The sequence below is a fragment of the Mixophyes fleayi genome, chromosome 10 (genome assembly GCF_038048845.1).
Source record: "Mixophyes fleayi isolate aMixFle1 chromosome 10, aMixFle1.hap1, whole genome shotgun sequence".
NCBI classification, from domain to species: domain Eukaryota; kingdom Metazoa; phylum Chordata; class Amphibia; order Anura; family Limnodynastidae; genus Mixophyes; species Mixophyes fleayi.
In genome coordinates this window covers 52,232,118-52,376,296 of record NC_134411.1, presented here as the reverse complement: position 1 = coordinate 52,376,296, position 144,179 = coordinate 52,232,118, and the positions used below count along the sequence as shown (strand labels likewise).

General features: G+C 40.8%; 1 protein-coding gene and 1 pseudogene across 5 annotated transcripts; one reads left to right on the top strand and one right to left on the bottom strand.

Moving 5' to 3' along the window:
- Window positions 1–29,105: 29,105 nt before the first annotated feature.
- On the bottom strand, window positions 29,106–140,587 carry CNIH2 (cornichon family AMPA receptor auxiliary protein 2). 5 transcript variants are annotated; one of them, XM_075188752.1, is made up of 7 exons: window positions 139,542–140,586; window positions 58,307–58,375; window positions 57,914–57,961; window positions 34,549–34,661; window positions 32,382–32,525; window positions 29,897–29,948; window positions 29,106–29,467 (listed from the first exon to the last, which is right to left on the bottom strand). In XM_075188752.1, exons 1-6 carry the CDS (start codon window positions 139,620–139,622, stop codon window positions 29,915–29,917), a joined length of 489 nt encoding a protein of 162 aa, XP_075044853.1. In that variant the 5' UTR covers window positions 139,623–140,586; the 3' UTR covers window positions 29,106–29,467; window positions 29,897–29,914. The 5 variants fall into 5 exon arrangements, with proteins under 5 accessions (XP_075044853.1, XP_075044850.1, XP_075044851.1 ...); XM_075188749.1 differs by lacking the exon at window positions 139,542–140,586 and adding an exon at window positions 101,550–101,738; XM_075188750.1 differs by lacking the exon at window positions 139,542–140,586 and adding an exon at window positions 101,550–101,738 and having other exon boundaries at window positions 29,106–29,429.
- LOC142104729 (U2 spliceosomal RNA) lies at window positions 93,186–93,296 on the top strand (annotated as a pseudogene).
- Window positions 140,588–144,179: the final 3,592 nt, after the last annotated feature.

Genomic DNA, 144,179 nt, shown 5'->3' with positions numbered 1-144,179 from the left:
AGGCAACTTTATAGAAACCTTTAATCAAATGGTAGTAAATGATATTAGGAAGTTAAGTACAAAGAAACCCGGGAAAAAAATTACATCCAATCTCACCTTTAAAGAAAGGCAGGCAATAAGAACTCTGTCGGATAACCACCAAATTGTCATCAAGCCCGTTGATAAGGGAGGGGGAGTAGTAGTGATGGATGTCGACAATTATATGAAAGAAGTCCAACTACAGCTGGACTCAGAGGGAACATATAAGAAACTGAGGAAAGATCCAACTGAACAAATTTGTAGGGATCTAGTCACCTTTATAGCCAAGTATAAGGATATAGGTGTCATAGATGATGATACAGCAAAATATATCTGTATAGAACATCCAAGAGTTCCAGTTATATATGTATTGCCCAAAATTCATAAAGACAGCAAGAACCCACCGGGGAGACCCATTGTCTCCGGGACGGGCTCTATCACTATCAATCTGTCAGAAGTGTTAGATAGCTACCTACAACCGATGGCCCAAAGCTCAAAGTCATACTTGAGAGATACAAAAGATTTCCTTAGAAACCTATCAGAGATCGTCTGGGATAGGGATTTTATCCTTGTCACGGCAGACGTAAAATCACTATACACCATCATTGCGCATAACCTTGGGGTTGAGGCAGTGAGGAGTGGCTTTGTGAATACCTCCTATGTAGATAGTCTCCAAGAATTTATTATAGATGGGATTGTTTTTGTGTTGACACACAACTACTTTAGATTCCAGGGGGAATACTATCTTCAGTGTGTGGGGACGGCCATGGGCACCAAGTTCGCTCCGAGTTACGCTAACATCTTTATGGCCCGGTGGGAGACGGAGAGTGTATGGCTGGGTCACGAATTCGGAGCGAGCTTGGTGTCCTGGTTCCGCTACATAGACGATATCTTTTTTATATGGAGGGGATCTGAACAGGAATTAAGTTTATTCCTTCAACATCTGAATTCCAATAAGTATGGTATCGAACTGACCTTCACATCAAGTAGGGTCAGTGTGAACTTTTTGGACATCACTGTGTATGTAGATGAGAGGGGCCTTCAAACCAAGACTTTTAACAAACCTACTGACACTATAAGCTATATTAACTACAATAACAATCATCATAGGACTTGGTTGAATGCCGTCCCATTGAGTCAAATGAAAAGAGTGAAGCGGAATTGCACTGAGAGTAACATCTTAGACACACAGGTAGAAGAAATGAAGCAGGCCTTCCATAGTAAAGGCTACAATATGGAATTACTAAATGTAGCAGAGGAAAATCTTAGAAAGACTGAAAGGGAAGAGCTTTTGACGCAAGGGAGAAAGCCCTGTCCTGACAATAATAATAAATATCAATGGGCATTCTTCTCTAATTATAGTAGTAACCATTTACAGGTCGAGAAGATCTTGACCAAACACTGGGGAATTCTTAAGAAAGATAGCACTATAGGCGATATGCTACCAGATAAAACCCATTGTATATACAGGAAAGCTCAGAACCTGAAAGACAAGATCGTTAGGAGCCATCTGCCGGAAACCATGGGAAGGCCAATTAGAACGAAAGGGTTCCATAGATGCGGTTTATGTGCAGCTTGCAAAACATGTAGAACATCTCTAAGTAAATATACGGATTTGGTACTTAATGGAAAAGAATATAGGATAAAATATTTCATAACCTGTCACACTAAAAATGCAGTGTACGCAGTACAATGTACTTGTGACAAAGTATATATAGGGAGAACAACCCGATCACTAAAAATAAGATGGAGAGAACATCTATATAACATAAAGAGAGGGTTAGAAACACATGCACTTTCAAACCATTTCAAACTGGCTCACTCAAGTTCGTGTGAACACATCAAAGGTTTCTGGGGACTCAAGATAGTTGAAGAGAACTGGAGGAACAGGGATACTCTAACTTCGAAATGGATCTACAATGTAGATACCATGATTCCAAAAGGGTTTAATGCGGACTTTGAGCTAAAATGGTTTCTTTAAGACTAGGGCTTTGATGCAGTCGCACATGTGTATGTCATATATATGGATATAGGATGGTATCCTTTATGAATTGGAAATGTGTGACAATTCTAATATAAGCATGTACGTATTGAAATCAAGCCCATAGAAGGGAGATATGATGGTGTTATACTCTTTTCTCTACATCCACCTGACAGTATGATATCTTGTACCATATATTTTCTTCATATCTGATATGGTTTCTGTTGGGAGGATATAGAAAGTTATGTGGAAAAGTTGGAGCAACTTTCTGGAGATTATGTATAGATGGTCGATGCCAGTTGTGTACAAATAGAGTCTTCATGAGAGAATATATGCCAGTATATGAGGGCTATATGTATGTTTAGATCATGACCATTATGGAAGAAATGACACTGACATATTCTCTTTCTCTTTTATATTGAGGAAAATCGACTCAACTCAATTTTTTGGGGGGAAATAAAATGCTTTAGTGACCATTTATGCATATAGAGGAGATAGTATACTGTTTGTATTAGATAGCGATACTCTGTATTAACATAAGGAGGGATACCGAAAGGTGGAAACCACCATACTTCCGTGGAGACGGAGGAGCCAATCATCGCTTGTGACTATTGAGTGAGAGGGCATATCGCTTTAAGAAACTAAACCTCGTTGTGATAATGAATAGGCTTCCGGAGAGATGGAGGAGCCAAGCCTCCTTCTGGATGCGCACAACAATTGGGTCTTCTAGCGGATGGACTTCCCTTTATAAAGCGATGGAATGATTTTAAATTGGAACCTTGAAAAAGACTTTTTAAGTTGAAACGCGTTGGTTTTATTTACGGACCCGACGGTACCTCATATCAGATGAAGTTGTGGTGAGCTTATGTGATTCACGATGTTCATGCCTGTTTTGATCTGCATTATGGTACGGGTCCTGTTTTTATTAAGCGAAAACATCTGTGTTTAGATGATTTTATTAAAAGGTGAAACACTAGATTGTTTCTTTCTTCTTGTATGACATTTGGAATATCTGAGGGAATACGTGCGTCTCGTGGCACACGTGAAGTGTCTCCCAGACGGGTGCATAGCAGTGGTGTATTGAGACTCCAGAAAGCCAAGGAAGGCTCAGAAAGAGGATTCTGCGAAATGTGGGGCCATACATTCATCTGCATCTTGTGAGCATAAACCCATTGGGGCGTGAAGTGGAAGGGGGAGCACGGGTGATTGGTGGTGACCCGCGGACTGAGATACATGTCCTCTCCCACTTTTAGACCACTGACATATGTGTTAGACAGTAATGCGCTATGAAAACCTTTTTATGTTTCAGTATGTATAACAGATGCTGAAGTTCACGTTCATACCACCGGTGACGTGATTTGAAGTGCGACTAGGGAAGCGCCTTTGTGTATGTATTAAACCATCTGTATTGTCCTTAATGTACATTGGCTACGTACATACGCCCTATCCCCTTCACGTTCTACTCTTAAAATCGCAGGCTGTAATAAGGGTACTTTGCGGTCCACGATGAATTAGTTGCTGCATTCTCAGGCGTAAGGTTTGTTTCAGGGCATGCGCACTGAGATTTTACGTAAATTATGGCACGTATCGGCATTTACACTCATTAATGAATCAGGCCTGGGGTAAATGTATCAAGCTGAGAGTTTTCCGACGGGTTTGAAAAGTGGAGATGTTGCCTATACAACCAATCAGATTCTAGCTATCGTTTTGTAGAATGTACTAAATAAATGTTAGTTAGAATCTGATTGGTTTTTCAAACCCGCCGGAAAACTCTCAGCTTGATACATTTACCCCCTAGAGTTTATAACGTCTGCTTTTGGTGAGAAGTCAAATACACAATGAAATCATTATTTATTTCTATTTTGGACACTCCTATTGGTATTCCTGGCTAATAATGTCTCAGGATCCTGCTTCAACACTTCAAACAGTGCTTTCTCAATTAATTGATCTTCCACAGCCTCTCACTATTAAATGTCTCTTAAGAGCTTTTAGCTGGAAAAAGAACATTGTCCTTGTTACAATTACTTCATGTGAGACGAAGTGGCCATATGGAATAGCTCTTAACGTATATCTTGCCGGTTATACCTTTTGATGTTAATAAAAGTGTTCAGCAGTGGTAATGTGGATGTTAAGCCACAACGCTTTTGTTTCTTAAACAGGTTTCTGTTTACTAGAGATGATAACAACAGATGCAGCTACTCACAGTTGCTTGTAGTACAGCAGGCAATCAACAGTTTACACAGTATGCAGTACAGGTCTCTGTATGCAGTACTATACTTGTATATGGTGGTACACTCTTATCTATGTAGATGCAGGTAGGCTGTTATACCCAGTGTCGGACTGGGGCATGAAGGGCCCACCGGGGGACTGCAACACTAGGGGCCCACCAGAGGGGGTGTGGCCAGCCATCATAGAGGCGTGACCAAACACTAGAGGGGGGAGTGGTCAGCCCATGAAGGACAGCTAGCACCATAGTGTAGTATGTACAGAATGCAGTGTGTGTATAATGAGTACACAGTGTTGACCTGTCCCTTAGATTGGGCAGAACAGTCACCAAAAATCAGGATTGTCCCACTAGACCAGGCTTGGCTAACCTGTGGCACTCCCGGTGTTGTGAAACTACAAGCCCCAGCATGCTTTGCCAATATATAGCAGCTTATTGCTGTAAGGGTATGCTGGGACTTGTAGTTTCACAACACCTGGAGTACCACAGGTTAGCCAAGCCTGCAGTAGACTCAGAACATTTGACAGACTGTCCTACCTGTTCTTGTTCCTTTTACCACCTGTGGCTGCTGGTTTCTTTAGTTGTGGCATGTCTGGATCCTGGAATGTTGAGGGCCCTATTTGAAAAAAATAATGGGTACATTTAGAAACGCCAACCATCCCTGCCATTAAATCAACAGCACCCACATTTAATAATTAGGCCTCTCTCCAGCCTCAACATTAAAATAATAGTGCTCACTTTTGATAAATAGATCTATTTCCCTCCAACCAACCCCAACATTAATGTTCTCTGTGCAGCCCCCCCACTATAGTTTAGCATAGGCAGCCCCCCTCACTATAGTTTAGCATAGTTAGCCCCCCTATGGTTTAGTATAGATAGGCAACCCCCCTATGCCACATAGTAGTGCCCCCTTACAACATGATGCCACACAGTAGTGCCCCCAAGCAACGTTATGCCACACAGTAGTGTCCCCAAACAATGTTGTGCCCCAATATTATGCCACACAGTAATAACCAAAATTCACATATGCCATGCTATTGTGTCGCCAATTGATATTATGCCCACAGTAGTGCCCCCCAAATCACATATTCCATATGCAATAGTGCCCCCAATTCATGTATGCCATGCAATAGTGCTCTCAAATCACACACACACACTTTATATATGTGTATATATATATATATATATATATATATATATATACACATATATATACATATACATACATACACACATCATATATGTATATATACATGTGTGTATATATATACATATGTATATATATATATATATATATATATATATATATACACACACACACACATGTATATATACATATATGGTGTGTGTATGTATATATACATAGTGGTAGCACAAACAATATAAACAGGTGGTTTAAAGTTTACTTACCCATATGTTGAATGCTGCAGCCTCTCTGCTTCTTCTCCCTTCAGCGGCGGCAGGAACATCAACACAGGAGGAGTGGGCGGGTCACATGATCGCAGCTGCGATCGTATTTGAAAGATGACTGTCTGTCACTGACAGCCAGTCATCTGCAGCAACGGGGACTGCGGAAAGGACTGCGGGCACCCTGGATGACGTCAACGGGCCTCCAGGTAAGCTCCGCCCATGACTAAAAGGGGGTGTGGTCGTAAGGTAGCGGGGCCTACCGGTGGTTTTACCGGTAGCCCGCTGGGCCAGTCCAACACTGGTTATACTGCACGTTTGTGTCCCATATGTGGTCACAGACTCTCTTATATAACACAGGGAGCCTCCGATTTACAGTTCCTATATTTCTATGGGACTTATTATGAGCAACGGCACGTAGCTCTAGACAGAGCGTCCGTCTCTCTCAAGCTCTGAAGGAAAAATCAGTGGGAGAAGCCGAACTTCCGGTTTGGAGGGTCTGGGCATGCGCAGTAGCGCAAAACAAACATAGGTATCCTGCCCCACTTCCTCCTAGACCAACAGGGATTCAGGTTATCATGGAAATGAGAAGACAGAGCAAAGCACTCCTATACTAACATATATAAAGGATGAAAAGTAGTTAAGTGTAATAGTGAATTTGTTCTCATCTCTTTCCTAAAGTATTTTTACTAAAATATGTACCTTTATTTTAAAGTAGAGACATGTTTGGGTCTATGTACTGAGGTACATTTCTACCCTTTCTTTTATATTTGCTTCCTCTGTAGCTTTGTGCAGTCATCCATCAGGAGATTTACCATGAGAAGGAGATGCAGAACAGAGCTCCATTGTAGGTATAAAACAGTTCATAAATATTGCACCACTTTGCTCCAAAAATGGAGCACAGGAGCTGCACAGGGGCATTATGTACCCATTAATCTGGGCAGTTAGTACCATACCATTATTGATTTTATTACTTACTGTAGTCAGTTTATTTACGTATGGAAAACTGGCAATGCCTGAAGTATAGAATTCAAGAACATGAAATAAACATCTACACCATCAGTGGCAGATAAATTCTAGTTTGTTAATTTAAATGTAAGAAACTTTTATTTGGTCTTTTTTATAGGGTTGGAATATGTTCTGCCACCGAGTAAAGATGGTGACTTTAATAACCTTATAATGCAGGGCTACCCTTTAGGGTGGGGGGGATCCATTTGTCTCTAACCTCCCCCTCATCCCCACTCAAATCACAATAATTCTGTGGGCTAGAAGTAGGAAAAGCTTCTTGGAACCTATCAGCATGAACTATAATACTTTGTTGACTAAGAGATAGAGAGATGTACTAAACATCGCCTTTGGTAGTGGCTGGCACCCATCCGCACATCGCCTCAATCTTCCAGTGGTTTAGAGCTCCAAAGCAGCCCATTTATTATAAGGTAGTTTTCTACTTAAATTGCAAATACCAAAAACACAAAAATTTTCTCCCAAACCGCCGGCGATTTGTGTTACAAATGCACCATTCAGTGCATCATATGCAATTTTGAGCTCACTAACATAATAAAAGGCAGGAGAGGGAAGCCAGGTGAAGAAGACTAAAGCATGGCATAACATTAGGTTTTTAAACTATGAAAATGATGTGTTAGTGTCCTCAATCATACCTTGCTATGACCTTATTTTGGGAAGCCATGGGGCCAGGACTCTTTTTAGGTTGAAACAACAGTTGTGACCAGTGCTTTTTTGGTAACAAAAAAGGTGCTGGAACTCACATCAGGTAGTCAATCACTGTAAACACACCCATATACATCAGTTGTGTAACGAAATATAACGGTCGCTGCCCGCAGTAAGCAATCAGCGCACGACCACACGACCAATCACAAGCTGAGCAGTGCCACCAGCTGAGCAGTGCTGTCAAAACCTGCGCGGACGAAGTACGCATGCATCGGACTCGACACACAAGCAGCACGCATGCACCGTTTTAATGATTTTGCCGCCGACCTGCTACACTCAACAGGGCGATTCAAGTCCATGTGGGCCAAACATCAAATGTTAAAATATACAGGATCGCGCTCTCTGACTGAATTGCAGACGAGCTGCTCCGGCTAAGAGTATCCCTTCCTTAAATAAATATAACACATTTATCTTGGTGAATGTACTTTTAATTTAGTCACTAACATTGGACTAATCTCTTTCTAGTTGCATTTATGCTCATTATTTATGTTGTATATCCCTTGTATGTTTGTACTATTAAATCTGACATTTTTTATTTTATCATACGTAGTACAGTCACATGTGATTTTATTCATTAGTTAATTATATAGAACAATTTTAGACGTTATATGGTACACCATAGATGATCACTAGTCAGTGAGCCCAGATATTCCCCCCTCTTTCTGTCTACTTGTACATCTAGGGAGCGACCCCTAGTTCTGCTGCAGCTCCTGCAATTAATAGATCCTTAATCAATGAGCGCCCAGCATGTTTGTGTTTGTTTCAAACATCAAATGTTCAAAAGTTAATTTTAAAACTTGGAATTTCCGTCGAAAAAAGGTGCCGGAACTCACATCAGGTAGTCAATCACTGTAAACACACCCATACACGTCAGTTGTGTAACGAAATATAACTGTCGCCGCCCGCAGTAAGCACTCAGCGCACAACCACACGACCAATCACAAGCTGAGCAGCGCCACCAGCTGAGCAGTGCTGTCAAAACCTGCGCGGACGAAGTACGCATGCATCAGACTCGACACACAAGCAGCCCGCATGCACCGTTTTAATGATTTTGCCGCCGACCTGCTACACTCAACAGGGCGATTCAAGTCCATGTGGGCCAAACATCAAATGTTAAAATATACAGGATCGCGCTCTCTGACTGAATTGCAGACGAGCTGCTCCGGCTAAGAGTATCCCTCCTTTAAATAAATATAACACATTTATCTTGGTGAATGTACTTTTAATTTAGTCCCTAACATTGGACTAATCTCTTTCTAGTTGCATTTATGCTCATTATTTATGTTGTATATCCCTTGTATGTTTGTACTATTAAATCTGACATTTTTTATTTTATCATACGTAGTACAGTCACATGTGATTTTATCCATTAGTTAATTATATAGAACAATTTTAGACGTTATATGGTACACCATAGATGATCACTAGTCAGTGAGCCCAGATATTCCCCCCTCTTTCTGTCTACTTGTACATCTAGGGAGCGACCCCTAGTTCTGCTGCAGCTCCTGCAATTAATAGATCCTTAATCAATGAGCGCCCAGCATGTTTGTGTTTGTTTCAAACATCAAATGTTCAAAAGTTAATTTTAAAACTTGAAATTTCCGTGAAAAAAGGTGCCGGAACTCAGTTCCAATGAGTTCTATGACAAAAAAAGCACTGGTTGTGACCCAATATATGATGCAGTAAATACAGTGGGGCCTTTAAAGAGATCGGTGGGCCATAGTCGCAAAAGGTTTTCGGACATAAAAAGAAGGCTAAAGGAAAAATTAGCAGAGGAGAGAAATTCTGCAGCAGCCACAGATGGTGGTACCCTTTTTCGCCAGTAAGACTCCAGTTATGAGGAGGAGTTAAGGCAGGTAATGCCTCCTGAACTCATCTAGGACATATATGTCTATGATTCTGATGCCCTCCATTACAGCAGCATGCTGGTGAGTTGTATCATTTTTTTAATGTATGGTTTATAATAATTGAGGAAGCTATAAAGTGCTTCAGCTTGCATCTATAATAGATAGCGTGTAAGTGTGCATTTGTTAATTCCTCTGTGTAGTTCAATAGAATAAATGTACCTTGGTGATTTATATGATAATACTTAGCCTTTGTCAAATTCAATCTTTCATCTACCCCATCAACTTGATATCTAAAGGTTTTCATAGTTTAGAAAACCATATCCATACATAGAAGTGTTCTACAGCTTGCCCACTTTTCCCAGCAGTATATTACTTCAAATGGTTTAAAATATTATGGCATAGAGCATTTTTTTTATTATTATTATGTTATATTAGCCCAGGCTGACCGGATTATTTTGTACATTAAGCCATGTTTATTACAAGTGTAATTTTTACACCTTACTCAGAAACATAAGTGACAATTTGAAAAGATTCACACGTTTCAATCGATGGGTTGAAGAGAGAGCTGGTGAGTACACTGTTAAAAACATATATATATATATATATATATATATATATATATATATATATATAATTTGTTTTTTTCTAATCATTAGCAAACTAACTGCTTTACCATATGTCATGCAAATGTTAAAAATCTTTATGTTAACACTGCAGTGCAGAGTTTATATACCACACACCCACTCACAAATATTTTCCCTGTTGCTAAACTCTGGCTCAGACCCATGATTTTCATTGTTCATTTACTACAAATTCCAAAAAGCCTGAAGTAGAGTTGTGGGCCATAATCAACATAATCTCATTATAGCTAACATGTTAACCAATTTTGTATATTACAGTTATGTAATATTCAAATTTTTCCTATGCACATCACCTACATTTCTTACACTGGTAAACTTGCTTAAATACACCCCTTAATGTGTTAAACACACACATACTTACAATTTATTTTTCACACAGAAACATCACATCAAGCTTGTTGCTGGTGAGCTGCCATCTGAGGATATATATCAACACCTGAGGACAGAGGGAGGACGACACAGTGTTGACCTTGGTTTATTTGAAGCTGCCTCTCCAACATTGCAACATGCCGAAAGGCAAACAGGTAATGATCCTCAGCAGCAGCCAATACAACCACCCCCAAGGGATCCTGGATTTGAGATGGCGGCTTCAATTGCCCAATTCCAGGTCAGATAATCTGATGGCTAATGTAATCGAGAAAAATAATGTCCAGAACGTACTATTTACTGCAGCTATGCAGTATTCAACAAACTTTATTATGGAGTAGTACAATATAATCACAATGGACCTCATTTAGAGTTGGACGCAAAGTCCATTTAAGAAGTATAGGAGTGGGAGTGTGCCGCAGCTTGGTAGGGTTTTATGAGTGGCATGTAACCCTAGTTGCGTCCCACTCTTAATACCCTATGGAGCTGCGAGCAGTTCCTGCAGCTAGCTAACGCTTGCGCTACCTAATTCCTGCCGCACAGCTTTAGCCTTGTTTTGACGTGTTGTTGCGTCTGCGCCTCACTGCGACAAGGATGTATTTACATGGTCACGCCTTCACAATTCCGTGTTCCTCCCATTCTCTGTTAGTGAGTCGCAAGCTGTCGCAAGTGTTAATTGCGTCCAAGATACAGGTGGATTTGGTGCTCTCTGCACATGCGTGGTAGTGTTTTTTGGTTAGATGCGCCTAAAACGGACTTTGTGTCGGACTGTAAATGAGGTCCAATGAGTGCACAAATCCAGCACCAGATAATAACACGCTTAGCTATTTCATCTTCATCTGGTGAAACAAGGATTCCCAGTACACTGTGTCGCCAATGGGAAATGACAGACACACACAAATTTATAGCTGCTCACGATCAGTCCACCTACCATTCATACTAACTCCTCTGCATAGCACCCCACACACCACTTCCATCTAGACGTGAGACCACAACAATTATTTGGGTGAAATAATACAAAATGGAAGTAACGAGGAGTCCGAAGTGACGGACAAAGGTAGAGACCCTGCATTCCACTCCTATTGCTGACACCTTGTTTTTGGTCGGGGCCTGGGTACGGGACTATAGATATTTCAGATAGGGAAGTATCTCGCCCAAATATCTTACTCACTAATTTACTGATGAGGGCCACACCAAGGGAAAGATGAAACTGAACAATGATACTCACCATGTAGTCATTGTTTCCGCCAGAATTTGCATCTAGCAAAAAAGGAGACACACAACATCCCATTACTCACTAATTTACTGATGAGGGCCACACCAAGGGAAAGATGAAACTGAACAATGATACTCACTGTGTAGTCAACATCTCCCCCAGAATTTGCATCTAGCAAAAAAGGAGACACACAACATCCCACCAACAGAGCTGTTTACTAGGCTAGAATATACCACCGACTAGTGCTAGTTACAACAACAATACAACAGCAGTGACCTAGTCCAAACAATGATCTACGTGACCAGTATACTGTGAAACATTAACTCAGAGCACTAGGAATAAAAGATAACAAGTTACAATATAAGATATCAAAAGCCTGCCTTGAATTGGTGCCTGGATCCTGTAACAGAGAAGCACTTCAAAAGACTACCTTTAATGATGGTCTAACGATTGAGGGCAAGGATACAAAGAAGTACTTACTGGTCTATAAGAGATCATCACAAAATGGCCAGATAGGGATTACAAGGCAAATGGGATCAGACCGGGCACTATCTTGTAATAACAGGGCTACCTCCTACTGATGCCAGGCCTAGCGCCAAGATTGTCTCCACAGGCCTAGTGCCTGAATTAACATTGCCACACAGGCAACTCCTGTATAATTTGCCCACATCCCACCAAGCCTGAAATCACTGAGTCCCAAATAAATGACTAAGTAGGGCTCTAAGAAACCACTAATGCTGCTTGGGCTTAACGAGCGAATTTGTGCCCATGGGCTTCATGCACGAAATAGGTGGTAGTGGAGGAGAGCATGGGAACCATACAAACCTGCTTCCTGCCATTGTCATCTTCTTCAATTTCTCCAGCCAGCTCCACTCAATGAGTGCTGTTGTAAATCCAGATTATGCAGTAAACAGCAAACCAACACAATATTGGCCACCTTTGCAGGGGTGTTGAGAAGCACAGCACTAGATTCATCCAGGCACATGAACCTGGTCTTCAATAATCCAAAGATACATTCTATCACACCTCTAGTAGCTATGTGCGTCTCATTATATTTGTGCTGAGTAAGAGCCCGCAGATGCAGCAGAGGTGTCATCAGTGAGGAGAAACACCCATATCCTAAATTACCTGAAGTGAGACACAATTGTTACCTTACATTAAATCCACATACACTCATGGCCAAAAGTTTTGAGAATGACACAAATATTGGTTTTAACAAAGTTTGCTGCTTCAGTGTTTTTAGACCTTTTTGTCAGATGTTGCTATGATATACTGAAATAAAATTACAAGCATTTCATAAGTGTCCAAGGCTTTTATTGACAATTACATTAAATTTATGCAAAGAGTTTTATATCACTGAGACTCTTGGCTGGGTAAGCAGATATATGTATGCAACACTCCTTTTAGGGCAATTAACATCTGAGAAAAGTGCCTTAAAAATGTTGCCTGTGTTATGCCTAACAGTCTTGAGGTCACAGACTGAAGGAGTCTGCGGCCATAAAATGGAGAGCACACGTTAATTTGTGCAGCCCAGACACTACGTGGAAGCGTGATTTAACTGGCTTTAATTCCAGTTTCACCTGCTCATTAAGCATCAGAAGGTTAAATACCATTAAAAACCAATGGGCTCTGGAGCATTACAAAAAGGCCATTTGAGGATTGTCAATAGAGCCTACATATCACAGACCCAAAGTAAGCATATGGTCCAGATCAATCTAGTCACTGTGTTAAATGTAGAGGTTCTAACTAGAGATGCGCAGGCTCGTTTTTTTAAAAAACCAATCCCCCCCCGAACTTCGTAAATCCGAGTACCGATCCAAGTCAGGTTGGTACTCTCCCACTTCCTCTGTTCTGACGATGAGGCAAAATGTAATCGTTGCATTGTCAGATCTCACAGGTTTTGGATTATATATAAGTCCCTTCCTTCCCAAGAGTTCCGGTGCCATTGCTCACACAGACGCAGACACAGGAGGCATAAATCACTGACTCACAGTGTGTACTCTACTTAGCTGTCATTTGTTTAAAAAAAGCAACTTTTTTCTACTTTGTTGAAGTAGTAGTGTTATTTTTTTGTAGTTTGCATGTCTGACAGACTCTCAGTGTGTAGTCAACTCAGTTGTCATTTGCTGAGAAAAGCAATTATTTTATATTTTATTCAAATTACACACTGTTGTAGTGTGTATGTATCTGACAGCTTCGTTCACAAAAATCACTGACTCTCAGTGTGTACTTAAATCAGTTGATATTTGCTGAAAAAAGCAATTATTTTATTTAAATTGCACTCTGTTCTAGTGTGTGTATCTGACTGCGTTGTTGACATAAATCACTGACTCGCTGTGTGTACTCTACTCAGTTGTGCTCTCCTTTGTCATATTCAGGAAAAGTTTACAAATTTTTCTATTTTTTTTTAACAAATTGTGTGTGTTCATTGATATGGATCATGATCAGTCGACAGAAGACCAGGAGCACCAACCAGCTGCTGCCACCAGTCATGATGATACTAGTCCTTCAACATCATCTACTAAAGTGAATCCTCAAGGGCATAGTGGGTTTGAGTCAGGGAAACTGAAATCCAAAACCAAGTTTTTACATTATTAAAGAAAGAAATACCTCTATTAAAGGGAAAGTTTACTGTAGAAAAACATAAAATTGCCATCATGCCATTCTACACAAGCAGTGGCAAAGAAAGTTTCAGACATTCACCTTTATTAATGAGTGATAGCTCTGCAACTGTCAGTGAGGCATCGCCTTCTATCTGTCATGACCATGCAAGACCTTGTTATTTAGAGTCTAGAAGAGGTGCCAAAAAAATTACATTCATGAAATCGGTGCTGAAAAAAAACAGTAAGGCAGTAGCACAAACTGTGTTTGGAAATGTCACAAATCCCTGAGGAGAGACTACCCACGAATGTTATGTGTGAGCCTGACCTTTCTGATACTGTACTCATAAAAAAGCCTCCTTTCACCATTTCTGCAAATGTGTGAATGAGCAGCACATGTATTAAGAATGCCACTTCGGATTTGCAACAGGATGAGGGGGATATTTGTGTAGCTGACAATGGCGCTAACGAGGATGATGATGATGATGAGGATGTTCTTTGTTCATTCCATCTCAACACCATTTTATTAGACAAGCAATTCCTCACCTGTACCAGGAGGTAACAACAAAAAAAAAATTATTGAGCTGCAAAATGCAATTGGTCCCACTGTACACTTAACAATAGATATGTGGACAAGCGGAACTGGTCAAACTAAAGATTATATGACTGCGACAGGCCAATGGGTTGGTGAATCGCCTTCAACTGCACGAACAGCAACAGAATCTAACAAACAATGCCAGATCTTTCAGAGGCAGGCTACTCTCTGTATCACCAGCTTCACCCTGAGGCATAGTGCTTTTAAGCTGTTACAAAACTATGGGATGTCATTGCAACATGGCTTATCCCGATTTGACTCTCCTCAGGATATGTGATTTCTGATAACGCCATCAATATTGTGAGAGCATTACAGCATGGTGAATTCCATCACATTTCCTGTTTTGCTCACACAATCAACTTGGTGGTACAGAGCTTTTTAAAAAAATGACAGATGTGCAGGTAATGCTGGCTGTGGGCTGAAAAATTTCAGGACATTTTCGTCATTCAGCAACAGCATGTAGAAGATTGCAGCAGCTGCAAGAAGAATTGAATTTGCCCTGTTACCCACTGAAGCAAGAGGTGGTAACAAGGTGGAATTCCACCCTTTATATGCTTCAGAGGATGGAAGAACTGCGTAAAGCCATCCACGCTTACTCAAAAAGCCATGACACTGGGAAAGGAGGGATAATGTACTTTAGTCCAGCGCAGTGAAGAATACTTTTCACATTGTGTTAGGTGCATAAACCCTTTGAAGAAATCATCTGTGAAGTCAGTTCAGACACTGCTAACTTAAGTTAAGTGATTCCCATAATTAGACTTTTAGAAAAGTAGTTCTTAGTAAAAATTGAAGGAGGAGATAAAACAAAGCAATTCTGCTAAGTATGTCGGACTTGTAGATCAAGTACTTTATTTGCTTCGTCAGGATCCAAGAGTCGGATTTTCCTTGTGTACTGCTGTCTACAGAATATTGCCGACTCTGCTTTTCCTTGACCACTGCTCCTGGATATCCCTGTGTACCTTTGCTGCCAGAATGTTGCTGATCCGGCTAGATTAACTACCCTAAACTCTCTATATCTCACTGGTGGCTCAGTAGGAGGACTGCAACCTGTGCATCACCCGCAGCAAAACCCATACCTCCTTGCGGGGATTCCTGGATAAGACTGGTGGCACGTTAGACTCTGCACCTCCCTCTTGAGCTGTGCCGACACTAGCAGGTACTTTCCAGTTTCATACAAGTTGTGACATAACATAAGGGTGGGTGGAAGGGCTGAAGGACAATTCCATCTCCCACCGCTTTTCTTTTCTGCTACTTTTGTGTGGCAATGTTTCAAACGTACTATAAACTGCCATGTGTTTGTGCCGTTGCTCTGTCACTTAGTGACCAGCCAGCTCGCTGCAGTCTTTGGCCTAAACTGGATGAAAATAATATTGTGACCTGTGAAGTGGTCAAAATTGACTGGAAATGACTGGAAATTAATGTTATTGAGGTTCATAATAATGTAGGACAAATAAAAGAGCCAAAGTATGTGATTTTAGCATTTTATAGAAATTTTTACAAAGAAATACAGATCCAAAACCACAACCAAAACATATGAGGGCAGTTTTGGCAAAACCAAAACACTAAGCTAATACTGAACCAAAACCAAAACATGGGGGACAGTGAACATACCTAGTTATAATGCTACCTTCTATCATAGTATGTGGGACTGTGGAAAATTACATAAATTCTGGTATTAATGTTTCATTTAAGAAAAGATCCTGTTTCCATGGTGTGTTCTAACTTCAACAACTGGAAGGGGGATTTTCAGTGAGAGGATGTCATGCCATTCCTCATAGTTATTCTTACTATTGCTAAAAAAAGTAATCTTACAAATTTAGACCTCACATATCCCACATTTTTTGGAAGCAGTGAAAACTATGTTGCTGTAGAATCTGTATTTGAATAGAAGGGCTACATTACCAAATGTTGAAAGAGGGATGGAAAGCTTATTACAAAGTATATTGAATATAGTATTCACAACGATTGCAAAACTGACTAATTACAATGGAATTTAAAACCAATATATATTTTATTATAATAAAATATATATTGGTTTTAAATACTGTTATAATTAGTCAGTTTTGCAATCGTTTTGAATACTATATCCAATAAAGGATTTATCTGGATATCCCTTGTGATACTTTGCCCCTTGGATATCTCTTCTTCGCGCTGTCATATTTGTTTTGTATATTTTTGAACTAATAAGGGTGTTGACACATCCCCTAGACTAGCAGCGTTTTTGAGATACCCTTGTGAGGGCGGTATTTTTTGTTAGCGCCAGGTATTTTATATTGTATTTTTTACAAAGTATATTGAAATACTAAAAGTGTCACAACAAGTGCATGTAATAAAATTATTTCAGTCCACCGACTGATATTTATACAGACAAATAAGTGACTCCCCTTAATCCCACTCTACCTTTTTACCCATTTCCTTTTTCCCATCTGATATTGGATACTGTATAAGAAATATAACTCTTCATCTAGGTTGAACGATGGCAGAGTGGATGGCTCCGGCACAAGCTTCAATACCAACAATGGTATTCACATTGATACAAAAATATTTGGTATTTCACCTATATTTTGTCTTTTTAATGCTTTTTTCAGTGTACCTAGTTTTGTGTGTGTTAAGACATCTTTTGTTTGTTATTTGAAGTTATTTAATTATTAAGTTTTAATGAAAAAAAGTATTTAAAATGTTTTGAACAGGATGGTTAAAAAAAAAACACAGAAAAATATTGAATTTAAATTTCAATACATGTTCTTTATTTCAACAATCTATGTCAGTCAATTTAGTTTGATTACTGTTTAATAAAAAAACATATTTGTAAAAGAAAATCCTAAATAGATAAAAAACATGTAATCTAAAATAAATGTATAAACACACTAATAACAGCTCTTAGCATGACGAGGAATAAGAGGTTGAGGAACAAGAGGAATCTAAAAGCCATGGGAATGTTGAGATACAGCAACAGATTCAGACTTAATGTTGCATGAGTGAATACACTGGAGGGACTGCAGGTGGAGCTGTTCTTAAATGTGTTATTGTATTGTCACTCTGTATTAAACTAATGTACTCTGTTGTGCAAACAATCTTCTAGTTTCTTCTCATTTTGATGTTACATGCAATATGTGTTCTGTCTGTATGCTAATATAACTGCACAATTTAATATAAAGTTATTATTACACAAAGAACTTCCCAGTTTATGGACAGTGAATGAAAAGAAGCTCAATCTGCATAGGGACATGTAACATATAATTCAGTAATGCTGTCTAACTATCTAAGAACATGAAGGGTTAATTAGGAACAGGTGTAGTCCTCCAAAAATACAGACACTATGGGGTATATTTATTAAACTGCAGATTTGAAAAAGCGGAGATGTTCCCTACAGCAACCAATCAGATTCTAGTTATCATTTAGTACATTGTACAAAATGACAGACAGAATCTGATTGGTTCCTATAGGCAACATCTCCATTCTTTCAAACCCATAGTTTAGTAAATATAGCCATATGTATTGCTATGGATGTTACAGGTCTTAGGAACCAACCAATTTAAATAAACAATCCTATTTGATTCATCTGGCTATATAAACAGATGAAACTCCACTCATGACCACAGATTCTGTGGGATAGTACTGTGTAAAGTCTCTTCTATTGTTCTCAAATGTGAAATAATCAGAGATGATAAAGGTGTAAGAGGCCAGCTTACTTATTTTGTCATGGTTTCCATTTAGACAAATTATCCATAGTTCCAAGAAGTAGGCTTAAAAGTATTGTCTCAGTTCCTCCTGTAATGAAATTGCAATCACATTTTGTCTTGTTGTATAAGACTTTCTCAAAGATTTGAAGTGTAGAGAAAATTATGTCAGTCATCACCATTAACTTGTTGATAACTCTGTAAGCAGATGTTTTACATAAACGAATAAAAACAAACAGGCATCCCCTCCCCCAAATAAGAAACCAGCACCAGTGCCAAATATTACTACTAAAGCAGGGGGACAACAAGTGGGGAATCAAGGTTATTACAGCTTAAATGTTATTCTTTGCCATTACCTAATAATTAGCTATATATTTTATATAATAAAGCAGATGACTATTGGATCATATTTGTGTGAGATAAGATATTAATAACACAGGTCTGCACCAAAAAAATTTTGGACAGCTGTTTTGGTTTAGTTGACTGATTCTTACGTTTTTTGGTGCGCTGAATCCAAAAATGACAGCCGCTTTGTCCTGGGACGTCAGGTTTTTTGAACAAAAGGGTGGTCATTGTTTAAAAAAATCTCTTAACGCAAATATTTTATTTACATGAAAAATATTAACTCATTTGCACAGGTGACGACAAAACTAACACCACACTCAAGTAGATTGCTTGTGAAATTGTCTTTTTTTAAACTCTAAACTTCTTTTTGAGCTTTGCTCTTGTAGGTGGCTTCCGGAAGATCCCTGCACAACATCCAGCAGTAGTCAGCCATCATCGTAACACTCCATTTCCCTTGATACCTTCTTTCCATTTCTTTTATATCTTGATGGAAACGTTCTCCCTGCTCTTCACTCACTGCTCCCAAATTTTCAGGAAAATAGTCATGGTGTGAGTTGAGAAAATGGACTTTTAAGCTCATGGAGCAAACAAGCTTGTGGAACGCTTTCAACATTGATTCCACCATTTCCTTGTAATTTGAGTCCTTTTGGTTTCCCAAAAAGTTTTTTATGACCACAGTAAAGGCAACCCACGCTTCTTTTTGAGTTGGAGTCATTGATCTGATGAAGTCTTTGTCGGATATGAGTTTTCTAATATCCGGGCCAACAAAAACCCCCTCTTTCAGTTTTGCCTCCGTTAAACCTGGAAACTTGGATTCCAAGTACTTGAAGCATTCGCTATCTTTGGGAAATGCCTTAACAAATTGCTTCATTAATCCTAATTTTATATGGAGTGGTGGTAATAAAACCTTCTCAGGGGGTACCAATGTATCTCTGAGAACATTCTTTTCACCAACAACTAGACTTCTTGGTGGCCAATTTTTTTGCTTCCAGTGATTTTGTCGGTCTCTACTGTACCATAAACATAGAAAACAAGGGTATTTGGTGTACCCAGCCTGTTCTCCCAGCAGTATACACAATACTTTTAAATCCCCACATACCAACCAGTTTTGGTTTCTGCAGTTCTTGCTGCTTTTTCACCATGAACTCTTCACATATGAAACAGAAACTGTCAGGCAAATTTACACACTTTCTTGGAAGCATTGCACTAATTTTGAACCACACAGACAATAGCAGGATGACGACTGAAATTAAATACAAGATTGTGGAGGAATCAGAGAACAAGTTAATGCATGAAAGAACATGTCCGGGCAGGCCCTAGCAAGCACACTCAACAATGCAGTGATCACCATCAGGACCAATAAACATGTATTTCATGTTTTTGGGAGCACTGGCAGTGAAAATAAATTTGTTTTTCCATGTTCAGTTTTTTTTCCCCGAGTATGATGAATTTGAAATTTAGCAATTTCCAGCTACCTGTTTGACCAAGGCACATTTTGATTGTGAAAAAATCTGACGTCCCAGGAAAAAACGGTGCTCATTTTCGAATACAGCGGCACAAAAAAAACATAAGAATCAGATAAAATGATGAAAACAGCTTTTTGGTTGCAGACCTGTGTAATCAGCAAGAACGATGTGGCTGGCACTTTCTTCTGCCATTTTAACTGGTATTACAATAATCTCAGTACATTTTCATCATTCAATTTTTATTATTTCGCTATAAGTTTTAATATGACTATCTGGCAATGAAAGGCCCTTTAATATATGGGCAGTATATATCCAGTATTTTTCAGAATTACTTTTAATGTACAATAATAAAGATCTACATTTTAATTTTTACTTGTAACAATCAATGAGTGCCTCTTGGATGCTCACTTTCCTTTCTCTCTTCTGTTCCAAATCAACTTTGTTCTTAAATGTTGTCAAGTGGATCCACAGATGTAATTCACACGGCCTCAATAGTCCACACAAACGTACAATGCTCCTTCAATATCTTAAATGCTTCTCCCCACAAATCGTAATGCTCCAAGAGACTCATTTCAAACATATCCACCCAGGCCTGCAATGTAAATTTTACCCTCATTCTTACTATTCTATCTCTCCACAAAAGATCAAAGATACTGCAATTCTTATCCATCACTCCCTGACACTAACGATTCACTCTTCCCATATAGGCCCTCATTGACGTTTTCTCATTCTAATGGGTTCCATATTGCAGATGCCCATTACCCTCGCTACGCTCTATGCTCCTAACACCTCCCAGAGTACATTCTTTGCCCATTTCTTTGCCAGACTCTCACGTTCTACGGTGGGACAGGTGGAGTTGGGTGGGGACTTTAATGTCATCTTGAATGTTAAGCTAGATTGCTCATAGTCTACATCACATGGCAGTCAGACTGCCTGCGAGAGCTCCAAATTGCAATCTTTGCTCTCCTAAGCCAATCTTTACAACAAATGGTGTGTCTTATACTCTAGTGATCGAATTTATACACGTTTCTCTGTACCACATGGAACATACTACAGATTGGATATGATCTTTGTAGATGCTCACACAGCCCGGGCCCTGACCTCAGCAACCACTACCTCAATTCCCTGGTCTGATCATTCAGATGTAAAGTTACATATTGATGTTTTGCCACCTCTTACCCCTTGCACTATATGTAGATTAAATGACCACTTGTTCCTGTAAAAAGAAAATATAATTACAATCCCTCAAGCCCTGTTGGATTTTCAGATAGATAACAGTCATAGGGTCATTGCCCCCACCATTAAATGGAAAGCCCATAAAGCTATCATCTGGTTGTATCATCAGCTAGCTTCCCACGAAAAAAAACTCCACCAACAGTCAATCAAAGATCAAGAGGATCAGATACAACTTTCACGACTATCCACCAAAAATATCCTAAGCACAAAATCTATATTAAATTTCTAGCTTTCCGAGGCCAGCTCGGCAAACAGTTTGCATCAAAATCTGCCAAGACACTCCAGTGGCTTCAAAAGCGTTTTTATGAAAAAAGAGCTAAAGCAGACATGCTACTTGCCCGCAAACTACAAAACAACCACACCCATAATCACATCATAGCAATTAAGGACCCAGCCCAACACTCCCTTTATGACACCCAGACCATAGCAAGTAGATTTCACTCGTACTACAGTTCTTTGTATAACCTTCCCCCTGCCTATCGATCCCCCTGACGCTTTACGCTCTCAAATTGACGACTACCTCCACACCTCCTCCCTACCCCGTCTTACCCAAGCTCAACTGCTAGCATTAAACTATGATGTTACAGCAGGAGAGATTAGTATCACCATTAAGATCCTTAGAAACTCGGCAGCCCCCGGCCCCGATGGATTTACAGCTATGTACTATAAAAAAAATTGCATCTGTCCTGATACCCATGCTTCTACCTCTTTTCAATGCAATTCTAAGTGGCAAGAAATTTGAAAGGGACAGCAGAGGGGATATTATTGTAATCTCCGGGCAGGTGCTAGTGCCTATAAATTTCAATGTACGCAGACGACATCCTACTGATGATCACAAACCCAACCACCTCCTTAATCTCTCTGCAGGCTGAGATCCAAACTTTTGGTGTTCTGTCCAACTTTAAAATTAATACAGACAAATCCAAGATTTTTCCTCTCAATCTACCTCCCTGTATTTTAGCTATCCTTAAAAGTCAACTGGGCTTTCGCTGGTGACCTGACAAACTTAAATATCTAGGGATTTATTTGACTAGCCATTACAACCATCTCTATGCCACTAACTTCCCTAAACTATTGGAGTCACTTAAACGAGATTTCATAGCCTGGTGCAAGCTGTGTATTTCCTGGCACTGGCGTGTGACTGCTGTGAAAATAAAAAGGTTACCACGCATTCTTTATCTGTTTCAAACCCTACCAGTTTGAGTACCCTTCCTGGTTGTGCAGACCCTACAGAGACAGATCGCCTGCTTTGTTTGGGTGGGTAGATGATGCTCCAGAGTGAGAGCCTGTATACGGAAGTAGGTCTAGGCCTCCCAAATATTTCTGTGTTATGTGGCCACTTACCTTATCCAGTTGGTTCTCTTTCACTCTCCATCCTCAACAAGACTATGGAGGTGACATCAAAGCTAAGCTTTTGCACCTACTTTCTTCTTATACTCTACTGTGGATCTCAATCAAACACTGCCCTCCTCCTTTCTCTACTCCTGCCCACCACTTGATTCTCTCTTCAGATTTGGGACTATAGCACACACGCTTTTCATTTATTGCATAACTCTGTCATTACGTTCCCACTGTGGGACTACCCAGCTTTCCCCCTTGGATTACAACACTATACCTATGCACATTTATCCCCAAATTGATCTCAAGTTCTTGTCAGACATAGCGTCCATGCAAATTTTCCCAAAATTTGGGGATCTTCTATGACAAAATGACATTCCCCATGGCCGTTTCTGTTAATGTCTTCAATTGCAGCAAACTGTAACGCTCTCTGCCTGTGTTCCAGCTGTTTTATCAACTTACGCATCTGGAGTCATTCTGTATGAACAGATCTCTTCCAAGTGGCATGATCTCACCTTTTACTATCTCTTGGTGGCATTTTGTCAACCTGCCAAGGATAGCTATGAGCTGAAATGGGAGGAGGATCTCAGGCAGGAGCTTGATGTAAATGAATGGTCTGAGATCAGGGTTAGGGTTGCTAAGAGCTCTATATTCTAAAGAGAATGCATACAATCTACTATATAGATGGTACATAGTCCCCACCCACCTGCATGCTATATATCCTGCTTTCTCAAAGTCATGCTGGAGGCTCTGTGGACATGACAGTTCATTTCACCATATTTGGTTGTATTGCTCCAAAAATCATGAGATTCTGGCAAAGTGTTCATACGCTGATTCATAAAATTACCTCCATGATGTTACCACCTTGTCCATCTTACTACCTACACAAACCTGTTATGGACGTTGACAAATACACAATGGAACTGATGGGTCATATTCTTAATGCTGCTAAATGCACAATTGCAGTAGGCTGGATACAACCGTAACCCCCTGCTCTTCCATTAGTGATTAATAGGATTTGGCAAACATACCAATGTGAATATATCAGGAGTATTATCAATGACTACCCCAACAAATTTTGTGGCATTTGGAGCTATTGGCATTTCCACCATGCGACTGCTCTCTAGCTGATTCTTTTACCAGACTGTTGATGATTTTTATGTCCTGAATTGACTGACCATTTGCTATTTGCTATAATGCACAGAGCTGGACCAGACATCCCCTCCCGTAAGTACCCCTAACTAACACCCCCTTACATCCCCCCTCTTTTCTCTTCTTATGTTTTTTTACTTGGTTTGTATCGCTTTTATTGTTTAGTGTATATTTTGATATTGACGTTATAACATAAAAATGCTGTAAAATTCTAAATAAAATATGTTTAAAAATAAAAGTTATTCCCATCATTGGTAGAGCGTGCTGATGTATATTATTGTAAGTATAAAACATTTAAGGATTTTTGAAGCAGATTGCAACAGCAGGTTTGTGTACTCTTTTTAAAACAATACACTATGGGATGATTGCACAGAAAGTCAGACGGAAATAGGCTTTTCTCTTCAGCTAGTGTCAGCAGGATAGGAATGTTCAATTCATCTTCAATGATAACTTGTGAGTATATTGCCCTATCTGCAGTTCTAGAATGATCTACTCTTTGATAGAAAATAATTAATTAAAGCATAACAAAATATTGACCCCCATATAAAGCTTTATTGACTTTCATGACTATAATAGATATGTATACTATCCTTGTTCTGAAAATGATTAAAAATAATGGTTCACCATTCTGAGATGCGGCTCACCAATTATGTCACTTAAAATTAATTTAAATCATGCTGCATACATCTAAAAAAACATTTCCAGAATACGCACATATCTCACACAACACACTACAAAAACTTTAATTCATACACTCATCATTTCCCACATTGACTATTGCAATTCCCCCTTTACTAGTCTTCCCTGAATCAGACTCTGACCCCTACAATGTATTTTGCATGCAGCGGCTAGATTGGTTTTCCTTGCAAAACGTTCTTCCTCTGCTGAGCCACTCTGTCAGTGTCTACATTAGTTACCTATTTTTCACAGAATCCAATATAAAATATTTCTACTAACATACAAGGCCGTGAACAAAACTGTACATATATACATCTCCTCCCTTGTTTCATAATATCTACCAACTCGACACTACCATTCTGCACAAGATCTGCGTCTCTCATTCACTCTCATTACATGCTCCCATTTCCATTTACTGGACTTTTTTACTGGCTGCATCCACTCTATGGAATACCCTCCCTCACACAATAAAACTTTCCTCTTGTCTTCAAACCTTCAAGCGTTTTCTGAAAACCCACCTCTTCAGGTAAGCTTATAATATTCCTCAACCACCCTCTTAATCTCCCTAGGTTACCCTATTACAACCCTTTACACAGTGCACACATGACTGCAGCCCTCTTAGCCCCTTACCAACATTGCTGTGTGACTGGGTCATATGGCCCACTAGGCACTATTTAACTTTGCATTCTGGCTGGACTAATATGCAATGTGTGGAACTTGACCTCATGTATCAGACTCCCATTGTCCTACAGATCGTAAACTTGCAAGCGGGGCCCTCTCACCTCTCCGTCTGTCTGTATTACCCAGTAATGTTTTAGTACTGTGTTTGTTCCCAATTGTAAAGTGTTACAGAATTTTCTGGAGCTAAGTAAATAAAGGTTGATGATAATTACTTCTCTTTCTTTTTAAAATGAGAATACTTTCAAATCTGCGCTGCCTATTTTCAATCTTGTCAAATACCAGGTAAGTCTGGTTTGCTGCCCTCATGTTGGTGAAATCATCAACATCATCAACTTTTATCTATATAGCGCCAGCAAATACCGTAGCAATTTACAATTGGAGACAAACACAATAATATACAATATTGGGTAATACAGACAAAGAGGTAAGAAGGCCCTACTTGCAAGCTTACAATCTAAGGGAAATTAATTTGAAATTAGTTATCTGGATTCCCCATCAAGTCTTGTCTACCCCTGGGCAATCACTCCACCCCAGCCCAGTGGCTCTAAAGTATGCTCCAACATCTCTAAGGTTCACAGTCCTACTATTAAGAGAAGGTCTAATCAGTGGTTGAAATGGAGTGGTATACGGTGGTATACCAGACCACTTCTCCCACTGCTTTCCTTGTGAAATTATACAATTCTGTTCACTTACATTTTCCCTAGTGCCACTTCCAAATTTCCATTTGACCACAGGGTCTAACAGAAAAAATTCCCATAATTATTGCAGAAACTCTATTCTTTCCCTCGTTCTATTTCATTTTCATTCCACTGTGCTGTCTTCTTTCCTTAACTTTTTTTTCTCCCAGAACCAATAGCACATAAGGAGAAAGTAAGCAGGTTTTCTTTGACTATGTTTATTTTGTAAAAAATCCCTCTGTTGTGTCTATGTTAAATTTTGGAAAGTAATAAACACTTTTTAAAAAATTAGATTCCTTATTTTCAATACAATTTATTGTGGCTTCCTCAGTAGTCCGGGCTATACTGACAGCATTCACTGAGAAAGCCAAGTAGCTAAACCCATTTAGTATGAAAATAAAAATTGCTTTGACAGTCTACCAGTATAAGAGTTTTCACTCTTTATTTTATCTATTTCATTATTTATTTTTTATCAATGCATTATTTCACCAATTTCTATGTGTTCATATTTTTTATTCAGTATATTTAACTATTCACATTGTTGGCTATCCATCACAACATATTCATTATTTCTTTTTACTATTCCTACTGAGTTATTACTCAGTTTAGTTAATTACTTAATTTTAATTATTATATTCTTATTATACTCTTAACATTTTTATTGAATTCCTCAATACATTGCATTTTTTTCACTTTCTTCTTTCTTTTCAACAGTCTTTCATTATTATATCCTTCCTTTTTTCTATTTTTAATAAGATAAGTTATTTGTGTTTTATCATTAAAATTATATAATTAATAATTTGTATTTTGATTAATAAAATATTTTCCCTATCAATTACAGTATTCACCCACCAAATTGATTCCTAAAACACCTTTTGGTATAAAATGTAATACCTGCTTTGCCTGATAACCATAATGAATAGAATGCATAGCGTAGTCAGAAGTGAACTTTTTAAAAATGTAATCACTATTGTCTATCCATACGGACAATAAAGGGCAGGAGCTTCACATACTTTGGGAAACAATCCAACCACAGGTTCTTAGCTGGGTGGAATTATCAAATCAATTTGAAAACCTTAAATAAGATGACAACTGAAAAAAACTACTCATCAGGGTGCACTGTATACCCACCCCTATGTGACAAGAACCTTTAATCTATTATGGGCCTGATGCTGAGTTAGGAGCAAAGCAAAGAAAAGGAGCAAATTTGCACCTTGGCAAAACCATGTTACATTAGAGGAGGTGGTAAGCTTAAAACGTAGGGACAGATTTATAGTTGGCATATGGCATGTCATAGGTGAACTTTAATTACAGTGTAAAAATAAAGTATTTGTGTGCTGCATGAAAAAACAGCCAGTATTTTCCAAAAAAAGAAATCAATTTATACCATGGTTTGTCCAGGTTCAAATTTGCTCATTGTTTTTGCTTTGCTTCGAACTCACATCAGGCCCTAGAGAGAAAGCAGCTCAAACATAATATCACAAACAACCATGCAAAGTATTAGCGAGGAAAATTATTGTTGTACATAAGAAAACTCTGGAAATAGCTGGGTACAGGATCATAATGTTACACATGAGAAGGTCCTACAAGCAGTCAGGCACAAAAAGTGGGGCAAGCTCAGAGTCTGGATGTTATTCATGAAGCAGCTCAGCACAGCAGAGTGGGAAGAGGAAAAGGAACATTACACATTAGCTGGTCCTGTATATAACTAGACACAGCAGTGTGTGGGAGAGCAGCAGAATTATTATTACACAGAAAAACTGCACACAGCCAGATACAGCAGTATGGTAGCAGGAAGCAGGAATATTACATATTAGGGGGTCTGCAGATAGTCGGACATTGTAATGTGGAAACAATTCACATAATGTTATATCTGAGAGAACTGAACAACCCGACTCAGTGGTATTAAGAAATTGTTAATGATCCAGTCACGAACAACAAGTGCAATCATTTCTATGTCTTTGGGGTTTTTTTTTAATTCAGCCTAGCAGAGCAATGGAATTAATATATAAGGTTAGGTTTTCCTACCACTCCCTGCTAGTTATTTTGATGAATGTTGACTACAACCTTTCTACTTTGGAATCATCCACTGAAATTATGTTTATGATCAAGGAAGAGCCTTGTAGGACATCTGGTTCTCATTATTTCATATTGTCTTATCTTAGAAGACTTAAAAAAGCAAGTGTGCCAAAATTAAAACATAAACATATACACAGCAAGCATTTTAAAGTTAAAAAAAAGGTACAAACAGCACAACGTCTTGGTAAATTACCCTTTTGGGCAAAACACACAAGAGGACTCACCTCTAAAACCCAGTAATAACATTCAGAGGAAACAGGAGCATACTGTTATTAAAAAAGCACTATTTTTCACCACAGTAACGTATAAAATCTTTTTAATTGCACTCATAAGATTCTGGTATTTATTCTCAATGTGACCCTTCCCTTTGCTATTATTAAAATCTGATGTTCAGACTAAAAAAAATGAGAAGATCACACTTACATTGTTAGGAATTTGAAGACCGAGGAAAGGTACCTGTACAGACTTCGAATCCCTTTTCAAGTCCTTTAATGTAAAAGCAGTGGAGTTGTTTGTTTTTTAAAACTCTTCAGTTTAATTGTAGATTATATAAGTAAAAGGAAGAAATGAGGAAGCAATAAAGCAGACAGTGTGAGTGACAGAAAAGTAACAGGAGAAGGGAGGGAAACCCATCCTAGCATCCTCTAGCAACTAGCAATGGAAAGGTCAGTATGTTGACAAGCACTGATTTTAACCTTCAGCCTGCAATCCACTGTAAGGGTCTGAGAATGATTTCATGTCTTTTAGCAGAGGGTAATATATGTGGAATTACAGATGTGTAGAAATCTACACCAGAAATAGTAAAAGCTGTTGCACTACAATTACTATTAACTGTTGAGGACCTTGCTTTTTTTTGGTGAGTCTGATATATAGACATTTGTAGGGAAGCATATACAGTACATAAGGTTTGTTATGTAACAGGCATATTGTAATTAAGCATATTCAGAAAATACCACAATTTTAATGAAACCCATATGTGGAACCTCTCCTATTACATAACTAATATTTTTTTTAGAGAAAATTGGTCTCATTATTTCCCACTCCACATTGAGGAGTATATATGTTACTAAACTGTATTGAGTGCATAAAGTAGTCATTAACAGCAGTGTCCTTGGTCAAATGCTCACAAGTAAATAAAACTGGAGAATATATATATATATATCCTTTATTAACAGTAAACTTCACACATTTCTAGAGAAATAAAGTCACAGACTTCAAACAGACAAATAAGAGCTGTAAGCCAGCAGCAGTCTAAAAATAGGGAAAGGCAGAAAAAGGGGAAAGGGGAAATAGAATGGAAAAGGGTGGACAATGGGGAGGGGAGAGAGAAAGAGAGATGAGCGGGGGGCAGAGGGAGAGAAAATCTACTAGTAGGCAGACTGTAGGGAGCGATGCCCTTTAGGTCTTTCTCCATCTGTAAGGATCTTGATCCCATATTTACTTTTCTTCCTTCTTCTGGATTCAGAGATTTGGACTGGTAAGATTCAAAAAGTGACGAGTGTGTAAATCATACTAAGAAACGTGCCAAGAATAGAGATGTAGAGGCAGTGAGGAAGCCATAGGAGGAAAAATACATGCAAGTAAAGAAAGTAAGGGTAAAGGCATTGAGAAAGTAGGAGGAGGAGCAGTGATAAAGTAAGAATTAGAGCAGTGATAAAATAAGGGAAGGGGTAGTAAAAGAGAGAAGACAATGTGTTACAATGCGAGCCATTAAAATGTTCAGGTGCTAATAAAGGACACATTCCTACTTGAAGGGGAGATCATGGGAGTATATATTATAAGGTATAAAAGCATTATAAATTTACTGTAGGGTTAAGGGGCTAAGTTTATACAGATTTAATGATAATATGTTTTTAGGATAAAATATCAGTATCCGCATGCAGGAAGTGGCAGTTCAGGAGGAGTGGGGGCATTTATGGGGGCTAGGGGCATTTCACTCACCAGCAGAGGCACAGCATCCTACGCGCTGACATAACGTACAGTGGCCCCCACCCTGCATGCGAGGAAGAAGTGGGATTAGTACAGGATGCTGCATGTATGCAGAATGGGAATTGCATAGGATACTGTGTATTTAAAATAAATCATTTTACTTTGTCTACTTTTCAATCTTAAATTCCTATGTAGTACAGGACACTGACATGCAAAAATATACCAGTGCAATATTCATACAGGTAGAACTGAAATTCTTACATAACTGCATTTCTAAAATAATATTGTATGTGCACAGTTTAATACAGCAATGTGATTGTAGACTCTGTTAGTGACAATAGGTGTAAAAACACATTTAACTTTTAATAATATGTTATTATTATTATTATTATTATTATTAATAATAATAATAATAATAATAATAATAATAATAATAAGTCACAATTTCGTTGAATGTACTCATTTACAATTTTGAAATAGTGATTGGCAGATATATATGGGAAAAGATGTAACATAACGACACACAAGATTCATTAAAATTATAGGGGCAACCAATTTACTTGATTATAGTCTTCAGAGTATTTAATGTAATTATAGAAATATAACATGCCCTCAGAAAATAAAGATAGATGATTTGTCTGCCCATTGAACTTCTTCTTCTTCAGTTTATACTCGAGATAGACTTGTGTTTATCTTTCATTTCCATTATAGTATATTTCTATCATGGCTATTGTCATGATAGCAATACTATTTCAGTACAGGAACACTTTATTGTATCAATTTATATTTTTGCTGTGGTTAGCATTGCTGCCTTACAGTATGGGGGTCATAAATTTGATTCCGACCAAGGTGCTATCTGGGTGGAGTATGTTCTCTGTGTGTATGTATGGGTTTCCTCTGGGTGCTCTGATTTCCTCCTATAATAGGTTAATTGACTTCTGACAAAAATGATTCTGCGTGTGTTTGTGAGGTAGGGAATATAGATGATTCCAGTGGTTCCACTGGGCCAGGAATTGATGTAAAAGATTAAATATTATCTGTAAAGTACATCATAATATGTACGCACTAAAAAAAATAAATGTTGATAAGTTTGATATGATCAAATGTGATGGTGGCAGCTAGAGGAACTTAAACCAAAGTATTGTTTGTAATTACCATTAATAAAACATTTGGTGATCTTTCCCTAGATTAGTAAAATTTTGTAGGGAAATTAAAAAAATGATTAAAACTATAACAACCATCAACTTTACTCACGTGCTGTTCAATTCCCAACCATGGCCTATCTGTGTGGAGTTTGTATGTTCTCCCCATGTTTGGTTGGGGTTCCTTTGGGTGCTCTAGTTTCCTCCCACACTCCAAAAACATACTAGTAAGGTTAATTGGTTGCTATGAAATTGGCCCTAGTGTGTCTGTGTGTATGTTAGGAAATTTAGACTGTAAGCTTCAATGGAGCAGGGACTGATGTGAGTGAGTTCTCTGTACAGTACTGAGGAATGAATGGCACTATATAAATAGATGATGATATCTGCAGGGCTATGGCTTCTCAATTAGCTATATTGTGGGCATCTCCAGATCCACCCTCAATCTTCACTATTTTTAATAGAGTTTGGTGTGTTTACAAAATGGAGGGCATTCCATGCCTGCTCAATAATTCATATCAAAATGTAATATTACATAGAAACCAAGGTTGTCTAAATATAACGTCAATATTACATTTTGAATTAATCCTCTTCATGTATTCTGTTTTATATTAATAATTTTAGATTCACTTATTCAAAGAGATCGCTGTACCCCTTTTCCTTTCATCCCCTTCCCTCCCATTTCTCCACCATATATTATTTTATATCTATATATTTATACTTATGTAATATGTATTATTATATATTAGCTGCTATTGTATTTATTATATTACGATATGATAAAAATATTTATTTCATAATTGATAATATTGTATTTGTAACTGCTCTTTTTTCCTGTCATTGAAAACTAATAAAATCTTTTAGGTGGAGAAAAAAAGAAGCTTCAAACTCAGCTTTAAGTACCTAGAATTATTTAGCACTTTATGACATTCAGAAATTATTCTTAAGTGTTACTAATCATACCTCAAACACACCACAAATAAGAATGAATCAGTTGTCGTTCCAGCTGCATTCAATTCACGAAATCTGAATTTACAAGTACATTGAACATTGGAATTGTACTAAACAGTGAAGCAAAAGTGGATCGAGAATATTGTATGGCAAAATCTTTTTATGCCCACAAAATCACCTGTTCTACTGCAAAATTCAGTTCACTTGAAATTTTACTACAATTTGCTCATTGCTAATAAAAACCTTTTTGAATACCTATCTTCAGCTGTCTCTCAATATCACAATGCTTTTCTGTACCCTTTCATTTGTTAATCATGGATTCCTAGTGGACTTCCCACTGGGATTTCTCTATAGTTCATATGCCATACTTTACAAATATTGCTCCCCAGAGCTTACATGTAACTCACCTGTACAGGTAGTAAAAGAAGGACAGCAGGTAGAATGCCAATTTACACCAGGCTTCCTTCTGGCAGTAATTCAGAATGTCCACATTCATTATAGACACTGGGTCAAACATAACTTCTGAGCCATCAGCGGGTCGGTGGAAGTACCTGTGGAAAGCCACCAAAGATATTTACTACTGATCCACGTATTCACTGTTATTCTGTATTTTGTAACATGCATGCTGAATGTCATTGCCAGTCTAGGTCAACTCACTGTGCAGTGTTGGAACACAACCTTAGAGTGCTAATGTTCACAACTACTGTCTTGGGCTCTTTAGTGTAGAAATATCTAGTCCAAATCTGCAGAATTATTGTGACATAGGGGCTCATTTAGAGTTGGAAGCAATTATTTTTGTGCAAGACACATATTTCCATAATGTGCATGTGCATCAAAAATGTACGCACATATATCACCATATAGATTTTTGTGCATCGTAGACTTGCACCCTCTTATGCTTGTAGAAGATAGGCATGGGCAGGCAAGTGTAAAAAGAGCACAGAAAAGTGTTTTTCACATAAATGCCAGACAATTAGATATACATCCACAGATATGTCTTTTAGGAAGTGGGTGCTGGAGGACAGCACTCTGGAGCTGCTTCTGGTTGGCTGATATCACATATTAATCTCTACAGCTAATAGTACTTAAAATATTAATGTTTTCATTATATTATATGAAGTCATAGCTGTTTACCTGCATTACTTAATTGACATTTCCATTTGGACAACAGCAGGAAAGGACATTTGCATGTGATTTCAAAGGGGTAAGCAACAGATGTGAAGGTGTTTGCATTTAATTCCATTTTCTTTTTAAAATGCGACTTTCACATTTATTAAAACCCGTGATTGCACTATTGTCTCTTGTGTATATGACACTCCTTTACACTACTATATGAAAAAAAATTAGTAATATACAAACAGAGTAATGTGACTTGTATGCTATCGTGGGGCGTAATACATACACACACACCATTTACACATGACATATACTAGTGATTTTGAGAGGACGGATCCTCAAACCCACAAAGTAGGATCCCTTATGCAATTAAAGAAACAGTGCAGGTTGGTAATTTCTGTGCTTCGTAAATGATGTAGAGTTGGACGCAAGTCCAACTCAACAGTGCAAAAAGCACGTTTAGCCAAGGTTCCGCCTCTGCTTGCATTCAGAATATGATCGATCTCCCTCTTGCACCTCTCTGCACTTAGAGATTTGGAACGGGAAAGGTAGTGTTCAAGCCTAGCAACGTAAAGGCCTGTTCATGCACTTTATATACTATCCTGAGTTGAAAGCAGCCACAGATCGGTCTCTAGGAGACGTATCTTTTGTGGGTGCTTTCTGCTGGTGCAACAGTCCTTGTAGTACTAAACAAAGAATTACAAAAATGATTACATTTAAAATAAAGGTGTGTACCCCCAAAGAGCATAACCATCCATTGTGCTGTTTGGGGGGGGGCACAATTTTTTTATTTTCTACATTAATTTATTTATTCAGTAATCTGCTTTACAGGGCTGCTGTGACTGATAAACTTAAGTGTATCATGCACACTGGCCCATAAAGCAGATAAAGCGGTGTGTTTGTGCAATTTGCATAGTATTCTGAGTTGCATGGATCTAAAGATCCGTTTGACTTGGAATAATGTGTAAATTACGGGTGCAATTTACACTTATGAGTTAAATGTAAATTGCGTCCGACTCTATATGAGGCCCTTACTGTGTATAAAATATGGAAGTTTCCTCCCCGATCATGTTTGTAAATGTTTCATGATTATGTCGTGACTGCAAATAAACCTCAGACTCAAAAGCTGAAGCAGAATCAATATTAATTATGTTTTCTTCACTGTAAGTAGTAACTTGAGAGGTCCAGTTTCTTCATATCTTCCAGACTTATTACATGTGAGTCACATTAATTTTGATTATTGTTCTTGGTAAATTTAGCCAAAGGAACAAAAAACCCTTATGGCGTTAAACTAATCTTTCTGTAAATAAGCTGTCTGTATAAAAAAGGTCAAGTACATTTATGTATTAGTCATTAATGAAAATAAATGCAAGTAAAAATGGAAATTAAAGGATCAGTCATAATAATAAATATATGCTTCCTCTATACTTGATAAGGGGTAGGAAGTGAAGTACTTACCTCCAGAGGTGGTAGAATAGCAAGGGAATGTTGAGACCCAGAGTAACCCACTCAGCAGCGCACATGAACATAAGACAGAATAAGCCATGGATGCAATACTCTGGTACTACGAGCTGGAGGAGAGATAAAAGCAAAGTGAGAAATAGGAGGTGGTGATAGATGAAAGACATAACAAAGACACAACATGAAAAACTAAAGAGAAAATAATGATGTTGGAATGGGCCACAATGTCAATACATAGGTTTCAATGTGTCAATGTGTTCAATCTGAGGAGTCTGTGTTGATAAGCAAAAATTTGAAATCAGTTCCATGAAATTGTTGCCACATTCTCATTTGGCATTGAGAAATGTTGTACATTTTGCCAGTGGAACTTGGCCTTAAGCATTCCCAAATGTACCCCAACTACAACACATGGAAATTGACCATAGTCATCCCAACTAAACTATAAACTAGAATGGCCATCACACGAAATAACAAAGCAAAAAGCAGAACTCAAAGATTGTATTGGCAGAGCTTAGCACATTTGGGAAATGGCTTGTTCCATGGCAAGAGACTTGATTAGCTCAGAATTTTTCTGCAATTTCGCTCATCTTTATTCTTGATTTACCATTAAATACAATTTACTATTAATCACAGAATTTTCATTAGAGATAAGCAAAATTGCAGTGATATTTCATGAAAAGCAATTTTTGCCGCCAAATGTTTTTTTTTTTGAGTTACAAAGTTTCAGCGACATAATCCTTGAGGTTTTGCTTTTGCTTCACCATTCCGCAGAATGGCATTCCACAGTGCAACAATGGAGTCAATCTCTCCTGCTCTGTGGAGTGGCTTGAGTAAGAGTGAGAATTCTGGGCAGAACAAAATAAACAGACAAATTCCATGTGGAAGACTTGAAACCTAAATCTTCCACCAGAGAATATTGCAAAATTGCACAGCCAAATGCAGAATGAGGCAAATATCACACTGAGCAATTCTGGTGGTGGCGGAGCCAAACTTCATGTAGGGATTCTAATTAAATGGAGTCAGCAGAGGCAATTGGATAAATTTTTATAGCATCAGAAAGTTTTATGTGGAGAGCAACTATGTTAATCTGAGCTGATATTTCAAATGGCCATATAAATCTTTGTCCAAGTTGAGAGAAGATATTAGCTGTTTAAGATTATTTACAGGAAGCCTGACTTTATTTATTACTTGAAAATTTGGTATGACTTTACAACCTTTATCAGCTTCTCATTTATAGTGTTTCTGAGCTTCTCTCAAAGTCTCTATGAACTTTTCCTGTGATTTCTGGAATGTAGTTATCCAGTTACTTGCAGCTGGGGTTGGTGTGGAAGCTGAGCAGTTGGGAATGAATTTTGGATAGAAGTCTGAGTTTGCATAAAAGGAACTCCAGGAAGTTGAGCTGTGTTACAATATGTAAACATGGCAACTGGTAAAAAGTCATTTCTATCGTATTGGAGGTAACTAATGAAGAGTTTGATTTGGTCAATCGGTTTGTTTTTTGATCGAGGATAGAAGATGGAAGACAATTTAATATTCACTGTAAGGATGTCATGAGATACAGTGAGGGACTGAAGGCCACTTGCTGATATTTGCGCTGCGAAGCTAGGAGGAGCGGGGTCTAAACATGCCACTGGTCTTCGTCAGGGACCCCGCAAGGGAGTTTGGAGTTTGCTGCAAGGGACGTGCAGGATGCGGCCCTCCAAGTTATCTATCAGTGAAGTGAAAGGTGAACAGACATGGTCGTGCAGGCAAAGGTCAAACCGTTCAGGCAAACAAGGTACCAGAGGAGTAGGCAAATCAGAGTCAGCAAGCCAAAGGTCAGATACCGTGGGAGCCATCAGTCCAAAGGGAGATCCAGGAGCAGAACCAGAAAGACCTGGGTCGGTACACAGGAGGTCAGTCAGAGAGCAGGGAAAGAGGCTTGAACAATGGAGAATAGGAAGACCTAGATACTCTGGCATCTACCTGGTGTTAGTGGCAGGTTTAAATACAGGAGCCAATTTCCTGATTGGTGGCAGTGTAGCCGATGGTCAGAGCAGCTGACCGCCGACAGGAAGTGCAGAGAAGTGTCCTATTGCTTGGTAACGGAGAGATGAGTGAACTGCACATGCGTATAGAAATGAGGCCCAGAACAAGAAGATGGCGTCCCACTGCCTAGCAACGGGACGAGCTGCCGGCAAAGGAATGCGTCCGTCCCTAGTACCGATGGTGTGTGCGGGGACGGCGCCTGACAGTACCACCCCTCCTCTCCAAGAAGTGTTTTTTGTGAAAACCGGCCAACAAACGTGGAGCATTGAGGTCATCCTCGTACACCCAGGACCTTTCCTCAGTACCAAATCCTTTCCAGTGGACGAAATACTGGGAACGTCCATGAAGCTTGCAAGTATTCAGAATATGACTAATTTCATACTTACCAGTAGCCGTGGGAATGGGAAGAGGAGAGGATGGTATATAAGAGAATTCATTGAATACCAACGGTTTCAGTAGAGAAATATGGAAAGTATTGTGAATTATAAGAGAGGAAGGGAGTTGGATTCAATAGGTTAGGGGATTGACAACCTGAACTACTGGAAAGGGTCCAATAAATCATGGGGTCAATTTCATTGAGGGTACCCGTAGCTTAAGGTTCTGTGTGGAGAGTCACACCTTATCCAACACTTGTAGAACTAGTACCATTTTACGATGACAGTCTGCTGCAAGTTTATACTGCTGAGAGGACTGTAATAACTTCTCTTTTGTGTCTGACAAGACTTTGCCAAAGTCGCGAACCATAGCATGAGAGCAAGAGCTGAAACTGTCGGGGAGGAGGAAAAATCAAGAAGAATAGGGTGGGCACCATATACAATAAAAAAGGAGGAGGAACCAGCAGACACATGGGTATGGTTGTTGTGGACAAACTCTACCCAGGGAAGTAGATTGCTCCAGTCAGATTGGTTGTTATTGGAAACATCAAAGCAAAGAAATAATTCAAGATCTTGTTTAACCCATTTCGTCTGGCCATTGTCTAGGGGTGATAAACCAGAGGAGACTTTCTGCCATATCCACAGATCTTTACAGAACTCCGCGATCGGATATGATTTCCTGCGGACACCCATGCAGACGAAAAAAATTCTTTGATAAATACTTAGGCAAGTTTGGAAGCGGAGGGAAGTACTTTCAATGGGACAAAAGGAGCCATTTTTGAGAACCTGTCCACAGTTACCCAGATGGTATTAAAGCTGTTACTGGGAGGTAGATCCGTGATAAAATCCATGTATACACTTGCCCAGGGATGATCAGGAATAAGCAATTTCAAGAGTAACCCGATTGGAAGTTGTCTGGGTACTTTATTCTGGGCACAGGTAGCACACGCAGCAACAAATTCCTTCACATCAGCGTGAAGAGTGGGTCACCAGTAACGATGTGACAATAAGGAGAGAGTTTTTAGAGAACAAGTATGATCCGCAAATTTCGTGGTGTGAGCTCAATGAAGAGCCTTAAGGCAAAGATATGGTTCCAAATAGGAACAGCCGACAGGAGGAGTCTTAGATGAAGTCCTGGTGAGGGCAACAATACTGGGAGGCTCAAATATGCGAGGAGGATCAGAGTTAGGAATAAGATCAGACTCGACATATGAACGGGATAGGGCATCTGCCCGGGAATTCTGAGCACCGGAACAGTAAGTCAACTTCACGTCAAAGCAAGGAATAAATGAAGATCACCTGGCTTGGTGGGGATTCAAACACTGAGCATCCCGAAGGTAGACAAGATTTTTATGATCGGTGTAAACTGTAACTGGATGGTGAGTTCCTTCTAAAAGATGACGCCACTCTTCAAGCACAGATTTAATGGCTAGCAGTTCTTTGTCATCAATCCCATAATTATGTTCAGATGTGGAGAATTTGCTAGAGAAAAAAAACAGTGGAATTTAAATTGCCTGAAGGGGATTCTTGCGAGAGAATAACCTGTACTCCTACTGAGAAGGCGTCCACCTCCAGGAAAAAATATTTCTCTTGGTTGGGCTGAGTCAAGACTGGGGCAGAAACGAACGTCTCCTTCAAAGTGGCAAATGCAGCTATGGCTTCAGGGGTCCACTTTCTAGGGTTGGCTGACCTCAGGGTCAGTGCGGTAATGGGAGCAATCAAGGTGGAAAAGTGCTTGATAAATTGCCAGTATTAATTAGCATAGCCAATAAAACGTTGCACAGCTTTCAAGCCAGAGGGTTAAGGCCAGTTGAGGATGCCACAAAGTTTCTCCAGATCCATCTGGATACCTGAGCCAGAAATGATAAACCCCAAGAATAAGATTTGAGAAACTTCAAAAACACATTTTTCAAGTTTGCTAAACAACTGGTTAGCACAGAGGAGGGAGAGGAGCTCTTTTACATGGGACTGGTGGGAAATAAGGTCAGTAGAGAAATTCAGAATGTCATTCAGATACACTACCACCGTACTGTAGAGCAAGTCACGAAAAAATTCATTAATGAAGGACTGGAAAACCGCAGGAGCATTACAAAGCCTGAAGGGCATCACTAAGTATTCATAGTGTCCATTGCAGGTACTAAAGGCAGTTTTTCCACTCATCCTCCTCCCAGATTCGGATTGTAAGCTCCCCGTAGATTCAGCTTGGAAAAGATTTTGGAGCCGCTAATCCGGTCAAATAGCTCAATGATGAGAGGGAGATGGTATCTGTTTTTAGCGTTCAACTGCTGGTAGTCAATACAAGACCATAACGTCCCGTCCTTCTTTGTCACGAAAAAGAAGCCAGCACCTGCAGGAGGCAAAGTCTTCCTGATGATTCCTCATTGAAAAGGTTTTCAGCAACATATTGGGACATTGCTTGGTTCTCTGGTAAAGTAAGTGGATAAATCTACCCCTAGGAATAGGTTTATCTGGTAGTAGATCAATGGGACAGTCTCAAGGGTAGTGCGGAGGAAGGATCTCGGAAGCTACTTTACAGAAGACGTGCTGAAAAGAAGTATAGGGAGTTGGGAGCCCCGGCAGGGATGAGAGGATTCTGCAAGAACAGCGGATCTTCCAGGTTTGATTGTAAAGAGATGTTTCTCGAAACACTGAGTACTCCATGGAGCCTGAGCCAAGGTAAACCCAAAATGACAGAGTTAATAGACCAAGAACTCAATCCACCCCGAATGTAGCACCCCTACCATCAACCGAATGGAAGAAGTGATCCGGGAGACAGAACCATTAATAACTCGGTTCCCATACAACGCTGTGAGGTATAACGGCTGAGGAAGATCTCGAGTAGGAATGTGGAGTTGTGAAGCCAAAGTGGCAGATATGAAGTTCCCGGCGGAGCCAGAGTCACAAAAGCAGAAGTCACGAAGGGGCCATCAGGAGTATCCTGAGTGATAGACATTGAGAAATCTGAACCCAGAGAGGTATAGGGAGTAGTGAACTTGACTCCTAGATCGGCCTCTCTGTTACCAGCTAGGAGGAGACATTTCCCGGCCTCTTAGGGCAGGCAGAAATTAGGTGGCCTGGTTCGCCACAGTAAAGATAGAAGTTTTGTCCCTCTCTCTACCTCTCTTCGGGAGAGAGACGGGACCGTGCAATCTGCATAGGTTCCTCAGGAGGCACTGGATTCTGAAAGCGAGGAGCTAACCGGGTAGGAAACATCTGCCAGACATTTTCTCTTGTGTTCACTCCCGGAAGCGTGGGTCAATCATCTTGCATAAAGAGATTAAGGAATCGAGGTTTGCTACAAGCTTACAGGAGACTAACTCATCCTTTATGCGGTCTGCCAGACCCTGCCTAAAAGGTTTCTACCAAGGCCTCGTTATTCCATTTTAGCTCGGACGCCAAGGTGCGGAACTGGACTGCATATTGACCCATGGTCTGGAAGCTTTGGGGTAAGTTCAGGAGACTGAAAATAGCAGAAGAGACTCGACCTGGGTCATTGAAAATTTTGCAGAAGGTTTCGATAAAGGATGAGGCATTCCGTAGAAGGGGATCATTGCGTTCCCATAAGGAAGAGGCCCAGCCCAAAGCCCCCACCGGAGAGTGGATAAATGCAATCTTAATTCGTTCAGAGGAAAAGGATCCTGGATTGCATTCGAAATGTATCAGACATTGATTCAAAAATCCCCAGCATCTTTTCGGGTCTTCGTCGAATTTCGTGTAGGAAGGCGTAAGGCTGGAGCAGCAACTGCAGTAGAGACCTGGGTAGGTAAGGTAACCCCAGAGGAGGTGACTATAACTGGCTGAGAGACCGCTATTTATGCCTGGAGCGACTCCATTCTTGCGGCGACTCCCTGAACACACTGGAGGAGCTGGGCCTGCTCAGTTTCTTGTTTAACAACTCAGTGAGCCTAGTGCATAAGGAGATCATGAGCAAAGGATTCACCGGGTCCTTCAGTAGACATGGCCAGAGTATACTGTCACGAGATACAGGGACTGAAGGCCACTTGCTGATATTTGCGCTGTTAAGCTAGGAGGCACGAATCTAAACATGCCCCTGGTCTTCACCAAGGGCATCCACAAAGGAGTTTGGAGTTTGCTGCAAGAGACGTTGAGGTCGCGGCCCTCCAAGTTAGCTATCAGCGAAGTGAAAGGTGAACACATGTGGTCAAGCAGGCAGAGGTCAAACCATTCAGGCAAACGAGGTACCAGAGGAGTAGGCAAATCGGAGTCAATAAGCCAAATCTCAGATACCGTGGGAGCAATCAGGTCAAAGAGAGATCAAGGGGCAGAAGCAGACAGAGCTGGGTCGGTACACAGGAGGTCAGTCAGAGAGAAAGGAAACAGACTGGAACCCTGGAGCATAGAAGACCTAGATACTCTGGCTTCTACCTGGTGTTAGGGGCAGGATTAAATACAGAAGCCAATTCCCTGATTGGTGGAAGTGGAGCTGACGGTCAGAGCAGCTGACCGCCGACAGGAAGTGCAGAGAAGCATTCTGTTGCTTGGTAACGGAGACGTAAGCAAACTGCACATGCGCACAGAAAGCGAGGTCCAGAGGAAGAAGGTGGAGGCCCGTTGCCTAGCAATGGGACGAGCTGCCCGCAAAGGAAGGCGTCCGTCCCTGGCACCGATGGTGAGTGCAGGGACGGCGCTTGACAAAGGGTGTGCAAAAGCTTTTCCAGAACCTATGAGTAAATTGAATATCTCAAACTCACACCATATTGTCAGGAGAACTATGGAGTCTAAATTGGAGCTAATCCATTTTTTTTGCATGGCATTGCCCATCTTTGTGAGACCAATAATTTATTTAGGGATGTCATCATCAATCCATTGACATGAAGCTCTTGGGCAGAGATTGGACAAGACGAGGTTGCAGGTGATATGCTTGAAGTCTTGTTTTGGGCACGAGTAAAATATGATCACACATCCCTGAAAATGCTTATTACAATTCTGCCACTACAAAAAGAACAAGTTAACAATTATATTATACACTTCTAATTGTCCTGCAAGTTAGAAATTTTAGGATTTCTAATTGTTCCGACTATGTGCTGAATCCAATAGCAATTTGCAATGGTAAATAAACATCCATAGAGGGATGGTAACTGTGATTATAATTATGTTTTTAAAGGATAAGTGACTCCTAAGCAGTTTTCATAGATACAATAGTACTTTCAGAGTTGTTTTACTGATGAGATTTAAAATACATTCTCGATTAGGCATTAGCCAGTTCTATATCCTAGTTTGTAAGCAATTATGAAGTTAAAGGGTAGTCCATCTGACTTATCTGGGGGAGTGTTGATTAGTGAAACATATAAATTACTGGTTCCTGGTTCCTATAGGACACTCAAGATGGCATTTTCATTCAGTAGTAAAAGCACATTTGATGGCTAGTAAATAGCTTTTGGAAATATCTTAATTCTAACTTACAGAAGACATTTGTTGAGAAACATAAGTATGGAAAGCAAAAACATTTTATTTCCACAAATTAAGAACGGATTGCTCCAAAAGTAGAATTAGAGGCAGTGACTTCCACAATTAAAGGTTGTTTGGGATCAAGATGGTGCTGAATGGAAAAAAGTATTAAGCTAAAGCTCCTTGTGCCCTAGGTAATTATTTTTATGGTACTCCTTTTTGGTGATTTGTGTATTTCTCATTCTTAGGGGGTGATCAATTCACACCAGCATTAACCTTGCTGGGATCCATGCTCAGGTCACCTTGGGAGATAATATATCCTAAAAATTAATTTGGACCTGTACTCATTTCTCCAGTCTAACAGTCCATTAGTCATTCAAGCATACATGTTTGCGATATCCTTCAAGATTAACTAAATAATAAGGATGCCATCCAATAATCGCCCACAAATTGACCTAGTAAGTCTAGTAAAACATAACTTAGAAAATGCTAAAAATTTGTGGGAACACTGCACAGACTGAATGCCATTACTAAATACTCAAAATGTCCTATGTGATCCTGCAGTTTTACTAGCAACTCCAGATCGAATACAATCTTTATAAATATTTCAACCTTCTGTTGTCTCTCCAATATTTTAAGAATTAAAGGAGTGTAACCTTACTTAATTCCCTATAGTCAATACAAGAGTATAATGCAACATCCTTCTTATCATCTAGAATAAGGCTGACCCAGCAGAAACAGAATGATTAAACAAGCCCTTTTTATATGCTTATCCAAGTATTCTCTAAAGACTTTTAACTCAGAGAGAGAACGTAAATCTGACCAAATGGCATTGATAACCCTGGATAGCGATTCATAGGAGTTATTAGGAGGCAATTCATCTGCATTCTTTTTATCATTGACATCCAAAATTGTCTGTTTTGTGAAGGTGGCTTATATAAATCTTTTACAGAAAGTTCAGAAACTTGCATGACTTTTGAGATTGAGGTCTCTGGATGGCAATTAAGATTACATTGCTTAGAATGAAAATAAATAATGTGAGTGTTTCAGTTAATGAAAGGATTATAAGTTGACAGTCAAATGATTCCCAGAATGATGGGCAAACCAATCAAATTAAAGGTTATTATTTCATAATGACCCAGTTCTATGTCCATTTGAATTTGAAGTCTTTTGAGTTACTGGTCCTGGAGACAAAATATATCCATCACCAGCTTCCATATTTATAGAAGCTTACTTAAAACACAATTAAATTATCCAGTACAAAAGGGATGTCTATAAAATTACCTCCAGGAGGTAAATGTATCAAGCTGCGATTTGGCATTTTCATAGATTTTCTCCGGCGAGTTTAAACTTGCTGATGTATGAAAGTGGGATTTGATAGAAAATCACCAGTAAAGTGATATTTTTAAAATCGCATTCTGAAAATCCCTACATATCGCAGTCCCGACATTTTGCTACTTTAGCAATACAAGTCGCCATATGTACGAAGCTGCGATTTTGCAAACTTCCCTAAGATTTATACAACACGCTACTTTGGATAGGCGAGATTAGCAAACACATCACTTTTCCACTGCTGGCCACTGTTAATACAATATGACAGGAGACACAATACAAGTTTTAAATATGAGGGTAATCATGATTTCTTGTTTAAAGGGGCAAAAATTATTATTAATTATCTTATGGGGGCCAAATTATTTTATGAATAAATTAGTGGGATTATTATACTATATGAATATCATTGATCCTGATGAAAAATAACTATGATCTCAAAATGATTTGGCTGCAAATATAATTGTACTACTTTTATATTTCTGCAAATCTAAATTTTCATGTTACTGTCTCTCTGCTAAGAGTCAATTATGCCCAACATGAATTGGATCAGAAACTGATCTTCTTAAACGAATGGTCTCCTACATGACCCTGGGATGGGATTATCATTCATTTATTATGGGATATGCACTATGAATATTCACTATGTGAATAGCCAGGGGTAGTGTTCACCACAACTGACCACCATTAAACAAGAGTGGAAGTGTCATATGAATATTTAATAACTTGAAGATTGAATGATTTTTATCCTGTCATGACCATGGAGGACTTTTCGCAGGTCTCACCTAGACTTCAGTAATAACAGATCACTATTACAAGTTATCTATTATGACTGAAGTCCAAAGGAATCTTCAGGGATGTCACCGGATTTCCATAAAGAATGCTGATTATAAGTGGTACTAAATAAAATGGTTTGCAGGAACAGTTCTGGTAAAGACAGTCAGGTCTGGTACCAGTGAAAACACTATTGGGAAGATCACATGGCTGCTACCTTTGCAGGATGTTTATGTTCTGTTATCACTTATGTCAAATAACAAATAGAAAGTCATCTTTAAAGCTGTTAACTTTATTATACCATAAAAGCTCCTTTTTTCGTTTGTAAATCTGTACTGAGGATCTTAGAGGAGATTAATTAAGTGGGCAGTTTTGCAAAACTACATGGTTTTTGATGCATTGATTTGTGATTTACTAAAGTCCAAACCGCACATAAAGGTGCATGAGTTTAAGCCACAAGGTTTAAAACCACCTTCCTGATTTTTATACAAGGAAAGTATTCAAACCATCTCATGTTTTGTGCCAGATAGCAAACCACTGATGATATTTAGTTATAAAAATAGACTAGTTTATACAAGTTCTGTGCTACTTAACAATGGCCCGGTCTTTTAACAAACAAATGATCAGGCCCCTGCATCTAGAGATGACTGGGGCTTCCCCTGGTTTTCGGAAGATTCCAAAGGGTAATTATAGATGCAATAAAACACAGTGTACTACCTGTAAACGTATAAACAATAAATGTGATCATATTGTTTTCCATGTGTCTAAAGAAAGATTTTACTTCATGGGCTTCTATAATTGTGACACAACGTATATTATTGTCTATGTGGACTCCAAATACGTTGGTAGAATGACTAGCCCATTCAAAACTAGATTCATAGAACACAGATGCAATGTTATAAATAAGTTAATTTCTCATAGTATGTCTAAACTTTTTATGGAGGCACATCATGCAGATCCCACTAAACTTATGATCACAATTATTGAACATATAAGAAAGACAATAAGGGAAGACTTCTGTGTGAAAGGAAGACTTTTTGGATTTTTAAATTGCGGACATTGTGCCCTGAGGGGTTGAATGAAGATCTGGAATGAACTATTAGACAATAATTAATAACCAAAAAAACAATAGAAATGGATAAGAATTGAATTTTAGAAAAATTTGGATGCATTATATTGCGTGAATATTTATATTATCTATAGATACAATTGATTTTGTCAATAGCTTTTATATAAATCACCATAAGGGTTGTAGGACAGTAATGCACCTTATTTATAATATAACACATCTGACTCACAGCTGGACCTGTGGTTCAATAGATTGAGTTATGGATACTGTCTGTGAAAAAGCTACGGTTTGATCCCGGATGGTCACTATTTAAATTTTTAACTCTTTTTATCGGTACATAGAGAACTATATTTTATGTTGGGTCCCTAATAACTGTGAAGTTTGAAGTGTCCTAATTTGTTTATAGCTGTTGATCTCCTCTCCAGAGGATACTGTGTTGACACGGGTTACATGACATTATTGATAATTAGAAAACATATTTATTTCAGAGCTATTGCAGTAACAGAATCCAGAAACAAATAGAACTTTATGGTTATTTGTTTTATTTTAATGTATTATTCTCCTGTTTATGTTGTTATCTATCTGTCATCACCCGGTGCTCTACTCACCGGGTGATGACGCCCGCAGCCTTCCCGACCTCCGCAACGCTGCTTCCTGCCTCCACGTCACCGACCTGTGCCACGGCTCTCCTTCAAGTCCTCTGGCTGCCTTCTGCTGGTCTCCCGCTGCTCTGTTCCTGTCCCGACGCTGCTGTTCGCCTCCAGTTCCCGCGGATCCCGTCCAGGTCAGTCTCCAGACCTCCAGCTGCTACGTCCTGGACTTTGCTCCTCCGATTCCTGAGGCGCCCTCGCTGCTCCTGCTGTTGGTGAGCTTGTTATCTCCTCCACATGCTGCCACCTCACCACTGACTGCAACTCCGGTCTGCTCCCTCCAGCCCCGGCCTGCTGCGGTTCACTCCTCACTTGTACCCTTTTCCTGCCTGCAGCCTCTCCCTGGCTGTGCCCCTGTGCCTGGAGGCATCCACGTCCTCGTGCCTCATCAATACCGGCCTCCATCTTTGTTGGCCTTAGTGCCCCAGTCTCTGCCTCCTGCCTCCGTAGGCTGCCCCACCTGCCCATGCCCTCCCCCATCTACAGCCCTTACTGAGGTATACTGACCTCACCCAATGTCTTGACCCGCCTCCGGGTCCATCTGAACCCGTTCTGGACCGTTCGAACCGCATGCTTTACCCTCTGGGTCCACCTGAACTCTGGTCCGTTTGCCTTGACCCTCCGAACTCTGATCCCCCTAATCGCTGGACCCCTGGACCTCTCCTGCTCCCTGGACCTTTCCTGCTCCTGGTTCTGGTCCCCACGAACTACTCCTGCTCCTGTGATTACCTGGAACTCCTGGTCTTGTGTCCTGTGTTTCTCCTGGTACGGAGGACTCCCCATTTTTTTTCTTGTCTTTTATTTCACCCCACCACCAATCCATTTATTTAACTTAATTTTATCTATTTATTTAATTACTCCACCTTTATTTTACTTTATTTTACTGTTTACTGTACATTGTTCTGCGTTGCCACTCCTCTTCTCCATCTACATTGTTTACATTGTCTACACTGGTTACACTGCTTTGCTACCGCCCTTCTGTTTCACTCCGTCTGGTTCTGTGCAACTCACCTCCCGTCTTTCCACGCTCCGTTAGTCCTCATTTAACTTTACTCGAGTACTCTCCATCTTACTCCTCTTTACTTGAGTACTCGCCTCCATTGCCTCTTCACTCTCTCTCCTGCCCACACCTCTCACTATGCCGCCCCGCTCCTTTCCCATTCCCATCCTCTCCCCGAGTCACCCTTACCGGTCCTTCTCTCATGGTCCCATCTCTTCCCCGTGCTCCAATAACCTCTCCCCCACTCCCCCCCACTGGTCCAACTCTCACCCCCCCCTTGCTCCATCAACCCCGACAACCTTATCCACATCTCCCCTCATCCTTCCCTCCCCTTCTCATGTGCCCTCTGGAACTCTAGGTCCATTCGTAACAAACTGACCTCCATCCATGACCTCTTCATCTTTAACTCTCTCAACCTTCTTGCCATCACTGAAACCTGGCTCACTCCCTCTGACACCACCTCACCTGCTGCCCTCTCCTATGGGGGCCTCTCCTTTACCCACTCCACCAGACCGGACAAGCGTCCAGGAGGTGGAGTGGGCCTCCTCCTATCCCCCTGCTGCACTTATCGGGTCATTCCCACCGTACCTTCTCTCTCTTTCTCCTCCTTTGAAGTTCACTCCATCCGTCTCTTCTCTCCTATACACCTCCATGTCTCCGTCATCTATCGTCCCCCTGGCCCTACCTCCCTTTTCCTGGATAACTTTGCTGCCTGGCTCCCCCACTACCTTTCCTCTGACCTTCCTTCCATCATACTCGGCGACTTCAACATCCCTATTGATAACTGCTCTGACCCTGCCACCATCAAACTTCTTACCCTCTCCACCTCCCTTGACCTCTCCCAATGGACCTCCTCCCCCACCCACTGTCTTGGCCACTCCCTTGACCTAGTCTTCTCTCACCTCTGCAATCTCTCTGATTTCTCAAACTCTCCCTTCCCACTCTCGGACCACCATCTCCTCTCCTTTACTCTGTCCTCCTCCCCTGCTCCCCCCCCCCCCCGCCCAAAGTCACCCTCACCAGACGCAACCTTGAAGCAATTGACCTTACCTCTTTCTCCTCCTCTCTTGATTCTCTCCTCTCTCCCCTCCCCTCCCTGGCTTGTCCAGACCTAGCGTCCTCTCTCTACAACCATTCACCCGCTACTGCCCTGGATGCTGTCGCCCCCGCCGCTCCTATCCGCCGCCGCCGCCTTATTCCTCAACCGTGGCACTCCAAACTCACTCGCTTCCTCCAAAAGTGCTCCCACACTGCCGAACGCCTCTGGAGGAAATCTCGCTCCCTCGCTGACTTCCTTCACTTCAAATTCATCCTCTCCTCTTTCTGCTCTGCCCTCTCCCTTGCTAAACAAACCTTCTTTAAAACCCTCATCTCTTCTCAGTCCTCTAATCCCCGCCGCCTCTTCGCAACCTTCAACTCCCTCCTTTCTCCCCCCCCCCTCCTCCAGTCCCACTTTCCCTCTCCGCTGCTGACTTCGCCACTTTTTTCTCTTCCAAAATCGAGGCCATTAGACTTAACATCTCTTCTTCCTCCCCCTCTCCCCCTGCCCTTATTGCTCCACCCCCATCCAACACGCAACTCTGGTGCTCCTTCCACCCCACATCTGGCGATGAAGTTCGCTCCCTTATTCTTTCCTCTCCACCCTCCACCTGTCCGCTTGATCCCATCCCCTCTAAGCTCCTTCGCTCTCCCTCTCCTACTGCCTGCTCCTACCTTGCACACCTATTCAACATATCACTCGCCTCAGGTGTTGTACCCTCCTCATTCAAACATGCTCTCATCTCTCCTATCCTCAAAAAACCCAATCTTGACCCCACCTCCTTCGCCAACTATCGCCCCATCTTACTTCTCCCCTACGCCTCCAAATTACTTGAGCGGATAGTCTGCTGTCGTCTCACCAACTACCTCTCAGACAATTCCCTCCTTGACCCTCTCCAATCTGGCTACCGCCCCCTCCACTCTACCGAAACCGCCCTGGCCAAAGTCACCAACGACCTCCTCTCAGCCAAATCCAGGGGTCACTTCTCCATACTCATCCTCCTCGACCTCTCTGCGGCCTTTGACACTGTGGATCACCCCCTCCTTCTCCAAACTCTTCTCTCTCTTGGCCTCTCTGGTTCTGTCCATGCCTGGTTCTGCTCTTATCTCGCCAACTGCACCTTCTCTGTCTCCACATCTGGCTCTGCCTCCACCCTCTCCCCTCTCCCGGGTTGGAGTCCCCCAGGGCTCTGTTCTCGGCCCCCTACTATTCTCGCTCTACACTTCCTCACTCAGGACTCTCATCTCCTCCTACGGTCTTCAGTATCACCTCTATGCTGACGACATTCAGCTCTACTTATCTTCTCCTGATCTCTCTCCCACTCTCCTCTCTCGTGTATCTGACTGCCTCTCTGCCATCTCCTCCTGGATGTCATTGCGCTTTCTCAAAATTAATATCTCTAAAACTGAACTAATTGTCTTCCCTCCCCCCAGGCTCCCCTCTCACCACAACCTCTCTATCGTGGTTAATAATTCAACCATCTCCTCTGTCACCCAGCTCCATTGCCTGGGTGTCACCCTTGACTCCTCTCTCTCCTTTGTCCCCCACATCCAATCTCTAGCCCAAACCTGCCGCTTCCAGCTGCGTAACATTGCCCGCATCCGGCCCTTCCTCTCACAAGATGCCACCAAAACCATCATACACGCTCTCATCATCTCCCGCCTCGACTACTGCAACCTTCTCCTTACTGGCCTCCCCCTCTCCCACCTTGCCCCCCTTCGCTCTGTTCTCAATGCGGCTGCCCGACTCATCTTTCTCTCACGCCGCTCCTCCTCCACCTCCCCTCTCTGCCTTGCCTTACACTGGCTCCCCTTCCCCTACAGGATCATTTTCAAGCTCCTGACCACGTACAAAGCCCTCTCCCAGTCTACTGCCCCCTATATCTCCAACCTCCTCACCATTCACACCCCTGCCCGCTCCCTGCGCTCGGCCAATGACCGTCGCCTCTCCTCCACTCTGATCACCTCTTCCCACTCCAAAATACAAGACTTCTCCCGAGCTGCTCCCCTCCACTGGAACGACCTCCCTTGCTCTCTCACCCAGTCTGTGCTCCTTCAAACGGGCACTCAAAACTCACCTGTTCGTCAAAGCCTACCAACAATCCACTTAACCCTTACCTTGTTGCACCTTCGCAAACATCCTTCTCTTGTTCTCCCCCCTCTCCACCAGCCCCGCCTTTCTATCCCTTACTTTAATGGTTTCCTCCTGTGCCTGTTTGTCCACCCTCCCTTAGGTTGTGAGCTTATATGAGCAGGGCCCCTCTCCCCTCCTGTCTCCATACCTGTTCTTCTACTCAATCTTCACTCATATGTCTGCCCGGAGTTCTGAAGTATTGGTACTTTGTGTTTATTGCTCTGTACTATGTCACCCTGTATGGTCTCCTGTTTGTATTATGTACGGCGCTGCGGAAACCTTGTGGCGCCTAACAAATAAATGATAATAATAATAATAATAATCTGTGCTAATCAATTAATATGCATACATATCATGTATTACCTTTGTGATTCTTAATGTTTCATAAGCCTTTCTATAAATGAAGTTTCGGGCCATTTTTGATTGGCAGTCTATGAAAGGGAAGAGTACTTAGGATCTATTGTCTGGACAGTCAGAATACTTTTGGTCCTTGAAAAAGTCACAATCGGTGATGAAACGCGTCAGCCCTTGATCCATAGTGCATTTAAGGGGGATACTTTATTGCAGGGGTCAGGGAACTTTTTTACCTTTTACCCCCCAAATATATATAGATACGCCGATGTTACCCCCTTGATTTGAAAGGAAGGAAATCATATATTATTAATTATTGGAACTCAAAATTTTATTGAATCTATTCAAAATTTCTTTGAAAGCCTCAACTTCAAAACTTCAGGTTTTGGAGAAATGATGTTGCTTCATTTTTGATACTAGAGCAGCAATATTGGGGCATTTTGAAGTAAATTTGAATACAGTGTTCAGCGTCCAATCCTTGTTCACAAAGGTAGGTTGTTGCAAAAGGCAGCAACTTTTTGACTGCCTCCTCATGTGCAATTTTGAATGCCTTTGCAGCTGTTGACATCTGAAAATATGACAGATCTGCTTTGTTTTCAAATGCAATACGTGCTTCACTATTGCATCATCATAATCATCATCATCATTTATTTGTATAGCGCCACTAATTCCGCAGCGCTGTACAGAGAACTCATTCACATCAGTCCCTGCCCCATTGGAGCTTACAGTCTAAATTCCCTACTATAGACACACACTCACACACAGACAGACAGAGAGAGAGACTAGGGTCAATTTTTGATTGCAGCCAATTAACCTACCAGTATGTTTTTGGAGTGTGGGAGGAAACCGGAGCACCTGGAGGAAACCCACGCAAACACAGGGAGAACATACAAACTCCACACAGATAAAGCCATGGTCGGGAATCGAACTCATGACCCCAGTACTGTGAGGCAGAAGTGCTAACCACTAGGCCACTGTGCTGCCACTATTGCATCGAAGCTCAAGTAGTGCCTCTGCCAACCCTTGAGGCTCTTCTCTGGTACCACAGCAATTTCACATTTAAAGGAGTCTACAATCCAACTAACAGCATGTGAATCAGCAGCATTACCCCCAGGAATTTCATTTTTACCCCATTTGGAGTAATTTACCCCTGTTCCCTGACCACTGCTTTATTGATATGCATCTGATGGACTAGTAGGGATATTCACCTACACGGTAACTTTGTTGCTATGCCATATTAATGCTGATTGACACCACCTGCAGGTTAACCAAAGCGGAAGTTCCACATATTTATTGTGGATTTTTACTATTACAATCAAGTAAGTGATATTCTCTCTAATATATGATAGATACAAGCATTGCTGGCTGATATAATTTTCAGGAAATGAATGGGCATTCTCTTTTCAGCCATTTGATCTCTAGTCCTGAGGTAGAAAATCTTACTTGGTGAGTTCAGAGTCTCGAAAATATATACCAGTTGGGTATCCTCTGTGGCAAATATTCCTAACAGGATTTCCAACTACACTACAGTAAAAGGTTTCTGGAATACTTTTCCCTATTATCAATATTTGGACTTAGTGAAGACTATTTTTTATTGATATATTATTGAATGTCTCTTTCTATTTCTCTTTTTGTTAATATGAAATGAGCTGGGCTGGTCATCCCACAGTTACAGTATTAAAGTTTTCTCATATTAAGAATTCTGTCTTCTACCTGGTAACTGATTTTTTGGGGCATGTTCAATTGTTGCCGAAAACTCCAAAAAGCTACCATTATTCTGGTAATAGTGCGTGTAAATACCGTTGCTTACTATTACCGTAATAACGGTAATAGTTTTAACGCTGCGGGGATTCAAAAGAATTGAATATGCCCCTTTCTCTCTCTTTATGACTATTTGATCTTATTTACATCTAGTTACCATTTTGTGCTTATTACATTTTTACATTTTCAATATTATATTTTTATATATATTTTAAGTGTGTTACTTATTATTAATAAATTTTGTGAAGCCATTTTATCCGCAATATTCATATAATTATGTACCAGTACATTTTATAAAGTTATTGTGGATAGGAATTCTACCAGATTGGCGCTTCTTACTTCTTTTGTCTAACTTTGCAAGGGAGATGGCACTTCTCTTTTAAGGAGCTAACTTTCTTCAGTGATTTTCTTATAGAACAAAATCTCCCTTTTTTGGGGGGACTATACCAACTAATTTAATTTATTTTATTTAGCACCTAGTATTGTCTTTCATAAGTGTTGGTCTGAGCCTATTTTGGCATATTTTGGGCTGGTCACATGAAGTTATTCAATTGGTCAACCCCCCCCCCTTCTATTATAGTTACAGAAATATATGTTAGGCATAAAAAACGTGAATATTGATTATAAATCAATGTTGCCACTTGAAGGTACACAAAGCAATCATTTGAAATGTAGCTCATACAAGATATATCCATTTCACAGTCAAAATATATAGTGCTCATAAAGGACATGGAATAGTGATCAATTGTAATTACTAATAAGAACAAATAATAGAGACAAAATCCTGTACATATATGGCTTTGAAAAATCTGTAAATGAGCAAAGGGCAAACACAGTAGCAAATGAAGAGGCTTTTCTATTAGAAATAAAAATCAGAAAGTTAAAAGCACATAGCCAGAGTAACAGGGGAAATCAAAGTAGGAAAACCCTCCAGCCACAACAAGTTTCACATGCATGCTTCAGTATGAGACTGTTGACTGTAGTGTTATTTGGACTGGAGTACCTAGTGTCACAAACCACGCACTATGCAGTTCCATCAGCCAAATGTATTATAGGTATGCCGCTAGAGTCAGATTGTATAAATGTCTTGTCTGCAAATATCTGTGACGAAACGAGGTCCCACTGGACTGAGGACTTTTATTCATCACCCATTTCTCACAGTTTAATGTACTTTTTAATACTTAGCTCAGTCTAAGTATATACACCAGAGCATCAGTGTATTATGTATATGTTATTTCATGTTATTAGGTACATTTTATCCTTGCTAGTACTTGCAATATTGTATGTATTAGAAATATAAAGTATATTGCCTTATTGTGTGAAAATAACAGTAAAGCAGTAAAGTCATTTTGCTTCTGTTAGCTAAGGTAATTACTATTTGTCTCAAATGTCCTTTGTTATGAGCTGTTATTTAGATCTGGGCTGTAAGTAGGACAATGTCTGAGTGACTGTTAAGATAACTAATGGCAACCCAAGTTAATTAGCTAGGTCAAGAGGTAATCTGAGTGGTAATTAGGTTACAATTTATAGATGAAATGTAATGCGCCTCCACAGTATTATATACTGGCTGAAATAGCATTTGTAAATGTATTAACATGTATCAATATAAATGTTACTGTATCAAAACGTATCGCAGACTCGGATTGTGTAACGCTGCAGATACAATAAGTCAAATTTCTTAATGTTTCATACAGGGGCGGATCTAGAAAAATGTTGTACCCGGGGCGATTTAGAGGGGGGCGATTTAGGCCCCGCCCCCTTTCTAACATCTTAGGCTGCCGACGGCTGCACACTATGTTCAGGTCCGTCCAGCCGTGACAGGCAGGGACAGTGTGCTGCCCGGCTGCTCTGATTGTGTTTTAAACACAATCAGAGCAGCCGGGCAGCACACTGTCCCTGCCTGTCACGGCTGGACGGACCTGCACATACTGTGCAGCCGTCAGCAGCAAGTGTCTGCTAGGGGGGGGGGGCAATTGCCCCGATTGCCCCCCCCTGAATCCGCCACTGGTTTCATACTAGTGTGAAGTGTCATTCCCTGATGTAATATTGTAACCCTTGTTAAGTTTATCCAGCAAAATAGCTAATTCGGTCAAGCCATTTCATTGTATAATCAAGGTAACAAAGACAGTATGTCCAACAATTAAATCATTTAAGTGCCCACTGATCTGATAAACACTTACTAAAAGGGGAAGGATTGAGAAATTTCACCCTACTCCCTGTGTAAACAGACAGGAATATAAAGAGAGCAGAATGCCAATAGAGCCTATTCTAGCTTGGAGGATCCTGGTGTACAAGACATCAGCAAAAAGGACTCTGGGCCTGGAGAAAACCCTTCTATAACAGGGACTGTGTGAGCCAATATTCCAGGCTGGGTGACATAACAACTGTCTAACTACACAGTAGTGGTTATACTGTGCAAAGATACATTTTGAAAGGATACTGAGATTATTACTTTGGAGTACTGACTGCAAGATGCTGCTGTAGGGTACACGCTACCATTTACCCTGTACTTTGCGAACGTCTTCTCGTGTTGTGCTGTCGTAATAAAACCTTATTCTGGATATACTCTTATCTACCTGAGTGAATTGAATTCCATGGAGGATAATCACCATCCCAGCTAAGGGTGGTTTCCGCACAATATCTATCACAGACTATCACTGATCTGGCACTCAGAGTTGTATAAGTGTCATTGTCATTGTGCATAAATGTCATTGTCTGCAAGAGTTCTGGGTATCGGTGGGAAGTCGCGGTGTTGAAATTTCTACTGTGGTACTGATCATACTGGAGCATGCTCACCCACTGATCAGAGAATCTAATATGGGCTTGGGCACTGCATCATCATCAGCGACTTGCACGCTTCTTTCCATTAGTCTGGTTCATATTTATGGAAAGAAGCATGCAAGTCGCTGATGATGATGCAGTACCCAACCAAGTCCATATTAGATTCTCTGTTTAGTGGTTGAGCACTCTTTCCCAGGACAACACCACCACAGTGCGTTCCAGATTACTGCATTCATGTGCATAAGTGTCAAGTGCTCTCTCTTGTCTGGGACTGACAACCTGTGTACCTGCAATTATTAATTGCTTCCTGGTTGCTTACTCTGACACTGAACTTTTGACTATATCCCTGATCACAGTTTGTGAGTGCTCTCCAGTCACCAGCATATTGGAAATAAGTATCAGGAAATAGTGTATGATGGCTTCAAAGGTATACAGCTCATGTGGAAGGTACAAAAATAGTGCAGGCGGAAAAACTGTACCAGGAAAATTATAAAAATAATATGATAATGTTTCCCCAAATTTGTTTATCACTTCTCCAGTTGTGCTAATCTAACCACCAGGGGTTACTGTGTTTAACTCCAAAATGTTTGTTTTCTGTCATGATTCTGCTATCTTTGAAAATCCTATTATCAGTTGGAGGAGCATTCCAACATCGTGTGTGGCCCTTTGGTATGTTTGGTAAAATAAACTATTTGGTTTCAGACTTTGGGTCAATCAAATTTCAGTATATATTCCCTATGGGAAACATGAGTGATCAAAGGAATTATCATATCATATATGTTTAGGAAGATCCTTATGTAGATTCATAGTCATGTCACTTTGCTTGATCAAAAATTTAGTTTTTCCTAGCAGAAGGAAGGACTGGAAATATCAAACGTTCATTAGCCATCAACATAATTTTGGTTAATGTTTATTATCTGTTCAATCAGATTGTCCTAACAAATACATTAATACATTAATTAATACAATTTACATATCTCCAGAATGTAGATATAATCTTTCAAAGACTGTTTGATCACCCCGAGGGCCAACCTGCCCCTATGTAACAAAAAGAGTGGATTTGGACAGAGGGGCAAATTGGCCCTTAGGCCAAAAAAATATTATGTAAGGCTGATAAAGTCAATGAATTGTGTGTGGTGGGATATTAAAAGCAGTTCAATTGTATTGCAATTGTCCAAAATCTTTTAGCCTTTTCGTAAGTCCAGTTTAAACCATAAATTATGTTATACTAGTTCTGCGGTTTCTGTGTTTTATTTCTGTTATTGTACAAACTATTTTGCATTTGCATTTACCATTTCTGTATTTGAAATTTTTTCTTCTTCGAGAATTTACATCAGATTTTCCTGCCACTTGCAACTATACATTTGTACAGGAAATTGGTTTACAGTAACTTATGCTACGTTGATATTTTATAGCATTTTGATAACCCAGGGAAAATTTTTTAAACAGTCCAGATGGTTTTGTCTTGATTAACACCCACATACAGGCGCGGGCTGACGGACGTCAGCCCGGGGGGCACACGCCGCACAGGCGGCCGCATCACATGACACGTGATTCAGCCGCCTGCACGGCCGCATCACATTTATATTACTTCCAGGGGGGGCGGCTGGCCCTAACAGCCGTGATTGTGAGTGGCCCGGGGGGCCAATGCCCCCTGGCCCAGCCCGCCCCTGCCCACATATCATGTATACCCAGGTAGGCCTTGTCTGGAATATATTATGTATTCTTTCATTTTACATATAGACATAAGTTATCATATTAATAGTTATAGCAGAATGTAATACTAACATTAAGAGTATCCCCATCATGTTGAGGAAGCTAGGAGTTTAAAGCAAATTGCCACATGATAAAAGCACCTGTATTAAAATTCCATCTAACAAGGAGGAAGTAATGAATGGCTAATACATTCTGACACCAGTTCAGCTTCATGATTTCCCTCAAAGTGGACATTACTGTGATGTGTCTACTGATAGCAAACAAAATTTCATGATAATGGAAATACTCTTGTGTGATTGTCTGTTTAAGAGAAAACAATACATTTTGTAATTGACTAATAATGGTAAAACAAAGTCTGCAAGAAAGGATGGCATTGTTAAAAGGGTGAGATATAATGCAATTAGTACATTTTAATGCACATTTGTGCCTAGTATGCCTGGTGGTAAGTGAGGGTGGTTTTATAAAGGGGTTGAGTTAAAAGGGAGCACTGTATTACATCAATATATTCTTTATATTTCTTATGCATAAGAATAGTCTGGACCAACACTATTAAGTACATAATAATCAAGTGTAAATACCAAGACAATATATTATCAATCAAAACTGAGTACAGAGCACAAACTAAATAACATGTACTATGATTTAAAGCCAAACAAGCAGCCACAAAACAATGTACAGCACATACAACCAAAAGAAATACAGGGGGCCCATATGGAATTTAATATACATCTCTGGTATTCAAGTTATAATGTTTTGTTTTCATTAAATGAATATATGGTGACTTTAATAATGCAAGACAAACAATATAATATACAGAATACTGAAAAGTAAACAGTGAAAGCAAAAAAGAACAATGCACCCTGCAAAACACCACGACAAAATAAATCTTAAAATGTGACATATAACAACGTATATACAGTACATTAATACACAGGATGCATTGCTGACCTTTCTTAGCAAGCAGCAAATCCGTTCCACGTTCTTAACCCTCTCTCTCTGTAGAAAAGGTGAAAGGAAGAAAGCAAGATAGTGGAATAGAGAGGGGAAAGTTGACAAAAGTGGAAGAGTTATGACAGGGAGCAAGCAAGATAGCAAGGGGGAGACAGAAAAAGTAAATGAGGAATAAAGTCAAAGCTCAAAAGAACAGTGAGTGGTAAATAGAGGGTGGTATATTATGATGGGGTAGGGAAAAACATTGGACGAAACATGCAGAGAGATATAAAGAGGTTAGTGATCATCCATGACACTCTACCAGGGCCCCTGCTCTATCCCAAGTCACTGAGATGTTTGGCAATGCAAAAGCAAGAAAATGAGACATCCCAGGAAATAAGAAACACTTACCGCTCTGGATGGATTTCCTTGTTCAATAGGGTTCTTAAAGTCTGTTCGAAGTTCATCAAAGGCAATAATCTGCAGAGAAACCGACATATTAGCAAACAGTGCACAGCAGGTGCATATGAAAAAGAAACTGCTGACAAAGGGGATTGTACTGTGCAAGCTTAGTTGGGAAAGGTAATTTATACAGAAATTTATTGCAACATATATATAGAATCCACTAATAATTTTAAGACCTTAGTTTTAAATTTTTGGGATAATTCAATATATTGATCGTGCATATAATCCTCTTTCTAGGGTCCAGTCCCTCCTATCTCACCACCAACAATACTTTTTTACCCCTAATAATTAATTGCAATGTACTGACACACACATTTGCTTTTATTCCCTTCTTTAGTATCCTTTCTTCAATTTCCCTTTCTTGCAGTGATTAAGCAACAGATGTAGCAGCAGTAGCAACTGCTACCATTCCCATGGCCCTTGGGAGCCAGTTGGATCAAATATACATGGACTCGGGTGAGATGGGGACAGACAAGAGACAAGGGGGTATATATACTAAACTGCGGGTTTGAAAAAGTGGAAATGTTGCCTATAGCAACCAATCGGATTCTAGTTATCATTTATTTAGTACATTCTACAAAATGACAGCTAGAATCTGATTGGTTGCTATAGGCAACATCTCTACTTTTTCAAACCTGCAGTTCAGTAAATATACCCCAAGGAGGTAGAAATAATGGGGAGGACAAAGGCAAGTGAGTAACATGAATGATAGGGAGGCAAGTGTCCGGTTTAGTAGAGCCCCCAGAAGGACTAGTATTACATGTGAAGTACCATTCATAACAGTCATTCATTTCACCAGCTATATCACTGCATTTCATAATTTGCATACATATGATAGTAATCCCTGACATTCAGTTGCCGGCACTAGCCATAATTAACACTTATTTGTATAAAGACTTGTAGCTTGCCTTCACTGTAAGATTATATCCCACTACACCAATGCAAATTAATTACATACATTGACTTCATGAACCTTTCACACTATTACCATTCTATATTCTCATTTACTTTTATAATGTCTACTTACATCTTTCTTACTACTAGATCATCTTTTTATTCTTCTAATTAATTACTATATATATTTTCTTGTTTCCTTACTGTCATTTTTCATAAAATGTTTATTTATTAATTGTTGTTTTATATGTACGGTACTTATCAATATTTTATTATCAATCTTTCATTTACTCACAACCACTCTTTCCCAAAAATATTTTTTACGCACCACTATGAACATACAGATCTAGAAAATTGAAAGCTGGAGACAAACTAAGAGTGATGTTGATTTTTATTAGTGTTATATGTAGAGATGGGCGGGCTCCGTTCCCCGAGAACCGAACCCACCCGAACTTCGGCAATCCGAGTACCGAGTCGGCTCGGTACTCTCGCGCCTATCCAGATTCCAAAACTATGCAAAACATCATTGTGACGTTGTCGGATCTCGCGAGTTTTAGAATGAAAAAATAGCCATCTCCACGGCGATCTGGCGCCATTTGAGAAAGGAACAGAGAAGGGTTAGGTCGCAGGAATAGAGCAAGAATAGAACAGGAATAGAGCAGTATAGAGGAGGCATTTTTCCAAATTTACACTTCCAAGTGTTTGGGGTGTTATATTCCCCCCTTCAAAAAAAACTGTATTTTCTGACTGCTGAAATAGTAATATAGCAGCACAGTATACATCTGAATTTGCACTACAAAGTGTTTGGGGTATCATATTCCCCCCTTCTAAAAAAACTATTTTCTGACTGCTGAAATTGTATTATACCAGCATAGTATATTTCTGAATTTGCACTACAAATTGTTTGGGGTGTCATATTCCCCCCTTTTAAAAAAACTATTTTCTGACTGCTGAAATTCTAATATAGCAGCACTATATATTTATGAATTTGCACTACAAAGTGTTTGGGTGTCACGGTTTGGTAAACTGGATTCTTAGGTCTGCCCAACTTGTGCGACTCCCAGCAAGGCACGGAGTCTAACAGACGGATGGTTTTCACCAGTGACCACCGCAAGGTCATGGCCCCTACCAGGAGTGTCAGGCGAGACCCTAGGGGAGTGAATAGGGTGAGATGTTATAGAGAGACACAGTGGAGGCAGATGGAGCGTAAGCTCTTTGGCCAGTGGCACGATGGAGACAGGTGGAGAGTAAGCTGCTTAGCCTAATGGCAGAATGAAGACAGATGCAGGGTGAACAATTCAGCCAGCAGGATAACGGAGACAGGTGCAGCTTGAGCAGTACAGCCCGTAGTATAGTGACACAATGGGGACAGGTGCAGCATGAACAGTCCAGCCAGCAGAGTAACGGAGACAAGTGCAGCTTGAGCGGTTTAGCCCGTAGTATAGCAGTACAGCTGAAACAGGTGCAGCGTGAATAGTCCAGCCAGCAAGGTAACGGAGGCAGCAGGGATCTAGACATTTGTCCTAACCGGGGCGATTTTAGGGGGGCGATTTAGGCCCCGCCCCCTTTCTGATGTCTAATGCTGCTGGCGGCTGCACAGTATGTGCAGGTCCAATCAGCAGTGGCAGTGTGCTGTCCCGCTGCTCTGATTGTGTTTAAAACACAATCAGAGCAGCCGGGCAGCACACTGTCACTGCTGATAGGACCAGCACATTGTGTAGCTGTCGGTAGCAAGCTCCTGGTAGGGGGGGCGATCACCACTAGGAGGCAGGTGCAGCTTGAGCGATTGAGCCCGTAGTATAGCAGCACAGAGGAGACAGGTGCACCGTGAACAGTCCAACCAGCAAGGTAACGAGGACAAGGAGGCACTGAGGATCCAAGATAAATGCTCAGAAGACAAGACGAAGTCTAGTCAGGCAGGTAACTTGATCAACAGGCACTGAGAAGGGGGAAGTGCCTTTTCAAGTTTGGAGCCAAACTGATAGCCAAATGAAAACATGCATAGGACACAAAGGCAAAAGTCTATGCATGCGCATAACCAAAGCCAGGATGCCAGCAGCTGAAGTATGAATCAATGAGGAACAGATGAGCGTGTCGGTCTTCGGTTGTGGAAGCCGAATGAGCGCCATGTGACATTGGGGTCTCATTAAAATGGATTCACAGCAGTACACATATGAGTAGGCGCAGCAAACAGCTGCTGCCACCAGTCCTGATGGTAGTCTTCCATGTACGTCATCTGGTAAAAGTACAAAGTCTTTTGAAGTCAGGGAAAAAATCACACGCAAAAACACCTTTTACTGTGTTGAAGAGAAAAAGAGCTGTAATAGAGGAAAAGTTAACTGCCGAAAAAAAATTTTTTGCCAACATGCCATTCTACACACGCAGTGGCAAAGAAAGAATGAGGCCTTCGCCTTTCTCTATTAGTGCGAGATCTAAAAATGTTACTGAGGCTTCTTCTTGTAAGGTCACTCGTGACCAAGCAAGACCAAGTAATTCGGAGTCCAAAAGGTACACAACTGCTGTTACGTGTGAAAGCCAAGCTGCAAGAAAACAGTAAGGCATTAGAGGAAAATGTATGCTCAGAATCAGAAATGACACCAATCCCTAAGGAGAGTCCATCCACGAGTGGTATGTGTAATCGTGACCATTCTGATAGTGTACCCATAAAGAAAGGCCCTTTTAGCATTTCTGCTGATGTGTGCCTAAACAGCCCAAGTGTAGCTGGTGATACACTGATTGAGGATGGCACTTTGGAATTGGAAGAGGATGAGGGGGATATTTGTGTAGCCGACGAGGGCGCTAATGAGGATGTGGATGAGATTGTTTGTGTTAGTCCTGCACCAGTGGCAGCAGTTCTGGCATGTGACAAGAAGAAGGCCATTGTCATGCCTGGACATAAGACCAAAAAAGCCACTTCTTATGTGTGGAATAATTTCTACCCAAATCCTGACAACAGTTGTCTAGCCATTTGTAGTGTATGTAAAGCCACAGTCAGTCGAAGAAGGGACCTTAACCGTCTTGGAACCTCATCCATGTTACACTATTTTACGAGAGTTCATGGCAAGGTGTTGGGAAAAGCTGAAAGTTTTGGCAAAAAAATAACAACAAGCACTCCATCATCAGCTAGGACCCTTCTCTCACCTACATCCCTATGCCTGCAATCTACACCCACAACACCATCCTCATCAATATCCTCAGTAGCGATCGGAGTTAGCCCTGAATCCAACTTGGTAAGGCTCGATGACTCCTGCACTATAATTGATTCCTCTGAAGAATGTTTGAGCGTTAGTCCCACTGCTGCTGCTGGGGGTGAATCTTCCTCCCATAAGAAGCCCAAGAAGAAGAGCACTAGTACTTTACAACAATTAACTGTGAAACAATCTTTTGCTTGCGGAGCCAATATGACAGCAGTTACCCAGTCGCAAAGCGGATCACAGACGCCATGGCGACTATGCTAGTGTTAGATCTGCGTCCAATATCCACTATAAACGCAGCTAGTTTTTCCACTGTTTATTGATGGTTTGTGTCCCCGTTACAAAATTCCACCGCGACACCATTTTTCACAAAAAGCTATTCCGCAACTGTACCAAAACGTTCGTACAAATGTACTAATTGGGCTCAAAAATGCCATTCTACCCACTGTACACTTAACCACAGATATGTTGACAAGTGGAAGTGGCCAAACCAAAGATTATATGACTGTGACAGCCCACTGGGTAGGTCATTCTCCTTCACAAGTAGGAACAGCAGCAGCATGTACACCACTACGTAACATTTCTCACAGGCAGGCTACTTTTTGTATCACCGGCTTCACTAACAGGCATACAGCTGATAATTTTTTTTACGAAAACTAAGCAATGTCTTTGATACATGGCTTATACCACTTGGACTCCCCAGGATATGTTATTTCTGATAATGCTAACAATATTGTGCAAGCATTACAGCTTGGTGAATTCCATCACATTCCCTGTTTTGCTCACACAATAAACTTGGTGGTGCAGAGCTTCTTGAAAAATAACCGTGTGGTGCAGGAGATGCTTTCGGTGGCCCGAAAATTTTCGGGACATTTCCGGTATTCTGCCACAGCATGTAGGAGATTGCAGAAGCTGCAAGAACAATTTAATTTTCCCTGTCACCAACTTAAGCAAGAGGTATTAACAAGGTGGAATTCCACCCTGTACATGCTTCAGAGGATGGAGTAACAGCGCAAAGCCATACAAGCGTATTGCACAAGCCATGACATTGGGAAAGGAGGGGAAATGTATTTCAGTCTTGCACAGTGGAGAATCCTTTCTGTGCTGAAACCATTTGAAGTTGTGACATGTGAAGTGAGTTCAGACTCTGCAAGCTTGAGCCAAGTCATTCCCTTAATTCGACTTTTGGAAAAACAGCTTGACAAACTGAAGGAGAAGATGAAAGAAAGCAATTCCACTAAGTATGTTGGCCTTGTAGATGAAGTACTTAATTCGCTTCGCAATGATCCAAGAGTTATTAAAATCTTGAAGTCGGATCACTATGTTTTGGCATCTGTGCTTGATCCGAGGTTTAAGACCTACATCGATTCTATGCTTCCAAATGACCAAGATCAAAACAGTTGCAAGGAGCTATTGGTCAGCAAGTTGTCTGCTGAACTGGGCCTTGGCTTGACGACGTCTCCTCCTTCAATTTCTCAGGCAGCTGCTGCTCGGAAAAAATTGCACTTTCCAAAGAGAAGCAGGGATGACGCAGGTGGCAGACCACAACAGTTTGACATCTGGGCTGGTTTGAAAGATTTTACAAAAAAAAGTGTGACCTCGGCCATAACTCCTTCCAATTCTACTTTTAACATGCAAAGGATGGTGGAGGATTATTTTCAAGAGTTAATTGATATGGAAATGTCAGACAGTCCCTTTCCATACTGGGAGGAAAAACAAGCCATTTGGAAACCCATGTACAGACTTGATTTGCAATACCTAAGCTGCCCACCCTCCAGTGTGTACTCAGAAAGAGTATTCAGCACAGCCGGGAACCTTGTCAGTGATCCACGTAGGAGGTTACTTCCTAAAATGTGGAAAAGATGATGTTCATCAAAATGAACTACATCTTCCACGAGGAAGGCCTTTACCGGCAAATACATCTACGTACTGAAACTTCTCTAATGGCAGATTCCAGTGGAGATGAATTAATAGTCTGTGATGATGATGTACACACTGATGAGGGTGAGGATGATGCTGAAGATGATGACGACATCATCTTGACAGTGTAGAATTCACTTCACACACTAAGATGCCTTTAGGCCATTGATAGCTTGTTTAAGGAGGGCCTAGCAGGCATTAAACTGTATTTTTCATAATTTGCACTAAAAGTGTAGGGTGTAATATACACCCAAAGAGAAAAGCGCTTAACAGGCTCAGGTTTTGGTGGAAATGTTGGCTTTCCAGCACTGGCTTGTAGTACCAAGCATTTTCTTAGACTGAAGTCGATGTGTCTGTGGCTACAGATCCTGCCCATGTTGTGGCATCCAATGGAGACAGCTCTGTCTGTTCATCCCTGATAGTTTTGATAACTTCATATTAGGCTCCCTCTGTTTTGCTATTTTCACTACTGCAGCATTACTGAACTAATAGTATTATCCAGGTATTGACAGATGCCTCTGACACACTTGCTGTAGACAGAATGCCTTCTTTTATGAGTCATCTGTCACAGTCAAGTACAAATGGTCAGACTCCAACATTTGCTAGACATGTTGGTATCTCCTGCCCATGGTTATCTCTGACTTGGCAGTATTTCACATTGCCAAGAAGAGACTATAAAGGATTATGAAATTGAGTCAGACTCCACTTACACCAATACCTCTAGGGGTTGTACAGGAAATAACTGGGCAAGACTAGCACAAAGTCAGTGGTAACTACAGGGTTACATGTATGTACTAGGTTCATTACTACTCCATGAGGTGTGGAGTAGCAGTAGAGCTCCTAATAAAAGGAATGATGCTTATGTTGTGGTGTCAGGGCAGCAGAAAATTTTTTGGGGGTAACAGCAAAATTGCAGTTAGAGTAGTTTCATGTCTCTTTGTAGTTAGATGGCACAATTTGAACATTTTCTGTTCTTTTGTGAGTGGGATCCAAACACACTACCTTATAGCCATTCAGAACACTTTTCTCACCATCAATAATTCCAGGTTATGGAACATGAAGTTGAGCAGTGACATTTTCTGAATGAATCTGTTCGGCTACATACGTCTTCGGACTCCAATGCTGTACTATAGTCACACTACTCTTCTCCGCCTTCTATTTCCTATTTTGAAAGCAAAACGCATTTTCACTGGCAAGTTAAATAGTAATGACAGAGTCTGTATGAACAACATTCATTTATATTCTTATATATACTCCTTTTATTGCACTACTATATGTAATATAGAGACTGATGTCAAGTACTGAATCTCAATGTGTTTTTATTTTTTTCTATATTGTATTTCATTAGAAGAATAAGAGCCTTGAAGAGTGGATGAGGCAAGCAGATAGTCTTCCTTAATTGTACATTTTATGTTTCCTTGGCTATCGTCTGTCATAATGCCATGACATAATGATGCTGCACAAAAACAGGTACAGTTCTTTATTTAGAGATTACCCATAATTCACCTGTTGTTATAAATAGAGATGCTCACTGACCCCTGTGTTCTGGTTTTTGTTTTGTATTTTTGGATCTAGATTAACTTCGTGTTTTGGTTTTGGTTTTGACAAAACCGCCCTTGCGTGTTTTAGTTTTGGTTTTGGATCCCTATTTTTTTCTATTATCCCTATTATTTTGCTAAAATCACATAATTTTTCTCTTTTTTTCCCTACATTATTATTAACCTCAATAACACTAATTTCAAGTCATTTGCAGTAAATTTTGACCATCTCACAGGTCACAATATTATTTTCATACACTTTCGGACAAAGACTGCAGCGACCTGGCTGGATGGTAAGCGGCAGAGCAATAGCACAAGCACATGGCAGTTCATAGCATATCTAGGAAACATTGCCGCACAGCAGTGGCAGAAAAGAAAAGTGGTGCAAGATGGAATTGTCCTTGGGCCCTCCCAAACACCCTTATGTAAGATATTGAAAAGGACATGCACAGTTTAACAAATTAAGCACTCAAGTGACAAACAGTGCCACTTTTGTGGCTGAAGTGCTTGGTTTGCTTGGGCCCCCACAAAACAAACTAACAATAGCTTAGCTGCCTAAAGCCTAACAGTGCTGTCAATGAATTCTACATTATTAAACCATGTCTGATCGTGCTGCATCTTAATCTCCTTCTCCTCTGTGGATACCACCCTGTCATCCCTGAAGAACTGTCAAAACTATGTAGACACAAGAATGGATATTACAACTGGAGTGGCAATAGATCTGCTTCAGACACACTGTGACACGGAACATGTGGGCAGCATGGAATCTGTCATGCTGGAATACACTGCATTGAACAGAGATTTAAACCAATATATAGACGCAGTTAAGGAGGCCGTACTTAAGTTAAAATGTGACCCGTCGAATGAGATCACAGATTTAAAAGAGCTTGTACACGAGAGATACACTGCGCTTCAGAAGAATAATACAGAGGGGGCGCTGAGGCAGGATGATACATTTTAAAGTTTAAAGAACAGCTAAGAGACCTGAGAAAGCAAATGGGTGTGTCGCTGGCCCCTGAAAACTAAGCTTTGGAAGATGATGACGAGGAGATCGCCGTCACCCTGAGCACATGGCTGGTACAGTGAAACTGAGAATGAATCATGAAATCGGTTATGGTTCATTTGATTGCTCCACTCGTTCTTTGGATAACTGTGGTAATTCTACAGCTAATACATGGACAGAGTGAAGCGGGCGGTCATGTACAAGAAGCCCCTCAAAGGTGGGAAAGGGATCCCGGATATCCCCACCATGCTGCAAGCCTTCTTTCTCTGCAACTGCACCCACAGAACTCTTATTGAAAAAAACATTTGTTCTGCTGGGAAGTCCATGTCTCACTTTTTCCTCCTGTCTCTTTGGAGGACCCTTGGTTGGGACAATTGGGACAGCCCCTTCCCTTACATCTGGACTACACCTTGGTTATACCTGGATGTTGGACAATTTGTGAGGGAGCACCATCTGGAGGGACTTAAACCAGACTTGTGGAAGCCAAAAACTGTTCACAAGCTCATCAGAACTAAAGACTATATGGAGTCTGCTCCAGGGCTCCCTGCTGCAACAACAAAACACGTGTGGGAGAATGTGGCCTCTAAGAGGCTGACTAATAGATACAAAGACATTGCATGGATGGCTATCCAGGGGGGTCTTCCTCTCAGGACATTCATGCACTCCCGGAACCTGTGCCAATATGTCCACTGCCATTTTTGCATCACCAGAAGGGAAACAGCACAGCATATTTTTTGGGACTGCCCCACTGCACAGGCACTGTTGGATGCCTTGGAACATGAACTTAAGGACAGTGTGCCCAGAACTTGCCTTTCATAACATTCAGTATTTCATGGATTATTTCCAGAGACCCACATCATTGGGGCAATCCAGGAGGCCTGGCGCCTTATGAACTGCTTTAAGGACGCTATTTGGCTTGCCTGGAATCGCCTCATTGTGAAAAGGGAGAAGATGACCACCCAGGACTGTCGCAGGCTGATCCACAGCCTGCTAAGAGACTATAACACCATTGACAGTCCTGAGTAGGAGGAAGATTATTAATTTCTCCTTCTCCCTCTATGTGTCTGTTTATGCAATAAAACCTTGGGCTTGTGTCTCCCCCTCCCTTACCCCCTCCAACCAATTCTCCCATCACTGTTTGAAGTTTTGTTGAATGTCTTGCCTTAATTTATGCACCCTTCCCTATATTTGTGTCTGTCTCAATAAAGCTTTGTTCTTCTGTGTACTGCTGTGAATCCATTTTGATAACACAGTACAATGTGACTGCAGATTTAGACCAAGACTGTCCGCCCTATTATTGCTATTTCAGCAATGACAATTATCAATGGAGCTCCTCTGAATGTAACTGGAGACTTTGAAGAACACTACTACCCCTCCTCTTTCTTTTCTACCTATGACGCTGCCCAACTGCACTTGAGACTGCCAAGAACTGTGCTACCCCTCCCGTGTCCCTATGTGAAATGGCGCTGGATCTCCGTGGAGGGCGGTACTTATAGAATCCAAAACTTGCGAGATCCGACAACATAACAATGATGTTTTGCCTCATTTTCAATTCTGAGGGTGCACGATCTGCTGAGTTCGGGTGTGTTCGGTTCTCGGAGAACCTAACCTGAGCATCTCTAGTTATAAAGGGGTTTTTTCTCTTGTAAACTTTGTGTGGAAGTTTACCATAAATGGTGATGGGTGTTTAACTAAGAAAAATCATTCTGCTTTGATTTCTAAAGCAATGTAAATTCTAGGTTTCACAGCAAATTAGATTAACAAGAATCAAAGATGTTGGATAAGTATTACAAATGAGTCTTGGCTAGATTGAAAATGGGCACTGGGCAGTGAATGTAGAACGGTGTAGCATGTCTAGGGGGAATAGGGAATGTCTAGGGGAATCAGGATTTACCTATATGTGAAATATATAAAGCCTGATTAATCTTTGGATGTAAGTCCCTTTGCATGCCCTATCTTGCGCAAAACAGCTCTGTGCATCCTCAGAAATGGACATTACACCAATGAATGCAATTGCATGAAGTTCATGTCCAAACGCAAATGACATGTACAATTGTCTTCGGCTTGAAGAGCGTAACGAGGGGGGGGGGTGATAAAGGCGGAAGGATGTATCCAATGTACAGTAGCGGTGTTCTGACATGCAAATGACACAACAGCCTACGACTTGAATGGTGCAATGAGGGAGGGAAGGGGTGGATGAATGTAGGTAATGTATAGTAAGAGAGTGCTGAGGATGTGCCATCACAGAAGCGGACGATGGAAGTCCTGGGTTTCTCTAAAGTTCAAGTTTTTTAGCCTTATCAATTGCACCAGCTCAACGGCAGGTGTAAATGCCAACTGATAGTGGTGACTGTTACAGAATAGCCTTTGTTTTAAAAACTACAGACTCATATATGTGTTAACACAGGTGAGAATGTTGACGAGCACAAGGCTAGAGATCACTCTGTCATGCTGATTGAGTTAGAATAACAGACTGGAAGCTTTAAAAGTAGGGTGGTGCTTGAAATCATTATTCTTCCTCTGTTAACCATGATTATGTGCAAGGAAATACATTCAGTCATCATTGCTTTGCATCAAAAGGGCTTCACAGTCAAGGATATTGCTGCTAGTATGATTGCACCTAAATCAACCATTTATCGGATCGTCAAGAATTTCAAGGAGACAGGTTCAATAGTTGTGAAGAAGACTTCAGGTTGCACAAGAAAGTCCAGCAAGCAACAGGATCGTCTCCTAAAGTTGATTCAGGGATCGGGACACCACCATTGCAGAGCTTGCTCAGAAATGGCAGCAGACAGGTGTGAGTGCATCTGCACACAGAATGAGGCATAGAGTTTTCGAGGATGGCCTGGTGTCAAGAAGGCCAGCAAAGAAGCCACTTTTCTACAGGAAAAATATCAGACACAGACTGATATTCTGCAAAAGGTACAGGGATTGGACTGCTGAGGAGTGGGGTAAAGTTATTTTCTCTGATGAATCCCCTTTCAGATTGTTTGGGGCATCTGGAAAAACACTTGTCAGGAGAAGGAAAGATGAAAACACCCATAAATAAAGAATGGTACCAAAATATCCTCCAAGAGCAACTTCTCGCAACCATCCAAAACCTGTTTGGTGACGAACAATGCCTTTTCCAGCATGACGGAGCACCTTGCCATAAGGCAAAAGTGATAACTAAGTGGCTCAGGGATCAAAGCATTGAAATTTTGGGTCCATGACCAGGAATCTCCCCAGACATTAATCCCATTGAGAACATGTGGTCAATCCTCAAGAGGTGGGTGGACAAACGAAAACCCAAAAATTCTGACAAACTGCAAGCATTGATTAGGCAAAAATGGGCAGCCATCAGTCAGTATGTGGCCCAGAAGTTGATTGACAGCATGCCAGGGTGAATTACAGAGGTCTTCAAAAAGAAGGGTCAAGACTGCAAATATTGATTCAATGCAATTAAATAATTTAATGCAATTGTCAATAAAAGCCTTTGACACTTATGAAATGCTTGTCATTTTGCTTCAGTATACCATAGCAACATCTGACAAAATGGTCTAAAAACACTGAAGCAGCAAACTATGAAACTTGTGAGAACCAATGCTTGTGTCACTCTCAAAACTTTTGGCCATGACTGTATATACAGATATATAGATAGGTAGATAGATAGATCTATTGACAGAATCAAGTGTGAAGTGTATTATAACAGGTATGTTGTGCCTATATTGCTACCATACTGCTTTTAAAACCCCAGGAAAATGTGTGTGTTTGTAATAGCTGTGAGCTGCTGCAAGACTGTAGGCTCGTGGAACAGCCGGAAATTGGTCCTGGGGTTTATGGATGGAAGGTAAAGGGTGGATTCCATCCATTTGGCGTGCAGCCGGGTCTCTCAGGTGACCTGCTAACCTGCTGCTAATTAGGATGTGCACCTTAGCAGTGCAGGTAAAAAGCTGCTTCTCAGCACAGTCTCTCTCTATGCCTGGGGACTGAGGCTGGTGAGTCTCAGTGAGAGGAAACTTTGCTACTTTGTCTGTGATTGAACTATATAGCACTCTTTGGGGGGTATTCGAGCGCGGAAAAACTATTACCGGGACAAGCTTCTGGCTGATGAGGATAGTCCCCAAAAATCAGGACTGTCCTGATGGAATTGGGACAGTTGAGAGGTAAATGTATGTTATTTTCAATTGTTGTTCAGACCAAACACCAGAATAGAGAAGAAATGGGAGCTAAGTGACTTTTACTGTGGAATGATCATTGGTACCATACGGGTTGTTTCAGTACCTCAGAAACTGCTGATCTCTTGGGATTTTTACACGCAAAAGTCTCTGGAGTTTACAGAGAGCAGTGCTCAAAACCAAAAACAAAAACATCCAGGAAGCGGCAGTTCTGTGGGTGGAAATGCCTTGTTAATGAGAGATGTCAGAAGAGAAAAGCCAGCCTGGATCCTGCTGACAGGAAAGCGACAGCAACTCAATTAACCATGGGTGGTATGCAGAAGAGCATCTCTGAAAGCAGAGCACATCCAACCTTGAAGTGGATGTGCTACATCAGCAGAAGACCATACAGCACCCATGTTACCACAACACAATACACAGCACCCTTGTGACCGTTACACAATACACAGCACCCTTGTGCCCACAAGAAAATACATAGCCCCCTAGTGATCACCATACAATACACAGCACCCTTGTCACCTCCACCCAATACAGAGAGCAAATTATGATTTTTATTAGAGATGAGCGGGCTCGGATTTCGCAAATCCGAGCCCACCCGAACAGTGCGGATCCGACGCGATCCGAGCACTGTTCGGGAACTTCCGGCCGCGAGACTCGGATCTCATAAATGCCCCGCTCGCGGCCACCATCTTCATTCTCCCTGTGGTTACTGAAGAGGGAGGTTGATGTGCTCTGTCCTGCTGATAACTTTACAAAAGTGGTGCTTTGTCCTGCTGAGTGAATTAGTAGTTTGTCCAGTGCTCTGTCCTGCTGATTTATTTAGTCTAGTGGTGCTTTGTCCTGCTGAGTGCAGTAGTACTTTTCCCAGTGCTCTGTCCTGCTGATAACTTTACAAAAGTGGTGCTTTGTCCTGCTGAGTGAATTAGTAGTTTGTCCAGTGCTCTGTCCTGCTGATTTATTTAGTCTAGTGGTGCTTTGTCCTCCTGAGTGCAGTAGTACTTTTCCCAGTGCTCTGTCCTGCTTATAACTTTACAAAAGTGGTGCTTTGTCCTGCTGAGTGAATTAGTAGTTTGTCCAGTGCTCTGTCCTGCTGATTTATTTAGTCTAGTGGTGCTTTGTCCTGCTGAGTGCAGTAGTACTTTTCCCAGTGCTCTGTCCTGCTGATTCCAGTGGTGCTTTGGCCAGTGTCTGTCCTGCTGAGTCCAGTGGTGCTTTTGTCCTGTATTTGTGTCTGATAAGTCCATATCAATTTGTTAATTAGCCAAAAATCTTTTAAAAAAAAAAAAAAAAAAAAAATCTTCAAAAAAAAAAAAAAAAAAAAATTGAAAAAGTATAAAAAATATTATAGAGCAATATATTTTTGCAGTCCCAAAATAGAGGACCTGCCATTTCTATTACTACGTTCATTATTTCTGCAGTTCCAAAAAATAGGAACTGCCAGTTCTATTACTACGGTCATTCTTTAAGCAGTTCCAAAGAATAGGTACTGCAATCTATATTACATTTAATACGTTCAATTTTTCAGCAGTGCAAGAGAATAGGTACTGCAATCTATATTACATTTACTACGTTCATTCTTTAAGCAGTTCCAGAGAATAGGTACTGCAATCTATATTACATTTAATACGTTCAATTTTTAAGCAGTGCAAGAGAATAGGTACTGCAATCTATATTACATTTACTACGTTCATTCTTTAAGCAGTTCCAGAGAATAGGTACTGCAATCTATATTACATTTAATACGTTCAATTTTTAAGCAGTGCAAGAGAATAGGTACTGCAATCTATATTACATTTACTACGTTCTTTCTTTATGTAGTTCAAAAAAGGAGTAACTGCCGATTCTATTAATACTTTCTTTATTTCAGTAGTTTCAAAAAATAGTAACTTCCATTTATATTACTACGTTCTTTGTTTTTGTAGTTACAAAAAAGAGGAACTGCCAGTTTTATTACTACGTTCTTTCTTTCTGTAGTTCCAAAAAAGAGTAACTGCGATTGTTATTACTACGTTCTTTCTTTATGTAGTTCAAATAAATAGTAACTGAATTGAGACAAGTTGGAGGAGGTATTGTGGCCCCGATACCAAATTGGGTACCGGGGCCACTCCACTACGCAGTCCAGAAAGCTACCGTGGTGCAACGTTTTGGACTAAAAAGAATCTTGTGAGGTGTGAGGTGTTCAGAATAGACTGGAAAGTAGTGCAAATGATTGTTATTGAATGTTATTGAGGGTAATAATAGCGTAGGAGTGTAAAAAAAACAAAAAACTGGATTTTAGCGCTTTTTATGCTTTTTTAAAAAAAAAAATCAGAACCCAAAACCCGAAATCAGAACCAAAACCTTTCGTCAGGTGTTTTGGCAAAACAAATCAGAACCCAAAACCTCAAGCTAATCAGAACCCAAAACCCAAAACACCAAAAGTGGCCGGTGCACACCCTTAATTTTCATTGATACAAACTGTGTAGTTAATGTGTGAGAATGTGATTATCAGCTGTTGGTTATTTTCATACCTCCTGACACTTCAAATGGCCAAAGGGGAACGTATAAGATTTGTTATATATAACTATTCTTTATTTAAGTGTTCATACATCTGAGCAGACTTCAAAATACAAACAGTCAAACACAGTTAACTGTCAATGACACCAGGGTATAATCTACATTGAAAAAGGTTGGTAATTTTGTTGTAAGAAATGGAACTGATCCCTATGCCAATACACATAGGCCACTCACACGTGCATATTATATTTTCCCATATCCCTTGTTGGGCCTGTTGTCACATATCCCCTGTTGTCACATATCCCCTGTAGAGCCTTTTGTCAAATATCCACTGTTGTCACATATCCCCTGTAGAGCCTGTTGTCACATAACCCATGTTGTCACATATCCTCTGTTGTCACATATCTATTGTTGGGCCTGTTGTTATATATCCCCTGTTGTCACATATATGACATATCCTCTATTGTCTCATATCCCCTGTTGGGCCTGTTGTCACATATCCAGTATTATCACATATACCCTATTGTCACATATACCCTGTTGTGCCTGTTGTCACATATGCCCTGTTGGGCCTGTTGTCATATGTCCTCTGTTGTCACATTTCCCTTATAAAATAAATTGTTTCTACCTGTTGTTTTGTTTACATCTGGGTGGAAGTTGGTATAGCACGAATCACACAGTATGAGTCACACACAGTCTCTGTAGACACAGCCCCCACCCCACTCAGCAACAGGCAGGCTCATGCTTGGTTGCCTGTTGCTCTCCAACGATGAGACTGTCCCCTGGCACTCGGGTCTGCATCTCCACCCCAATCATCACCCTGCGAAGGGTCACTCTGGAGCCCATATTGCAGCTACAGTCAATACTTTCTGCCTGGCTAGCTTGTGGGTATGGGCAAACAATACCAGAGCCCCCCTCCTCAATACACGGGTGTTTATTTAACACAGTCACATGTCGGCAGACTCTAGTACAGTGGTGTGGTGCAGTGCCACTGAAATATTGGGCGTCAGGCCATCTCAGTTCAAACAGAAACAACTTTATTTATCTCCTGCTATCTTCCAGCACAAAAGAGCATACCTGTTGCATGTAAAGGTTGTGTAATCACTTCTACTCCTCCAGCTCACATTTGCAGCAATAATATACTTCTGGTATTTCACACAACCGATATTGTAGGAACAGATATTTCAAAGCAACCAGTGCAGCCAATGCAGTTGGCCACTACCCCACCAATGTCTTCGATGCCTGTATCATCCAGGGGCGGGCCTAATGGCCACCGCTCTTACAGCCCCAATCCCCCCTCCCCCTCCCTGCACAAGATGTCCTCACACAATAAAAGAAAATGTAAAAAAAAAAAAATTCTCCTGGCTGGCCTGGGCCTAGAGTATTTCTGTGGAGAGACCTGGGGCTGCAGCCCCATAATGCCCATTGTTAATCCGGCCCTAAATAAGAGGTACATTTCTGGCTACATTACTACATAAAGGACAGTGCAGAACTTCAGAGGGTTATGGAAAGTTTAAATTACATGTGATGTTGCATAGTAAATATACTCCATAATGTTGGTGAAATAACTTGATTTCAACTATTGGAGTCAGGAAACAATATTTTTCTCGCCTGCAAATTTAATTTGCCAACTGCCTGACTGGGGGTTTTGTTTTGCCATCCTATGAATCAACGCAACATTATCATTATACAAAGTCAGCAAGTGCTCGCAGAACAATGTGCTTGCAGAGAAATTGCATTGTATGTTCCGATCTATATCTATACATGGCCAGTGGTTAGAATTTCAACCCCTTCAGTGCTAAGAATGAGTGGGACTCATCCTGCACTTGTACATCAAGAACCTGATTCTTTAAGGAAAGCAAAGCAAACAAATGGAGCAAATTTTCTGGACAAACCATGTTACAATGCAAGGGGTGCAAATTACTTTATGATTTTTAAAGTAAGGAAAATACTGGTTGCTTTTTCATGTAGCACACAAATATTTGATAGCTTTATTTTTGAACTGAAATATGATCTATGACATGTCCTACCCCAGCTATAAATCTGTCCGCACATTTGACATTTTCCTCCCCCTCCAATGCAACATGGTTTTGCCCAGGTGCAAATTTACTTCTTTTTTTCTTTGCTTTCCTTAACGGATCAGGCCCCAAATTTGCTGAGGACTAGAACCACTGAATGAGTTCAAAGTAATGAAAAACATAATTGCTTATCTCCCACCAGAATTTATTGTCTAACCAATTATCCTGCCTGATGAATGTTGAAGGAGGTTTATCTAATGTGCAATTTAGAGCTGATGGTTTTTATATAATTCAATAAGATTATATTATAATATATTATATAATGGTATTATAGTGTATTGTAGTGACCTACTGTTAACAATACCATTATTCACAAACTCAGGAGTGAAATAAAGAGTAACCAAACAAGGATTCACATTGTTATTGTTGCTATTTCTCTGTCTGGTACATTGACAGTTATCACTTATCCTATATTTTGAGAGCTGGAAAATATATTGTTATAATTTAATATACATGTAGACATAAAGAAGACCAAAACAAAGATTTTAGATTCTAGAAAGGGTGACTATGAGAAATCATGTATGTAAATCTCTAACAGGGTAGAAATTGATACTATGGAATAAAAAAAATACATATAAGTAATATAAAGCAGTAGCATATAGCAATAGTAGGGCAAAAACTTAATGAGACAGATATTTTGAAGGAGATAACCAATTGAACTGTGAACACAAATTTACTTCTGAAGTGGTGTTATGTAAAGTTGCAAAATTAAAAGTAGACAGGTCTATATGGTATACAAAAAAGAGTAATAGAACTAAGAGTAGTTTGCAATACCAGTAACCAAGCGTTTTAAACAATTGTTGCTGACAGCTACAATTCCAGGTGATTGGAGAATGACAAATGTAATTTCACTGTGATAAAAGGGCAGTAGGGGAGAACATGATCAGGGATGCCATCAGGGGTGTACAGGGAGTACTACAATGAGGGGCCCGGACACAACAAGGGGCCTGCCAACACTGATACGGACAGCACAGAACTGCTCAGTGATCTCTCTAAAAGAGAAGTTTGCCTGGGGAAAGCTGCCCCACCCACATATAGAATTTCATCCAATCAAACGCTGCCACCTTACCAAACCTACTAGCCAATTGGATCTCCCATCTGCTTCCACCAATCAGTGGCAGTTTTAAAACTGCCGGTGGGTTTGCTGTTTCCAAACCGCCACACATCGCCAGCCATTTCAAATCACAGCTTCAAATCGCCCTATAGTAAATGCGGTGGATTGGACTACCAAACTCGATTCTTAGTAAATCTAGCCCATAGTGTTATAGTCAATGGTATAAACTCAGATGAAGGGCCGTTAACCAGAAGAGTATCTCAAATATCAGTCCTGGGTCCTGTTTTGTCTATGTATTCATTACAGATATTATTATAGGATTATTACTTGTAGTCTACAAGGGATGTTTTGGGTTTTTTTTGCTGATGGTACAAAAATTTGTTACAGACTTGATACTACAGGAGGTGTAAAACAGGCACATAGTAATGTACAGAAATAGAGGAATAGACTAAAATGTGAAATTGTGTTATGGATCCTGCTGTTTATTGTTGACTACTTGAAATGCCATGTATGAAGCTTCATACCTTTTGTGTGGTCTTATAAATTAAAAATAATAATAATAATAAAGCACTGACATTAGTTAACCTAATGTATTTTTTTCAAATATCTCATAAGGTGTTTCCAATTTAATAACAGCCAGAAAATAGGGTGAATCAACAAATTAATTATAAACCGAGCTCCTATGAGAGAGTAGAACAACATTATGAATAGTCCTCCTAATTATTGTGCATATGGCCATTAGTTTTAAATGCTCTAGAATTTTTTTTTGTTTAATGAAGAGTGAAAATGCAAGAATGATCACGAAAATGACTGCAGAAAGGACATCATTCACTAAGTTACTATATATTTGTAAGACAAACATTTAAATGATCAAAAGATAACACTGTTCACTTTGGATCCTAAACTGGAACTAAAATCTAATCAATTTGCTCAAAGTCATATTGTTTTTACTTTTATTTTTATGCAACTACTACAGTTATACCACTTTCATACTGCCGCCCCGGCAATATCCTGGGTTGTTAACCCGGGATATTGCCGGGGCACAGGGCAGTATAGATAAGAAGATTCCCGGGTCGGGCGGGTTCATACTGCACCTGCCCGACCCGGGTTTTATAAAAAAAAAAGTGTAAAAAAAGATTTTAATTAAAAAAAAATACATAACAAATGTTTACTTAACTTATTTTCAGCCAGCGGTGTCTCCGGTGCGTTGCCGGCTGTCAGGGGGACCTCTGGGTACTAAAACGACGTCATTTCTAATGGACTAGAAATGACGTCATTTTAGTACCCAGAGGTCCCCCTGACAGCCGGCAACACACCGGAGACACCGCTGGCTGAAAATAAGTTAAGTAAACATTTGTTATGTATTTTTTTTTAATTAAAATCTTTTTTTTTTACTTCCACATTTTTTTTTTTTACAGTATGAATGGTGAGACCCGGGAATTACACGGGTTGCACCATTCATACTGCAGGCTAGCGATGTCCAACACGGGAATTACCCCTCGCAAAATCCCGGATCTAAGTCCCGGGATTTTAGACCCGGGATTTTGTGGTTGGACTATTCATACTGCACCAAGAAGACCCGGGTTTTTCAGCGTGCCTCTGCAAAAACCCGGGTTTTTGGTGCAGTATGAATGGGGTATTAGTTTAGAATATGGTCAGTCCTCAATTAGGTTGAGGCCCGGAGCCAACCCTCTGCAAATATCATACACAGGTTTATAAACCTCATCCACTGGAAGATCTCTTAGTAGGGCATGATATATGGGGAGGTGTTAGGTTTTCATCTGCCCTGGATTCTGCTGGTTACTCAAATCTGCTATGCAGTTCAGGAGTGTCTCCCTCTGAGTGCTGATTGGAAGTCTGCACTTTATAACCTCTCAGCTGTCCTGCACTCATTGTATATAACACTGTGTTATATGCATGAATATAACTGTGTTATATTCATGCATTGTCTTTTGGTTGTGACTGATGCCTGCACTACTTCAAAGTCTGTGTTTTCACCTGGCTTCTCTTTTTTACCGCAGTATGCAGTTTGCTTGTATTATATACTCTGAACTGCAATAAACTCCATTATGTTTTTACTACAAAATCACGTTGCATTCCTATGGTTTAAGTTTTTTATACCCCAGTGATATATAATTTTGCACACGGTATACATTTTTATCCCCGCTCTTAAATTGGCTCAGATTTATCAAATCATGACATATGAAGAATAAACGATAGGTCCAGTGTCATTAGTCCTTTGAAACTTGCATAGAGTCTCTGGACATATGAGCACCACAGAGCCACATTATTTGCTTAACCAACAAACCTTGTGTACCCAGGACCTTAATTTAACAGGATGACTGATGGAAATTGATTAACAGACGGGGGCAAGTTTGAGACATGCCTCTGTGTGGCCTTTGATCTGTTCAATTATCAGACCAGATCATGTGATCTGAGAGAGCTAGACTATGTAGGTGTGACAATTCTTTCTTTCAAAAAAACAGAGCCAAAGCATCTGCCCAGTAGGAAATCTGATTTATGGAGGATGCCAGTTAAATAAAATGAATTCCTTTTTATTTGCCACAAAAATTACACACACAATAACTGCTTCTGATATTTTGACCTCTGACTAATTCAAATTTTATTTGTCTAATTTTTTGGGGGGCAGGACATATTGTATATTATATTTCTACTCATATCTGCAATAGAGGGTTTTATAATTATCCTTATAATATAGTATTAATCATATGACTGCTTTTATTACTTTTTTCCATATATATTTACAAAATTACAGAATCTCTTTAAGCAGCTGCTTGATACTCTTTACTGATATTCACTTAATAGGTTTATTTTTCTTGGGCTAGGCTCTTGGTGCTAGAAAGAGATTGAGAACTATTCAGTGGGTGGCAGGTAGTCTGGCCCAGAGTCGAACTGGCACAACGGGTGCCGGGGAAATCCCCGGTGGGCCCTGCTGCCTTCGGGGCCCTCCCCTATTCTAGGGGGCAGCAGTGCAATCTGCGGGGTGAACCAGACCCAGCACAATCCACAGACTTGTCCAAGCCCAGACCGCCTAATCCACCGGGCAAAAACTGTGCAATCCAGCACAGCAATCTTTAAGCAGTGCGCACATGACACATCAACTAATAATGTTGTGATGTTGCAAATATACAGAAGTCGAGAAGTGCCTACCTGACTTCTAAGAAGAAAGTTTTACATCAAGCAAATGACTGATCCGCCAGACTGATCTTCGCTTCTTCAAGTTTTATTTACAGAGGCAAGTTAGCATCACATGTGAACACCTTGTTACTGTTTTTTTCATGTGCATTAACTCTTTTGAAAAACTTAGTTCCAAGAATGTGGTAAATTCTAAAAAAGTGTGGGGAGAGTTGGGTGATTTAAATGTAATATAGGTAAGGGTATGGACTATTAATTTAATGATGAGGATGGGGCTAATAATTTACTAGTGGGTAAGAGATATTAATGTGCTGGTTGGAGCTATCTAATGGTGGTGCTTATTAATTTAAAGTGGGGTGATGGAATCAGGGTCAGATTAAGGAAGGGGGTCAGCGGGGGTATGTGCTCAGTCCCTTTCAGTGGGCCCCCTGGACCAGGTGCCAGCGGGGGGCCGGTGTGGTAGCTGGTGGTTGGCCCCTCCTCCAGGACCAGCCACCTTCCTTCTATTAACTGTGGATCTTATGATCACACCTTCTTACACAGCGCAGATGGAACAATGTAAGTATGTGGGAGGGGAGAGGGGGGGGGGTGTCTTACTATAATGCGTCGGGGAGGAGGGGGGATCTTACTATAATGTGTGATGAAGGAGATTCTTAATATTATGTGTGAGGGAAGGGGATTCTTAATATAGTGTGTGAGGGAAGGAAGGGGGAAGTCTTAATACAATGTGTGATGTAAGTGAGTGGGGGTCTTATTATAATGTGTGATGGAAGTGAGTGGGGGGGGCCTTAATACAATGTGGGAGGTCTGCTATTTATTTAATGGTGGAGTGTAGGTAGGCGATAATTATTTAATGGGTGCTATTTTATTTGTGGGGTGATGGTGGGGCAATTTAATGTATTAGTCGGACAATTTAATTTAATTTAATTTAATTTAATAGTGGAGGTTATTAATTTAAGATTGTGTGATAGGACCTTTAATTTAATGCTGGAGTGGTTTGAGGGCTATTAATTGAATGTGGGTTTGAGTATGGGGGGGGAGGGCTGCTTATTAAATGTGAATATGAATTAATGCTGGGCATGGTTGTGGACATTGGTTATAATTATTAAATGTAAATGCTATTCATTTATTGCTGGGCTGTTTGGAGGTAGGGAAATAGGTTTATTTACTAAATGGGAATACTATTATTCTAATGTCAGGGCTGCTTGGAAGGAAATAGATCTATTTGTCAAATGTGAAAACTATTATTTTCATGTTGGGGATGGAGGGAGGCCTAATTATTAAACGTGGGTGCTATTGATTTAAAACTGCGGCTGGTTGGAGTTGTCTAAATTTACTGTGCGCATTTTTTTTTCAAATAGGGTCCCAACATTCCAGGATCCAGACAAGCAGCAACTGAGCTAAAGACACCAGCAGCTGCTGGTAGTGAAAATGACAAGAACAGATAGGAGAGAGCAGGACAGTCTTCCAAATGCTCAGCTTCTGGTAGGACAGTCCTGACTGTTCTGCCACATCTAAGGGGCAGGCCCAGACTATGTACTCTTCATATACACTTTGCATACTTTATATAATACACTATGGTGCTAGTTGTCCTTCATGGGCTTACCACACCCCCTCTAGAAGTTTGGTTATGCCTGTCTGGTGGCTGGCCATACCCCCTACCATTGAATACCCCCTGTGGGCCCTTCATGCCCCAGTCCAACACTGGTCTGGCCTGTCTGTTTTGTGCAATGCCCCTACCATATTGGCATAGTGGGTTAATTCCTGTGCTGACTAAGCTGGATTTGGTTCCCAATGGGACATGGGACCCCGCATGTAGGGTCTCCATGATAATAGTTCACCTGTTCACCTGTGGCTGGTTTCCAGGTGGATTCATGCTCATTATCTCCCTGTTTTAGGAGACACCAGCCCAGAATGTACAGCGCTTGTGCTGTTTAAAGATTTTACGGGGAGCATGTTTGTTTTTTATTTTATATTTATATTTCCTTTTCATCGCGCATGCGGTGAAGTTCCTTACCAGTTTATAACTGCCACCGGCTGAATTCTCCCCAATGGTGAATAAATTAGATGAATAATCCAACAGTGAATGCAAGATGTGTTCAATTCAACCCAACACCTTTCGCCAACTAAACTGGCTTAATTAGGGATAGTTATAAACTGGTACGGAAGTTCACCACATGCGCATGTGCGATGAAAGGACAGTGAGTGCCGTGATTGCACTACACATCTGGGAGGCAGAGATCAGTACAGAGCACACCAGGAAGGATGCTCAGATTTGGAAAGATTGACACTCTGTTCCTGTAAGTAGGGCGAGTTACTCTCACCCGCAGTCTGTTTTTTTCTCACTTGCCTCTGCCTTTTTTCAGCAACCTTTATGGACACATCACATATTTTACAAATGAATTATTTATTGACTTACCACAAGGACATTCTCTGTATTCTGCCTTAGGAATCTATCGCTATAGGATTATTATCTGCATCTTAAGGACATTAACCACATATTTGCTTTTTGAGAGTGTATACATATACACGACTTATCATTTTTATACCAGACACCTGTAACAACAATCAGAGATAGGTCTGGAGTACATCACCATGAGTCATCTATTTACCAATAGGGACCACTCACAATCAAATTTGACTCACCATTTACCTTGTTATGGTTCATGCAACATCCATTAGTAGTTCTGATATGCCAATATACGTGGTTTTTATACTATGTCAGTTTGAATATACTATTTAGAATCCTACTTTCAAGCTCATATACTGGTTACCTGTTTGGATTAGCAGGAGTGTCACTCACCGGACCGTGAGTACCTCTTCACTAGTGCGTGGCTCTCCAGTATTCCTGCCAGCACCTATCCTGAACCGTGGCCGCCCGCCATCCTGATGGTCTGCGCATGCGCAGTTCCTAAGAACTCTTCTGACCTTTGCTTTTAGTTAATTGGTTGATCAGGCAACACTCCCTATTTAAAGCACCTGTGTTCATTACCTCGTTGCCTGATCTTGGAGTCTCATTTCCTGTCAGTCTCTGAAGGTGTTCCTGTGTACTTCTCCGTGTCTTCAGCTTCCTGCTCATTCCTGCTCAACTCATTGCCGGTTTCCAGACCGCTTCAAGTCTCCCGTGTTCTACTATGTCTTCAGTTCCCTGCTGATTCCTGCCAGTTTCCAGACCGCTACAAGTCTCCCGTGTTCTACTATGTCTTCAGTTCCCTGCTGATTCCTGCCGGTTTCCAGACCGCTACAAGTCTCCCGTGTTCTACTATGTCTTCAGTTCCCTGCTGATTCCTGCTCAACTCATTGCCGATTTCCAGACCGCTTCAAGCCTCTAGTGTTCTACTCGTGTTCGCTATCTCCAGTGATTCCTGCATTGCTCATCGTTGTTCTACCCGTGTCAAGTTCTCTGCCTGTGTGCTGACCCGGACCCTGATTACCGCTACCACTCACCTGTGGTTTCTTTACTCGTGCTGGCGTGCAGCCGCTCAGCTGTTCCTGTATCCTCTCGTGGACAGCCTGCTCAACTGAACCGCGGTATGCTTACTTTCTATTGACTGTATTTGTTTACTGCATATCCGCTTGGACTGTTCTTCACTTACCCACGGAATCCTCTATGCTCATATGCTAATTGACCTTCTGCTATTAGCCTGGATTCCAGTAGTAAATTCGTCTCTGTCAAGCAGCGCCTGCCACACCAACATAGACTTGTGCATATTGTTTGGGATCAAGTTCCTTATGCTCTCAGTGTCTACATTCTATGTTTCCACTCATCAACACTTGTACACCTCCTCACCTATTAAGCAGTGCTACAACTTGCTATACGCAGACCACTGACTTCCCCGCTACCTACCTGCACCTGGACAAGTCTTCTCACCATAAGCAGTGGTACAACTTGCTATACGCAGACCACTGACTTCCCCGCTACCTACCTGCACCTGGACAAGTCCTCTCACCATAAGCAGTGATATAACTTGCTATACGCAGACCACTGACTTCCCCGCTACCTACCTGCACCTGGACAAGTCTCTTCACCATAAGCAGTGGTACAACTTGCTGTACGCAGACCACTGACTTCCCTGTTACCTTCCTGCACTTCTTCACGTCCATCAAGATCCTCGTGTTCATATCTACCTAATCATTAACCAGATTGCTGCTAGTCATTGACTTATATATTTGCATCCTCTCACCATCTGCTGAGTCATATGTTCCGCTAGTCACCCTGCTACCAGAGGACCACTGTGTAACCCATACTACTCTGGTAAGATCATCATCTGGTGATATCCTGGGCAAAGACTCCTAGTGCCCGTGACAGTAAGATCAGGCCATGACAGACCCAGGATCGGAACCAACAGCTAAAGAGATGCTGCAGTATCTGGTCACCCGTATTGAACAACAAGATGTTCGCCAACAACAGTTGTTGCAATTTTGTCAGGCTTTAGCCTCCCAAGGAACCCCTGTGCAAAATGTAGCAGCAACCGTTGAGCTTCCAGTGTCTCCATCTCCTTCCCCAGTGCCATCCCAGGTGTCCATCGCTTCCACGCTACACCTGCCTACTCCTTCTAAATATGATGGAGATCCCAAAACCTGTAGGGGCTTTCTTAATCAATGCTCGGTTCATTTTGAACTTCAACCTCATAACTTCTCTACTCATCGTTCCAGAGTGGCCTATCTTATCTCTTTGTTTTCCGGACAGGCTCTCGCATGGGCTTCCCCTCTGTGGGAGAGAAATGACCCTTTGTTGCAAGATAGTGCCAAGTTTATTTCCACGTTTCGAAGTGTGTTTGACGAACCTGGTCGTGTTATCTCTGCAGCTTCCAGTATCCTCCGACTACGCCAAAGATCTCGCACCGTAGCTCAGTATGTCATTCAATTTCGGACGCTTGTCTCTGAACTTCAGTGGAACACTGAAGCCTTGATTGCTGCCTTCTGGCAGGGGCTTTCTGATAAGATTAAAGACGCACTGACCTCACAAGAACTACCCTCCTCCTTGGATGAGTTGATTTCTCTTTGCCATCGTGTAGACATGAGACTTCGTGAGAGATTTTCCGAGAAAGTAACTTCCTATAAAGCACCTCTTCGCTTAGTACCTCAAGTTCGTCAAGCTCCATCTCCAGTAGTACCTATGGAGGTAGGTCGCTCCAAATTAACATCAGAGGAGAAGGAACGAAGAATAAAAAATAGACTCTGTATCTATTGTGCTGATTCTACTCACATGCTCAACTCATGTCCTAGGAAGTCGGGAAATGCCAGGCCCTAACCAGTTCTGGAGAGGTAAAGTTAGGGTCCCTGGAGTCCTCTCCATGTTCCACGAAAGTGAAAGTTTGTTCTTTTGATGTTACCGTTTCCTTTGCTACCAAATCCTTTGACACTCAAGCACTTATGGATTCTGAAACTGCAGGAAATTTTATCTCTAGTTCCCTAGTGAATCAATGGTCCCTACCAGTGATTTCTTTAAAGGTACCCATTACCGTTACTGCTATCGATGGATCACGTATAATTAATGGTCTCATTACTCAGAGTACGTCTCCATTGACTCTTCAAATTGGAGCCTTACACCAGGAAAAAATTTAATTTCTAATTCTTCCTGTTACTACCAGTCCTATCGTACTAGGCCTTCCATGGCTTCAACTTCATTCCCCTCAGATTGACTGGAACACTCCTCAAGTCACGTCCTGGGAGTCTGAATGTCATCATCGTTGCCTTTCTCAAGTCGTTCCACTCTAGATACAGCAATCCTCCATTTCATCGTGTCCACCGGGTCTTCCTCCACAGTATGCTTCCTTTGCCTATGTATTCGATAAGCTTCAGTCTGAACGCCTCCCTCCTCATCGATCTTGGGACTGTCCGATTGATCTACAACCAGGCAAGACTCCTCCTAGGGGCCGTGTGTATCCACTTTCTTTACCTGAGACTCAAGCTACATCTGAGTACATTAAGGAGAACCTCCAGCGAGGATTTATTCGACCTTCTTCCTCTCCCGCTGGAGCGGGATTCTTCTTCGTGAAAAAGAAGGATGGGTCATTACGTCCCTGTATAGATTTTCGTGGACTCAATGCCATTACCATCAAAAATCGGTATCCCATTCCGTTAATTACTGAGCTCTTCGATCGTATCAAGGGAGCCCGGATCTTTACCAAGCTGGATCTTCGAGGTGCCTATAATTTAATTCGGATCAGGTCCAGAGACGAATGGAAGACAGCTTTCAACACCAGAGATGGGCATTATGAGTACTTAGTTATGCCCTTCGGGTTGTGTAACGCTCCCGCTGTCTTCCAGGGTTTTGAGAATGAGATCTTCCGGGACCTGTTATATGTTTGTGTCGTCGTCTATCTGGACGACATATTAATTTTTTCTCAGGATCTGCCCTCTCATTATCAACACGAGGCAGAGGTCCTTTCCAGACTCCGAAGAAATTCTTTATTTTGCAAATTAGAAAAATGTTCATTCGAGTTGCCCCAGATTCAATTTCTGGGATATATTGTCTCCGGAGTTGGCCTTCAGATGGATCCAGAAAAGGTGAATGCTGTATTACATTGGCCCCAGCCAACTACTCTTCGTGCAATCCAACGTTTTTTAGGTTTTGCTAATTATTACAGACGCTTCATTCAAGATTTTTCGTCTATTGCATCTCCTATAGTGGCCCTAATTCGCAAGAGGGCCAACACTAAACAATGGTCCTCCGAGGCCCTTCAAGCTTTCCAGTGTCTCAAAGAGTCCTTCTCCTCCGCTCCTGTTCTTCGACAGCCTGATGTGACGCTTCCCTTCTTCCTAGAGGTAGACGCCTCTAATGTTGGCTTAGGAGCCATTTTATCCCAAAGATCGGAGCAACAAAAATTCCATCCTTGTGCCTTTTATTCCCGGGGTCTTCTACCCGCTGAGAAGAATTATACCATCGGGGACAAGGAGTTGCTGGCCATAAAAGCAGCATTAGAGGAGTGGAGATATTTGCTGGAGGGAGCTTGTCATCCTGTAACAATTTTTACAGACCATAAAAATTTGTCATATCTACAGTCAGCTCAATGTTTGAATCCTCGTCAAGCAAGATGGTCTCTTTTCTTTTCTCGGTTTGAACTTATTATAACCTTGAAACCAGCTGCAAAAAATAAAAAAGCAGACGCTCTATCCCGGGCATTCGTGACGTCCTCAGACGTTGAAGATGGTCCTAACCATTCTATATTAGATCCCAAATGTGTTTCTCTGGCCGCTTCATCCACCAAGGTGCTACCATTTGGGAGAACTCTCGTGCCTCCATCTCTTAGGAAGAGAATTTTGTCTTGGTTTCATTCTTCACGTTTTTCTGGACATTCTGGTGAACGTAAGACTTTCGAAATCCTTTCTCGAAGCTACTAGTGGCCCTCTATGAGGAGAGATGTCAAAGATTTCGTGGCTGCCTGTGAGTTATGTTCCCAGTTTAAAACTCCCCGCAGAACACCAGCGGGTTTACTTTAACCACTACCCATTCCTTCCAAGCCTTGGACCCATATTAGTATGGACTTTGTTACAGATCTTCCTCCTAGTAAAAAGTGTAATACCATTTGGGTAGTGGTGGATAGATTTTCGAAAATGGCACATTTCGTTCCTTTGACCGGTTTACCTTCTTCATCTACTCTGGCTGATCATTTCATCAAAGAGATTTTCCGAATTCATGGATGTCCTTCTGAGATTGTTTCAGATAGAGGAGTGCAATTCGTCTCCAAATTCTGGCGAGCCCTTTGTAAGACCTTGGGTATTCGCTTATCACTCTCATCTTCCTACCATCCTCAATCAAACGGACAGACCGAGAGAGTCAATCAAGATCTCGAGACTTTCATAAGGATGTTCTCCTCAGCCAACCAAGACAACTGGGTAGATTTGCTCCCATGGGCTGAATTCGCTCATAACAACATGTATCATGAGTCATCTTCAAGAAGTCCATTCTTTGTGGTTTACGTTCACCATCCGTCTTTCCCGGAATTTCCTGCCCTCCCTCCCACCCAAGTTCCTGCGGTAGAGACTGTTTGTCAGACCTTCAAAAATATTTGGTCTCAGGTTAAAACCTGTTTAAAGAAGACATCTGCCAGATATAAGTCCTTTGCAGATAAAAGGAGACGGGCTATTCCACCACTTAAAATTGGAGATCGTGTATGGCTATCAACCAAAAATATTCGTTTGAAGGTTCCATCTATGAAGTTCGCTCCTCGTTTTATTGGTCCATATAGGATCACTCAAGTGATAAATCCAGTTTGTTTCAAACTTCTACTATCTAAGAACCTTCGTATTTCCAACGCTTTCCATGTGTCATTACTCAAGCCTCTTATCATCAACCGTTTCTCTGTTCCTCCTTCAGCACCTCGGCCAGTTCAAGTTCATCAAGAAGAGGAGTTTGAGATCACTCATATATTAGATGCAAAAATTTTGCGAGGAGTTCTTCATTTCCTCGTTCATTGGAAGGGCTTTGGTCCCGAAGAACGTTTGTGGATTCGGGCAGAAGATCTCAACGCCCCAGCTCTTCTAAGAAAATGTTATTCTAAGTATCCGGGCAAACCCGGCTCCATGTGTTCTGTGCCCACCTTTAAAAGGGGGGTACTGTCACTCGCCCGACCGTGAGTGCCTCTTCACTGGTGCGTGGCTCTCCAGTATTCCTGCCAGCACCTATCCTGAACCGTGGCCGCCTGCCATCCTGATGGTCTGCGCATGCGCAGTTCCTGAGAACTCTTCTGACCTTTGCTTTTAGTTAATTGGTTGATCAGGCAACACTCCCTATTTAAAGCACCTGTGTTCATTACCTCGTTGCCTGATCTTGGAGTCTCATTTCCTGTGAGTCTCTGAAGGTGTTCCTGTGTACTTCTCCATGTCTTCAGCTTCCTGCTGATTCCTGCTCAACTCATTGCCGGTTTCCAGACCGCTTCAAGTCTCCCGTGTTCTACTGTGTCTTCAGTTCCCTGCTGATTCCTGCCGGTTTCCAGACCGCTACAAGTCTCCCGTGTTCTACTATGTCTTCAGTTCCCTGCTGATTCCTGCCGGTTTCCAGACCGCTACAAGTCTCCCGTGTTCTACTATGTGTTCAGTTCCCTGCTGATTCCTGCTCAACTCATTGCCGGTTTCCAGACCGCTTCAAGCCTCTAGTGTTCTACTCGTGTTCGCTATCTCCAGTGATTCCTGCATTGCTCATCGTTGTTCTATCGTGTCAAGTTCTCTGCCTGTGTGCTGACCCGGACCCTAATTACCGCTACCACTCACCTGTGGTTTCTTTACTCGTGCTGGCGTGCAGCCGCTCAGCTGTTCCTGTATCCTCTCGTGGACAGCCTGCTCAACTGAACCGCGGTATGCTTACTTTCTATTGACTGTATTCGTTTACTGCATATCCGCTTGGACTGTTCTTCACTTACCCACGGAATCCTCTATCTCCCTGAGACTGTGTTATTACTCTGCATATCTGCTGGGAAGTTTACCTCTTTGTTCAGTCGTGAGATACATATGCTAATTGACCTTCTGCTATTAGCCTGGACTCCAGTAGTGAATTCGTCTCTGTCAAGCAGCGCCTGCCACACCAACATAGACTTGTGCATATTGTTTGGGATCAAGTTCCTTGTGCTCTCAGTGTCTATATTCTATGTTTCCACTCATCAACACTTGTACACATCCTCACCTATTAAGCAGTGCTACAACTTGCTATACGCAGACCACTGACTTCCCCGCTACCTACCTGCACCTGGACAAGTCTTCTCACCATAAGCAGTGGTACAACTTGCTATACGCAGACCACTGACTTTCCCGCTACCTACCTGCACCTGGACAAGTCCTCTCACCATAAGCAGTGATATAACTTGCTATACGCAGACCACTGACTTCCCCGCTACCTACCTGCACCTGGACAAGTCTCTTCACCATAAGCAGTGGTACAACTTGCTGTACGCAGACCACTGACTTCCCTGTTACCTTCCTGCACTTCTTCATGTCCATCAAGATCCTCGTGTTCATATCTACCTAATCATTGACCAGATTGCTGCTAGTCATTGACTTTTCTATTTGCATCCTCTCACCATCTGCTGAGTCATATGTTCCGCTAGTTACCCTGCTACCAGAGGACCACTGTGTAACCCACACTACTCTGGTAAGATCATCATCTGGTGATATCCTGGGCAAAGACTCCTAGTGCCCGTGACAAGAAGCAGCAATAAGCTGGGAAAGTAGGAAACAGCCTAAAGTTTCGCTTACCAGCACCGAAGCAGAGTATATGGCTTTGATTGAAGCAGCCAAAGAAGCCCTTTCAATTTAATAGACTTTGGGCTACATTTACTAAAGTGCGGTTTTGAAAAAGTTGAGATGTTGCCTATAGCAACAATCAGATTCTAGCTGTCATTTTGTAGAATGTACTAAATAAATGATAGCTAGAATCTGATTGGTTGCTATAGGCAACATCTCCACTTTTTCAAACCTGCAGTTTAGTAAATATACCCCTTTTTGTGAACTACATAAGTACAGATGAGACTATCAGCATCAAATGTGATAACAGAGGTGCCATTCACTTGTCAACAAGTACCAAGTATCATGGCAGGTCTAAGCATGTTGCCATTAGACACCATCACCATCATCACCATTTATTTATATCATCATTTATTTATATCATCACCACTTTATGTAAGAACTTGCTGGGAAAAGATCAACTACCATAAGCTAACCGTTGCAAGTGAGCAGCATACAGCTTAATAAGGGACTTGATTCACAAGTGTTGATCACATGTTTAGAAATATTGATGTTTTTGCTGACATTATTTGTTGTGTTAACCCCATGTTTTCAATTACAGGAGAACTACATGAAGGTTTATAAATAAGGTTATGTGTGGTTTCACCTCCTTCTCACATTCCACTGACACCTATTACAAGTATTCACCAATAGGTTATGCCAATACTTTTTACTCTAAATAGGATGCAACTTTAAGGGTCATGCTTAACTTGCATCTGCACACCCTTACTGCACTCTACTTGCATGTGAATACCCCCCAATTCGCCTCCATAGGTTCAAGAGGCCTCAAGTGCAAGACATTTAATTCTAAACATGAACAAACATTTTACACATGGGCATTATGCAAAATTTGTGCAAAGCAGATTTTTATATTGCACAAATGGATTTACATCCTACTGTTAATATTGTATACAACATGTAGTATTTGTAGATTGTATATGAATATTTTGATTGAAGGCAAAGTTGTAGCCCTCTCTTTCAAAATTCTGTATTTGCCCCTGAGATAGATAACATAAGCATATTACTGGAGGAATACACATTTTTAGATAATGTGCTTTCCTTACTTATATACATGAATTAAAATAGAAAGAGCCTTGAGATTATAAGCATCATCTATTTGACACATTATTTAGATTGTTTCCTAATTTAGGTATCTTGTGCGTACTGGGATTTAGGCCCAGGCTCATTAAACTGAGTAAATTAACAATTACTGTGCATGCTTCTCTTATAGTACTAGATGTGATGTTTTTTTTAAAAAAAACAAACAAACAAAACAGTCATAGACTCTGGTTCATAACTATAGGGATTACTGCATACTCCCCAGCATACTAATAAATAGTGAAGCTATACACTGCAAAGCTTAATTTTTATGCAAGGTGTTTCTGAAAAAATGCAGGAATGTACAAATTTCCTACTCAGCTCTGTTGAATTAATTGTTCTTGTCCTGATTCCAAGGTCTGGTGACCTTAATCAGACATAATGGGCATGATTCATTAAGGAAAGTTAAGCAAAATATTAAGTAAGTTCTCTTACTCAAGTTTTCTGGACAAAACCATGTTGCAATGCAAGGGGTGAAAATTAGTTTATCATTTTGTACATAAGGAAAATATTGTCTGTTTTTTCATGTAGCACACAAATACTTGATAGCTTATTTGTACACTGAAATTTAAAATTTATATAGAACATGCCCTACCCCAAATATAAATCTACCATCACATTTTAAATTTACCTCTCCCTCCAAAGCAACATGGTTTTGCCTTACTTTTGCTCAACTTTCCTTAATGAATCAGGTCGAATGACTTCATGCTGAGCCTAGATAAAAATACTATTGTGCTATGTGTGCGATAAATTGAATTTAAAGCATAAACATCCATGTACACAGTGTTACATTGCACCAAGATAAACTTTAGGAACATTAACGAAAACTGTTGCATATGGGAAAAAAGGTGCAGAATGCCCTACTAACCAATCAGGTCTTTCCTTTCCTTTTCTAAAATTGTGTTACTGAAATGACAGTGAAAACCTGGGTGGATACAAGGGATTATTGTACAACTTCTTATACATCAGCTTTCAGAAATATCACCAATAGCATGGAAATAAAGAACCATAAACATAAACACACATTATGATGACGTAACATTGCATGTTACTTCATCATATATGCGCATTAGGGCAAAAGTCTCACATATCTACTATACCTTTCTAATATATGTTTTATTTTTAGCTGTCATATTATATCTTATAATATTCAAGAGACATCACTAACCACCAAATATCGAGCACAGAAAATAAAGATATGTTCTATAGAAGAATCTACAGAGTGTACATTAAGATCATTCCTATATTATGGGTGTCATGCAGAGGTGAACACAAGTAGCCGTTTTGTGCGTATATGTTGCACTTTATGACAAGAAAACACTTTATGGCTCAGAAAACAGGCGCATGCAATAGCGATTGATGCAAAGTTGTTCTGATCTTAGATGTATCAGCCCTTACCTCTAGGTGGCTGAACAGGGCGTGAGTGGGTATTTCGACTTTCCCCAATTTCCCCAATGAATAGTATGGGTGTGTTGACGTTATTGTGATCAGATGCAGACCTTGCAAACAGTCGTTTCTTTTGCACCTGCTCGACCATGGTGCAATACTAATGATAATACTAGTGATGACGATACTAGAGATGACGATACAAGAGATGACAATACAAAAGCTGACACTCACACACAGGATAGTGAAGTCGACAAGCAGTTGCATGATTGTGGAAATAGTCACTGAGCTGAAATCAGTGTTTTCTATCAGCCCACCATATATGTATGTGTGTACCTTATTTAAACAACAAAACTTTTCACAGTTATGGCATTGAGGGGTTTATTTAAGAGGCAGCAAAGAGCCAAAATGTCAGTGTACATGCCGGTAAAAGGCTCTTTCACCACTTTTTGCTATTTAAGATAAGGTTAACACTAGCGAAAATCAGAGATTTTTCCAGCTTTAACCCCATTAACAGAGCTTACCTCTGTCTCCATAAACCTATATGAGGACAGCAGCACTAGTTTATTTATTAAAATGCAAAAAGCTCTGCTATTTCTCCATTAGCTGGAAGCCTTAGGCTGCTCATAGAGAGCTTTTCGACCTTTTGGCTAAGATCAAGTGTAGTATCTGTTCTTATCAGTTTACCAACTACCCGGTGGAGGTTATGCTGAGTGTGGCTCATCCGATAGCGCACTCTAACATCGGTGAGGGGCTGATGTAGACTCTGCTGCATGGTGCACTTGTCTCTCTCCTGCCCAAAACCCAGAGGACATACCTGAGTGTGGCTCATCCGATAGCACACTCTAACCCTGGTGAGGAACTGTTTGAGACTTGTGTTACCCGATCAAAGCCGGCCAGGAGCAAGAAGACCGACCCCGGGGAAGAAGCGCTGACGACCCCTGCCTGCCGGGAAGAAGACGCCGGGAGCACCTCCAGCTGAAGAAGCCCTCCTCTCCTCGGGCCCTGCTCCAGCGGAAGAAGCGCCTCCTCTTCAGCGGAAGCCCCTGCTCCTCTCTACCCAGCGGGAGGATATCTGCACTACTCCCTCCACCCCGGAAGACCAGCCTCTCTGCCCCAGGAAGAGCCAGGACGATAGCCTCAGCTACTGCAGCTCCCGCCTCCACCCCTGCTCCTGCCCCTGGGAAGAAGGGAGAAAAGACCACCGCCCCGAAGCCTCTCCCCGTGGCCGGAACCTCTGCCTCCACTGCCCCTGCTACTGCTGGACAAGGCCAGCCCAGCCAGGACACCCCCCAGAAGACCCCCACTCTGGAACCCTGGATGAGGCAGACCGTGGTCCTGAAGTTGAAGGAAGTGGAAGGAAGGGTCCCAGACATGACGGCTGAGACCTTCGGTAAGAAGATGGTCCTCGACCAGGGCTTCTCCAAGGCTGAAACCCTCAGCGTGCAGAATTACCTGAAAGGGATCTGGTACATCACCTTCGCCTCCATTGCCATCTGTAAGAGGTACTGGGAGGCAGTGAAGACTGCGAGACCGGAGTCTCCCTTCTCCCGCTTTGTGGGGAACTGCCCCATCCAGAGAGAGAAGAGAAGAGTCACGGTCTCCATGAGAAATCCTCACACCCCTGGTAAAGACATCGCTACCTTCCTGAGCCGCTTCTGCTCCGTGGTCAAGGACCCCTCCAAGATCCTGGATGTCAACAGCTTCTGGACAGGCAAGTGGTCCATCATTATCAGACTGAGGAAGTGGTACATATAGAGGGCTAACGTACTGGGATCATAAATAGGCCCTTGAATATGTTTGTCGATTTAACTTATACTATATATTAAATCTTTTTTAGTCATATCTGTCTGGTTTCTTCCCACTAACAGTGTGTTTTAGTGAAGAAAAATGGAAGAATAAGGTTCTTAAGTTGCATTCACAGTAGATTATGCATTTATTTAATAAGAGCTCAATATGTACATTTACATTTAGTACATTTACATTTAGTCACATAACAATAACAAAGTTTAAAACTATGAAAAATGACATAACAATTAAAACATAAGTATGTTCTTTATTAAGAAGCTACAACATTCTCCTAATCAACAAGTGTAACAAATGAAATGACCCCTCCATCCCCAATGGCATAGATGGTGCAACGTAACAGCACAAGGAAAACCTTGTAAAGTAAGATGATGCACACGGGATGTGTAACACTGAGCAATGCAAAGCCATACGTATGTCATCATCTTCATGATATATATATATATATATATATATATATATATATATATGTAAGGCCGTTGTATGTCATCATCACCATCATAAGATATATATATATACAAGTTAACCCGTGCATGATACTCATGCATTCTAGTCAAATCAAGCTACTTATGGTGTTAAAAAGGTTCTTGTCATGCATTTGGGCCTAGCCTCCTCAGGGGAAGAGAGTTACTTCCCGACGCAAGCGCCCTTTTTCAACGTGGTTTTGTCCACATGTCACCACCTCATCCTTAATCTCCATCACCTCATCCTTCATCTTCATCGCCACATCCTTCATCAAGCTACTTAAGGTGTTAAAAACTCCCCACTGTCACCCCCGGCAACCACCAACCACTCCCAACTGTCACTTCTCCTTCAAGAAATATATAGGTCAGTGTATAACTCTGCCCAGCAGGTGGCGCTGCAGCTTGTTGTTTTTTTTTCACACACGCCACTAGGCATTTATATAGTAGATATTTTATATATATATATATATATATATATATATATATATGTATATGTATGTAAAGTCGTACATATGTCCTCAGATATATATTTATATATATATATATATATATATATATATATAAATGCTCAGGCACGGCTTTCTGAAAACTGAGCCCACCCGCTCTTTACTTTCACGCATCCTCAGATCTGAATCGAGGCAAAACGTCATTGTTGCGTTGTCGAATCTCGCGGGTTTTGAATTCCATAATTACCTCCCTCCCCAGGAGATCCAGCGCCAATTGCTCATACAGAAACAGGGGTAGCAGTGTTCTTGCCACTCTCCAGTCCCCAGTGACATTGCTCAGTGTCATTGCTTACACAGAAACAGGGGTAGCAGTGTTCTTGTCACTCTCCAGTCTCCAGTGCCATTGCTCAGTGCCATTGCTCATACAGAAACAGGAGGGGGTAGCAGTGTTCTTGACTGGAAATGATTGGAAATTAATGTTATTAAGGTTAATAATAATGTAGGGATAAAAAAAAGAGCCGAATTACGTGATTTTATACAAAAAAAGGGATTTTAGATGAAACACGAAGTTAATCAGATCCAAAACCAAAACTAATATATATATATATATATATATATATATATATATATATATATATATGTAAGGACTTTGTATGTCATCATCATAATAATATAAGGATGTTGTATGTCATCATCATCATAATATATATATATATATATATATATATATATATATGTGTAAAGCCGTACGTGTGTCATCATCCCCAGCTGTTTATATATACATATATGTATGTAAAGTCGTCCGTATGTCATCATCATCATCAGCTATATATATATATATATATATATATATGTATATATATATATGCAAAAATAGACGGAGGTGGATGCACTCAAATATCTACCAAACAAAGTAACAAAAAAGTGATGTGCATAGACCATATAGTAAGTTGCATATCCTCATTGTTCAAATACAATGAACAGACGAGCACCAACAAGCCAGAGTACAAAAATACAAAATAATTTTAATAGAATAATACAAAAAAGTCCTAAAAAAAATACATTACAAAACATTTCCTGCCCAATGATCATTTCAGTTCCATTTACTTTCCCGATGAAAGTAAAGGGAAATGAAACGATCGTTGGGTAGAAAATTTATTTTTTTCTTTACTTTTTTTGTATTTTTCTATTTTATTTCCTTTGTATTTTTGTATTCTGGCTTGCCGATGCTGGTCTGTTAATTTTTTAATTTTATTTGAACAATTGAGGATATATATATATTTTTATATATATATATATATATATATATATTGTGGCGAGGAGGCATATTTGCCACAGTTCCCGTATAAGAAAATAGGTAAAAACACAGCTAGCCTGCAGCAGACAGGGTTAAATTTTACCTGGGATCCTCTTTCGGCACATACACACACATGTGTTCCACATGGGTGTAAATGGTTTGTTTTGCTGTGATTTGTTTGTAGCGCTTGGGTTAAGGATAAAGACACTGTATTTGTAGGCGGGACCACAGATGCCAGTAAGTGGTCGTCTAGTAGTCTGGCTGTTTAGCCAGATGTAGGTGGTGGGAGATTTTGTGATACTATTGCTGGATATGACTGCTGTACCTTCGCTGAAACTGTTTAGCCATCCTGACAACTGCTAATAAACAGTGAAATGGTTCAGCAAACCTGTGTGAGATTCCAGTGAATGCAGTACTGTATCACAATGTATATATATATATATATATATATATATATATATATATATATATATATATATATATATATTGTCAAAGTCAGATAATTGGATGAAGTAAACCAAATTGATTAATATTGTTTTACCGATTTTGCGATTGCAATTAATATGCCACGTGTTATGATGTAATCGCACAGATTCATAACACACATTTACATTCGCACTTACACTTGCAGATAATACACATATATTAAGGTTCCAAACCACATTTATTTATTAGCAAAATGTATTAGATTGTTTATTTATGCATAGATATTACTATAGTAAAGGTATTTATGGTTGAGGTCTTGCAAAAGGTAAAGATTTTGTTCTCATATTAACGCTTATTTCACCAGCATTAACATGGTTTGGACAGAGTAGCGATCGCATATAGCGGTCGCAAGATATAAGCAATATGAGAGTAATACTCAAAAGTGCTTTGTGTGAGGGTCAGTTTGAACTGGTTATTCAGAGTGAAGACACGTAGTTGGGGGAAGTTGCCCCTTACCCACTTGAACTGACCTATGACATCATCATCATCATCATCAACATTTATTTATATAGCGCCATCAGATTCCGTAGTGCTTTACAATTGCTAACAAACATTAATAAGACAATACTGGGTAATACAGACAGAGAGGTAAGAGAACCATGTTCGCAAGCTTACAATCTATAGGACAATGGGAGTTTGAAACACAAGGGCATGTGCTACATCATATTGCACAATGGACCAGCTAGAATGCAAAGGTAAAAGTATTGAGTGGGCTGTGTGTGTGGCAATGTTGGTCAGAGGGTTGTTGTCTTGCGTTCGCTGTGTAGAGAATGGTAATAGGGTAATCTAGAGAAATTAAGATGGTGGTTGAGGAATATCATAACCTTGTCTGAAGAGGTGGGTTTTCAGTGAACGCTTGAAGGTTTGAAGACTAGAGGAAAGTCTTACTGTACGAGGGAGGGAATTCCACAAAGTGGGTGCAGCCCGGAAAAAATCCTGTAACCGAGAATGGGAGGATGTGATGAGAGTGGAAGAAGGACGTAGATCTTGTGCAGACTTGTGCAACTGGAATATCATTAACCCTGGACCAATGAAGACCTCACTAAGTGTTATCTGTATGCATAGTGACATCATCAGTGTTTTTTTCTATACTGAAGCTGCATACAAGCATGCTGGCCCATTGCTCTCTCTCTGATCCTGGCTACATGTATCCCCTGACTGTATCCCCTGGGCCTGGGTAAAGCACTATAAGGAAAATGTAATGTATTTGGTGTTTTTATACTTTCCTGCTTTATTGTAACATCTTTAATGCATAATAATGACTTGCTGTAAATCCTGCTATATTTTGCAATTAAATATCTTTGTGCTTTGGAACCACAACAATCGCATTGGACAATGTTTTATTGGTAAGCGATAAAATGACTTTAATAATATGTATGTATGTAAAGCTGTTTGTATTGTATTATCTTTGCATCCATACACATATCAGTATGTGACTTGTATGTGGCGTATCTTGCTCATGCCGAGTGAAATGTTTCATTAGTTACGTGCAACTCTGCATGGACCACAAATATACAATCATTTTACGTGCACTTTCTCCAATCGTATTTTGCATGTGACCTGTGTTCCACAGTGCATCTATGTGTCCTAATCTTACAAAAATAATAGCTATCAAAAGAATTTCCTATAGGATTTGGTATATATTTGCTCTTAACAGTAGGCAGTTACTGTAAACAAAAACAAGTAACATACATTTTCATCTGCACCAAAACTGTAATTTAGATAGGCAACATTGAGCTGTGATTTGTGCTACATTATGCTGGAAAATGCAGTTTGTGTATATATATATATATATATATATATATATATATATATATATATATATATATATATATATATAGAACACAATAATTGATACACTCAGGCGCTGTCTATCACATCGGTAACAGTTATAAAATATTCAGAGAATTTAAGTACAATAATGTTAAGTACAATAATAGTCCCAATGTATCAGAAAAATCCACAATCACTTTACTCTTGTGTGAGTGGCAGCCACACACAGCCTGAATCCAGATGGTCAATCCAGAAGAAATAGTTCACTGAAACAAAGCACAGGCAGGGCGCCTCATAGTGTAATACCAAGATGATAATAGACGGAAATATGTATATATATGCGTACCGTCAAATTTGATCTGTAAGACTTTAGAAACGAGTGGATCTTCTTTGAGCACTGTAGCTCTGGATCTCAACTCAGGAGCAATAAAGAAATGTGGAAAAAGGCAAACATAGCGTAATATTGTAGTGTTAAAGGTAATACAACACGTGAGGCTTGAAAACACCACAGCAACTTGAAAGATGTAATATCTAATGTTAGCCCGGGTGCATATATTCTAGCCAGAAAGAAGCAACACCACATCTATGTGTGAATAGAAAATCATATGCGTACCAGATAGCTGGAAATCAAATAACCTCAAAGGTAACAGTCAGGAGATGTTTCCTTGGAGACAGCCATATTCCTATAGAGAACCACACTCCTCCAACGGCGGTATAATAAAATGGAGGAGAATAGAATGTAATGTATATATAAATTTTAATAAAAAGATAAACACTTAACTCACATATAGTTCAAGGAACACAGCTGATCCACAGCATATATATCATATATATCAGTTTTCAGGTGTTTTTTCGGCAGTTTTAAAACCGCCGGCTTAGCTAAAGGCCAAACCCCCATGAAAACGGCCAGAATGAACATTTTTAAAAGCCACCACTTTACAGATCGCCATTCCAATTCTAACAATGATGAACATGCAAACAGCATGTTTGAGCTATCAAGCCTATCAGTGATTTTTTTTCTGGCAGTTTTGATGGTGGTTTTAGCCGTTTTTGTTGGTTATACCTTCTGATGTTATTAAAGGTGTGAGCGGTGTTAATGTGGATGTTAAGCCACAACACTTTTAAACTTAAACAGGTTTCTGTTTATTGAACGTTGAGTAACAGATATATGCAGGTACTCACTGTAATTTGCAGACTTGTTAGTACAGCAGGCAATAACAGTTGAATGCAGTTGTATGCACTTATACAGTTGTATATACAGGCTTGTAGATATGCAGGTGCGGGCTTGTAATGCACTCTTGTACTTATACAGTTGCAGGACTCTTTAGTATACTGCACAGCTGTGCAGGAACTTATTATGGGCACAGACTCTCCTATTATTATCTATGGAGCATCCGGTCACATATAAGGACTTTTGGGGTACTTTATATATTGGTGCCATGCAGCTATTAGAACTGCAACTGTCCCCATGCACTGTCTGACTGAGAGTAACAACGCGAAGCCGAACTTCCAGTTTGAGGGGTTTGCATGTGCAAAAGAAGCGCTTTCGGACAGTGTAATTCTGCTCCACTTCCTGTCTCCTCCTAGACCATGAATGCAGGAGACCATGAAAGCGCTCCTAATACTAACAGTTTTCAATCTGCCACACATAGCCAGACATTTTACATCGCAGCCTCAAACAGCGATGTGTGGCGGTTTTAAACTACCACCAAACATGATTCTTAATAAATTTACTCCCAATTTTTTTAGCTGTTTTAAAACCATTGTACATCACCCAACATCGCTGGGGGTTTCACCTCCAAACTGCAGGTTTTACTATTCATCAGATTGGCAGGTGAAAACCCAAACTGCTTGCGATGTGTGGTGGTTTCAAAACCCCTAAATTACCAAAAGCGTATGTGGTTTAAGGCAAAATGCCGGGTAAAATTGGATTATCCTCTATAATGTAATGTAAAATAATAGTGTAATTCAAATAAAACTCTGCACCCTTATGAATTAAGATACTGATCTGAGCCCCTTATGAAATAAAATAATGCTGTATTGTAGAGGCCATCATTTTTTCTGTAATGCAGTACTTGTAATAAATACTTGCCTGAATATTTTTTTTCTTTCCGTGATTTAAAGCAGGGCAGCACGGTAGCTAAGTGGTTAGCACTCCTGCCTTACAGCGCTGAGGTCATGAGTTCAATTCCCAACCATGATCTTATCTGTGTGGAGTTTATATGTTCTCCCCATGTTTGCGTGGGTTTCCTCCGGATGCTCCGGTTTCCTCCCACACTCCAAAAACATACTAGTAGGTTAATTGGCTGCTATCAAAATTGACCTTTTTCTCTCTCTCTCCCTGTCTGTGTGTGTATGTTAGGAAATTTAGACTGTAAGCTCCAATGGGATAGGGACTGATGTGAGTGAGTTCTCTGTACAGCGCTGCAGAGTCAGTGGCGCTATATAAATAAATGATAATGATGATGATGATGATGAGGAGGATTTGACGTAATCCATATGGAGAATTAGCAATAAAACATTTAAACTAACCAGAAAGAAATCGTAAAGCTCCTGGCGCAACATGAGTTAATGTTTGGAAAGCCTGCCTGCCAGGGATGATGCAAGGTTGCTCGGCGCCCTAGGCAAAGCTTAAGCTTTCCGTCCCTCTTCCTTCCCAAAAATCTCACTTCCCATCCCGTAACACACTTAACATTTCTAAAATAAAAATAATAAGTCTTACCTCATCCTGACTGGCAGGTAAGGCTGCAGTCCAGGTGCACTGATGTTCAGATGTACTAATGACCGACGCAGAATGCTGTCCAGGCTTCACTGCTGCCCAGGAGCAAACACAGGATTTGATAGAGTGGGGTCTCCAAATGCTAGATTGCAGAACAAAACAAAAAAAACTTGACATCACTTATCTGTTACACACTGACAGGTCCCTGGCTGCCCAACAACTTTCCTCACACATGCCCATCTGCCCACTAGTTATTCTCACATATGCTACCCCTTGCCCATCAGCTTTTGTTATATATGTAAGCCGCATAACACCAGCTTTACTCACGTGTCCCCCTGCCCACCAGCTTATCTCTCATATACACGGCTGCCCTAAGCACCCTAGCCAGCTTTTTGCCCATCAGCTTTTCTTTAAAATCCCCCCCCCGTCCACCTTCTTTTCTCAAACATGCTCCCCTGCCAAACTGCTTTCCTATCACATGCCTCCTTGCCAACCAGATTTTTTTACACAAGCCCTCTTGCCCACAAATATTTAATAAACAGCGTAATGCTTAATGGTTGAGCAACCATTTTCTTTTTTAGTATTTGCCCACTACTTGTCTCTCCTCTGTTGCTGTCTATTAATGTATTATGTAGATGCAAAATTAAATATACTAACACTTGCAAATATATAGAAGAAGGTAATCTAAATGATCTAGATAACCTAGACCGCTCTATATTTATTTGAATTTGTCAATATATTCTGTAGGTGTAAAATTAATTATACTAACAGAAAGCAACAGAGGAGAGTCAAATAGAGGGCAAATGCTAAAAAACATAAATGGTCCCTCAACTCTTCTAGAGTAGTCCCGGCTTGGTGAGTTACAGCTCTGCTTCATTACGCATGGCTGCAATTTACAGTGATGTGTAAGGTTTGTCACTGCACTATTTTAATGCATAGACCCCATAGTAGCTCATGGGGATTTCTGAGTGTAATCCCCCCTGCCTCCCCCACCACCGTTTTCTCTATCCACATCTCCCCTAGTTTTTCCAGCCTCCCCCCCCCCATTTTCTGTAGCATCCATCCTCTCACCCCCCATTATCTGTGGCATCCCCCCATTTTCTGTAGCATCCTTTCTCCCTCCCATTTCTATAGCATCCATTCCCCCCTTTCTATAGCACTAATGCCCCCTCTTTTATAGCATCCATTCTTCCCCTCTTTCTATAGAATCCATCCCCCCCCCTTTCAATAGCATCCATTCAACCCTCCTTTCCATATCATCCATTTCCCCCCCCTTTCTATAGCATCCACCACACCATTTTCTGTAACCTCCCTTCCCCCTCTCTTTCTATAGAATTCATTCTCCAACCCTTTCTATAGCATTCACCCCACACTTTCTGTAGCCCCCCTTTCTGTAGCCTCCCACCTTTCTATAGCCTCCCCCCTTCTAGAGCATCCATCCCCCTTTCTATAGCATCTATTCCCCTCTCTTTCTATAACATCTTCCCCCCTTCTATAGCTTCCATTCTCCCCCCCTTTCTATAGCAGCCATCCCCCTTTTTCTATAGCCTCCGTTCTCCCCTTCTTTCCATATCTTCCATACCCCCCCTTTCTGTAGCCTCCCCCCCCTTTCTATAGCATCCACTCTCTCCCCTTTGTATAGCATCCACCACCCCTTTATATAGCATCCTTTCTCCCCCCTTTTTATAGCAACCCCCCATTTTCTGTAGCATCCATTCTGCCCCCCTTTCTCTGTAGCACCCCCCTGTTTTTTGTAGCCTCTTCTTTTCTGTACTCACCTTCACTTCTCCAATTTCCTTCCTTTCTCTTTTGTCTGCCTCTTGTTTGTTGCTTCTTTCTTCTGTCTTCTGCCTGAGTCCTTTCGGTTCCTCTACATGCTACCATAAGCCGGGAGCCGACAGCGGGCAGATTTTAAAATGCAGTGCTGGACTGTAGCAGCACCACATGTTTCTGCAGGAGAGCTATATTATGGTCGGGCAATCTACGCTGGATGATCGCACCGCCCGCATTAATTTAAGTAATTATTAATATTATTAATAATTATTGTCTCCCCAGCCACAGTGCCGACCCCAGAGGCCAGTGCACTAGGCAGCTGCCTAAGGCTGCCTAATGGTGGCGTCAGCCCTGCTGCCTACTTAATAGCCAAGCAGCCAATCAGGAGCATTATCCCAAGGAACAATGAAGATTTTTATTGAATTACACTATGAGGCCCATTTTTTTTCTCCTAAGGGGTCCAAAATTTTGTATTGGCTGCTTTTGTGTCCAAGTACCTGCTTACACTTGAGGTGGCACAAGAGCAACCACTGTAGTTCAACATTTTAACCCTGGTACTCACAGATGAAGGGGCCGTTCGTTTGTACCGATGCTCAGTACACAGGGCTGTTACAGAAGAGGAGGGAGGTTTTTTTTTTTACATTCTTTGGGGGAGATTCAATTCCCCAAGTTGTTCTTCAGAACAACACGGGGCGTGCATTATTACCATTACTACAGTAATTAATGCACATTATTACCGTTACTACGGTAATTTATGTGCATTATTACCGTTAGTACAGTAATTTCAACACTGATTTTTGCTCACGGCTCCCTGAGCCGCAAGCAGAAATCCATGTTAAAATTACTGTACTAACGGTAATGATGCGCACCCCGCATTGTTCTTTAGAACAACGCGGGAATTGAAGCTGCCCCCTTTTTTTAATTATTTCTTTTTCCCTGTTCTTACAGGCAAGATTGCTCAAACAGCAACTTAAATTTAACATTTTATATTCTTTAAATGAGAAAAATCGGGACAGGGATGTGTAGTGTAGCAATAACAGTGTTTCTTACGTCTTTTTTTCACTATTTTGCTCTTTAGTAAATGTACCCCTAAGTATTATCCATTGTGGTGTCCTGTCTATAAAACGATTTTTCATCCACTACTGCACATTTAGTGATTCATTCAATTAAACAATGTCCAGATCAATTCACGGCAAATGTATGTCTGCTATTAATGCATTTTGCATACAATAGTAAAATGTGAATGATACATACTATTGTTGCTCCTGCAGTTCATTGTGGGAAAATCTCCATGATTATGTCATAAGAATTGTGCCTGGATAATATCAATATCATCTATAATATTATATATTTTACATATTTTGCTCTTGAAATACTATTTTTTATTCCTAAAAAAGCAAAAATAATAATATATTTCTAAAAACAACAATATATAAAAATTATGTGCATGCACTCTTCAATGTAATGTAAAATGTATTTTTTTTCTTTTTCTCTCTTTTTCTTCCCTTTTTGATGTCTCTAGTAGGGTTGAGCGGGCTCGGATTCCCGAAATCCGAACACCCCCGAACAGTGCCGATCCGAGGCTGGATCCAAGCACTGTTCGGGGATTCCCGCCCGACGCAAAACTCAAAACGAGGCAAAACGTCATCATCCCGCCGTCAGATCTTGCGAGATCCGGATTAATATTATTCCCCGCTGCCCGCCGCCATCTTCACTCAGGCATTGGAGCTTGGATTGAAAACAGCTTTCAGACTTTTGCCTTGAAAAAGCCAAGAAGCGTTGGCGTTTTGTTTCACCTATCCTCATTGCCTCTTATTTCAATCAAGAATCGCTCCCCAGTTTTTACTAGGTAGGGTATTTCACATAACCCCAGCGATTCTTGTTACTCAGTTCGGGGGTGTTCACTGATCCTGCAGTATAAGTCCATTGGTACTGCTATATAACAAAGTTCACTGATCCTGCAGTATAAGTCCAGTGGTACTGCTAAATAACAAAGTTCACTGATCCTGCAGTATAAGTCCATTGGTACTGCTATATAACAAAGTTCACTGATCCTGCAGTATAAGTCCATTGGTACTGCTATATAACAAAGTTCACTGATCCTGCAGTAAAAGTCCATTGGTACTGCTATATAACAAAGTTCACTGATCCTGCAGTATAAGTCCAGTGGTACTGCTATATAACAAAGTTCACTGATCCTGCAGTATAAGTCCATTGGTACTGCTATATAACAAAGTTCACTGATCCTGCAGTATAAGTCCATTGGTACTGCTATATACAAAGTTCACTGATCCTGCAGTGTAAGTCCATTGGTACTGCTATATAGCAAAGTTCACTGATCCTGCAGTATAAGTCCAGTGGTTCTGCTATATAACAAAGTTCACTGATCCTGCAGTATAAGTCCAGTGGTACTGCTATATAACAAAGTTCACTGATCCTGCAGTATAAGTCCATTGGTACTGCTATATAATAAAGTTCACTGATCCTGTAGTATAAGTCCATTGGTACTGCTATATAACAAAGTTCACTGATTCTGCAGTATAAGTCCATTGGTACTGCTATATAACAAAGTTCACTGATCCTGCAGTAAAAGTCCATTGGTACTGCTATATAACAAAGTTCACTGATCCTGCAGTATAAGTCCAGTGGTACTGCTGTATAACTCCAGTCCAGTGGTACTGTCCTGTGCCGCATATAATTTTTAAAGCCTTTGCCGGGTGTGTGTGGTTTAGGGGTACGCTAAAATACAAAAGTACAAAAATTTGGAGGATAAAGTGGGGAAAGATCAAGACCCACTTCCTAATAATGCTGAAGCTGCTGCCACTAGTCATGACATAGACGATGAAATGCCATCAACGTCATCTGGCAAGCCCGATGCCCAATCTCCTAGTACAGGGCATGTAAAATCCAAAAAGCCCAAGTTCTCCAAAAATAGCAAAAAGAGAAACTTAAAATCATCTGAGGAGAAACGTAAACTTGCCAGTATGCCATTTACTACACGGAGTGGCAAGGAACGGCTTAGGCCCTGGCCCGTGTTCATGACTAGTGGTTCAGCTTCACACAACGATCTAAGCCCTCCTCCTCACCCCCCTCTAAAAAATTTAAGAGAGTTAAGCTGTCATCAAAAACACAGCAAACAACTCTGCCTTCTAAAGACATGGCATCACCAATCCCCAAGGAGAGTCCAAGGGTGTTGGTGGTTGCGAAGCCTGACCTTCCCATCACTGTACGGGAAGAGGTGGCTCCTTCCACCATTTGCAGCACGCCCTCTGCATATGCTGGAAGGATCACCCACAGTGCAGTTACAGATTTGGATAATGAAGGTGTCAATGTTGTACACCTGGAGGAGGATATTGATGTAGCTGGCGCTGAGGAGGAACTTGACGAGAAGGATGCTGATGTGGTTTTCTTAAATGAGGCACCAGGGGGGGAAACAGTTGTTGTCAATGGGATGAAAAAGCCCATCGTCATGCCTGGCCAGAAGATCAATAAATCCACCTCTTCGGTCTGGAATTATTTCTATCCCAATCCGGACAACAAATGTATTGCCATATGTACCTTATGTAAAGCTGCAATAAGCAGGGGTAAGGATCTTGGCCACCTAGGGACATCCTCCCTTATACGTCACCTGAAGAACCTTCATAAATCTGTGTTTAGTTCAGGAACTGTGGCTAGGACCGTAAGCAGTCCAGGAACACCTAAATCCCTTAGTGCCGTTGGATCCACACCAGCAACACCCTCCTCGTCAATTTCCTCCTCGATCTGGATCGGAGATAGTCCTGCAGGCCATGTCACCGGCATGACTGAGTCCTCTTCAATCCGGGATTTTTCCGGAGGATCCTGCAGCGGTACGCCTATTACTGTCGCTGCTGCTGTAGCTGCTGGTAGTCGGTCATCTTCCCAGAGGGGAAGTCGTAAGACCGCTACGTCTTTCACTAAGCAATTGACCGTACAACAGTCGTTTGCCATGAGCATGAAGTACGACAGCATTCATCCTATAGCAAAGCGGATAACTGCAGCCTTGACAGCTATGTTGGTGTTAGACGTGCATCCGGTGTCCGCCATCAGTGGAGTGGGATTTAGAAGGTTGATGGAGGTATTGTGTCCCCGGTACCAAATCCTGTCTAGATTCCACTTCACTAGGCAGGCGATACCCGGGATATACAGAGAAGTACGAAAAAGTGTCCTCAGTGCTCTGAAAAATGCGGTTGTACCCACTGTCCACTTAACCACGGACATGTGGACAAGTGGTTCAGGGCAAACTAAGGACTATATGACTGTGACAGCCCACTGGGTAGATGCATCGCCTTCCGCAGCAACAGCAGCAGCAGCATCAGTAGCAGCATCTCCGAAACGCCTGCTCGTTCCAAGGCAGGCAACGTTGTGTATCACCGATTTCAGTAAGAGGCACAACGCCGACAACCTCTTAAAGAAACTGAGGGAAATCATCTCGCAGTGGCTTACCCCACTTACACTCTCCTGGGGATTTGTGGTGTCGGACAACGCCAGTAACATTGTGCGGGCATTACATATGGGCAATTTCCAGCACGTGCCATGTTTTGCCCACACAATAAATTTGGTGGTGCAGCATTATCTTAAAAGTGACAGGGGTGTGCAGGATATGCTTGCGGTGGCCCGCAAAATTGCGGGATACTTTCACCATTCTGCCACTGCCTACCGAAGACTGGAGCACCATCAAAAAAGCCTGAACCTGCCCTGCCATAACCTCAAACAAGAGGTTGTGACGCTCTGGAACTCCACCCTCTATATGCTGCAGAGGATGGAGGAGCAGCAAAAGGCCATTCAAGCCTACACAGCCACCTACAACATAGGCAAAGGAGTGGGGATGCGCCTCAGTCAAGCGCAGTGGAGACTGATTTCCGTGTTGTGCAAGGTTCTCCAGCCGTTTGAACTTGCCACACGAGAAGTCAGTTCCGACACTGCCAGCTTGAGTCAGGTGATTCCCATGATCAGGCTGTTGCAGAAGCAGCTGGAGAAAGTGAGGGAGGAGCTGGTAAAGCATTGCGATTCCACAAAGCATGTAGCTCTTGTGGATGAAGCCCTTAGTACGCTTTGCCAGGATCCGAGGGTGGTCAGTCTTTTAAAGTCAGAGGAATACATTCAGGCCACCGTGCTCGATCCTCGGTTTAAAGCGTATGTTGTGTCTCTGTTTCCGGCGGAGACAAGTCTACAGCGGTGCAAATACCTGCTGATCAGGAGATTGTCATCTGAAGAGGACCATGACATGGCAACAGCTCCTCCTTTATTTTCTTCCACACCTGTGGCTGCGAGGAAACAGCTGAGATTTCATAAACGACCCGCTGGCGGGGATGCAGAGAACATCTGGTCCGGACTGAAGGACCTGCCAACGATTGCTGACATGTCTACTGTCGCTGCATTGGATGCTGTCACCATTGAAAAAATGGTGGAGGATTACTTTGCTGACAGCATCCAAGTAAACATGTCAGACAGTCCTTACTTGTACTGGCAGGTAAAAAAGGCAGTTTGGAAGCCCCTGTACAAACTGACTCTATTTTACCTAAGTTGACCCCCTCCAGTGTGTACTCCGAAAGAGTTTTTAGTGCAGCGGGGAACCTGGTCAGTGAGCGGCGAAGGAGGTTGCTTCCGCAAAATGTGGAGAAGATGATGTTCATCAAAATTAATTATCAATTCTTCAATGAAGACCAGCAATGGCCTCCAGAGACTACAGAGGGACCTGTGATTGTGGAGTCCAGCGGGGACGAATTGATAATGTGTGAGGATGAGGAAGTATACACTAAAGGCGGTGAGGAATCAGAGGATGAGGATGAGGACGACATCTTGCCTCAGTAGAGCCAGTTTAGTTTGTACAGGGAGAGATGAACAGCTTTTTTTGTGTGGGGGCCCAAACAAACCAATCATTTCAGCCACAGTAGTTTGGTAGGCCCTGTCGCTGAAATGATTGCTTTGATAAAGTGTGCATGTCCTTTTTCCGCAACATAAGGGTGGGTGGGAGGGCCCAAGGACAATTCCATCTTGCACCTCTTTTTTTTCTTTGCCAGCTCGTTTTGTGGGGGTCCAAATGAACCAATCATTTCAGCCACAGTTTTGTAGGCCCTGTCGCTGAAATGATTGGTTTGTTAAAGTGCGCATGTCCTATTTCACCAACATAAGGGTGGGTGGGAGGACAATTCCATCTTGCACCTCTTTTTTGGCATTATGTGCTCTTTGGGGCCTAGTTTTTCAAACTGCCATCCTGTCTGCCACTGCAGTGCCACTCTTAGATGGGCCACGTGTTACTGCCGCCCACTTGTGTCGCTTAGCTTAGTCATCCAGCTACCTCGGTGCAACCTTTTGGCTTAAAAACTATATTGTGAGGTGTTCAGAATAGACTGTAAATGAGTGAAAATGAATGTTATTGAGGTTAATAATAGCGTAGGAGTTAAAACAAACAAAAAAAAACAGGATTTTAGTAGTTTTTATGCTTTTTAAAAAAAAAATCAGAACCCAAAACCCAAAACTCAAAACCTTGAGGGGGTGTTTTGGCAAAACCCATTAGAACCCAAAACCTTAAGGTAATCAGAACCCAAAACCCAAAACCCAAAACACGAAAAGTGGCCGGTGCACATCCCTAGTCTCTAGTGCAGTTTTGAAAGCCATGTAAGGAGACCAGCCTAGTGTCTGGTATGGGGAGAATGGTGGCAGAAAGGAATGTCTGGCAAAAGGAAGGAGCAATGTGTTAGTGGCAGCATTAGTGGGAACCAGTGTGGCAGCAGAGAGGGAGGAGTGTGACAGATGGGGTGTCTGGAAGCAGGGAAGGGGAGTGTAGGAGATGTGGTTTCTGGCGGCAGGGTGGGTGAGTGTTACAGATGGAGCGCCTGGCAGCAGGGAGGGGAAGATGGTGGTAGAATGTGACTGATGGGGTGTCTGAATGCAGGGTGGGGGAGTGTGGCAGATAGGGCTGTCTGGAAGCAGGGAGGGGGAGTGTAGCAAATTAATTGTCTGGCAGCTGGGTGGAAGACTAAGTATAATGGGGTGCCTTGAAGCAGAGAAGAGGAGTGGGGTAGATGCGGTGTCTGGAAGCAGGAAAAGGGAGTGTGTCTGATGGGGTGCATGAAAATAGAGAAGGCTGATGGGGTTTCTAGAAGAAACAAAGGGGAGTTTGGCAATTTGGATTACTGAAAGCAGTGAAGGGGGAGTGGGATTAATGAGGTGCCTTGCAGCAGAGAAGGGAATTGTGGCAGATGGGGTGTTTGGCAACAGGATGGAGGTGTGTGACAGTTTGGGTGTCTGGAAGCAGGGAAGAGAGTGTCACAGTTGGTGTATCTGACATCAGGGAGGGAGAGTGTGTATATATACTGACATGACTGACAACTATAAGGGAAGAATCAGTACTGCAAATATATATAAATAAATCTGTCATCAGCAATGTTAGTCATGTTTGAGAGACATTTTTGAACCTATGAGAAAAACATTCAGCTATCAAGTTTTAACAATTTATAATAAAATATATAGCTATGTACAGAGAACCTGGCTGACAGTAGAGGTTCCATACAGTGCTTACCTCCCTACAACCCGCACCTCCCCATGCAGTAGTTAGTTTACTTTACTTACCTCGCTTATGGGACAGCTTTTCTTTCTTCTTTGCCTGGCTGCTGGCAGCTCCAACATACTCCTCAGAATCACAACTTAATTAGTGTACATCTGTAGTGCTTAAGGGTGCAGATATCAGTGCACCTCTCAGTATTGTTACAGACAGTGGACCCCACCCCCTGATGGTAAAGATTGGAGCACCCTTGTGGTGGGGCCCTCTGGGCATTTCCCCCATACTCGGTGGGCCAGTTCAACACTGTAAGTAGCATTGCTATTACCACAGTCTGGGTACATTATGTTTATTTACATTAACTGAATATGTCATGGTCAGGTATGCAATTTTGTCTAAATCTTTCTATGGCAAATTACTATCCTGCTCTGTGTTATTAACCCTACATAGCGTAGTGTCATCATCAAATATGGAGACCTAATAAAAAGATTAATCAAATATGGAGACCTAATAAAAAGATTAATAAGTACAGGGCACAATACTGGTCCCTGCGGACACTACTAATATATTTAGCCCAGTCTGAATAAAACATTTCTAACTACCCTTTGTCTTCTATCCAGGGCCGTCTCTTCCATTGGGCATGATGGGCAGGTGCCCGGGGGCCCTGCAGGCAAGGGGGGCCCGTCCAAATTTTTTTTAAATACTTACCTTGCGGTCACATCAGCGGTGATCCGGCTCCCTCCCTGGTCCCCTCTTCCATGCTGTGCTCGCAGTGAATGCTGGGCGTGATGTCACGCCCAGCATTCACTGCAACCACAGCACGGAAGAGGGCAGAAGAGACTCAGCGTCGCGGAAAAAAGAAGAGGATCGGACTTAAGGTAAGTTAAGAGGGCCCCTATATATATATATATATATATATATATATGTAAAAAAAAAGTGATTATATATATAATATCATTTTTTTTTACATACACACACACACACACACTATTTATATATATATATATTATTATTTTTTTAGGGGCCCGGTACACTGCATTGCCCGGGGGCCCATAAAGTAGTTAAGGTGGCCCTGATTCTATCCTTGAACCAGTTCTCTCATTTTGTGTACTGGTTTGTAATGTGAAACAGCATTGTATGTTTTTACAGAGTTCAAATACCACACATCAATTGCCAAACCAAGATCTACCTCCTCATAAAACTATTAGTTGTAGATCATGAACAGACCTTAAATATGATGATGACTTGTTATCAAATTATTTTCTACAATATATATCTGAACCAGTGGCGGATCCAGGGGGCATGCTGCCGACAGCTGCACACTGTGCAGGTCCGTTCAGCAGTGACAGTGTGCTGCCCGACTGCTCTGATTGTGTTTTAAACACAATCGGAGCAGCGGGACAGCACACTGCCACTGCTGAACGGACCTGCACATACTGTGCAGCCACCGGCAGCCTTAGACATCACGGAGCCTAAATCGCCCCCCCCTAAAATAGCCCCGGGTAGGACAAATGTCTAGAGCCGCCGATGATCTGAACACAATCTGTCAGAACCCCTCCAAATTTCATTCACCAATGATGTAAGATTCACAGGTCTATAATTTCAAGATTTTCACCAATCCTGTGGCACTGACCAGTTATGAAGGAGTCCATAAAAGTACGATGGATCACGGTTTTTTTTTATATGTCTTAAGCTGTTTAAGAGGTAACAGCACCTCTTTCTGTATTAGACAAGTAGAGCCTGATTCATTAAGGAAAGTAAAGCCAAAAAATGAGTAACTTTGACATTTGGCAAAGCAATGTTGCATTTCAGGGGAAGTTAAATTTAAAATTTGATTGCAGATTTATAGTTGGGGTAGGGCATGTCATAGATCAACTTTAAATTTCAGTGTACAAATAAGCTATCAAGTATTTGTGTACTACATGAAATAAACAACCAGTATTTAACTTATGTGCAAAATAATAAATTAATTTGCACCCCTTGGTTGGTTTGTACTTATTTTTGCCTTACTTTCCTTAATAAATCAGGCCCGTAGCATTTAATGGTGTACCTAGGCTACAAAACCTAATTCCTATTGCTTCTTCATCCTTTTTTAACCAATTAAAAGATCAGCTTTGTCTTTATCTTCTACAATTATTTTTCATACTTAATCATTTAGTGGTCCAGTATTATAAGTTTTAATTTTCTTGCTGTTTATGGGCTTGAAAAAATATTTCAGATTAGACATATTTTGCAATCCATTTTCAGCTTTAGTCTTTGCTAATCTAATATACTTTTAATATATGCTACATTACTTGACTTTCCATAATTAATTTTCAGTTCCTTCTAGTTTTAACAATTTAAAAGCTCATTTTATTTTCCCTATTACCTCCAATATTTTTATTTGACCACACTGATTGCATGCATTTCTAAAAATGCTATTGCCATATGGTATGTACCTGCAGCGGTATTTATAATATTATTTTTTTTTAAATCCCATTTGGTGCCCTTATAATAGTAAAAGCAGTTGACAAGAATTAATGCTTAAACTTTGTCCTTCTAAAGTTCATAGTTGTTGTTACCATATTGCCTTTATTTCTTCTGTTTGGCATTTATGACAAGACGATTTAAGGAGAAAAGAAATATGTTATCATTCATAAGTCTAGTGCATCCCAGATGCTGACATCGGCTAATTCCGGATATCCCTTTATGTAAGTGTGGAATTGGAGTGGTTATTACTCACGTGGTGATTATACTAACCATAGAACCACCTACTTTGATATCTATTAGTGCAGGGAATTCCCATATGTGAAACAGATTACACTAAGATGTGTTTTTTTTATTTCTTTTTTATGTGTATGGAATCCCATGAATGAGCTTTATTGATATATTCCTTTGAATATTTGGAAGAAAGAAAGGACATATTATATAATATGTACTTTAGAATTTCAACATTCAACATACTATTCTTAACCATTCCCAAGGAGAGGATCACTGTTCTAATTTGGGACTTATGGACTACATGTTTTAAACATCTATTGAGGTCCATTTCATTTGTTATAAGAAAATTGATTGGTATTTTTTTGATAGCGCCGTTCCTATTGTCCATATTGTGTGTGATTTATATGTTTATATACCTGGGTGGAATGTATGTAGGATTATAGGTGGCTGCTGTTTATAGTCAGCGCTGACTTAACCCCATTCTATTGTACATTTAATAACATTGTTTATGACTATTACCATCTACCAACTGCTCGCAAAGGTAGTTCTGGTTTCACCTAAGAAATATAATTCTTATTTTCTCTTAAATCCACAGGAGCAATTTATATAATAACTATAATATATCTTCATTTAAAATGTTTTGTATTCTTAATTTACATTGTAATTGCAAAACTTATATATATTATAAAACAGTAGAGAGTGTATATTATACAAAGTCAACAGGTTTTACTATGTCCTATTAACATGGGTGGTATAGCATAGATATCCATACAATACATTACATTCATTGCCTTTTTTTATAAATATACAAGTTATTGTGTGTGTATTTTGATCACCCATTGTAAGGGTGTGTGTGTGCCAGCTTCACCTATTGTCTAAAGGTTTGTGTATTGTGTGTGTGGGTGGAGGGAAGGGAGGGGAAAGTGAGAGACACAATCTCAGACTAGACTCCATTTTAAGCATTCGAAACACAATTCACTCCTCCATTCATTTCACAACATATTACGCTATAAAACTTCTATTTATCGCACATATAAACTTCTACCATTTATCTCACATATAAACACATATAAACTCCTAGCATCACAGTAAAGACATTATTTACCTCACACAGGACAATGGCAGCTATCTTGCAAGCATGGAAACTTCTAGATCAACCTTCATTTTCTCCATTGTCTGAAACTCAGCCTGGTCTAAACACATTGTATATCACCTTGCTGCCATATTAACTAATTCAGTATATCTAGGAATAAATGGAAATATTTCAAAATTTACATACAAACCACTTTGCCATTCCACAATCCACTCCAAACATCATAGGAACTGCAGGACTCACATTTTAAACCAAAGACAAACAAACTCTAGTTATTTCATTCAAACACCATAATCACTGTGTCTCATAAATTGAATGTACAGCACGGTCCCACTAATGCATAGCACTGCAGGAGCTAACACAATGTCAGCCATCTTACCACTACATCCAGCCGCACTGCTCAACCACAGTGCCACCTCAAATGTATGAAAATCCTATCCTTGAAATCTTAATCCACAGTCATATATTAATCTTCAATCTCCATCAAAGCTACAACATAACATTGTTTTACAAAACCTAATAAACAGCAGTTACACATTATAACTATATTCCATTCAAATATAGTTATACTACGACAAAGTCCCTCATCTCAGCCATATTTTAACATCTGCAAACCAAGTACAAATGATCACAAAACTATATATGGGCCTGATTCATTAAGGAAAGTAAAGCCAAAAAAAAGTAACTTTGCACCTTGACAAAACCATGTTGCATTGAAGAGGAATGTAAGTTTAAAATGTGATGGCAGATTTATAGTTGAGGTAGGGCTTGTCGTAGATCAACTTTATATTTCAGTGTAAAAATAATGCTCTCAACTATTTGTGTGATGCATGAAAAAACAGCCAGTATTTAACTTATGTGCAAATTAATAAACTAATTTGCACCCGTTGCATTGTAACGTGGTTTGCCCAGGATAAACTATACTCCTTCATTCCATTCACACTCCATTATAAATCAATTTTTCATATTAGCCAGCCTCTACTATAAATTGCCTTCCTGGCCACTTCATAAATACACAAACCTCCATTCCATTCAACTTACAGTATCCAGCAGTTGGGAGCTGTGTCCTACCATGACAGCGAAAGAAAGACCTTAGTGCTCTTTGCTACATAAGATAATACCTTTCTTCTGGGTAGAGTTAACCTTCCACAGGAAGTAGCTTACAGCATTTGAAGTGCAAAATGAGTTGCTTCCTAGGTTTTCACACAACCTCCACTAGCCTCATGCTTGCAGTGGGGGAGGGAAATAACCCTTGTTTACCAAAGTAATTCAAGCATAATTGCTAATATATTATAAAATGGAATATAAAATAATAGATTACATATATAATCGTCTTCAGCTACCTAAAGCTCAACATGTCCAAAATGGAGCATATCATCTTCCCTCCTCCCAGTGGCAATACCCTTTTCTATTCTTCCTCACAGTTGATAACATCACACTATCTGCAGTTTCCCATGTCTGCTGCCTTGGTGTTATCCTCGACTCCCCCTTCAACTTTACTCCACATATCCAGTCCCTTCAGCTGTCATGTCACCTCCTGCTTTTGTCAGAATGTGTCCATTTATCATTCTGGATGTTAGCAAAACCATTTTCTCAGTATTTCTCACAATGACTACTGCAAGCATCTACTATCAAACCTTTCCTGTACCTTTGTATCCATCTCTCCTACATTTAGCATCAACACTGATCTTCCTCTCTCACCATTTTACCATGAAAATGTCTACACTGGCTCCTCATTACGTTCAGAATCCAATTCAAGTTATTCACCCTCAACTTTGAAGCCCTCACCAACATCTCTCTCTAATACTTCACTGACTCCATCAAAAAATACTCTCCCTCTTGCCTTCTTAGATATGCCTGACCTATGACACAACTCCTTTCTTATACTTATAAACACTTCTAACTCCCATCTCTAAGACTTTTCCAGTGCTGCTCCCAAAATATGGAACTCCCTACTCTACCTGACGAGACTCTGCCTGAACCTTCAATCTCCCAAGTCCTCTCTAAAAACCCACCCCTCCACGATAATCAATCCTACCCCCAACTGACACAACCTTCTCTACCCTCTGTATCTCCTTCATCAATCTTGTATGTAGTTGTTCGGTTGTTATGTGTGGGCCTATCCAATTGAGCGTACTCAGTGGTGTGGAGGGAACAATTGATACATAAAGCATTTTGCATTATTATTATTATTATTATTATTATTATTATCTACATTATTAATAATAATAATAATAATAAAGCAGAATAACTATTGTAGCTCCTGATGAGGAAAGTGCTTGTGGCTTCTTTATGGCAGGAGTTTTGTTATTAGCGATTAATATTAAAGCAGCTATTAGCGACGGGCTACTGGTGGTGTGGGATAGATGGAATGAGGAGACATCTGCTGACTACCCTGACCTTCCTTCCCATTACATTACCCAAACCTCCTTCTTGTTCTGGTTCTGGAGAAAGCTTTTGTGCTGGATGGGCACTCTTGTGGTTATCTGCCAGCTCGGTGTAGGTGTGCTCCTGACAAATTTGTTTGGCATCATGCTCACTGCTGTACACAGAACCAGGACACTTGTTCCCCATTTATGCAGAAGTTGTGGTTGCAGCTGCTGCAAACAAGGAGTTGACGGGGATCATCGAGGGAGCAACAAATATGGTAACAGCAATGACACTTGAACTTACTTTGTCTAGCAGCTGAACTGAGACACAAAACAACCCAGTGGCTGATCCAGGGGGGGGCGATCGGGGCGATCGCCCCCCTTAGCAGGGGCTTGCTGCCGGCAGCTGCACACTATGTGCAGGTCCGTTTGCAGTGACAGGCAGGGACAGTGTGCTGCCCGGCTGCTCTGATTGTGTTTTAAACACAATCAGAGCATCCGGGGAGCACACTGTCTCTGTCTGTCACTGCTGAACGGACCTGCACATAGTGTGCAGCCGCAGATGTCAAAAAGGGGGCGGGGCCTAAATCGCCCCCCCCTACATCGCCCCGGGTACAAATATTCTCTAGATCCGCCCCTGAAACAACCTCAGCACTACTCGATAATTCCCCACTGTCTTAACAATTCTTTAACTGTTTTATAACTGGGGTACGATGATTATGTAAGAGGTAAGGCACAGAGATGATCTAAAGTGCAGCTATCTCTAACTGTCATCTCCATGACAAATAAAAGATAAGGATAATGATATTTGATGTGATTTTGGGACAAGGACATGAAAACTGAAAATGGTAAAAATCTCTAAAATGTGTGTAACTGAATATATATATGTGAGCCATATGTTTAAGCTCAATAAATATGCCGCTTCAGTGTACAAAGAGCTGATAAACAGGACACATATTTCTATCACAGTACATGCCACTGAACATTTGTGTCTCAAAATGTGTATCCTCTTTGGATAAGCAGAACAGAGATAATAAAAGCTGCAAATTTAATGATTCAACTGCAGCCAACAATGCGAAACAGGAACCAATCCAGCATTGTGGTGAGAGGATTTTCCTTGTTACTAGAAAAATCCTTTATTCCAAAAATCTGCGGTCAGGTAAAAGTGAGCAAGGAACAGGAATTAGATGTGTTATGATCACTTATCAGCAGTATGAGTTACATATTGATAAAATGATAAATGATCAAACACCAACTTTTTATTTATAAGGTGACACCAAATGCTCATGAAACTAAATTAATTTGCATGATATAAAGCACATGTGAAATATAATTTGTATAAACCAATAGACACTTAAATCTGACATGATTTTTGGAATTGGGTAGAGGACGTATCCAGCTTTTGGTGGGGGCTTGGACACTTCACAGTTTTTCTGTGCTTTATGTGTTTGTGTAGCATGGCAAAATTGCACAGCACAGCAGCTGCGAGTGGGGCATAGCTTCCAACATTCTCAGCAGTCTGCATTTATTGGGCATTCACTCAGCACAAGTCCAATGTCTTATTATTTTATTACTGTAATGATTTAATACTTAAATAAGACTCAGAAACAGTATTTTAGGAGAAAATGTAAATATTGAAATGATTAAGGGGTGGTTCTAAGGTGATAGGAGTCAGGACTTTGAAGTGATGCTTTTACTTTTGCTGGCATATGTATTCTCATCAGGCACCATAATTTTGTAAATGGTTGCCCTGAGCATCTGTATAGTAGTGCTATATGTGCTAGTTGGACAAACAGGGACACTTGCATCATGAACCTTAGATATTTTCTTAATTCTTTACATACAGTTGATTCTATTTTACATATGGCCACATTTGATATAAAATTGCGCCCATATAAAGAAAATTGAATTCAAACTCATAATCAAGTAACATGGAAATATTTGAATCCACAGAATGGTTCTTAGTTAGGTAGCAATAAAATAGTGTTATATTATTTAATATCTAAGGGGTAAATTTATCAAGCAGCTGGTTTGAAAAAGTGGATATGTTGCCTATACCAACCAATAAGATTCTAGATATCCTTTATTTAGTACATTCTACAAAATGACCGCTGGAATCTGATTGGTTGCTATAGGCAACATCTCCACTATTTTTAAACCGGCAGCTTGACAAATTTACCCCTAGGACCTTATCCCCTCACTTTTCTTTTCCTTTTATTTTAGACTTTTAACTTCTACATCCCTTAATCTAATGAAGAAATAAAATAAAAGTGTGTGAGGAATCTGGAACAAAAAAACAGGATTTTTGTACTTACGTTAAATCATTTATCTAATTCCATTGGTGGACACTGCAACCATGGTATATAAAAGCTGGGACAGGAGATAGGCACTTTATTTGAATTATCAAAAAACACAAAATCTGAAAGCGCCTCTCCATCAATATCCACTCCAGTCAGGGAACCTCAGTATTACTATGCCCCAAAAGATATGGAAGACAATACCAAACAACAAGAACAATTTTCCTATTTGGAAACATATAAAATAGCAATATTAAATAATAGAAAAGTGTAAGGGAGGGAGTTTGGGTGCTGTTTTACATTTTTGGATGCTTTATATCTCTATCTATCTGGTACGGATTTCTGTATGTCTGTGTCCTGGATTGTCTTGGAGATTTCACATTTTCTGTACATTTTAACAATGTTTTAATGTGAGTTGAATAAAAGCATAGTATTTTGCTTCACTTTTATCTATGGTATAACACTATGTGTATGTATCTTTTTTCCTCCTTGCATGTTGGATGGAGAATACTTCATTAAATACCTGGAGTGAGGAATTTGAAGGTGGAAAGCTACAGCACCAGTTACAAACATACACATTTCAGTAATAAAGTGGATTCCTGTTCTGAATTATTTTCGTTTGCTGCTGCCGGTGGGAGATTTTCTCCTACAAAGTGGGAGTTAATAGGCAGGACTACGGTACTGTGAGTAGCATTAAGACTTATAAATGACTAATATATCTATAGGATCCATTTATGCCATTCTTCCAGTGTGGAACTGAAACAGAGAAAAGACATTTTTTTTGTGAATTTTTTTTGCTATATATGTAGATTTCTGTGCCATTGTGTGAATGTGCGCCTATTTTTCCTTCTCTTTTTTGGGTATTAATTTTACTTTTATCTAGATAAAGACAAATGGTTTATATACTTTTCTATGTATATTAATGTATTCTATTTATTATTTTACAATAGAATTAATATGTTTTTGATGGAATTTTTACTTGGGTTTAAATGTTTATTTATTTTTACTTTATATTACATGGATTTATGGTTACTAGCTGTATATATAATTGTGTTTTCTTCTGTTTCTAATGGGACCGCTGAGGGATTAATTGAGCTGTTCAAAAGATTGTGCTTCTGTCTCTCCTGAATCACCATTCAATTGCCACAGCTGTTTAATTAATTAGTTGATTTGTTAGGCTACATATATATGGTTCATAGAAAAACTGAGTCATTGTGATATCCTTCTGAAGAAGTTACCTTGTATAACATACTTGCTGACTTTGTGACTCTGTTCTCTGGGAGATCCTGGAGGGCAGGTTATGTGACAGGGGTAGGAGGGAGCGTGGTGACGTCTTTGCAGCACCATAGCTCCGCCCCCACTACAAAATGCCGAAAATCACAGCATTGAATAACATGGGTGGAGCTTAATGATGCGATTAAACCCTTCCCCCTATATTCAATGCCGTGAATTTTGGCATTTTTTAGGATCCGGGAGGTTTTCCTACTTTTCCAGGAGTCCGGGAGGACTCCCCGACATTTGGGAGCCTCCCGGAAATTCCAGGAGAGTAGGCAAGTATGTTGTACAATAAAACACATTAGGAAACTATATGAATTGGCACATATGAGCCTGCATATATGTTATGTATGTACTGTTTTCCCCACTGTACGGTGCTGTGGAGCACTGTACATTTGACAGTTTGTTTACCAAGTCCTTCAATCCACCATTACCAGTAAGTCCAGAGGTGTTGCAAATCCTTATTATGCGATTGCCAAATGCTAATTTAGGGACAACAGATTCAAATTGACTATTTCTATTTTGTTGGTATTTACTAATGAATCATTGTTTACCACCTGGTAACAGTGTATTAGTAGTTTAAGTACAGAAATATCCTCCGTGGTTACGGATGAAATATTTGTATCAAATGTGTTGGTTGCAATGAGATTATTGGTACTGAGACCACAGCAGGTTTTTAGATAATATTATTGGTTACATATGTGCATGATTTATCAAATTTAAATTAGTATGTTTTATTATTTGGGAGTTATATTATGTATATGATTGTGGAATTTATTAAAACATTGTTGACATTTGTATTGGAGATTTGTTAGAGACTTTGCTATTAACATTCAGGCTGATATTGAAGTATTAGCGCTGCATTTTTTTCCTTTCTACGTTTTATTTATTTTTGGAGGATTGCAGCCTCTTGTTTATAGTTGCTTTACCATTGTACTTGATTTTGATTAATATATTTATTAACATTGTGCACTATTGTCAAAAGGGTTTTTCTATTTTCTTGCTACTAGCATCTGTAGCTAGAGAATCGTGTCCTCTGGCAAGAACATTTTTTGTAATTTGGTATCAAACAGCAGTCCTAAGAATATAATTTTTTGGGACGGAACTAAGTTCGATTTCTGATAATTTATTATCTATCCATATAACTCTAATGTCTGGGTTGCCACCTGCAGGTTTGTTTGGAGAAGTAACAAGGCTTCCGCTTTGATTAGCAGGTCATCCAGATACAGAACAACTGTCACTCATTTGGAACTCAGGAAAGCTGCGATTAGTGGCATCATTTTTATAAATGCTTTTGGTGTTGCCAGTTGTCTGGGTAGAACTCGAAGCTGATAATGTTGAAATTTTACTTCAAGTATGTGTAGACACAGAGGAATCTCCCAGATTAGGACATATAGATATACGCCTTTGATGTCCATGGAAACTAGAAACTTGTCCTGTTCCATACCATTGTTTGCTGACCTTAAAGACTCTTTAACCTGTCCACTCAAGGCTGGCTGTTTAGGTATTTCAAATTTAAGATGGGTCGAAAAGGTCATGTCTGTTTGGTATAAGACCCTTAGCCTTTTGTTCTTCCAGAACTAGGATCACCACTCCAGAGGAAATTAAAGATTGGACTGTATCCTTGAAAGCCTATCTCTTCGTCTTGTCTCCTCAAAGTTGGTGAAACACTGTTTAGGCGGGAATATCAGGAGGTCAGGTCTAAGATGTATTTCCACATGATCCCACATGGAGCCTCTGTATTAACCTCAAAACTGAAAAGAGCAGAATGAGGGTGTGAGGATCATGCGTCCGGGTGAGTTCATTCATAGATCACCTAGGCCTATTGTTGCAAGCAATTCCCTAGTAGCACAGCATAGGCACGTGATGGAAGTGCAGTTCCTAGTCACCACACAAGATAAAGTCACAGACTCATAAAACATAGTTTATCAAACACTGATTATTTCCACGGTCATGAAGCTAATGGGGAAATGGATTAGGGCAGTAACTCACTGGTGATTGATGGTAATATGACCAGCTAACCCTGGAGTGTCCTCCCCCCTGCTGACTGGTGACCGTTGGTTCCTTGTGTGAGGGTGTCTAGGGCCAGAGTACTAGAGGACAAAGTGGATGATATTTGAGATTGTTTACTCTCCTTATTTAGCGCAGACCCCTTGTCCTGTCTTATCTTTGATTAACTCTTCCACCTGGCAACATATAAGTGTAAATCCTTCTAACACACAATCAATAACCTAAATTATGCCGGAAATACAATTGCATATTTTAGCACATGCATGTGAACAAAAGTATAATAAATTAACACAGCCCGATGAGAACAATTCAATAGGCAGAACAAGGCAAGGGAACACAAATGTTCTTATATCTTATATGCTTATTTACAAGTTCACAGCATGGGTTTTCACAGAGGGCTCTTAGGTTTGGCCACATTAACAGGGTGGAAAGATCTATTTCCCCTTGATTGATGATTTTGTACAATTCAGGCCTAAACCCCGGATACTGCCCTAAAAAGGAAGCAATTGAAGAGTTCTTTTTGATTCTCCCTCCATTTACCAAACTCTAAGTACATGCCTGTATACCCAAATACTGGCTTCAACAAGAACCACATGTAGGAGCAGGCGGCTGAGTCACTTCCGGGACCGTGTCCCGGCATCCGGGCTAGCCGGGCACGTGTGCACAACAAGTTAATTAATTAGGGGCCTATTAGTGCGTTCCCCTCCCCTAAACACTATTGGCCAGCTTCTGTATTTAAGACAGGGAGGGCTTAGCCTCCCTGCTGGTTATAGCTTCTGGATTCCTGTTTGCTGAACTGCTTTTGTGTACTGTGTGCCCTGTTATTCTCTGGATTGACCCTTCATTGTGACCCTTGGTTCGTAACTTGGACTCTGCTTGTTTGCTGATTGCCCTGACCTCTGCACCTGTTTCCTGGATATTCTTGTTTGCCACCAACCCTGACCTTATTGCTTATCCCTGACCATCCTCTCTGCTTCGGACCCTTGACCTAGACCTGCCTTTGGACTTCTCACTAGTTTTCGGATGGACTCCTCCTATCTGTCCGCTGTGGTGTTTCTCATAAACTTACACTACATTAGTAAAGGGGCATCCGAGTATCTTCAAGCTCTAAGGAAAAGGTGGCTGCTAAAGACGAAGACTTCTGCAACTGGCTCTGTAAGTTTATGACAAGACCCGCCAGTAGGGTAGCATTATCTAAATATTCAGATGCCTCCCAAATATGGTCTGCCAGGGGTAAGAATTCTGATCTTGGCCTGCAAGACTGTTATACCTCAGAGACCTGATTTTGTTCCTTTGCTTTATTGGCCCATGTAGGAGCCAGCACGTGTCTAAGTGAGGCTCCCACAGCAACATATACACTGCAAAATTGCTTTGCATTTCCTACACATGGCATCCTTAAGTGATACTGCATTAGGAACATAAATGGTAGTAGTCTTGGATAAACACTCACATTTAATCATATCCTTGCTAGGTAGTAAATAGAGAGTTTGCAATCTGCATGAAATTTGAAAATTCCTTATTAAGTCTGGTTCAAACATCACTTAGTAAATCTACTAATTGGGGAGATTAAAGAAAATAAAGGAAATAAATGGATTATTCATTTTCGTTTTGAAAAGAGAAAAATCAGAAATGTGAAGTTCTTCACAGTCCTGAATATTAAGGGCTTGTTTTTGCAGTTCTCATTAAATCTTCTACCCCCTGCTTTTTGGATTGGTCCTCCTAAAAAACCTGAATGATCTTCAAGATATGAATCCTTCAACAATCCGCCCTTCTCCTGAAAGGAAAACTTGAAATCAGATTCTTCAGAGGACTGAAAAACAGCGGAACCCTTTCTTTTGTGGGTTTGGAAGCAGCAGTAGATTGCAAAACTCTTCAATGGGGAAGAAACACACACCAGGCCCTGTAGTTGTCTAGCCTGACTCCTAAGCTGGTACAACGCTATCTAAAGAGCTGTGGTTATGAACCCTCTAAAGGAGAAGATTGAGTCAAGTGGAGTTAGTTGAGGAAGACTGATCACCTCACCTACCTCCTTAGGGCAAGCAGCGAGTGGGGTAAGCTCCACAATAGACTGGTCTAGTGTCTTAGCCCAAGCTGATTCTGTCATCTCCATCCTCAGCCTCACATGTTGCACACTAGGAGGCCAGATCAGGCCATCTGATTGGTAGTTTAGCCTGACATTTGGAGCAAGTAAAATACATTACAGATTTTCCCCCACTGGGCTTAGCTCTTGAACTGCTCCCTTTGTTAACCTTTCTGTCATGTCAGACAAAGTGAGGGACAGCTCCAGTGTAAAATCTAATGGAAAGAAAGGACATTCAATTAAGAAAGATTTGATGAAATTGTTGTAATACATAATCTAAATAGGGGGAAAGTGTATCTACAGACAAAAAAAGCTTTGTGAAATTACTGTAGTGTACAATCTAATATAAGAAATGCGTTTACAGAAAATGATAGACCCCTAAAGGTACAGTGATAACAAAAATGTCCTACTAGCTGTGCAAACAACACAGATATAGAGGAAAAAATCCTAGTGGGGATATAAAAGAGGAGACTGCTGAGGTGACAGCATGAGACTGTAACAAGTGTTTGTTTTCTCTGAGAGGTAAAGCCCGCCAAGGAGGTACCTCACTCATCCCTGCAGGCTCCGATAGCCTGCTAGCCACTGCAAACTCCTCTACCCACACAACGGGAGAAGTGAGATTACTGCCATGAAGCCATGACACCTCAGATGTGACTGAAGGTGCTAACGACATTGGGTCCCTCCAGGTTTCCCTATCAGAGGTATCCGAGATATGAATGGGGATCTGGCAGTGAGAAGTGCCGAAAAAGGCCTCTCATCTGGTTAGGCATCAATGCGCAGAGAGCACTGTTGAATAAATACAAATGAAAACTAAATAAAAACCATCTATAATGCTTGTAGAAATAACAGTGCCAAAGGCAGCTATGTGCTAAGATGCCCATATTCCTTAGTTTAAACTGAGGTTCCATGATTGGAAGGGAGAGCAAGGGGAAGACCTTTCAGAATTTGTGCAGTATCCAAATAAAGTGACTAACTCCTGGACCAGCTTATGCCCCATGATTGCAGTGCCCCCCAATTGAATAAAGGTGAAAGAAGGTCATAAGCCTTTTCTTACCTACTGCTGTTGTAATGCCCCTTAAGATGTGCGCTGGTTAGTGGAAGAAGTATAGCAATCAAACTCAGGTTTCTCAGGATATAAGTGGTTAATTGTGTTTCCAAAAAGCAGTTTCATTCTGAAGGTACCCCTCTTCACAATATATAACAATGAAATTAATGAAAAAAATGATTCAGTGCTAATCTTCAACACAGTATGTTGCAATATTGTAGTTCTTAATATAGGGGTGAATATGAAAATGAGGTAGTGGGAATAACTGGATACTAGATATAATATATCACAATCAGGTTGTTGAAATAATTTGTTAACCATTTATATGACTTCATTTAATGTAGCTTCAATCCAACTACATCTATTACTATATGAACTGTGCATATAAAGAAAACACAAAACCAAGTTCATTTGATGCAGCAAGAATTAACAATAAAGATTAGACGGATGTGTCCAAATTTATGATGCTAATATGTCTCATTAGGTATTGTCCATGTATTACAGAACCAAGTCCCTTTGTCTGAAATATGTCTCTGATGAGCACCTTAATGAAATGTAGATCTAGAATAGGAAACTGAGTACCTTATATCCTCCTTAATTGGCTTGTTAATTTGTCATTTTATCTGAGTTTCCTAAAGTGCTCTTGGGCTGCTGAATCTTCTTCATATCTATTCTGCTTAATGAACTGTGCTATATAGGAGAGATCACTGATATTCTACCCCAGGGATGGGGATTGCTAGTGTAGGGAACAGAGGATGTAAAAATGAACCCATCCAATCATGGGGGAACATGAGGTGTTGTGTTAGACCCAGGGAAACCAAGAAGAATCTGGGGGCCCCGGTACAGCACATTTTTGCCCACCTCCCACATTCATAGGCGAACTGGAAGAGGCCTGTATGCCGCCGCACAGCGGCAACTCTGTTGGGGTGTGGCTACATAATTTTGTGGGTGTGGTCAACATGAAGCATGGCTGAGCTTCTTTAAACATGACCTAATGGGTGAGATTCAATTGCTGGTGATGTGGCATGCAGACATTGCGGTAGAAATCTCTGCACATTGAGCAAATCTCCGCCACAAAGTGTCTCCTGGGCGTTTCGGAGAGACTTCACGGCTAATTGCATTCCCCCCCCATTATGTATTAAAATGTTGTTGATCTCACCTACCTTTTATTGCAGCTTTCACACCCTGGTACTGGATTATTGCATGGATCCTGGAATGTTGGGATCTGTTGGAAAATGTAAATATGGAAAACCGAGCAATAAGTGACCATATATAACACAGATCACGCAGTATATAATACATACATTATAATAAAATTTTACATTTATCAGACACTCCCTAGCCACACCACGCACCCCTCAGCAACATCATGCCACCCCCTGCCACATCACACCATGCCACCCCAGAGCAGCATCACGCCACCACCCAGTCAAATCACGTCACCCCACAGTCACATTATCACGCCACCCCCAGCCACTGTACTTACCTATGCTGTCAGCTGCCCCACCCCTCATGCACCACCTGCTGGAACAAAATGTTTTTATTAAAACTAAATTAGCTCCAGTGGGGGCCCAGTAATTTGTACCCGCTCATCACATCTCAGTGCCCCTGGTTAGACGAAAGGGAGACATGAGTAATAGAGGATAGAGGAAAATTCCCACCGCAAGATAGGTGTGTGGTATGTGACGGAAAAATCAATTGACAGTTGACAGTATGTGATCCTCGCAGGTGAAGACAGAGAAGAAAGTGCAGAGGTTGAAACTCGAGTAGTTTAACATTCCACCCTGACAAAGATCCAGGGAGTTTGGGCTAGTTTGAGTAGTGTCTGTGTCAAGTCCATGCCCATTAGGATAGTCTTGACCCCAGGGCTGAACTGGCCATCGGGCTCTTCTGGCAAATGTCAGAAGGGCCGATGGCTAGTTGGGCCGATCCAGTGGGGCAGGATGCCCGCCCGAGCAGCGCAGCTCACTGAGCGCTGCTCGGTGGACAGTTTCAATGTGATGTGATTTTAATCACATGGGACGGCACCTGTCACATGGTGCGCGTCCCATGTGATTACTGGCCGCACATCACATTGAAACTGTCCGCCGAGCAGCGAGGTAACAAGGTAAGTGTGTCTCTCACTGGGGTGTGGGGGGGGGCTGGCTGTGTGTCTCTCACTGGCAGGGGGGCTGGCTGCGTGTCTCTCACTGGGGGGCTGGCTGTGTGTCTCTCACTGGGGGGGCTGGCTGTGTTTCTCTCACTGGGGGGCTGGCTGTGTGTCTCTCACTGACAGGGAGGGCTGGCTGTGTGTCTCTCACTGGGGGGGCTGGTGCTGTGTCTCTCACTGGGGGGGCTGGCTGTGTCTCTCACTGGGGGGGCTGGCTGTGTCTCTCACTGGGGGGGCTGGCTGTGTCTCTCACTGGGGGGGCTGGCTATGTTTCTAACTGGGGGGTGGGCTGTGTCTCACTGGGGGGGCTGTGTCTCACTGGGGGGCTGTGTGTCTAGCTGGCAATTGTGTGTGTATCAGTACATTGTGTGGGGCCTGGACCTATATATATATATATATATAGTGTGTGTGTGTGTGGCCATGTATATATTGTGTGTGTGGGGTCATGTATATATTGTGTGTGTGTGTGTGTGTTTGTGTGTGAAGCCATGTATATATTGTGTGTGTGTGTGGGGCCATGTATATATTGTGTGTGTGTGGCCATGAATATATTGTGTGTGTGTGGGGGGGCCATGTATATATTGTGTGTGTGTGTGTGTGTGTGGCCATGTAGTATATATTGTGTGTGGGGGGGGCATGTATATATATTGTGTGTGTGTGTGTGTGTGTGTGTGTGTGTGTGTGTGTGTGTGTGTGTGTGTGTGTGTGCACGTGCAGTATTTTAATATAATATGTGAGGGAAGGGAGGATCTTAATATAGTGTGGGAGGTAGGCTATTTAATGGTGGAGAGTAGGTGGGGGCTAATTATTTAAGGTGAGGTGAAGGAACCTTTAATTTCATGCTGGGGTGGTTTAGGGCTATCAATTGAATATATTGCTGATTTTGGAGAGGAGGGCTATTTATTAAATGTGAATATGAATTATTTATTGCTGAGGATGGTTGTGGAAAATGGCTATATTTATTAAACTTTAATGCTATTTAATTTATTGCTGGGACTGTCTGCAGGGAGGGAAATATGTTTTGAGTAAATGGGTATATTGTTAATTTAATGTTGGGGCTGGTTGGAGGGAAATAGGTCTACTTATTAAATGTGAATATTATTATTGTGGGGACTGGAGGGAGGCATAAAACGTGAGTGCTATTGTTTTAACACCGGGAGTTGGTTGGAGTTTTCTAAATCTCATGTACCCGATTTTTTTCAAAATAGGGCCTCCAATATTCCAGGATCAAGACAAGAAAGAACTGAGCTAAAGAAACCAGGTGCTACAAGTGGTGAAAGTGACCAAGACAGGTAGGAGAGAGCAGGACAGTCCTGAATCTGGTGGGGCAGTCCTGAATTTGGGTGACTGTCTCACTTAGTCAGGATTTGGTTTGACTGCAAGGACAGTTGGGAGGTATGTCCTGCTTCACAACGTACTGCTTGTGAAGGTAGAGCTGTGTGCTTATAACAGTAGTGCACACAGTATTGCCTGTGTATTTGTCTAAAATGATAACCATGTTAAATAATAGGGGCCCTGCTGTCTTAAATACCCTGGGCCCCCTGAGCCTTAATCCAGCTCTGGTTAGGGGAAGAGAACTGATAGCTGCTCTCAGTTCCCGGACAGGACACAGCCTGCAGAGCAAGCCGAGGAGCTCTAAGTATCACAAGATTTGATAATCTCGTGAGACAAAGAGCTTCCCTGCTCACTCTACAGGAAGTTCCCACCCTTATGGATGTCAGCAGCACCAGAAGGATCCCCAGTGGGCTGGGTATGACGTGATATGGCTGGGAGGGCGTGATAAATGTAATGTTTTATTATAATGTATGTATAAATGCCCCATGTTGGCCACACCCACAACACAATGTGGTCACGCTCTTTTCAGCACACAGTTTATACACAGGTATAATAGCAAGAGCTATACGGAGCTGCAGAGATAACGGGCCTGATTCATTAAGGAAAGTAAAGCCAAAAAATTTTATAATTTTGCACCTTGGCAAAACCATGTTGCATTGAAGGAGAGGTAAATTTAAAATGTGATGGCAGATTTATAGTTGGGTTAGGGAGTGTTCTAGACCAACTTTAAATTTCAGTGTACAAATAAGCTATCAAGTATTTATGTGCTACATGAAAAAAACAGACAGTATTTAACTTATGTGCAAATTAAAAAGCTAATTTGCATTGTAACATGGGTTTGTCCCAGAGAAAACTCATTTTTTGCCTTACTATTCTCCATGAATCAGGCCCAATGAGTGCATTTACAGGCATTCTGAGTCAATGCATTGAAAGGTTAAGACTCTGAAGCCAATAGAGCCCGGGTACCTGTGCCTGTAATATATGTAATATTACTGTCTACAGAAAAAGGGCACTTGACTACTGTAGTGATAATCTGATGTCAGAGGATCAGCACAGCAGCTAAAGAGGGCAATGCAGAGGACAAAAGTGAGAGTGATAATCCCCAAGTTTTTGGGTTACAGCTCTTGTGCAATATCTAAGGGATACTGTTTATTAACAACTGTGAACTATATTGGTGCAATTTTTATGGGTAACTCTCAACCTGATTTTCAAACTTACAACAGCCCTTTTCTTATTTTAACTCACGGAGCCCAGTGAGCTAGTATGGTGGAATGCTGAGCAGAAGGTAGATGCTCTGCCAACTAGCACTCCCACCTTTACACTAGAACATGCCTCATTGTTAATAATTTGTAATGCAAGTTGGTTAAAATCTCTTTTTACATGTTGGACATATAAAAAAAGCCATAGTACTCCATCAGATGTAGGGATGCACAACCTTCTCGTTTATAAAATTATGAAAAGTATTTTAGATCATTCCAGTATTAGTTATTGACTAACAGGTACCTGACAGCAAATCACAACTACAAAATGTGAAGCTGTCTGCTAAAAGCTGTTCAATCAATCAGCACATAAGTTTCCATGGCAACTGCATTTTTAGACCATTCAATAAAAATAAGCTCAAATCTATAATTCTAGTGAAATTTTATACTTTTTTCAGGAATGAAGAATCACGAAAAGCAGCATAGATTTATTATATACAAATGTAAAGATCCCTGTGTGCATGTGCATGACAATATTTGATCACATACTAATATAAAAAATAAGACTGAGCTGAAATAAATATAAAAAGCATACCCACACAAATTATGAAAGGACAACTGTTCCTATTTTATGACAACATTGGTTCGGTATAAACCTTCAGAACTACAGTACTGCATAATATTCACACATCAAACATGCATGGGATTCAAGTTTGAAGCTTTGATTTCTATTGTATGAGAATTGGACTACATGGAAACTGAACTAAATGTCATATTACTCTGCCCTAGTAGCCATACTGGGTGACATTTATAAGGACAGGTGCACAGGTAAATAAAGCTATCATAGCCCATAACAACCAATCATTTTTTTTTTCTTTTAAACTGTACTAGCAAAAAGGACAGAATCCGGTTGCTACTGGTTACAGTGATTGTTTTGCACAGATGACTGTGCATCAGTTTTCATGAACGTACCTAATCCTAACTTATTGCAGTAATCTCTTTAAGAACAAATATATGAGAGAAGACAATCTACAATAATAATTACAAAAAGACAGATGACAGTCAAAAGTGTAATGTCTCTCACAGCGAGCAAATAACAGCAAAAAGAATCCCTCACTATTCCTTAAAATATGGATTGCAGAAATACCCTTAATGTTTAGCAACATACCAGCTTTTACCCAAAAGATAATGGTTATCTGTGTGTGTAGGCATATCTATTTACTATATTCATTGTTATAAGCTTTAAATAATTTGCACAAATATCAAAAAAACTAATTTCATCCAGTGTCACTATAATGTAGACAACTAATCATCTATTTATTTGTTACATAATGAGGACAAGCTGCAAAATAAAGAACTAGAATTTATAGCTGAGTAAGAATAAGAAAACCAAGAGCATTATAATGGTAAGTAATACCGCTTTCATACTGCCGCCCTGGCAATATCCTGGGTATATAAACCCGGGATATTGCCGGGGGACAGAGAGAAATTCCCGGGTAGACCCTGTTCATACTAAACACGGCCCTGCCTGGGTCTCCATGGCAACATCACAAGAGGAGCTCTGTCATGTGTTTTTTTTCTTTTTTAACTTTATAATTGTGTTTGGTGAGACTCAGGTCTAATACCCGGGTCATCAGACCCGGGAATTAGACCTGACACCATTTATACTGCTCCTCGACCCAGGTCGTCTGGGCTTGCCCAGGCAAAAACCTGGGTTTTGGCGCAGTATGAGTGGGGTATAAATATCAGGGATGAGCGGGCTTGGATTTCGCTAATCCGAGCCCACCCCAACAGTGCGAATCCGATGGGATCCGAGCACTGTTCGGGTATTTCCAGCGGCGAAATGAATCCAAAACAAGGCTATGACATCCAAGTCTATCGTCGGATCTCGCGAGACTCGGATGTCATAAATTCCCCGCTTGGGCCGCCATCTTCATTCTGGCTGAGATCAGGGAAGAGGGAGGTTGTAGTGTAGTGGTGCTCCTTTGTCCTGTGTCCTGCTTAATCCAGTGGTTAGTTAGTTTCTCCTGTGCTCTGTCCTGTTGATCAGTCCAGTGGTGCTTTTGTCCTGTGCTCTGTGCTGCTGAGTCCAGTGGTGCTTTTGTCCTGTGCTCTGTCCTGCTGAGTCCAGTGGTGCTTTGGCCAGTGCTCTGTCCTGCTGAGTCCAGTGGTGCTTTTGTCCTGTGCTTTGTTCTGCTAAGTCCATAGTTATTTTAAAATTATTAAAAAATCATAAAAATAAATAAAAAAAAAAAAAATTATAGAAAACTAATTACAAAAAATATAAAAAAATTATTTAAAAAGTATAAGAAAAATTCTAGTGCAATATATTCTTGCAGTCCAGAAATATTAGTACTGCAATATTTACCTACGTTCACTGTTCTTGCAGTCCAGAAATATTAGTACTGCTAAATTAAAATACGTTCACTGTTCTTGCAGTCCAGAAATATTAGTACTGCTAAATTAAAAATACGTTCACTGTTCTTGCAGTCCAGAAATATTGGTACTGCAATATTTACCTACGTTCACTGTTCCTGCAGTCCAGAAATATTAGTACCAGAGATTAAACTACGTTCACTGTTCCTGCAGTCCAGAAATATTAGTACCAGAGATTAAACTACGTTCACTGTTCCTGCAGTCCAGAAATATTAGTACCAGAGATTAAACTACGTTCACTGTTCCTGCAGTCCAGAAATATTAGTACCAGAGATTAAACTACGTTCACTGTTCCTGATTGGTTTGTTAAAGTGCGAATGTCCTATTTCAACAACATCAGGGTGGGTGGTTGGGCCCAAGGACAATTCCATCTTGCAACTCTAGCAAACTCTTGCAAACTGCCATCCTGTCTGCCACTGCAGTGCCACTCCTAGATGGGCCACGTGTTTGTGCCGCCCACTTGTGTCGCTTAGCTTTGACATCCAGCTACCTCGGTGCAACCTTTTGGACTAAAAACAATATTGTGAGGTGTGAGGTGTTCAGAATAGACTGGAAATTAGTGGAAATGAATGTTATTGAGGTTAATAATAGTGTAGGAGTGAAAAAAAACCAAAAATATGGATTTTAGCACTTTTTATGCTTTTTTAAAAAAAAATCAGAACCCAAAACCCAAAATCAGAACCAAAATCTTTCGTGGGGTGTTTTGGCAAAACAAATCAGAACCCAAAACCTCAAGCTAATCAGAACCCAAAACCCAAAACACCAAAAGTGGCCGGTGCACACCCCTAATAAATGTCAGAAGTATGTGAACATGTTTACAAATTATGTCTCCACTATGTCTTGCATATCAGGAAAGAAAGTAAGATTGTGTGGGAGACATTACTAAGCACTAATGCGGGTCAGACTCATGCAGATTTGATCAGTCATTTTGTTTTTTTTTACCAAATTACCCTAGCATTGCATGCTGTATGACCCCATTATAAACAAAAACAAAAATTTGACTGAGAGCTTTATCTGTCAGGGTGAGAAGGTAGACTGGAAAATGACTCTTATAAGGCTGGGTACACACTACAGATTTTCCTGACCAATGTGTTGTCTACATACAACGATTGTACCAAAGACTGAAAAAAAAAAAACCTGTCATAACCATCGGCTGAAAAGATCATGACTCTGTAAACACTATGGAGATACTGATTGTGAGTGCATACACACTGCAGGATTGGAAGGACGTCGTTCCATAGCTGAACAATCAAATCAAACGATGATCTGACCTTTGGAACGATCCTCGTTCATCGCTGGAGCGTACACACTAATGCAATATTGAGCTGAAAGGACCTTTATCGCTTGATTGCCCCAATACTCGTCTGAGAACACTATAGTGTGTACCTACAGTGTTAGTTTGTGTATGAGGTCATTTGCCTATCCGTGGTGGGAAAATATGTGTACACGATAGTCATTGCAATCTGATCAGACTGCTGATTGGATCTATTCAACTTGGCCTTCCATGTGTGTGGTGACATTTTCACAGATCTGATGGAATTGCAATGATTCAATTACATCTGACTGTAAAGTTCAAATTCAATATCTAGGAAGGAGATAAAATGTGAGTATTGCAGAGACAAGACATATAAAAGGAACAATGTAAGTGATCAATACAACACCCAGCCAGGGAAGGTGCTAGCACTAGGCAATCAAGAAAGCACCCTAGAACGCCAACATTTCAGGGGTACCTGAATACTGAATAAATTAAATTATTTTACTCATTTAAGGACAGATTCATATTCAGATGTAAATCCATATGCGCGCTGTATCTTGCATGAAATAGCTCTGCACATGTTCAGAAACTAACTTTATGCAAATGAACGCAGTTGCAAGCAATTCATGTCTGAATGACCGTAGATAATGCACAGTAAGGGCATGCCAATGCAGATGCGGTCCATTAAAGTCATGGATTTCTCTTAAGTATGTGTTCTTTAGCCTTATCATTTGCACCAGCTACAGGACAATTGTAAGTGCCAACTGATAGGGATGACTGTTACGGTAAATTCTTTATTTTAAAAACTACACATATGTGTGGAACTGACTAGCACAGGACATGTGTATGCAAAGATGATAAACTATGAAAATGCATTGTATGTACAGTACACATTAAGAACATCTTGATTAATGTATTTAATATCTTCAAAAATGAAAGAAAATAAAAAAATATTTAACAATTATTTTTTATTAATGATTATAGTATTGAGAGTTGGTTATTTATTTCATAAAATATGTGTGCATGTGTTTTGAAGTGACTCTATATAGCACATATTAATGTATCCTGCCCTCTGTCCTGTCTGTCATACAGCAATTTGAATATGGTCGGAACAATACTTAAGTTTGTGCTCATTTGTAATACAAGTTGCGTGCAGGTTGTGTCCGAAGATGAATCAGGCCCTAAATATTTTTTTTCACTATGGTGCCCCTCGCATCAAGCGCAGAACGCCCCTGGAACTTTTTCATTAAACATGCCCCCTTTCCTTACTGGCTAACAATATTGAAGTGGGAAGGGTGTTTATATGCTGATGCCAGCTTCTCAATTTCCGTGTCAGTGATAGGTTGACAGTGCGGCGCTGTGCTATGATGTCACCGTGCAGCACCATGCTCCCAGTCACTGACTGAGCAGCATCCGGCAGCATATAGTCATATAAACACTGGGACAACCTCCACCTCTGCCTGCCTTCCTGAGCATGGTCTGCGCAAGATAAGAAGTGACAGGGGAGAGGAGTTACAGGAGAATTAATTATTGAGTAGAGGCTGAGTGAGGGGAGGAATAAATTACAGGGTGGAGAGTGAATAAGAAAGGAATTACAGGGTGGGAGGTGAGGGAGATGAGTTATGGATTGGGGCGGTGAGGGAGAGGGGAATGAATAAGAGGGCCAGGGGCAATGAATTACAGGGAGGAGGCAGAATAAGGGGGTAATGAAGTACAGATAGGGGGCGAATTACAAGGTGGGGTTAGGGAGAGGGTGAATTACAGGGTAAGAGTAAGTGGGGGATGAATGGCAGGATGGGGTAAGGGAGGGAGGAACGAATTATAGGGTGGAGAGAGGGGGGAATTAATTGTGGGGTCAGGTATGAGGAATGGGGCAATGAATTGCAGGACCTTATATCTTAGTAGCATTTGTTCTCAGACATTTTAATTGGTTATCACCTTCCATTAATGCTGATTATTAATTAACATTAATTTACTTCTAATTCCCTTTTCTCTGCACTGTCCTCATATTTTGCTCTTTCACTTTTCTGTGGTTTGATTTTTCTGTTATATCTGTTTATTTCTTTCCTGTCAGGAACTGTGATGTTTCAAGAGGCTGATTCTCTCAGAATTCCACCTCACAGCACAATCAGTAAGACTCCTGATTGGTGCCTTTCAGTATTCACATGTGTGTATTACTATATATACATGTTAACACTAAACAATTGAATTATGTACATAGGGATTTTACATGTCAGTGAAGGTGGAGGACTGAAGCTTACGCAAAGTCCGTCTAAGAAGTATAGGAGTGGGAGTGTGCCGCATCTTGGTAGGATATTACGAGTGGCAAGCAACCCCAGTTGCGTCCCACTCTTAATACCCTATGGAGCTGCGAGCAGTTTCTGCAGCTAGCTAACCGCTTGCGCCACCTAATTACTGACGTACATCTTTAGCCCTGTTTTGTCGTGTGTTGTGTCTGCGCCTCACTGCGACTAGGATTTATTTACATGGTCACGCCTTCACAATTCCGCGTACCTCCCATTCTCTCGTAGTGAGTCGTAAGCTGTCGCAAGTGTTAATTGCGTCCAAGATGCAGGTGGATTTGGTGCTTTCTGCACATGCGTGGTAGTGTTTTTTTGTTGGCTGCGCCTAAAACAGACTTTTTTTGCGTCCAACTCTAAATGAGGTCCACAAAGTACAAGAGGAAATTAAGTGTTTTTCCTTATTTATTAGTATATTTAACAGGGAAATACATATTTTACCAGAATCTCTCTCCAAAATGTATGAAAACTGACCCAGGTAACCCTGCTGGTACCAAGCATATGATTTGCAAAACATTCATCTACAAGCATTTCTGGCTGGAGGTTTGTGCAGAGAGTGTCATGTTGTAGATGACAGCTACTCTATGTTCTGTAAAAAATAGCCATTCAGATAATAGCTACATTTTCTGCTTGTTAGTTCTGTGCTTAGGAATGGTGCATGAAAGGCACTCCTCCTCCCATTCTGCTTACATGTAATGGTAGTCACTCATAAGAGTTTTCTGCGCCCATGTATATTAGCCACAGGAATCTTTTATTAAGCTCTATTAATGCCGAAGACAGTGCTTGAGTAGAAAAAAAAGCCAGAATGCATGGCACAACGCACCAATGTGCCACTGCCCTAAGCTCTCCATCTCAAATAGTTTCACCAGCAGAGATCTGCCCATTGATGCAGCCGAGTGTTCTGATTTACCAAACATATTGTTATCCAAATCTCTGTCTGGCATAGAGTCTACTTATGTGCAGTATGTAGTCATAGATCATCATAATAAGATAAAGTATTTTCAGTTTGGATTAAAATGAATGCTTGATTAACCCCTATTTCTTTAAGCATAAAGAAAATGTTATTCCAAGATTATAATTGCAGTTTATTCACTTTATCAATCCTAATAATAAATTATAAGTTCTGTGAGTTTTCTTAGCTACTAATTTAGCAGTACCTGCCTCCTGATTAAATCATCCTCATTGATTTGCACTAAACTTAAGGGAACTGTCTGATCTAAGCTCTGCCTGAATAACATTTCTCTTATTTTAAATGTGTCATTTGTATAAATACAACATGTAAATGTGTATGCAGCATATTAATTAATATTCAAAACAATATGCAATATCTATATTTGCTTAATATGTTGAGATATCAAATAGAAGTAAACTTACTGTAGAAAAAACACAAAGAAATTGACTAAAATAATTGGGAATAGAAACATGAAAGGAGAAATAGGAAGGGAAGGAAAGATAAGTCACAAATGATTGAAGATAATAGGAGTTACTGGAGAGGTATAGTTACACTGGACCTATAAGAGAACAGGTGGAGGTGTGGTGGTTTATAGCAAAATTGATGGTTGCAATTGTATTGTACATAGGGCATGGTTACTTCTCCGGGTACCCCTTTATAAACATATGCAGTTTCCATGGATACCAGATCAGTCTCCACAGCAACAGAGAGAAGCAGAAACATAAAGGATGAACACATGGGGGAGGGTGGGGGTTACGAAAAATGTGGCACACACAATTACACACACACACACACACACACACACACACACACACACACACATTGTGACACAGGCATACTGACACATTTAGACACATATTGGGAGAAAAATTGAGACATGTTTGCATGTATTTATCAAAGCAGAGAAGGAAAAAAGCAAGATTGACTTACAGTGGCAACACTGTGTACCACAATACACAATGAAATGTACAGCAGATCATATATGGCACACTTCAGGGATGGCTTATGAATCACAGAAAAATCAGCGTGACTGTGATCAGCTACACAAAAGAAACACAGAATAAACTGTGATTACACATGTACAGAGTTCAATGGAAAATGGAATATAATGACATCATTATAAGGATGGACTTGATATACATACAAAGATTGTGTACAGAGTATATACATACTTGTTACTGAGAAAACTGCCTATGGAAAAAACATATCCACAATCATTCACACATATTGTTGATTGAGCAGTTTGACTTGTTGGCAACATACCATAGAATATTTGAAATAATTAAAATACCAAAGCAAGAATTGATGCTTCATATATACGCATCCGTTTGTTCCCATATATGGTTCCACACTTGTACATAATTATCCCATACACATGAATGTATAATTGTCTATTTGTAACAATTTGTGAAACAATAGTTACAATAATGTTACTTATTTGCGCTCTCCTCTGTTTACAGCCATGTTGTTGCACACAATCTAGTAATCACAACGTACTATTACAATATTGTTGCACATTCACTGTCAAACTTTGCGAAATAATTATTACACAAACAATGGATAAAGCTATTATTATTAATGTTGTGCTAACATGAGTTACTTCTAAGCATATCATTTTATACATAGTTACATACATATTGTTTCACAAATAAACCACTCTATAAATGTTATTAAATGCACAATTGGGAAGGTTACACAATGAGTCACACATAGTGTTAATGACTTGATAGAGCACAATAACAGCTGTGACTTGGGTAGTGGAGTGTACAGATGTACACCTGAGACCTGAATACCTTACATACATATATACAAACACAAAGATAACTAGATGCTGCTAAGCAGAACACTAACTATATTGGCAGCTAGATTGCTTTCTCAGTTGTACTCAGATCTAGAATACTGCACCTACCCTATATTCCTATACTAAGGATCCATTCACTCTTTTTTGCCATAGGCCTTTTTATCTGTTTCCATTTCGCCCATGGTCAAGGTACTTTCTCCTAATCCCCTTTAATCTCTCCTAGCCCCGCCAGCATACCTTTCACCACTGATTGCTCAGTGTATTTCTTCACTGTTGGCTAAAATAATGAATTCCCCCTATGCCCTTATTTGTGCTGGTTGGTGTGGTCTCACTATACTACCACTGGAATACTAATGCCCCTTTCATTGTACACCCGCTAACACCCTTGCAGTTGTGAAACTCACGTGCCAGATGATGAAAAAGATGAGAGAAGCACAGAGGACGAGTGTCAGCATGTAACAGAACGCAGCAAAGGTGAACGCCATCTCTGGTTGAGAGACTGCTGAAAGCAAGACCGCTCTGAGAGACTACTCTTCAAGTAGGTGGAAAGAGACTGCCAAGAGAGGCCACTTTTCCAGTGTGTCAGCAGAGAGTGCTCAAAGAGGTTTTCTTGAAATAGTCCAAATGCTGTGGATACAAGTCCATCTGATCAGCAAGTGCTAATTGAGTAACCTTTTACAGTGAGAGCTTCAAGAGTGTGCTGATAAAGAATGCACAGAGAGCAGTCAATGAGTACAGCACTTAGAGACTGCTATGAAATCACATTGAGACAGTCTCAATAAATTGTTGGTACTGGAAACAGGTAACTAAATGAGGTAGCTGAGGGCACTGCAGGTTAGAAAGTACTAATAGAAATACAAATGATATTGCAGCTAGAGAGGGAGACTGTAGGTAATGAGATAATACCTTCTAGATTAATAAAAACAGTTATTTGGTCTATGAGATTGCACCTTAAAGAGAGACAATTGTTAATAAAGAAAGATCTCAATCCTACGAGAAAGAGCTTCTCGTCTCCTCCATGCAGCTCTCATTGTGTGGGTGTTTGTGGTACTTGATATGCAAGTGTAATCAATGCATCTTCATGTGTGTGTGTGTATGTCTTTGTGTGTACATATCATTGGTTTCTTTGCAGTGTCCTTGTTCCTCTTCGTCAGTCTATTTTGCACCTGTATTCTCTGTCTGTAACAGTCAACGTCTCGCTCAGCTCTTTGTTGCTTTTTTCTCTTTCTTCTTTTCAAGCCTCTCTTCTCCTAAATGAGCTGTTTTCTTCCACTCTTTGTGCGCACCCCTATCTGTGCTGTTTAGTAAGGGGAGCTCTTCCTAAAGTAGCAGCTAACACCAGCAAATCTTGATCACACGCTTATCCTTGGTCGTACTCTCAATCTCCCTGTCTGCTAATTCTCTCTTATACCTTGCACTCCTCTTGCTTGCTTCGATTCTTCCTCCCTCTCAAGTTCATTCTCTCCCACCCTCTCTCTGTCATACCTCCTTCCTTGTTCTCTAATTCCCTATCTCCCTTCCCTCAAATTTTCTGTTCTAAACATCTATCTATCTATCTATCTATCTATCTATCTATCTATCTATCTATCTATCTACCTAGTTACAATGCATTTTGAATTTCTTCAACAATCTTCCTTTTGCATTACTTGTCTCTTTTTTACAGAATTCTTCCCTTTTTGATTTTTTGTACAAAAACTATATCATACAGTACCTTTAATGTTGGATATCATCAAAGTGTCAATGGACCTTATTTATAAAGGTCAGTGGATGCATCATTATCATCATCATTTATTTATATAGCGCCAAAATATTCCGTAGCGCTTTACAATTGGGGACAAACAGAGTAAACTAATAAACAAACTGGGTAAAACAGACAAAGAGGTGATAAGACCCTGCTCGCAAGCTTACAATCTATGGGATGCATACAGTAGTTTTGCACTAATACGCCTAGATGATCTGCCCAGTGTATATAAAGGTGCAGGCCTACTGTCATGTCCACCCTCCAATCACTTTAGAGCCACCTCTTTTATTAAATTACACTTTTCTATTTTTCTCCTAAAATACTGCTGTTTAAATTTAAGTATGGGTTAGTCAAAGGGGTATTTTTACTAAACTGCGGGTTTCAAAAAGTGTCTGCACTTTTTCAAACCCACAGTTTAGTAAATATACTCCAAAGCGTGCCTAGAAATGTGCTTCTCAGCCACAGTACAACTGAAGTGCAAAAAAATGCTTCCCATTAAAAATATAGGAAGACACCAAACCTCATCCAGCAATGTCAAGTCCTTTTGCATAATGGAAATGGCTCTGCACCCCTCTACAAAATAAGGTACACCCCTAAATATGAGTGTTCCCTACCTTATTTCAATAATGTCACTCCACAAAATTAAATGTGCTGCTGAAAATTAGGAGCACCAGTGCCTACACTGTATTTAAAAAAAGGAACACCCTCACTCCACCTAACTCTTCTCAATAATTAGTACAAATTTCTGCTCATCTGCAAATGACACCATCTTGCTTCACACTTTTGTGCTTCTGTGCTAATTGAGGTACCTGTGCGACCAGAGAGGAATTTTTGCTGCCACTCGCTGTTTTGCCTTTGTAAATGAGTCCCTTCATTTAATTTGTCTCAATGTCGTGTATCACAGCATCCAGGTAAGTAAAAAACCAATAGAATGATAGTGACATCTAGTGGTTATAATTGGACATTGCAATTGACAGTTAACGGTTGACATATAAAAACAGTACTTGTAATTTATCATCCCACATGATATCACACACAGATGACACTGATATCCAGGGTAGGGCTGGCAAATGTTAGCCCGGAAGGCAAGACTCAACTTAGCAGCCTATTAGGAACATTGTAAAGGAAAAAAATGCAGGTGTCCCAGTGACTCAGCCCAAGGTGGGCCACTATGGGACCGGTCCTTAGGGGGAAAATGTCCCCCTGCCCCCCAACCCAGCCTGCCCCTGCTGATATCTGCTCCTGCCACCTCATATACAGGTATAAGCTTATGGATATTACAATTATAGTAGATAGCAGGAAATCTGTCTATCCTGACAACACAATCACAAAATGGTAGTTCCGCCACTGGGAGGGCAGACAAAAGACACATAAGATTGACTCTCTGTCAAATATTGCCCAAAAGTCCCAGCTTTTGGCTTAAGGTCTAATCTTTCTAACATATAGCCATGCTATAAATGGCAGCAGCCTCGAAATAGTACCCACTTACAAATTATGACAAGTGTCTCCAGTCCTGAACATGCTTCATAACCAGAACGTTTGGGGGAGGAAAATGTGGAGCCAAATATATACCTTGCTATGTGAACTTCACATCAACAGCAGAAAACAGCAACAAAGCAACAAACACTGAGGCATAAGATCAAACAGGATATATACGGTCATGTTAAATGGAAGTGAGTGGGTCTCAGTTGTGCACACTTAATTAGATGGTCAACATAAAATACACTGCATACAACTAGAACCCTGGGTAAATAGTAGGATACTGCAATACACTCAGTACTGATGAGAACTCTTCCCAGATATATCGGACTGCCATGCACAAAATAAGCAATAGTTCTAAACATTATCCAAAGTGTATGGAATATAAGACACTGCGCTGTTTGCTGACAAGCTAAAACTCAGCCTGCACCTGCATTTCTCCCAACACAATATAGACCTACACACGCAAAGCTGTAATAGAATACAAGAAACCCTATGCCCACATCCCTCTCTGAGAAGAACCACAGGTTCGAGCGATAATTTAAAAATAAGGACACCAGCTCAGCTTGAAATAAGAAGCCTGTTGGGCTGAGAATACTTTATTTTACGGCCCACTTCCCGATAAACTGCCAAGACTACTGTCACACACATGTTTATCTTGAACAAAATTACATATCAATTTACAATTTTTTTATAGAGCCAGACTGACTTTCTAAACTGTATACTCTTCTTATGTTCTGAGAACTTCAGTCGCCAACAATTATATAATATAATCAAATGCAAGCTCAAGGAAAATCAGGGTCGACTTATTATGTACTGTGTTGTGCCGACTGGTTTGGCGGCTGTATTGCCGTATGAATGGCGACATTGCAACTATCGACTTCACTACCTGTTGACAGGTCTCAATGTTGCCATTTTAACCACGTAGACACATTGCACCTGTAGACATTTCTGACTGCTGACAGGTTCAGTTCAAATTACTTGTTTACCAAGTAATTTGATGCAGCTCTGAGTCCTTTTTCTATGTCTTCCTCTAATCTACTGCATATTTCCCAATACATAGTTTTGCAAAATAGGGGTGAAATAAGCTCTGCCCTGCCAATGCTGTGAAGATTAACCCATGGTTACTTTAGCCCTACCCCTTTTTTGAGGTTAAACAATCAGGATGGATGCCACAGCAGAATGCTGTACTTAAAGTAAGCAGCAAGGAGATTTGAACCTGCATTGCAGTCACGACATACTCTCACACTGTTACGAGCCGCGGCGGTACTCACAGCCGCCGCGGCTCGCTTCCTGTCTGCCTCAGCGTCCCGGCCGTCACCATGATGACCGGGACGTCACTTCCCTCTAACTCCTGACCATTGCCAAAGCAACAGCCGGACGCTACTCCAGCGCGGCGTCCCGGCAGCCGGGCGCGCAAGCGCAGACTGTGATGATTAGATTCAGCTTGTAGGACTGAATTAGCAGACATTAGCCTGCAGGTGTGTATGACAGGGCTAAGCCCTGATTGGTCTCTAGTGCAGCAGGCAATTAGCCTGCAGGTGTGCACTGTCCAGGGGCAAGCTCTGATTGGTCCATCTAGGTATTTAAGGCAATGAGCTCTGCTGCCTCATTGCCGGTTATAGCTTCTGACTCCCAGTCTGCTGACCTGCTTTTTCCTGTTCCTGTGTATTGTATTCTGCTGAACTCTCGTGTATGACCCTTGGCTTGGATTTGGACTTCGCTCGTGTATCCCGTGACCTTGACCTTTGGCCTGTTTACCGTTTCTCCTGTTTGCCTGTGACCCTTGACCCCAGCTTGTTAACTGGAATTGTAACTTGCT

Bases quoted from the DNA above. Each gene is read 5' to 3' on its own strand.
- CNIH2 (XM_075188749.1), bottom strand. From the start codon at position 101,723: ATGTCAAGTTTTTTTTGTTTTGTTCTGCAATCTAGCATTTGGAGACCC. The intron at 57,962-58,306 runs GTAAGTGTTTCT...CCTTTTCTACAG, and splicing joins AAGGAAATCCATCCAGAGCG to AGAGAGAGGGTTAAGAACGT. The intron at 34,662-57,913 runs GTCAGCAATGCA...TCTCTCCTCCAG, and splicing joins TTTGCTGCTTGCTAAGAAAG to CTCGTAGTACCAGAGTATTG.